At 41.4% G+C, this 124,009-nt stretch overlaps 2 protein-coding genes and 1 long non-coding RNA gene across 3 annotated transcripts; 1 reads left to right on the top strand and 2 right to left on the bottom strand.

Moving 5' to 3' along the window:
• Positions 1–9,216: 9,216 nt before the first annotated feature.
• Positions 9,217–50,649, bottom strand: LOC107394398 (voltage-dependent calcium channel gamma-7 subunit). The gene is made up of 6 exons (XM_054745396.2): positions 50,377–50,649; positions 36,169–36,364; positions 33,583–33,669; positions 30,505–30,645; positions 19,090–19,235; positions 9,217–15,564 (listed from the first exon to the last, which is right to left on the bottom strand). The coding sequence occupies exons 2-6, from the start codon at positions 36,362–36,364 to the stop codon at positions 15,043–15,045; spliced, it is 1,092 nt and encodes a 363-aa protein (XP_054601371.1). The 5' UTR covers positions 50,377–50,649; the 3' UTR covers positions 9,217–15,042.
• A 6,360-nt stretch (positions 50,650–57,009) lies between these two features.
• On the top strand, positions 57,010–68,835 carry LOC139064301 (uncharacterized). Its single transcript, XR_011517373.1, has 3 exons — positions 57,010–57,140; positions 68,290–68,563; positions 68,708–68,835. It is a non-coding gene; the product is annotated as an uncharacterized lncRNA (long non-coding RNA).
• Positions 68,836–96,605: 27,770 nt separating this feature from the next.
• On the bottom strand, positions 96,606–97,448 carry LOC129164619 (uncharacterized). Its single transcript, XM_054745395.2, has one exon. The coding sequence runs from the start codon at positions 97,446–97,448 to the stop codon at positions 96,606–96,608; it is 843 nt and encodes a 280-aa protein (XP_054601370.2).
• Positions 97,449–124,009: the final 26,561 nt, after the last annotated feature.

Genomic DNA, 124,009 nt, shown 5'->3' with positions numbered 1-124,009 from the left:
TCTTGAGCCTGATGCTCATACACCCTCCACCTCCAAGCTGAAAAAAATCCTCAATTGGATTTAGGAAAGGAGAGTAAGGTGGAAGAAACTCCATTAGCATCCGGGGATGGGTGGTGAACCAGGTTCTGATGCGTGGGCCGCGATGGAAGTTCACATTATCCCACACAATGACATAACGTGGTAGCTGAGGTCCTTCTACACCTCTCTCATTTTCTGGGATCAGATCAGTATAAAGGTGGTCCAAAAAATCGTGGAGCTTTTGTGTATTGTAGGGCCCTAAACTGGGAATGTGTGTGGCCACGCCTCTTTCTGATATAGCGGCACACATTGTTATATTTGCCCCTCGCTGGCCTGGGACATCCACAGTGGCTCGGTGGCCAATGATGTTAAGGCCACGCCTTTGACCTTTGGCCAGGTTGAAGCCAGGTTCATCAACGAACACTAGGATGTGAGGGGTGTCGTTGCCTTCTAATGCCATTATTCTCTACAATAGAATAGAAATAAATCTAATCATTCAAGTAGAGAAAGATACTGCAGGGAGGATCTAAATTACTGTACAAACAGGGAGTGGGAAACTGACGACAATTTCTAGGCAAAATGCTCTAGTCACACAAAGCTGCATTCTGAAGGTGAAAAGGATACCGCAAAACAAGAAAACAGTGCTAACCATGTCTTACTGTAATAGTGTTACAATGATAGACAACCAGTAGTTGACTTACATGCACATACTGGTACCGCAGCCCTTTCACTCTGTCAGAGTTCCTCTCAAATGGTACCCTGTAAATCTGTTTCATGGTCATCTGATGTTTCTTCAATAGCCGGTCTATTGTGGAGATGCTGATAGAGTTCATATTGTCTAGCAGGATTACATTACGAATCTGTCTCAGTGTGATGGCATTATTAGCAATGACCATGTTGCATATTTCTCGTTCTTGTTGTTCATTTAGAAGTTTTCTTCTGCCACCCACTTGAGGCTGTCGTCTAATCCTAGACATACAAGTCAAAGGTCAACACTGTAAATTTGTTACAAAATGAGTTACCACTGTAATTGTACTGCTGTCCTATGGTACCAGAAGTGTGATGCACTGCACAGTGACTGGAATACTATTCACAGTATTTTCTCCATTTTTCTGTCTTTGTAATTTTTATAGTATCATATAACATCACATGACGATATTACAGTACACTAGGCCTACACACACACCAACACTGAATAGTTCAATAGCATAGTTCTGTACCTGTTTTCCCTGCGAGAGGTTTGGATGATGGAGGAGACTGTAGACCGAGCCACATTAGGCTGCACTCGGCGACCTGCCTCTGCCATTGTGAGGCTATGGTTTATAACGTGGTCAATAAGGGTGGCCCGGATTTCATCTGGGACATCATGGTGCCTCCGTGCTCCTCGGCCTCTTCCCCCTATTCCTCCATGCATTCTCACTCCTCCTCTTCTTCTTCCTCCTCTTCCTCGAGCAGGAAGTTGCTGTTGTACTTGGCGAGGTGCTTCCATGTTCACCCTGCAAATGACACTGGCCCCGGGCCAAGCTCTGTCTCTATACTTTTGGTAGCAGTCATGATCATAGACAACACCTGTCAGGTATCTGAACAGCCTGTTTGATTGGTCATCTGAGATGTGGGAGGCTGCTCCTTCGTTAGTTCTAATTTCACCTGATTGATTGTCAAGTACTGTCATAACTTTATCAAATGTTCCAAGATATTCTTTCATGGTATTATATCTTTGATTAACTTTGACAGTTGAACAGACAATTGTGCATATGATGACCTACACAATGAAACCATGCTGATATGTTGTGGAGTGAGTGACCATTTCACTGACAAATCAACTAATCAGTTTAGATCGGCAAGATCTATTTATTTGGGAAATGTGCTAAATGTGGGCTCATTGTGCTAACTGTAGCTACTTGTACATAATCATTTGAAAAGAAGCACAGAGTCATTTGAGACATGTACTAAAGCATTTGCAATTTGATTAAACCAATGAAAACTGACATTCTGTTGTGAACAATTGCAAGGTGGTTTGGAGATTTATCCATGTTATTTTGTGAATCATCTCGGTTTCAGGAAATGAGCCAAACCAATCGAGAAAAACTGTAACTTCTTCGTTTCTCTTTTTTAAACTGTTTCTCCACCAACTCTTCTTACATTATAAAGCCTCATGTGTGGCGATGTCTGCTGATTTCACTCTGGTGACATTGTTACTTTTGCTTGTTTAATTGCAGATGTAGTTCTTGTAATTTGTATGATTTGCTGCTATGTAGTACTTTTACTTCAGTACAATTTGTGTAGTCTTTGTATTTGTATCTTTGTAATTTGCATTGTCTACCACCATTCATTTCTAATCTCTGCATATCTCTGTAAGTTTGCAGGGCATTTTGTTTTTTGAAATGGGTATGATGCTGTTGTTTCCTTTGATTTTTGATAACCATAAATGTATAAACTAGAAGTACAGAATGGTGTACAACTGGAAAATGAATTATAAATAAAGTGAATGAATATTTTCAAAAAGTCCACACTTTATTACCATTGATGCACATCATTTTCATTTTATTTCACAGTACACCAGCTGCTTCAACTTACCATTTACCATTGTTACAACAGAAAAAATATAAAAGAACACAATTAGAGATTTAAAGTATCTTAAGTGCTGCAGTACGTCATTACAAACAACAATACTCTTAAATGTTGACATTCAATTTTAAATGACCACCATGTTTAGCTGAAGAGCTAAACAAGGTAAACAGGCTCTTGTCGTTCAAGAGCCTGTGGATTGGTTTCGCACACTGTGTAGAGAATCAAATCTATTCCAAACATTTGTCAATGTAGACATCAAAGTAAAAACTATCTACTTTCTGTTCGATTGTATTAATGATACCGACATCTCTGTAGATCCTCTGGATGAACATATTCTCTTGTGCTGAGACCACAAAGTCACACCAGGTCATCCCTGTTATTAGCAGTTGACCCTGCACCTGCCAGTAATAGGAATGAGTTTGTTTCAGCTGTACTGTGCCACTGATTGCCTTGAGATAAGGATAGCCCACATAACTATGTACATTTGGACACTTGATCTCAACCAGTCCAAACTGCGGGTCTTCTGTAGGGTCAAATACCTTCCCATCTGGAGATGCGCCAAACTATGGTGCATCTGGGTGCACAACAAAACCACATTTGTAGTGGTTTAGGCGTTTGGCCTGGCAGTACTCCCAAATGCCATCTGCCTCCATCTCCAAGCCCGTCTTCATTGCTGCTTTTTGGTGGGTGCCGCTTAAAAGGCGTTTTGCCAGCCCCTCCTTAAACGCCTCACCCACCTGGCATATTTCTCTAAAACGAGATGCTGTTACTCTGGGTCATCTCAAGGTATGCCAGTCATTACATAGACTCTGCTCCTGGGTGCCTTCTTCTATCTAGCGAGACATTTCCCAGGCCACTTCCAGACTTTGTAGGTGGAGCTGTTGTTTTCTACTGCACACAAACATGCACTCTGAGGGACCCAGACTATAGTCATCTAGTGGCAACAGTGGAGGTGGTGGAGCTTGATGAAATTGTTTTATATCAACTTTTGCGAGTTGTTGATACGAAAGCACACTACCCATTTGTACTTTGCCAAAAACAGAGTTCATTTGAGGGATGTCTTTAGTGATTCCCATGCTGCACACCATGGGAAGATTGTCAGGTTGTAAATCATTGTAGGCTTCAGACAGGTTGAGGACAGAGAGATCAGGAAGCTCTCCTTGGACACCTTTGTAGCGTTTGCTTCTGGGCATAAAAAAGATTATTAATGTGATCAACTAATATATATATGTATTGACCTACACAGTGTCTAGTCACCTACAGACATAATTCCACTATCTGAGTGGAGTTTCTATTCTGTGTTCTAAAGCCCAGAAGATTCTGCAGTCCTTGTTGACATTTCAGGGGAACAAGGACTGCAGAATCTTAGAGCCCTGCATGGGCCTAAAATCTGAGCCCGTGTCCGAAAGGGGTGGAGCCCCAGCCCGACCCGGTCCAAAAAGGTTTTCAGGATTCTCTGGCCCGACCCGAGCCCGACTTTTTTTTAACCAACTAAATGAAACAAAGTGCGTCAATCCTGACCAATTTTTTAAAAGACGTGCAGGATCTGATCAATTTGTTTTTCCCTCATTTACCGTCACAGAGATAACGGCGCACTGGCTCTGGTGTTATCAAGTTAAATTATATCTCTTTCCAACAATTTTCACAAGAAAATAAAACAGTTAAAAGCAGGGCTTGTGTTGACCGGACAGTTCCCGTATTTGACCGTTAATTTTGACGGAGAAAGAATAGAAAGAATTACCCCGACGCATGCAGACGAACTGACATTTTATTCGTTACGCACATCGCAGATGTAGCTAAATCACATAAGAAAAGATTCCCATCTGAACATCTGAGCTGCTCAGCGCAGCTCGCTGTCAGCGCATACAGTATGTGCACAGCGAGCTGAAGTTGTGGAGATTGGCTTGGAGCGCGTCGCAGAACCAGAGCGCATGCGGGAAGATTCGTCCGACTGAAGCGAGTGTTTTCCAAACCTGGTCTCTCAGAGAGACTTGTCACTTAGAAAATGTTCCCTGATTATGAAACTTTGGTTGAATAGTGCTTGTTCCTGTCTCCAATGTGGCGACACATCCAGGAGCCTGTCTGAGGAGAAGCCCAGAATCTGACATCCTCCAGCTCAGGAAGCGCCTATGATTACGCACAAGCGTGACGCGTCAACCCGGTCTCACAGTAAGACCGGGTTGGACCTGTTCAGGTTTACGCAGACAATCTTTACATAGAATTGGCTTACAGATATAAAATTAATTCAGTAAAATATAAAGCATTTTATTAAATATCCATTAATTATTTTACAAGCACAGAGAGCCTTATCAGATGGATGGAAGAGCCGCGGGTTGTGACATGTTTTCTCCAGGACCAGAGAGAACGCAAACTCAATACATCTCTTTTATTGTGAGGTAATAATTTCTCCGAGTTTTGCAGTTGCGGGCGGGAGTAGACATGCACGCTGCAGGTGCGGGCGGGAGTAGACATGCACGCTACGGGTGCGGGCGGGAGTGTAACACACACGTTGCGGTTGCAGGCGGTAATGGTCAGAAATTCAGCAGGAGCGGGTAGGAGCTGGATGAAGAAAACAGTCCCGCGCAGGGCTCTACTGCTGCGTTTGTGTTTCAATTTTTTTTTATGAATTCGATTAAAAATAAAGGCGCCCAGCCCGGCCCGTGTCCGAGGTAATTACACAGTCGTTGGCCCGAAGCCCGGCCCAAGGGCCGTCGGGCCGGGCCGACCCGAGGGCCTAGGGCTTCAGTGCAGGGCTCTATTTGTCATGGCGAACGGGAGTGGCCCTTACAGTGCGCTGATGGCGCATCACTTTCTCCCTGGACAAATAAACTTATATAAAGCTGTAATTAAACTAGTGGTTGCATGTCACAATATTGTGACTATGGCTCCTAAAGAGATTTGACAAAACAAATTTGAAAAGCCCCAACTTCAGTTTGAGCTAGCTAGCTAGCATAACATTGGTGTGTACTCACCTTTGTAATTGTGCACATACTGGGAAATATAAAATTCGAACCCCTTTTCCCGTTTACTTTGTGGAGCAGATGAAAAGTCATTTACAATGCGATGAACATCGTCCACTGAAATTCTCGGTAAATTTCCAAGGCATCTTGAGAAGTACAGTTCGCTGCAGGCTCCAACCAATTTGATGGCGCTGTGGCGACAACCGGAACTGCAGGTACAAGCCAAGGTTTATAAACCGGAAGTAGCAATTGCTAACGTGCACAGGGTCTATTTATTGGGGCCAGTGGGGGAGCTGGCTCCCTGGAGGGCTTAGGCCAACCAGCCATTTCTCCCCATCCCTATACATTTTTCTCCTCCTGCTCCATCACATCATCACACAATCGTGCACATAGGACCTTGGGGGGAGGGCAAGTCAGGGGTGCGGGTATGGATCCCATTTCTGCATTCCTGTGGCAGCCTGCCCCCCAATTTTATTTGCACATTAAACACTTCCACCAATGACATTCCACGCAAACACACGCTTAGGGCTTTTGGAGTCAGCACACTCAACGGCATTTGGCAATGGGGTCTTTCAGCCTCATCCCGAGAGCTGGTGCCAACTTCCAATTTTAAACTGCACTTAGACACAGAGGGCTGTATATGTCAGGTGGGTCTTGGACTCCTCCCCTTTCCTGGGACTTCTTGTGCTACTACACATCTTTGCCTACCCTCCCCCTGCCACATTTGGTGTGGAGTGTGGTGCCTTGGTCTGCCTGAGTGTTCGCTGCTCCTAGGTCAGGGGGGTTAAGATTTTTGGCGTCTGCCTGATCGATCCCGGTGGCTGCCTGGTGGGATCTGAGTCCCTGGGCTCTATTGGGTCCCCGGCGGGCCTGGTCGCCCCTGGGTCCCGGGTCGCTGGGTTCTGAACTTGGCCGGCTAGGGGGTGGGAGGCTGCGGGCGCCGGGTGGGTCTGTGGGCTTGCCGCTGATATCTCCCGGGACTCTGCCGGCTGCTGGTTGTGGCCCCCCGGGGCGATCCTCTGTGCCTCTCGAGAGGGGGTTGGGGCTTTTCTGGTTACAGTCTCCCTGGGGTCCCTGCATTCTGGGGCATCTCCTGGATCTCTGGGACTCGGAGCTCCTTCCACCTTCTATACATCTTTGGGGGGCAGATCTGTGGCCCCTCACACTCTATTGGATGCTCTTATAGAGAAACCCTACATATACAAGTGCATGTACACACACAAGTATGGATTTGGGCACGTTCAACACATGTCTTAAGGCTGTGGTTGGCACAAAATGCACTGTGATTTATTATTGTGTGATTGTTCAGTAAAACAATGTTGATTTTATATTTCCTCATCAGGTTGATGCAGTGATAGCTTGGTCTGGTTGTATTGCTGTGTGTCCCCTTCTTTTTTTGTTTGCTTGTTTGTTTGTCTTGCTCTTTCTGCAGGTCTAGAAGCAGACTCTTGTTCATCATTGATGGGTTTTTTGTGGACCCCCCCCCAGCTTTGATACTCCGTCTGAGAGTAAATCTGTAAGGCTTGTCACCAACATTCAGACAGTAATTTTGTTTGCTTCACAGACAGACAGGACACGGGAAAAAATAATAAATAAAATTTAATTAAAAAAAAAAAAATCAGTAAATAAAAGAAATTGAAGCTTTTTTAGAGCTTTAGATGCAAAAATTATTAGATCCAATGCTCTCTGCAAGGAAGTCAAAATTTACAGAAATATTTTACACATATTATATAGTTTCTGCAAAACAATCATCATGGGAGGCAAGAATCACACATTTTTATGAAATACCATTTATATACAAGTGTTTGGTAAAAAAAAGAACAGAGTGAAACAAAAAATAAACAAGACTTTTTTTTCAAATCTATGAAAAGGTCATTTAAAGATCATTTAAGCAGCAAAATTATAAATCAGTTTTTTAGAAAAAGAATATCTGGAATAAGAAAACAAATACCTTTCATTATAACAATGTTGCAAAAAAAGCTAAAAAATATTTGTTATTGTCTTTTTTGATCCACTTGTGCATCTAAGGGTTGCAGAAGTGACCTCACAGCTCTTTTAAAAGCAACACCATTTGAATGTATCTGTTTAAAATTGGGACTATTCATTCTTCTGTGTCTGCATGAAGATGTGGCACTGCAGCCGTTTCTTAATTTTTGGGTTTTCTACATCAATTTTCAAAAATAGGTACCAAATCTGCATTGATAAAATGCCCTCAACCACCTCCTCATGTTCCTGCAGCTCACATCAAAAGTGCAGCTGTGAGCTCAGTCAGCATCAGTCTCACTCCCAAACAGACCTAAAGTTCTGAGAGGAAGTTTCAAACTTTATAATTAGAGTCAGGCAAGTTATCTGAATCACTCAAAGGATAATAAGGTTGTCCAAAATCAAACGAGGTCAGAGTGATGCAGCAGGATCTGGCTGATAAGACGGGTTCGCAGGTAGATGTTTGAAAACACGATTGGCTGACGTTTCTGGGAATTTTCCATTAACTTTTAGCACCTTTTAGATCGTAGAGGGCAACAAATTCTTCTGACTGGAGCTTAACTACTTCAAAGTTCAAACTGACACAGAGTCTAATTATCTTAAAAGGGGGACAAAAATCTCCACTTTTTTCCATTTTTGAAAAAACAAACAAACAATAGTTTAGAAAAAGACAGAACAAGTAAAAGCAGTAATTTCAGCATCGGTCAATAGCCTGCAGACGTAAATTATTTTAAAAAGGCAAATGTGTTATTCAGTGACTGAGTCATAGTTTAATGGAGATCCACCTGATGCATTGCATTTTTAGGGCCAGGAATGTTGTGTAAGTGAGCTGGCACTGAGACAGGCAAATGTGTTTTTGAACTCGTCATTTTATGAGTCATCCTGTAATTTGTTCCTGATCTTGTCTTTTCATCCTGTCCTCGGATAGCCTGGGAAATGTATTATTTGTTTATTCGTTTGTTTGTCCATTTATTTATTTAAACCTATGAATAAAAGGTACACATTTCTGTTTTTACATTTAAATCTTGTCACACCAACAACTAACTAAACAAATACATTTCAAAGCAAAAAAGAAAAAAAATCTAATTTGTCATTGACCAATGGGGAAGCAAAAGTTGCCCGGCAAGCACTGAAACATAGTCCCTCCAACGTGTCCTGGGTTGTCCAGGAGGCATCCTGGCCAGATGCTCGAGCCAACTCAACCTGCTCCTCTCGATGTGGAGGAGCAGCAGATCTGCTTCAAGCCCCACCCAGAAGACCAAGCTTCCCCCCTATCTCCAAGACATCTTGTGGAGAAAACTCATTTTGGCCACTTGCATTTGTGACCATAGGTGAGGGTGGGAACGTAGATTGACCAGTAAATTGAGTAAAGTCTTCCGGCTCAGCCCTCTCTTCACCACAACAAACCGGAACAACGCCCGCATCGCTACAGATGCTGCACTAATCTGCTTATCGTGTGCTCCATCTTTCCCTCGCTCATTAACAAGACCCCGAGATACTCAAAACCCTCCACTAGAGATAAAACCGTGTCCCTGACCTGAAGAAGGCATTTCACCCTTTTCCGACTGAAGACCGTGGTAAAAAATAAATAAATAAATAAATTGTATAAGTAAATTGTTACCTTTCATTAAAAATATTTCTGATTTGACAAAGTCCCCACACACAAGAAAAACAAAAGTCAAAATAACTAATACAAGTACTTTCTTTATTAATTTTTCTTTTCATATGTGCATCAAGCATATTTACCTTGCAATATGAGCTGCTACATCAGCCTGAAAAAAATAAAAAAAAGCAGCACTGCAACACTTTTTCAACTAAGCACAAAGTTACTGTTCAAGTTGATGCAAGTTCTATTAAACCTTGAGCAAATAAGCAAATAAGAGTCTGGGCCCAGGCAATTTTCATGACTTTTAACCCTTTGATGCATAATGGTCACTACAGTGGACAGGTACTCAAAATTGTTATTTATTTGTTTTTGCTACCCCCAGAGACCCACGGTTGTAATATTACAACATCAGATTTAAGTCTACAAAAATAAACCCTCCCCATTTTTTTTCTTTTTAAAACCACATTTACATTGCTAATAGGTCCTATTGTTCAGTTCTGCAACACTATTCGCTGTTAAAATGTGTAAATAGGCCCGTTTATCTGGCCTCCTAGAACAACATGTGAAAGGTTAAAAAAAGATTTTGCAGTTGTTTTCTAAATTTGGGTTTCTGGGGGTTAAGCACAGCTGTTGAAGACTTTATTGCATTTGAGCCCCTCCATTTGGACCTCAGTAAGCCAAGCCGCCATATTTCATGCTCAGAATGCACGCTGTCCACTGAAGTGGACATGTAATAAATTATTTGTAAATCATAAAATTTTACAAAAAATATTTATTGAAATTTGTTTCATTCACACCTAAAGACGAATTTAAAAAATTGTTTAAAAAAAATCATGGTTGAAGATTTCATAATTCATGCATCAAATGGTTAAAGTTAACATAACACAGCTGCTGAATGACAATCCATCACTTTTCTAGTATGATAAAAACAAAATTCTGCACCAAAGCAACCCACCTCAGTTTTGTCACAAGTCTAATGAAAGTGACCCCAGATAACAGTCGTGATTCTCTGTAAGCTTAGGACACAACATGATGATTTACACCCAAGTCACTTATTTAAATGAATGTCCCCTCTGAGTCAGACTACCAATTAGAAAACAATTCAAAGTTGTTCCAAACAAACATTGTTGATTTGGATTTATGCGTAAGAGAACAGAGATCCTTGAGTTCAGCTACATGGATATAAATGCTCAGTGTGTGTTATGTGTTTTTTAAGCATAGATGCTCAGCTTTGGCATTTCAGAAAAAAAACATATCAAAACATCTGCAGAAGCACTTATCAGAAGCTAAATGACTTCCTATTTGATCAATATATGTTTAAGAATCTAAAACTATGTGATTCACTGCAAAAAATCTGCTACAATGCTTTTGTTTAACAGTACTGCAGCTTGTAAGCACAACACCCCTCTATAAATCTAAAAATGGCAACAAACAAGGCCTTAATGAAAGCATGATTGCTACTGTGCTACAAAAAACAAGCAATTGTCACACTTACTGTGAGAGAAAACAACATAGAGAGGAAGCAAACTAAAACTGCAAATTCTCTTCATTTATACAAATACTGACATAAAACCATTAGTTCCAACTTTAACGGGGTGGTTTTGATATTAGGAATTGGATTTCTTTGAATAATACTGACCAACTTTAATGTCGTTCTAAACCTTTACACCACGGTGCGTTTTAGCTGCAGCTACTTACTGGAGCTCTGAAAACTGGAATTCCATAAAAATGTTTCCTGCAATAATCATGACAAACGTAATTTTAGCTAAACATGCTTTAAAACTGGCCAACATTGGAACTAGTTGTTAGCTTACCTGTTAAAGAGCTAAGTAGGTAAAAAAATTTTATTCATTCTTTCATTACTTCACTCGTTAAAGCTGGGGTATGTAGTTTAAAATTTTAAAGTAACTTAAAAAATGCTTACATTTGACTTTCTGACCCTGTTCTACGGTATAAAGTAGGTGATCTTTCATCATTTATATTTTCCCCAAGCCCCTCCCATGGCCTCTACAGCAAAACAAATAATTTACAAGATCCTAGTGCATAGACCAATAGAAATGTTTGTCCAAAAAAGGGAGCGGTCAATCAAAGAGAATGCACCCAGCGTGGACTGCAGGGTGATGTCGCAACAAGCCAGAAGTTTGCAATAGAGCAACCAAAACAAATATAAAAAGTTATTGATTCCTCGACTGCCTTCTGCTTCTCAAAGAAATTTTGAATATTTTAAAAGTCCAACTGAAAAATTTGCCATGAGGCATTTAAGACAGATGAGTAAAATATTTATTGGAGACAATTTTAAAAGATGGAGGAAGGTTTGTGATCTACATGGGCTCAAAACTCATGTAGGGTTGGCACATTTTCGTTTGGATAGGTAAATACTAAGTCATTTATTGTGTTTTAGAGAACTATAACCACATTTTTAGTACAAATGAACAAAATAAGGCATACAGTTGTTGTATAAAGCTTTTAATGTAATCTAATGTGGTGTTAGCTTGAATGCTAACTCAGCCTACAATGAATTAATGTCAGCACGTAAACTTCAAGCTAACTGTGGAAGAAGCGGGAGGGACATATACAGGGGTTTATCTTTTGTGTATTGGAGCTAAGTGATTAGCATTGCGTTCAACCTTTCGCTGTATCAAACTATTGTTTTACTGTTAACTCAGCTTTTCCTGCGATATGAGACATGGCATTAGGCTCCTTCCAGATGGGAAGGGGGAGCAGGGGTGAGAGCTATAGGGAGCTTAAGTCACTTCCGCATCATGGGTCCCCGGAAGATTGAAAAAATGAATGCAAGTCAACGGGGCTAAACACACTATTTTCGATTCCGCTTTGTCTTATGCACCAGATCGCATACATGTTGTACAGCAATTTAAATGAAAAGTAATGATGGATGTTTCGACCACGCCAGTGACGTACTTTGATATTAATTAGCTTGTAAACGTTTTTAATTAGCATGAATGCAAACTAGAAATCGGCACGTCGCATATGTGACGTCACCACATAATCTCCTCTCCCCTAACGTAGCTGCTGCTGCTTACCAAATGACCAGATTTATGGTGGTTCTTTCCTCCTGTGGGAAGTTTGATGAACTTACAGCCCTTTTCTATCAGTTTTCTCAGTGTCTGTTTCGATGATGTCACTTTCGAGAAGCACATTTAGAGTCCTGGGCTTATTTTCACACAACACCCAAAATATCGTTCCCGCCCATTCAAAAATAAGTGCGTTCTTGGTATCAAAATGCGTCTTTAAAATTCACGGACATCATATGTGAAATCCATGGCACAAAACAAGTGGAATTAAAAAATAGCATTTTTAGCCCCATTGACTTGCATTCATTTTTTCGTTCTTCCAGGGACCCATGATGTGGAAGTGACTTAGGCTCCCTATAGCCATTCAAATGCCAAAATCTCCCCCTCTCTACTTAAAGACTTCATGCCCAATGACTGTCGGCCGCATCACGCATCTCATCACTGCCGGAAAAAAAAATTGGTAGCTGAGAGTGGGGCTGTCATGGTAGGGGCAGGCGATTGACACCCAACAAACTCTGAGCCGATGTAGCCAAGCTAACTGAGCTAACCAAAGCTAATGGAGGTTGGCGGGCCTTTTATGGCAGAAAACCACAGTTGCGCAACTCTGCTACCCTCTGCCTTCTCGGCTCTCACACGTTTAAGTTGAGACTGAGGCCTTCCTTGGAACAAGCGGGGGGGGGGGGGGGGGGGGGGGAAGCCGATGGCGCTAATGGCTCATCTGCTACCTGTCAATCAAATAAACACATCCTCTAAGTATTCATAATTTCAAGCTCTAAACGGATGAGTTACAAAAAAAATAATTCATTCATTCTCCACATCCATGAGACAAGATGAAACAATTTCATAAATCCGTATTTTATGATTTTTAAATGAAAATAATGCTAATTTTATGCATTAACTCATTCACTGCCAATGACGACTAAAGTTGTTATTTGTATTTTTTTACTGTGTGGGCATCGGAACGAGCCCCCACACCGTGAGAACAAACATCTCAGCTCTAAAGCCGATCTTCATCCACGTACGTCACACGTCACGTGATCAGGAAGCAGAACATCCATGTGTTGGGAGATCGTTTTGAGCCGCTGCTGTAAAAAAGTGAGGCGCGAACCGGAAAAGCGTCTGCCGATCACAATTCAACAACGGATTATGAAGGAATGGATAAAGCTCGAAACACGCGGATTCTTCCTGATGTAAGAGGTGAGTCTCCGCTTTGTTTTGGTTGTTTTGGCGTCGACATCATGCTAGCGCGCAACGTTCTGTGACTCTTAAAAACACAGTAAAAACGGTGAGAGACGCTGGCAGTAAAGGGCTTTACCAATCGGGAAACGGCTTGCAGCGAATGAGTTAATGGTGATTGATAATGAAATGATAAGATTATAATATATTAACACAGATTGTAATTTGCTCCCCATCTAAGTTAGAATTTTTAATAAACATTCTGCTACTTATCAAACCTGGTAAAATGAGATTCCAGTAAAATCTATCAGTTCAGGAAGCACATGTCACTCAAAAACTAAATTTAACACATACTTCTGTAAGTTAGGGTTTGATATTTCAAAATAAAACCCTGAAGCGTCAACATGTGATCATGTCTCAGTTTGCCCAAAACTAAAACCTTTCCACCAACGTTCAGCTTTCACATTTTTTTCACAACAAACATTAACAGTCTGCAGGAAGTAGACTCTTATTAGTTTTTGAGTTGAACTAATTCAAAGAAATGCAATCTTAATGTGGCCCACTTTTATTTCAAGTCCTTCATTTTGATTGTACCAAGGATGAGACCCAGTAAATCTTTTTCTTAATGTTTTAAATTCTCACAGTCACAATTCCCACATGGTTTTATCTTCGGTTTCATCCCAAAACACAAAAAAACATTCAATCCCAAACCTTTCTTGTTATCCTCCAACAACTTCACTGTCCATTAGCTTAAATATTCAAGGTGAATAAAGGTCAGGGTTCCAAAGTAAGATGATAGAAGAATCTGTACAAGACCGTGGAGTATAAATCCCTATGAGTACACAGTTTAACCCTTTGTGTATGTTAGCTGTATAAGTAGGTCATGATGCACAGACAAGAGAACCCAATTTTATTACAACATTAATAAATTAAATGTTGAATTTAATTAACCAAGTTAAACCTAGTTGATTAGATGTAAAAAGTAATACAACAACATACAACTATGTATATTACCATTTACATTTAAGCGACTATGGAACCAGTTGACATAATTTCATGAAGTTAATTCAACATTTCCTTTCTTACAGTGTACTTTTTATTTTTTTTATATAATAAATGAATACAGTTGGGGAAAAAGACAAAATTATTTATTCTTAGAACACGAATAATCATAATGTATATGTTTAGCTTTTTAGTTTACTACCTTTTTAAAGCCTTTTAAAGAGATTCTGACATTTTACTGTATAAAATGTTTGAGTTAGACTTTTGCTTTTTAAATGAATAAGAAGTCTCTGTGATTGCCTCAGCATGGTCTTCTCTGTGATCTTCTCAGTGCTGCCTGTGGATCATGACCCTGATGATAAATGTACCTGTCACCAACTCCACCAGTGGCTTGTTCCTACTAATTATCTGGTTCCCTCCCAGCATGTTAAAACTTTTGTTAGGCGTCCGTCTTCATCTCAGACTCAGCAGTGAGTCATCTCTTCACCCACCTCCCCCTATCTTTCCTCTCCTTTTTTTGATCTCCTTAAACCTCTTTCCATCAGCCGCTCTGCTGCAAACCTCCTCCCACACATGCTCAAGGTACAGGATTTGTGTTTGTGTGCTGTGAGAGCTGTGACAGAGCCAATACACCCCACCCATCCCTGATTATAACTGCATCCCCTCCACCCCCCCAGGACTCTGCTCATGTAACCTAGCATGGCGAGGCACTCATTCGTGTGTGTGCGTGGTAGCGAGGAGGAGGCACAGCGGAGGGTGGTCCTGCCATTGGGAGGGAATGGGATGGGGGTCCGCTTGGATGGGGATGGGGCTGTGAGAGACCATGGACGTGAGCCAGTCTGGGTAAGGTGGAGGTGGCGCCTGGATGAAGGGGGTGAGGGTAGGAGGAGGAGGTGGAGGAGGAAGATGCTGGCTGGAGCTGGTAGCTGGCAGCTGATGAAGGCCCAGATGAAGAGGGTGTCGCTTGTGAGCTGCTGCCCCCCTTACAAGGCTGCTGAGGTGGGGGAGTCTGGTTGAGCTGGATAGAGATGTCAGACGAGACATCAGAGGCACTTCGGCCCCGCGGGGGTGGAGCCCAGGAGTCTGGGTGAAGAAACTGGCCGCTGTAGTCGCTGCAGTCGGACATGCGAGGGCGGTAGAGAGCAGGATGTGGGCGATAAAGCTCCTCCTCAGCGTAACGCTTCATGAAGAGGTAGACGGACATGACTCCTGCACTCTTGGATGGAAAGAGAAATTATGTTACACAATATTTGTATTTTTGTCTTGTGGAGGAGTTTTTTTTTTTTTTTTTTTTTTTTTTTTTTTTTTTTTTTTTTTTTTAACGTGTCCTGTCTGGCTGTGAAGCAAGCAGAATTGATGTCTGAATGCTGGTAACAAGCCTTACAGTTTTACTCTCAGGTGGAGCATCAGAGCATCTGCTTTTAATGTCTCAGGTGGAGCATCAAAGAGTCTGCTTTTAATGTCGCACCTGATATTTAAAACTTTATTGTTATTGTTTTTGAATGCTTTGTAATTTCGACCAGACACGGAGACAGAGGTGAAAGAGAAAGGAAAAGAGAAAAGGTGGGGAGAGAGGGGGTTAGGTGGGGGGGGGATTCAACAAAAATAAACAATAATGAACAAGAGTCTGCTTCTAGACCTGCAAAATGAGACGAGAAAAAAGCAAAACATAACAAAAAAATGGGACACAACACCAATATAACAAAATCAAGCTATCACTGCATCAACTTGATGAAGAAATATATAATCAATCATTGTTTAACTATCTGTTTAACACTGTCTTGTGGAGGAGTTAAGTTTGAGTTCAACTCATTTTACCTCAGGAAGTCAGTTTTACAACCCTTTTAAAGAATCACACGTTGCAGTAATATTTCCTTCCATATCACATTTCAAAGATCTAAACTTTTAAATTTGCACTTCAGTCATTTTCACTTAGTTTAAGTAGAGCGCTTGGAATACAAGCAGTGGCGGATCTAGGATTTTTCTGACCATGGGGCTATCAAGAGGCCATGGAATTCATAGAGGGGCCAAGAATTACCCCGGCTTTCCACGGGAGCCGTCAGCAGCACGTTACTGCAGCAGCACGTCATAGCTGCTGATAGGAACCGCTGTGGTCAACAGAACCTTTTCCACTGGAGCCGTCAGCAGCCGTCAGCAGCGCGAGTCGGCCGCGTCTCAGAAGCAGCATGTCGCGGCCTTTACGCGCCGGTTCTATTTTCTACGCGCGACGCCTCTGAAACGGGTCAAGTTCGACATTTTTGGGGAAGGAAAGACAGGAAATCGGACGCGGAAAAGGAGAGAAGCTACCGAGATTTTCAGAATAAAGAACGTACTGCTTTCCGGTTGCTTTACTTTTAAAAAAGGTTACTAACTGCGCGTCCCCGTGAGAAGTTATCACCTAGCTAGCGGTCTCCGTTGTTTTTCAGGTCCGTATTGGCGATTATAAAACGGACAGAACATAAAACACAAACCATGTTGTAATTTTCTCCTGCTTGTTGTTGTGTTTACTGACGAAGTCACTCGTGTGACTTCATGCTCGGTCGGTGACAGCTGCTCTCCTGCTGCTTCGCGTCTCGTGGGAAGGGCCAAGCAGCAGCTTACGCGAGCAAGACGTGCTGCTGCAGTAACGTGCTGCTGACGGCTCCCGTGGAAACCCGGGGTGAGTCCAACATCCTTACTCACAAACCCAGCAAAGCATTTCAGAACTTTCAGCGCTGTGTTCATTTTTTAAAGCCACTAATAGTATCAGTTTATAGCATTTTGTGGGTGAAAACAGACACTAAAGTTCCCATTTGGCTCATTAGCACCTCTAGTGTTTGGAATTGGAATTGCATTTTTATTTTATTTTATTTGATCAGCATGCAAAGGGCAGATGAATGACAGGACAGGGGCACTTCAGAGCTAATCAGATTTCAGAAGGAGCCAATGACCCTTTGGCCCCACACCTAGAACCACCACCAGAACACAACCAGAACGTGAAAACACATTGAAAAGGTTTATTAGTGGTGGTGAGCTAGTAACTCACAGCTGTTGCTGCCTGCTTGGAGACACATCATTATGAGAAAATATGCAAAGATTCAGTTGAATTCAAACTGAACTGGTTCATTTAACGCTTTGGGGACTTATTTTATAAATGTCTGGTGTTTCTGTCAGGATTCTCCTTTGCCTTCTCTTTTGTTGTTTTATTACCGTTTTCATTTTGTGAATTCTGGATTTAGAATTATGTTTTAGTTTTAGAATCTCATTTTTGCCCTGAAATCAGTTTTTTTAACCATGTCTAAACGTTTTTTGTTTACTCCACCAACAAAATGTCCAAGTACAACAATGCTGCTGCTCATTCAGACGAGGTTTAAGATCTAATGCGTTTAAATTTGAGTGTTACATTAAAAGCATTTGCTTCTTTTTAGGCCGAATGTTGTTATTGAGGTTATGATGGTATTTGTACAAAGAAACATAATTTCGTCATTAAATCAAAGATTTTGGATACAAACTTTTTTTGCATTTTTATTTAAAAGCAAAGTTCACATCCTGAACAGCAACATGCGGCACTAAGGCTGGGGAAATGCGAACAAATCTGTTGTAATTTTGCAGAGAGTTGACAAAAAGGCTCAGAACCGCTCAGTGGAATGACTAATTATGAAAAATGTATTCATGTTTTCACTCGGGCATTTGCTGAGCTTTCTCGGCTCATTCACTATTCATCCACATGATTATCACTGCAACAACGCTGAAACCCTGAATGTTGATGAGTGTGTTTGTGACGGAAAAGTGTTAAAAAGTGTTTTACAAACCCCACAGAGGAAGAGCGTGAAGTGGAGAAATTGAGGGGGGGGGGGGGGGGGGGAACAGGAGGAATGACAGAGAAGAAGATAAGATCGAAGATGAGAAAGATTAAAAGACAGGACTGAGCAGGAGAGGAAGGACAAGGATGGAATGATTTAAAAAAAACTGAGCGACGCATGCAAAACATGTGAAAAATACATGAACGAAATAATAATAAATTATATGTTTTAATGAAACATCAAATAAAAAAATGAAAGAAAATGAAGAAAATCAGAAAAAAGGACTAAAATAGGTAGCCTGAAAACAATACAACTGGCATTATCAAAGAAAGAAAATGCTATGATGCATATGATGAGGAGATAAATCTGATGGAAAAAGGAGAGCAGGGGAGATAAGAGGACAGGGGGAAAAGAAAAGAGATTAAAACTAAAGATAACATATAGGAGAGGTGAGATAAAAGCATAAATGGAGATGAGACTAAACTGTAAAGGAGAAAAGACAGGAATACAGCAAAATGAAGGAAGGTAAAGAAAAGCAGGAGGAAGGAGCTGAAAATGAAAGAAGAGAGGATAAAGAGAAGCAGAGAAGCCCTCCTTTCCCCAGAGAGCAATATTCTGCTGCATGAAGCTGCTGCGACAGAGATGCTGCCCTCAAGTATTCCAGCTATTAACATTTATGAATATTGATGTGAGTGAGATGACGAGTTCCTACGCAGGCATTTTCTGAATGTGTGCTTAGCTGAATAAGGTGTGTGTGTGTGTGTGTGTGTGTGTGTGTGTGTGTGTGTGTTTAAACTCTTTGGTTCACATCCAGGCCAGACTACACACACTCTGTGTATGAGTGTTTGTTCACACTGACTTCCTATAAGTGTAAAAAATCAGCACATATTTCTGTCTGTGAACTGTGCAACACGTGTTTATTTGCATGTGTGTGTGTGCACGTGTTTTGCTCACTTCACCTCTTTGAGAAGGAAGGAGGAGGCTGCAAAGGCGAAGGACCAGCCGTAGCGGTAGTGGAAGAACTGCTCGGGCTCTCTGGGTCGATTCATTACCTCGTCGTTAATGCTTGAAATATATAAAACCAACCCCACCACCAGACTGAGACCTGCAGGTGGAAAATACCCAGCTTGATCATTTAATCACTCTGATTACAGGAGGATCAGTACAGCTCATGATACAAAACGCAGATTTAAACGAACACATGTGTTTGGCTGACTCCTAATACACAAATTCCCCGTGTTAGGTTTTTGGCTCGTTGGAGGAAACTGGAGTATCGGGAGAAATCCCACAATTGTGGGGAGGGTAAGAACATGCAAACCTGTGCACAAAGGCTGCAGCTGAGTGTTAAACCTGCAACCTTTTTGCTTAAAGACAACAATGCAAACAACTGTGCCTATGCAGACCAATTCTCAATATACCGTACTGACCCGAATAGCAGAGCAGGTGTTTTTCAAAGAAAATAATAAAAAAAAATGTGGGGTCATCTTATAATTGGGGTCTAAGCATTACACGCCCATAACAGCAGAGGGCGCCAGGTTGTGTGTTCTCAAAACCGTGTCAGAAGACGAGAGGTCCGGAGCAGAGTGGACCGAAAGTGGGGCCAGTTAACATACTAAGGCAGAGTTATGTGAATTTTAAGATGACGGTGGTCAATTCAGCAGAGGCGTCAAACATTACAAGCATGGATGCATTTGATGGCAGTAAGGATGATGTTCAATGGAAGGAGCAGGCAGGTGTAGCGATCTGATGGTACACCCCGCAGCATCGTGAGTGAGAATGATAGTGAGTGAGTACAGCAAGGCAGAGGGCGTCTGAATAAAAGCCTCATTTGACTTTTGATTTCACATGTCAGCAAAGTTCTGTTAGCTGGCATTAAAATAATATTTGTACTCAGTATTTGTTCTCAAATTTTCAATACAAATAGTTTATTTCAAAAGTGATTTTGTTTATTTTTCTTTGTCCTTTCCTGAAGATTAGTCTTCGGGGTCGTCCTATAATTGTTTATTTTCCATCCTTTGCCATCCTTCAACTGTTTTCCGTGTTTCAGCAAATTTTGTGCTATGTTGATGATTTATCTCCACAAATTACAAAGGCCTGTAGGATTTCTGCCATGTCACTAATGCTAACAGTACTAGTTAGCATTAGCATAATATGAGGTGAAGATGGAACAGGAGTTAAGTGTTCGCCCTGTAATCGGAAGGTTGCAGGTTCGAGCACTGCTCAGTTTGTCACTGTCACTGTGTCCTTGGGCGAGACACTTAACCCACCTTGCCTGCTGGTGGTGGTCAAAGGACCGGTGACACCAGTGCTCAGCAGCCTCGCCTCTGTCCGTGGCAGGGGCAGCTGTGGCAACATCGTAGCTCATCACCACCAGAGTGTGAGTGGGTGAATGACTGATTGTGTTGTAAAGCACCTTGGGGGTTCCAGGACTCGAGAAGGTGCTATATCAAATACAGGCCATTTACTTCTACTAGTCAAGATATGCTCTGCTCTCTTTTGACACTAACTTAACGACAGCCTTCCTCGTCACGAGCCAAGATGGATGAGACTATGAATGCTGATTTTCAATATGACATGGAATTGACTGGCTTTTCTAATTTGAGCATTTCCATATTTTCTATCAGTGGCTAAAAAGTAAATAGGGTTAGAAGATTATTTTCACATTTAGCCTGTATGTGAAACTCAGAATGACTGATCATATTTAAAAAAGAAACAAAAAAAAAAACCCCGTAAAAACTGTTTCCCAGTGAATTTAATCTTTACAATATTCAACTTTTTTGGTAAAGTGCATCAAAGGTATTGAACACTGGTAATCAGTTACCAACCTAACTTTAAAGATATACATGGAAAACATGTAAACTAATTTAAAGTACATGTATAGTCATTGAAGTCCTCCAAAAACAGTAAAGGAAAGGAACACTGGCAGACATAGTAGCAAGTGGGTAGATGTTAGAAACAATGCACACAAAGTGTTTTTACTGCTTTAAACAACTAAGCCATTGTCACGTTGCGGGTTAGGAGGAGGTTAGGACCCAAGATGCAGATAAAACCAGATGACACGAGGCAGGAGCAGTTTAAAAGTAAAATCCTTTTTATTAGGACGAGGAACCAAAAAATCCAAAAAAGGGCAGGAAGCAAAAAACCAAAGTCCTGAACACCAGGAGAACAAAAGCTCACATAGAGCACAAACCACAAGACGAGGCACAAAAGCTTGCATAGAGCACAAACCAAGAGACAAGGCACAAAAGCTCACATAGAGCACAAAACAACACTGACACAAAACAATGGACCGACAAGACACTGTAACACAGACAGGGCTTTATACACTGGGGCATGATGGGAGGCAGATGGGCTGCAGGTGTGTGGGGAGAGAACCAGGTGAAAGCAATTAACTAATCAGGGAGGAAACTAACATGACCTAAGAGTAAAACCTAAAGACAAGAAAAGCAGCAACATAACTAATATTCTAAGGGGAAGGAAAACTACAAATACCGGTGGGAAAAAACACACTAAAGAGACTAATAAAATGAAAAGCTGAAACTATAAAAACTGCAGAGGGGTGACTGGGGAAGACTAAAGGAACACAGGACCTGGGAGAGATGATCTGGAGGGCTGTAGATCTGGGAACACATGAGGAAGACGTAGACAATGACACAAGAGGGCGCTAGGATATACAACAGGAGAACCTAGAGACGAATGGAGAACACAAGGAGACACATGAGGGGAGACGCAGACCATGACAGCCATTGACCAAACTGCTGTATTCTGAGCCCATGGCTATGTCTGAAAAACCTGTATGGAACCCTTTAAGCTAACAAAGCTTATAATGAGATTAAACAAATCCTTGTGGGAAGCACAGCTCTGGACTTCCCTAATTACAAAAAAGAATTGATTCAAAGTGTGGATTGTAAAAATGGTCATATGTCATTGATGTTGCTACAAATGTATAGAGATAAATGGCTACCAATTGCTTATTACTCTATTAAACTCGATCCTGTCACTAGAGCATTACCACAATGCGTTCAGGAAGTTATAGCCGCATTGCTTCCTGAACTGGAAGCTACACGGCTATAACTTCTTCTGCTTCGATTGTTTCGATCTCCCCCTTGTGGACTACTTACTGGCGCTTCTTTGGGACTTGGAGCGACCAAGACTATTGTGAAAGGCTACTGTTTCACTGTTGGCTGTTGCACAGATGTGTGCAAATACTCCATTTGTTGGCGCCACACGCGGTTTTGGTTTTACCTCCGCAAAACAATATATAATTTATGATACCCATCTGCATGGCAGTGTCACTTTTAAAACATCCTCACCTTCAGAAAGAACGATGTGCAATGTTGAACCAATACTTTTACAGGTAAACATGCAAAAACAGTAGGATATTATTTAATATCCTACTGTTTCTGTATATTTACCTGTATTATTTTTTCCCATTCTTTAAGTGGATGTGCTGCCTTAACATGTGAATTTCCCCACTGTGGGATCAATAAAATCTATTTAATTCTATTCTATTCTATTCTATTCTATTCTATTCTATTCTATTCTATTCTACAGCAGCTTGTTAGCCTGCACTGCAGATTTTATTTGAATGAGGTGTGTGTGTGTGTGTGTGTGTGTGTGTGTGTGTGTGTGTGTGTGTGTGTGTGTGTGTGTGTGTGTGTGTGTGTGTGTGTGTGTGCGTGTGTGTGTGTGTGTGTGTGTGTGTGTATGTGTGTGTGTGTGTGGTAGTACACTGTAGCTAGAATCGCTAATGATAACATGTCTTGGCTGTGCTGCAGGCTGAGAAAAACCCTGACAACAAGAAGCGGTGGCAACAAGATAAAAGGACAACAAAGTCACACACATTCACTAATATACACATCTGCTGCTGGTCAAAGGTAACTCACAAAACACATAAATGTTTATGCTAAAAGGAGCCTGAACACTGACGCTGATGCGCCATTATGGATGTGTCATCCATAAGTGAGCTGCTGCAGCAGAGCTGCAAAATTTTTCTGCAGTCAGACTGTGAAACAGAGAGAGATGCTTGAAAACAATATAAAACAGTACTTTCCACTTCATTTTCTATTAAATCTAGATTATTCAATTCAAATCAATTCAATTTTATTTATATAGCGCCAAATCACGACGAGTCGTCTCAAGGCACTTCACATAATAAACATTCCAATTCAGGTCAGTTCATTAAGCCAATCAGAAAAATGTTTCCTATATAAGGAACCCAGCAAATTGCATCAAGTCACTGACTAGTGTCAGTGACTTTACAGCAATCCTCAAGCAACCATATAGCGACAGTGGAGAGGAAAACTCCCTTTTAACAGGAAGAAACCTCCAGAGAATCCTGGCTCAGTATAAGCAGCCATCCTCCACGACTCACTGGGGATCGAGAAGACAGAGCAGACACACACACACACACACACACACACACACACACACACACACACACACACACACACACACACACACACACACACACACACACACACACACACACACACACACACACACACACACACACACACACACACACACACACACACACACACACACACACCAAGCAATGTGTCCATGGTTACACCGTGATTGCTTAGTAAATATTCTATTTGGTGAGATAAACTTTATTGTATTTATCCCAGTGGCTCTATAATTAAATGGGTAAACTAGTAGTAGCACATCCAACGTCAAGGAAACAAAAAGTTATTATCAGGAGAGGGAGAACGTTTAAGTGGTTAGCAGCAGTGTGCTAGTCGATGGCCCCCTCCATGAGGCCACCACAGATCAGCAGAACATCGTTGTAGCTTCTTCTGGGGAGAAAAACACTTAGAGAGAAAATAAAGTTAATAGCTGAAGTAGCAGGAAATAATACAAATAATGAGCAGATTGTGGAAGAAAGTAGTAGAGTGTGAAACATGGTCAGTGTATCCTCCAGCAGTCTAAGCCTATAGCAGCTTAACTACAGAGATAACTCAGGATAATCTATCCTTTTAGATGGGGGCATGTTGGAGTCAGGGCAAGGGAGAGCCGTCTTTACCGACTGTACACTCCACCTCCCTCTACTCCCCCACTTGTCCAGATTTAGGCTAACATCCGATTTTAACCATAGGCCATATCAAATAAAAATGTTTTGAGCCTATTCTTAAAAGTAGACAAAGTGTCTACCTCGCGGACTGGCTGGTTCCACAGGAGAGGAGCCTAATAACTAAAAGATCTGCCTCCCATCCTAATTTTAGATATTCTTGGAACCACCAGTAGACCTGCAGTCTGAGAGCGAAGTGCTCCATTAGGAACGCATGGAACAATCAGATCACTGATGTATGATGGAGCTTGATTATTAAGAGCTTTGTATGTGAGAAGGAGGATCTTAAAATCTATTCTGAATTTAACAGGTAGCCAATGTAGGGAAGCTAAGACAGGAGAGATATGATCTCTCTTTTTAATTCTCATCAGAACTCTAGCTGCAGCATTTTGGACAAGCTGAAGACTTTTAACTACATTCTGTGGACTTCCTGAGAGTAATGAATTACAGTAATCCAGTCTTGATGTAATAAATGCATGAACTAGTTTTTCAGCATCACTCCTGGAAAGGATGCTTCTAATATTAGCAATATTCCGAAGGTGAAAAAGGAAATCCTACAAACCTGATTAACCTGGGATTTGAATGACATGTCCTGGTCAAAGATAACACCAAGGTTCCTTGCTTTGTTTTCGGAGATTAACGCAATGTCATTCAGGTCAGGTGATTGGCTAAGCAATTTCCTTTTCTGAAATTCTGGTCCAAAGATGAGAACTTCAGTCTTGTCTTGATTTAAAAGCAAAAAGTTTAGAGTCATCCAATTTTTTATGTCCTCAAGACAAGCCCGTAATCTACCCAACCGATTAGGTTCATCAGGGTTAATGGATAAATATAACTGAGTATCGTCAGCATAACAGTGGAAGTTTATCCCATGCTGTCTAATGATTTTACCAATTGGGAGCATAAATATAGTAAAAAGAATTGGTCCAAGCACTGAACCCTGTGGTACTACACAAGTAATCCTGGAGTATGAAGACGATTTGTCATGTACATTTACAAAATGAAATCTGTCAGACAGGTAGGATTTAAACCAGCCTAGCGCTGTTCCTTTGATCCCTACAACATGTTCAAGTCTTTCTAAAAGAACATTGTGATCAACTGTGTCAAAGACAGCACTGAGATCTAACAAGACTAGAACAGACACAAGATTCTTATCTGAGGCCATGAGAATATCATTTGTAACTCTCACTAATGCAGTTTCAGTACTGTGATACTCTCTAAAACCAGACTGAAATTCCTCAAACAGATCATTAGTGTTTAAATGCTCACATACTTGGATGGCCACTATTTTCTCCAGGACTTTGGATAAAAATGGAAGGTTAGATATTGGTCAATAATTCATTGGGTCATCCGGATCCAGAGAAGGCTTCTTAAGTGAAGGTTTGATTACAGCAACCTTAAAATCCTGTGGTACATATCCATTTACTAATCTAAGTTTATGATCAATGATAAGAAAATAATATCATAAAACACAAGAAATAGGAAGAAGATGAAACCCCACAGGATTATTTGATATATCACAATTATACCAATTGTGTTTGTTTGTTTTACCATGGGGAAGGTGGCATTTATGTATGTATGTGTGTGTGTGTGTGTGTGTGTGTGTGTGTGTGGGTGGAGGAGTGTTGTGAAGGGTTTTTATTGTCAGACTGTTTTTAAAATTCTGGGGATGGGAGGGAATGTGGGTATGTGGGGCCTTTTTAATTTGTTAAGCACTTTGAGTTGCATGTATTAAGGATTAAGTGCTATATAAATAAAGTTGATTGATTAATTGATTGATTGATTGATATAATATGTGAACATTATTTAGAAGACATGTGAGTTTCTAAGTATTTTTATGTGTTGTTAAAACTAGATTTTTAATTTCCACAAAATGAAGAAAACCAATTTTACATTTACTTCAGTTAGGACAAAAACTAGAGAAAGATGCATTTCTCTGTGTTGTCCTTTAGACGGCAGTGTTGTAACTGACTGTTTTCCTGCTTGTTTGATGAAAGTGAACACTCCCATGTTTTATTGCTTTTGACTTCAGTTGTGAGTTGAAAAGTGGAGAATAGAACTACTAGAATCAATATTTAACCATTTCTCATTTCTTCCTGTAATTTCTAGCAGAGAGAACAATGAAAATGGACTAAATTGAATCCCTTCAATCAAGTAAATGTTTTGTTCTTATTTTAGAGATCAACAATTCTATTTACCTGTAAAATTTGATATTTTCTGGCTTATTTTTCTGTTGGGAATATGTAAATCAATGTATCTTATAGATTTTTAATAGTTGTAAATTATGTGTAAGTTTATACATCATACTGGCTTTTTTATTTTCTATTGAAAACATCAATTATCTGAAACGTTAAGAACTACACTACTGTTACGTGCTAACAACTGCATTTAAAGGAAATAAAACATTTGAAAAATAAATATACTATACGATTTTCTTCTTTGCTTGACATAATTTATTTGTTTACTCATGAAATTGTGAGTTATCTAATTTTAAATTCTTCAGATTTTGCATAAAAAACAAGCATGAATGAATAATTCTCCATATTGGCTTTGTGACATTAAGATGACATCATGCCAGGCTAGCATCTGTCAGCTTAGCACCTCAGTGCAAAAACATATTAATAATTTGGAAATAATACTAATAATATTACTCGTTTAAATTAGAGTAACATAAACCAAATTATCATTTCATCCAATGAAAACTTGACTCTTAATTCAGACCTTCTGGAGGAAATGGACCATAAAAGGCTCAGAGAGCTGTCCTACGGTGATATAAAGTGGTGATGTCACTCTCCATGCTGAACTGACTCTCCTTCCTGACAGAAAATCCGCAGCCAGGAAACGTGACCGAAAATACAACCAGTGTTTTAAGTAGATCAGAATGCTTAGCATTTGTGTAGAAATAAAGATTTCTATATATGTTTTTCAATTAACTGAAAGTTTATCACTAAAATAAACAATGATTCAAAGCCATGTAACAAAAAATTGCAATACATTTAAATCAAACCATTTGAACTGAGGAACAGAACTGCTCCAACGCAACTTGAACCAAAACTAAAGAAAAACAAAAAGTCACATTTTGCATTATGAGCACATTGTGTTGACCTGATCAGATTTTCTATTAAAATATCTTTAAAGGAGCAAAATGTAAGAAATCTACTGTGAAATAATTACAAAGAAGTTGCCAAGTCTGCGTCGAGTAATGCAGCAGAACTGGCATTTGTAATTTGACACTGGCAGCCATAAAGCTCCCAAGTTTTTTAAAGAAAGAAAGCCAGTGAACAGGAGCGACCTAGAAGTTATTTCTCATTTTACTCTAATTTCAGGTGAAGAAGGCTAGAGGCTAACGTTGAGCTAACAATGCTAACAATAAATTAGAAGCAAATAATCAGCTCTAAAAATATCTCAACCTACTGTTTCAATTACCAACAACTTGACATTACAGTGAAATGTGTGTGTGAATAATGAGTCAATCGGAGTTTTTTACTTCCTTGTATGAGTAGTTCAGAACTATAACAGTAAGCTACCAGCAAGACGTCAAACAACCACACTTCCTCCAATACCAGAGAAACCTTATCGTAAAAGTGTAGTAAAGGCTCCCTACCGTAAAACACCTAAGTGTGTTGTTTTTATTTGCCTATCCTCACCCCTTACTGTTTTTGTATGATTGAGTTTATTTATTGTTTTTACTGTTTAATGATTTTACGATGTTAGTTTTGTTTCGTTCTTATCACGTCTTTTATGATATTTTCAGCATCATGGTCTTCTGATAAGGTTGAGGAAGGTGCTTTATAAATAAAGTTTAATCAAAGAGTGCTAACACCAGATACAACAATGTATTTTTTACTTATCAAATTATTGTGTATGACTCGTCTTTGTAACAGGCAACAGCCATGAAACTCACAAAACGGCAGTGAGACAGTAAGTTTTTGCTTAAACAATGGACTGCAGTACCCAAATCTGACCACAGGATGTCAGTCTTACTTCATTCTTACGTGTTGCACCTTTAACTCTTATACCACTGTTCGTGTGTGTGTGTGTGTGTGTGTGTGTGTGTGTGTGTGTGTGTGTGTGTGTGTGTGTGTGTGTGTGTGTGAAATGGATTTGATCTTTTAAATGCATCAACCAAACGTTACTGGCTGGTCTCTGTCCCTTTTACATGAGCCATTTGTCTCTCAGCTTTTTCTCTTGTGTATTTGACCGGCTTCTTTGCTCTTTTCTGCCAGAAAGTTAATAATCAAGAAGGAAAGACTTGCAGAAATGTTTTGGGATATCTCGTTGTGTCAGCTCATTGCTTTTTGTTATGGATTTGTTCCAATTTAGTCAAACAGAATATTAGCAAACTCCTACTGTACTTGCAAGACTCGACTAAAATATATTGCAAAAGCTACAGACAGAAGTTAAGGTAATTGGAATGAAATAAAAGCCAGCTGCTGAATCAAATAAAGAGCACTATCGTGGCAAATGAGCAAAAGGTCATCCTGATAAGTTGTAAACACACAACTAACTCTGAAACAGATGCAGAAAGATAAGAAGTAAGCATTAAATGCGAGACATGGCCTCAGCGAGGTGAGTAAGCATTCTGATACATTTAGCTGCCTGCATACTAACTATAAAATGTGGATACATTTTATATATTTGAAAGATAATGTCTCTTTTTGAGAGCATCAGTGGCATCTAAAACATGTGCTCCAGCGTAAGGCCAGTAGTTTCCCCCTTCAGTAACGTGTCTGGAACAGATGGGGTCTGCAGATGTCCGCTGTATTTTCAGGGCTATTATGGTTACAAGGAAATAATCTTCACCAAAAAAATAAAAAATAAATAAAAAAAATCCTTCACTGACTTTCTGGTAAGGATGTTGCAAAAACAACCCCACTTATATTTTATTGTTTTTCAAGGTGACAAGAAAAGCCTGCAGCCAAGCATCAAACCTCTGCTCGGCCAACTGTTTCCTCGACAGAGACCTATTATTTAGATATAAATGCTTCTCTCAGTTCAGCCTGCAGCAAGAGAGTACGGTCTGACAGGCTGTCTGTGGACATGGAGGAGCAGCAGAGTTGTCGTTTTCCATCATTAGTTCAAAAGAATTTTAAATTTTGACAAGCACATCTCACTTCTGCCCTGTTGCTCTTTTTAACATCTCATGTTGGTGGACGGCTCGGGGAGTCTGACACTTTCAAAGAGGACTGTCAGATATGTGTCACTGACGACAGGCAAAAAGAGAGTCTGGATCAAACCGAGCCACAGGATTAGAAGAAAATCAACTGGATCATAAACGTTTATCTTTAGTGCAAAGAGAAGCTCTAAATCATTGTAATTGTAGATTTTAAAGACCAATGCTGTGGGCTAGAAAGGGCAGAAGAATGAAGTGTGATGACTCAGATGGAAATTTGTTTTAATTCCACAATAAAACTACTGAGGAAACTGGATTTTAAACAAATTAAAATGTCTTTCCTCTCTAGACATTGTGTATTTGAGACTCTGTCAGTTACACACTGAGGCCCTGTCCACACGTAGCCGGGGATCTGCTGTAGATATTTTTCTACGTTTTGGCCTGTCATCCACACGAAAACAGAGTTTTTTCACACGAAAACGGATCTTTTTAAAAACTCCGGCCAAAGTGAAGATCTGCGTTTTCTCCGTGTTGGGCGTCTGCGTGTGGACAGACAAAACCGGAGTTTTAAGGTCCGCAACGTCACTTTCTGCGACAAAAAATGCTGACATCACGTGTGCGACCTGTGTTTACACTAGCCGACAGCATGGACGCCCTCAGAGCTGCGCTCGCTTTATCAATTGTCCAAGCGCTTTTTGCTTGTTTGTTTTTGCAAGCGGAATTACTGCTCCTTGCGGAAGACCACAGATGAAGGACGAGGTTAAGAACGGGGGAAGTACTGCCGCCTACAGGTCTGGCATGTCCTTAACAACGTATTTATCCGGGTACGTGTGGACAGAGTTTGTTTTGTAAACAAGGTGGTGTGGATGCAAGTTTTTGGAGGGGCGGATATTCGTTTAAAAAAAAAACCCGGCTACGTGTGGACTAGACCTGAGACTCGACTCCAGAGTGATGGAACAATTAGAATAAACAACCAGAGATAAAAAATCAGATGGTTGTTTCACAAGAGTATGAACACATTTTCTATGATGTTTTTCTCATGAATAAACTTTGCCTTTCTGCATTTTACCAGATTTAATAAGGCGACAAAATCACCAAATAAATCAGTTCGGTTAAAGGCTTGAAACACTCATGTGGGACTTCTTCTTTAATTTTTTACATATGGTGTAATATGTATTATGCATATTTTACCTGACAGTATGAAGAAGATGCCAGAAACAAAGGCAAGGATGGTGCGCTGAGGCCGGATGTGACCAACGTTACTAATGACGAAAGCGGTAAAGACGAAGAGCAGGGAGACCATTGGGAAAGGAGTCGCCGTTCGCACCATTTCTGAAAAATGAAGGAAAGGAAAGCTCTAAATGTGTAACAAGTATAAGTGAGAAATACGTTAAAACAAACGTCACAAAAAGAAAAGAAATTAATTTATTAGTAAAATTTGATTAAGGTGAGCCGGAAGGCAAAGCTCTTGATTTACTGGTCGATCTACGTTCCAACCCTCATCTCTGGTCAGCTTTGGGTAGTGACCGAAAGAAGAAGATCGTGGATATAAGCGGCTGAAATGAATTTTCTCTGTAAAGTGGCTGGTTTCTTCCTTAGAGATAGGGTGAGAAGCTTGGTGCTCGGAACAGATCTGCTGCTCCTCCACACTGAGAGGACCCAAATGATTTGGGTCAGGCTTCTTGTTAGGACTACTGGATGCTTCCCTGGTGAGGGACCAGGACACGCTGGAGAGACTATGTCTCCTGGCTGGCCAGGCAATGCCTTAGATTTCCCCTGAAGGGGCTGGTTCGAGTGGCTGGGGAGAAGGAAGTCTGGGCCTCCCTACTTAGGCTGCTGCCACTTCAACCCGACCCCAGATAAGCGGCCAAAAATGGATGCATGAATAGAATTTTGATGATCATTGTCAAGAGGGTTATTTGGATGATGGTGGCAGATGAGAAAATGGTAAAATAAATGGCAAATGGCTTGTATTTGATATAGCGCCTTCTAGAGTCCTGGAACCCCTCAAGGCGCTTTACAACACAATCAGTCATTCACCCATTCACACACACATTCACACACTGGTGGGGATGAGCTACGATGTAGCCACAGCTGCCCTGGGGCACACTGACAGAGGCGAGGCTGCCGAGCACAAGCGCCACCGGTCCCTCCGACCACCACCAGCGGGCAACGTGGGTTAAGTGTCTTGCCCAAGGACACAACGACAGCGACAGACTGAGCGGGGCTCGAACCTGCAACCTTCCGATTATTATTAGAAGTTGGAGGGTTGTGCTCAATCATTCTACTAATGCAACATGAAGACTTCCAAACCTTTTTTCCAGCTTTCAATAACGATTTAAAAGGCTTCTGTGTGACTTTCGCATGTTTAATAAAATCACTGAAACCAAGCAGAACATTCACACCAGTTGTGCTGCGGTGGGGATCAGGACATGGAGCTCCATAAAGTTTCAACATGGAGTACATTTTTTTCTGGACGCCACACGCAGATCATCATGAAGTTTAAGAAATTACATAAGCCACGCATTAAATACATTTGCAAGAGCTCATTCACATTATCAGTTTTTTTTTCCCAAAATAGAATCAATAAAAAAGAAAAGTATATAAAATCATACCCACATAAACTCTTATTCTCACAGGATTCTGCTTTGATATTTTTACACATACAGCTCACTTAGAGCTTGGAAGCAATATGATGCATTCAAAAGCCCTTTCCTCTGAACTCCAGCACCTATGAAAACATTTATTCAGTGTTTAACAGATTACACATTGTCCTTTGTGGTGTTTCAAAAGTGGAGTGTTTTACATCTAAAAGGCAGAACAAACTGCTGAGGGGAGAGCACATTGGAAATGTCAACAGTTTGAATTATTAAAGCAGCTCTGAGACAAAAGAACTCCTCAGGGAACTTTCCTAAGAACTCTGAATTCATTAATCTATTTATTGAATGAAAAAATCTGTTCCATTTACACAAAGTTCTTTAAAAATGAATGAGGTTCCACAAGCTTTCGTTAGGAAATGAGGGTTGTTTGATTTGATGGATTGCTTTTTTATGTGGGCACAAAAGCTGGGGGAACTTAGGTTAGTTCTGAGACGAAGGTTTCTGTTGGAAAGTTAACAAGGTGAAACTACGAGGAAATCAATGACACTTGTATCAATATAACCTTTTCAAGAGGAAATTTTGTTTTATTTTGTTTTTCAAACATCAAAAGAAAATAAATCAACAAAAATGAGATCAAGCTTTTGATGAATTTATTTTGGGCTTTCAACAGCATTGTTGTGGCTATTTGTCAATAACACTTAAATAAATAATCAAATACTTTCAAATGGCCACTGGGCTATGTCAAAAGTTAGGCTTTATGCACGGGTAAAAAAGATTTCAAATCAAACAATGTCCATGCCAAAATTGCATTTGGTGGTGGTTTATTCACACAAGAAGCAAGAGCACAGACTTTTAGTGTCCTCCCTGTCTCTGTGGTAAAAAACCATGTCCCCTCGCAGCCCTGGCTGCTCCACCCACCTTGACCTATTTATTCAAACAATCACCCACACCTGACCAATAAACAGTAAACTAATTAGCCAACATAATAAATAAAAAGCATAATGCAAAACAAACAAATTAACTTTAGCATAAAATAAAGAAAATAAACTAGACTATACTTTAAGCCTATAATAAACCAAATAGCTTCAACAAGCATGTTAAAGGCATGGAAGAACAAAATGTGTGAGACTTCCCTGTAATAATAAATACCCTGAAGGCATTTCAGAACACCTAAAGTTTTACTGTAGTAAGTTTTGAGGCAAGCTTAAAGGTGATGACATGGTTTTTATTCATAATTTTCTGGTGGCGATGTTATTTTAGATCTACAATTCAATACATGTAGGAATTTAGAAAATGTCCAGTTAACTTAAACATCTAAAGGGGTTAATCTGAATGCTTCTCTGTTTTGCTGAATGTAAGTTTCCAACTTTCCCAAGGTCAGCACCTTGGACAGCGCCTGCAACTGCCTCTCCTTTCCAGCGCTGTTCAAACCTCCACTTTCAGCACCACGGAGAGAGGCACGCTGCTATGCAGCACCAGCTGAGGGGGATTTGCAATTGTTATAATAACGTTTTTAATTTTTTGTTAAGGCCTTGGTTCCTTGGTTCATTCATTTTCTTTTTATTTCTTGAGTTACTCCCTCCTCGACCTCCCAGACTGAAGGGGCATAACAATGAATATGACAATTCAATCTAATTTAATGGATCCAATATGGAGTAAACATACTTACTGAGTATGTTGGCTGTGTTTTCTGTTGTGATCTCCACCTCTGGCTCTATGAAATACTCTGATGCAACACATCTTCCCTTCTCAGGTCCTGAAGAGAGCAAATATATATATATATATATATATATATATATATATATATATATATATATGAGTGTGACAAGAAGAATAATGAAACATGAGTCATAAACCAGATGTGACAGGTTGAATGAGCCTTACAGGGGCTTGTTTTTTCATCACAGAAAGGGAAAAGTATTATCATGTGATGATAAATCCAGAATAAATAAAGGAGGGAAAAAAAGAAAAAAGGTTAAAAAGACACAAAGAAGGCAGACAGAGCAGAAAAACAGCAGCAGTGGAGAAACGCTAGGAGGTCAAGGTGTAAAATAATTCAGATACTCCAAATGAGATTACTTCAAAAAAGTGAAAAACAACTACAGTGACTGGAAATGTTAAGCAAAGAAAAGAAACAAACAGATGGAGTTCAGGAGGTTCAGGGGAAAAAAGGATGTGATCTGAAAGATGGAGGAGCTGAATACAAACACAGTGATTAATCTCAAGCTGTGGTCACACGGAGATGAGAAACACACAAAACCAGACATCCACAGAGAAATATGCCAACAAAGTTATGCATCGTTCAGACAAACGTGATGTGGCTCCTTTTATTTCTCACCATGCATCAACAAACAACTGGCCATTCAAAATGCCACCAGCGTTTTCCTTCTCTGACCTTCTGTACCAAGCATCAAACAGGGAAACAAACATGGCTGCCTCCCTGGAGCAACACCATCGTGACTGAAAACACAGCAGCAGTTATACTGGAAAAGGGGGCAGTCATTAGTGTCCGTCCTGCTGCTGAATTTTCACCCAGATTATCTAACCGTGTGTGATCTTAGTATTTTTTATCATCCAGCTTTAGATGGGATGCCATTTCTGCCTCTAAAATTTGCAAAGGTAAGGTAATGTGTCATCCTGAAGCCCTTTCAGGCTGTCGGTCCAATTCTAGCAGCTAATGGCTTAAAGCTACAGCAGATCTGAGAGGTTGGACTCAGCCTGTGGAAATAATCACAGCTAAATGTGTTTTCACAGGAACAATGTCATGAGTGGATGCTGAGATAACTGACCAAGGCTAAATCCAGGATCTCATTGGGCCGATGCTTTGGACATGACCGAGATATTTTAAAATAATTGCAAGGGATCTAAATTTCCTGATGTTAGTTGATTTTGACATTCTCAGGTTTTTTTTCCTGCTGACTGTTTTTGTTCACATCTAATTATGAAAAGCATTATGTAAGATACACATCCAGGTCTTTCCCAGGCCACTTGACATCTGTAATTGGAATCTGTACATAAGCGGATATCTAACGCTACTGGTTGATGCTGAGAGGCACTCAGCCCAAAATGTATGGGGCTCGATGGAAAGGGGGACAGGCTTAGCAAAAAACAAAAATGGCACATTTCCTACGTTATATCAGACTGACTGATTAGTTTGTTGATAGCCTCGAGCAACCTACTAGCTTCATTATCACTTGTAAGTTGCTTTGGACTAAAGCGTCTGCGAAATACATAAACTCCTGATTGCTGCATGAACCCTTTATAGGGTCATAAATGATTACAGTGTTCCTTGCTGTGGTCTTTGAGAGTCACACATTTCCACCCAAACAATCATCGAAGATCAAGCTAGTCACAATTTACACTATGGAACAGTTCGACCAATCAGGGTTGTGTATCTGCGGAACCAGAAAACTGCCTTCCTGCAGCTCGGGCTCTTCCCGTGTTAAGTTAGATCTCTGAAACCAACAAAAGTAAGTTTGTAAAACAAATTGATTCTAGTTGATGGGTTGACTAGTTGTGCTAAAAAAAAGAAATTAGTGTTGTGTAAATTTGTGTAATTATATCATTAAAATAAACGTCATATTTGATCTCCAGAACAAGTACAAAAATAAAAAAAAACAAGGAAGTAACATCACCATCAGTTATGGTGATGAAAAGGAGGAAGTTAAGAAATGTGAGGTTGACCCTCAAATATATAACACTCTAAAATATTCTAATTTTCTATTTTTGATCTAATATTGTATTTATTGTTTTCTAACATTAAAATATTCAGTTTTATAGACAATTCTATATTGTATAACTGTGATATTTTCTGTATTGTTCTACAGTCATTTTCTAAAATGTTCTATAATATTCTAAAGTGTATTAAAATGAACTATATTAACATGAATCATTGTTTATTTTATTTGTTGTGTTCTGATTAGATTGAACTGAACTTTAGACATCACATGATCACAAGGTCTTTAGACTGAATCCTGTGCATGAGTGATAATATGAAAATGGTTTTTACTGAACATTTTTTGTATTTCCATTTGTAAAAAAGCATGAAGAACAAAATCATTTGCCCCTGCTAAGTCTGTGGCTTCTACTGAGCGTGCAGATTTCAGTAAAAAAACTTACAGTTGTGGTAAAAATTCTAACTTTAGAGAAGGGACTGCCACACAAAAAGCATAATGTTGCATCATAGTGTAATTTTTACTTTAACAAAAAAATAAATAAATAAAAATGGTACAAAAACTTTGAATTTGATCTCGACCTGCCACAAAACAAACTCTCCAGAGACCCGAGTGCAGCGCCATCTTGACCTCTGTGGTCTGGTTCTGCTGCAGGACGATTCCTTCCTCCATCAGCAGCCAGTAATCCGTTGACACGGCAACACCAACCAATAACAGACCGCAGGCTCCAAATACTGACGAAAGCAGCGTCAGGGCTCGTGTACTGAATGAACTCATCTGAGGAGAACAGCAGAAAAAAATCATAATGATTTTTTTTTTAAAGTTTTCAAGAGTCACAAACTGATGCATTTTCTTTTTAGTAACCCCTTGTCCTGCGTAAGATCATGAAGGAGTTGGTGTCTATCTCCAGCCATCAGCAGAAGACAGGCAGGGACATCACAGGGCCACATGTGAACATTCATTGGTCTATGCGAGTAAACCAGAATACACATAAAGAACCGTTATATGCGTGGAGATAGTACGCAAATTGTGCAAAAGGCTGCAAGGAAGTGTTGAACTTGTAATCTTGCTCGTTGGCAACAGTATTGCTAACTGCTTCATCATGCAGCTCTATAAATAAATGCAGTTTTCATGTCAAATATATATTTGACAACAGATTAATAACAAAGCATTAATTTGACCATTAAAAATTGATCAATCAATTGCAAACTATTCTTTTACACAGACACTGGTGAGTAATTAACAGTTTTTATGACAAGAAAAGAGGTGGTTTCTGATTAGAGATGCCTAATATTATGGGCTCGACACACAGGAGGCGACAAACGACCGCGATCAGCGAAACTTGTCGCCGTCGCGTTTATTACCTGACACACGGGAGGCGACCCGCGGCAGTGGCCAGCGGCAAAGCCGTCTACGCGTTCTGTTCCATGGCGAAATCGAATCTTCCATTGTTTTGCTTTGCTGTGTCACGTTGGAGGGAATTAAGGTTATTTAAGCGGTTCAGAGTTAATAAAGCGGTAGATATGATGTTTCACAAGGTGCTGCTAGAGTTATGTGAAATCTTACTTCTGATTTTACTATAAAACATAATAATAATCAACTTCTCCTCCATGTTTGCTCGGAGATGTACGGAGCATCCTGTCCGCTCATTGGTCAGTGAATGAAACCTCCGTTTATTGGTCCTCGTCCGAGCGACAGCGATGAAAAGTTGAAAATATTTCAACTTTCTGGGATCGCGTCGCTGGGTCGCCTGTGCACGACACGTGCACGAGCGCAAAATTTCACACGCACGTTTTTCGCATTTCGCTTGGTAGGAGGGAGACCCGCGATTATCGCTTTGTCGCGCATGTCTCATTGAAAATGAATGGAGGAGAGGCGATGTCGCCTCCCGTATGTCGAGCCCATTGTAGCGTGAGGAAGTATGGGTTTTTCTGTGCCAAAGGTTGTATTTGCCCGGCTGGGTCGAAGCTGGGTCACCAGCAACTTTCACCCACAGATAAAGACCTGAGCCGCCAGCAAGTCTACACGATTCCACAACAACCGAACATCTGGTCTCCAGAAGGAGTTCTCACACAATCTAGCCATAATAAAGAGATCAGATGATATTGGCATTAAAATGTAATATCGGAAATATCTGTATCGATGTTGCAGCCGCCATCTTAGAGTATTTTATTTGACAAGTGATGTGCATAATAAGCATGTAATAAGCAACAACCCAATGAATGAAAACAAAAACAATCATCTGATTTACAAAAATCAGATGGTTGCATGATGGCGCAGCGGTTAGCACTGTTGCCTCGCAGCACGAAGGTTGCAGGTTCGAAACTCGGCTCGGCTGCGGCCTTTCTGTGTGGAGTTGCGTGTTCTCCCCATGCATGCGTGGGTTTCCTCCGGGTACTCCAGTTTCCCCCACAGATCACAACATGCCCTATAGGTTCTAAATTGTAAGTCGCTTTGGATAAAAGCATCTGCTAAATGAATAAACGTAAACATAAACAAAACCTCAAAAATCCCTTTGAACCTTAAAGATCCTTGATAATTTCATGGCATTTAAATGTTTTGTTTAATTTGTTAAATTAAGGAAAAAGTAAAAAAAATTAAAAAGTTGTGACACATATCTTGACTGAGACGCCTTATAAAATAAAAACACAAAGCATATCAGGAAGAACAAGGGCCGAACTGAAACTGAGATGACAACAGAGACAAAATAGAAGAAATTACTGATAAATCTTAGGAATTCAATTCAATTCAAAGACACTTTATTAATCCCAGAGGGAAATTAGAGAACTACTTAATACACTAAACAAAACAAAATTCTGAGGATGAGATGAATAGTTCAGGGATTTTTCTGTTTTTTACAGTTAAGCTTCCACTCTTCATGAAAACAATTCCATGTAGACTCTCACAAATCTGTAAATGACAAAACTAACTGGTCTGAAAGTTGCTGCAGTGGTGTAACGAGTTTGTCTAAAAACAGCAGCAGGTGAGGACGCTTGGTCAGGCTTCCAGGCCACACGCAGTGTGGTTAGCTTCTCACTAGGTGGCAGAAAAGCTGCCTCTGTAATGCATCACTTCAGCTCTTAACACTTTAAAATGTGTTCTTGTTAGCGTGAACACATAAACACACACCGCTCCCCAGCCATGTAGCCAAAATCTGCTGAATCAGCAGTTAGGATGCACAACCTAAACATAGACCTGGAAAATGATCTTCTCTGCTGAAACAGAAACCGATTAAGAGGCAGAAACATGACTAGGTTTCATTTGCTCTTATGTGTACTCAGTTTTCAGTATTAAATATTATTATTATTATTATTATTATTATTATTATTACATGCATGGAAATAATGTGCAAATTATGAAACAGGCTGCAAGGAAGTGTTGAACTTGTATTATTGTAACTTGTAAATAATTAATAATAATAATAATAATAATAATAATAATAATAATAACAATAATAATACAATTAAAGGGCTGCACAGAGGTGCAGTGGATGTCGCTGTTTCCTTGCAGCAAGAAGGTCCTGGGTTAAAATCCTGGCCTGGGGTCTCTCTGCAGGGACTTTGCATGTTCTCCTTGTGCACGAGTGGGTTCTCTCCAGGTTCTCCGGCTTCCTCCCACATTCTAAAAACATGACTGTCAGATAGTTTGGTCTCTTTAATTGGACTTAGACGTGAGTGTGCCCTGAGACAGTTTCCCCAGAGATTGCTGGAGATAGGCACCAGCCCCCCATGACCCTGCATGGGCAAGTGGGTATAGAAAATAAATGGATGGATAATCATTCAAAGTTAGAAATGTTTGTTGATTATTTAAAAACACTGTGCTGATTATGCTGCCTATGTAAAAGCCCTGCAAGGAACAAGAGAACAAATGGATCTAAACTGTGCAGCACATCAGTTGCAGTCTCTTTATTGGAACTACATTAAACAGTTTTGTTCCCATTTAAATTAAATTTCATCCATTCAATAACACGTCCCTCATAAAAAGATGAAAAGTCTCCCTACTGTTTTTGCTACCGCATGTTGAGTGGCAGGCCCTTGCAGCTTTCACTGCAACCCACTGAACAAGCCATTACAATAAAACATGATTGAATCATGTTGATTCGGTTCAGTGGAACATGCCATGGTGTTTTTATGTTTTCATGTGCCGCCTATAAATGAGATTTATGTTGCATGAACACTTTGAATTATTAAAGCTTTTCTTGTTGCGGTAAACAAAACTGTATGGCATCGAGACATGGTTGTTATTCAAGCACATTTAAGGATATTTAGGGTATCTTTTGCAGGAAATCTTCATGCAACTTTAGAGTTTCACTGTAAAATATCCATCATTTTTATTTAAAATGATGTAAAATTGTGTGGAGAAAATAAAACTATTATTATTTATCTGGAATAGCGAGCCACCACATATTTGTTATGTTTGTGTTGGTTAACCTTGAAGTGAAAATATGCCTTTTTGAATGAAATATAAGTCCGACAGCCATCCATGAGCATCCTGACAGAGTATAACAGTGCATGCATTAATGTAGGAGTCCATGTAAAAATCTAAAACCTTGCAGCCTGTGAGTAGGTGAAGGATTGTGTTTGTGAGAGCAACTTGCTATATTTTGCAGATAAAACTTCTAAAGTAAAACTGGGAACATCCACAAACTTCACTGCAGATAGTCTGACCTTACATTTTTGTAAAAATTGGTAAAAAAAATAAATAAATAAATAAACTGTTGCTTTTTTCTTGTATTGTATTTTTCTTGTCTCTGCACAACCAAACAAAACCTTCTGGAAGGCTGAGACAGTTTCACCTTAACAAGTAAGGAGCAGGAAATCATCTAAAACACGCTGTATAGTGACACTTGAGGACCAGGGTAGCCTGCCCTGACTCTACAAACGTGAGAAACAAAATAAACTTTTCTAGAAATGCAACTGGGAGGCTGCACGACATCACTTAAGGCTCAACGTTAGAGTGATTTTGAGACATGCATGTCTCAAAAGTCATGCCCCACCCAAAGCGAGGCTAAAATAGGAGCATGATTCAAACAAAAGCAAGCCAGCTGATAACCCAAGGATCAGAAGTGGTTGCTCAGTCCTGGCATTTAGCTTTCACGTTCAAGCTAAAATATTAAATTCTAGGTTAATGTGAAGTGACAAGAATGCAGAGCCAGCACATTAAACCCTAAAGACGCAGCCCCAAATCCCAACGCCTCTTGTTCTCTTAGTGCACTCACAGTAATAACCATTTTAACTCTGGGGGTGTTGGTCTGGTTTGTTGGTGGGTAACATGTAACATGTAACATAAAACAAGCCGCAAAAGAACCCAAACATAATTCTAGACAAGAACATAATCTTGACCAAAAGAACCACGCAGTTTCTTTCTTAGTTTTTCATTCAATTAATATTTCCAGAAGAATAATCTTAGAAATGTAGCAGATGTGTTGCCTGAGGAGGGAATCTGTTTATTCCAGTAGTTCTGGGTTTACTGAAACTGACTTCCAAGCAGCAGGAGATTAAATTGGATCTAATGGAAAAGTTGTCAAAGAACTCCTCCGACTATATTTTTTCACAAAGATTTCCTACAAGGTTGGGAGTGAGACCACCTCCTATACACTCAGTTATTCTCTTCACATGACTCAAAGTCTACTTCTTTATCACACTGTCACCATACAAGATGTGAAACAGCTTGATATTATGTTATCAGTGGTCCAACCGGGTTGAATTTCAAATAAAGGATTAAAAGTTAGTGACTGTATCTTCGGTAAAAGTTTCTCTCTCTGGGCCTTGCAACAAATGACTAAAACTTCAGTTTTGTCCTGATTGAGCAGCAGAAAGTTTTCTGCCATCAAGGATTCAATTTCTGAAATGCAATTTAATAGTGCATCCAATGGCCATGGATCATCAGGAGACACAGTAACGTACAACAATGTATCGTCTGCATAACTGTGAATCCTAACTCTGTGTCCCATGATGACACTGCCAAGTGGGAGCTTATAAAGATTAAAAAGCACTGGGCCTAAAATCGAACCCTGTGGCACACCACGTGTAATTTCACTGACTTCAGAAGAGCAGGTATCTAAACTTACAATTAAAGTCCTGTTTGAGATAGCAAGTAAACCATTTTAGAGGATGGAAGATGGAAGTTTATTTCACTTACACAGAGACACGTGCAGTTACGTTCACATCAGCCTGATGGACAATGAAATACTGATTTAAAAATATTTATTTGGAGATCAAAGTACATGCCTGACTTACACTACTGCATCAATCTGTATATTAAATATGACCACAACATTTAAATAAAGTTTTATAGGGGCTACAGTTAGCATCACAAGTAAAGAGAAGCTGTACCTCATAAAATTAACAGATGTTAGTCCTTAGGCCTGCAGCATGAGTAACACATCTTATCTGATTTGCTGAACCAGGCATGGGTTTGCTAAAGAGAGCAGACAACTAGCGGGCTGGCATGAGGTTGCTTTGTTGATTGAGCCTAAAGAAAATATCCACAATTCCCAGGCTTCACCATCCTCTATGTGCAGGGATGGTCAGACACAATGTAAGCCAGTCTGGCTGAAAGGAATAGTGTGAGGTAGAGATGTAGAGCTGAAGAGAGAGCGGAAGGCTGGTGAAGAAGGTGGAGACAATGGAAGGTTAGTAGGAGGGAACACAATAATATTAATACCAATAAAAATAGTGGGGACATGACCAAAGATGACAAACTGAGAATAAAAGGATTAGGATATACAAACGAAAAGTTGAAGAAAATAAAATGTTAGGATTTTAGAGATAAGAAGATAATTATGTTCTAAAAGTGGGGGGAGCAGAGGCAAGAAAAAACTGAAAATGTGTTGAGACCATATGGGCAGAGGAAAATCTTTAAAAAAATAAAGAAAGAAGTTACTCAAGCCTACTTGCATCAAATCAGCACAATGATCCCCACACAATAGAGGCTAACGACGCATCAGTGGGTAGGGAGGAGGGGTATTTGTTAGTAGTTTCTGCTAGTTATGCATCAATAGACAGCTACAGTTTATAAGGTTGACCATTCCATGTACCAGTCAGAATTAACAAAACTCCTTGGATGAGAAATAAAACGTCTTCAAGAAACCAAAGAAGTCCAGTTGCCTTCATTCATATCCCTTTGGATTATTCAAGCTGACTAATCTAGTCATTTTTGCAATAATGAAAAAGTAATTGATGATATTTTTGAATATAAATTAAATCTTAATGATGTGAAAATCTTAGGCTGTTTAAATTGTGTTAAATGTTTCACATAATTTATTTTAGCCTGCAGCAAAGTGTTTGTTATTCTATAATCACTGTGAAGTAAGTCAGGCTGCTGCTTCTAGCATAATTTCTGTAAAATTTCCTTAAAAACGAAATGGAACAAAAAATAAAAATAAAAAAAGAAGCTGAACATGCAAACCCCTCATTCTTCAGGAAACATAAGCTACTAAATCAAGAATTGTTGCAATTATTTTAACTTACAAAGATGATGGAAATCTCTTAAATAACAAAATGTGATAAAAGTAAAACATTTATATTCTGTCATTTATTTTAGTGTTTCCATATGAAATGTATTACTTGAAATCTCTGAATAATGTCATGTTCTGTGTCCCTTTGTTCCCCAGCCCCTCCAGTTCCCACTCCAGGTTCTCCTTTTGTGTTTCATAGCGCCCTCATGTGTCCTTTGTCTGCATCTCATTTATGTGTCTCCTGTGTTCCTTCAGTCTTCTCCAGTCACCCCTCTGCAGTGTTTATAGTTTCAGCTTTTCATTTTATTTAGTCTCTTTAATATGTTTTGTCCCACCGGTTTTTGTAGTTCTCCTTCCCTTAAGATTTTTAGTTATATGGTTGCTTTTCTGTTTTTAGGTTCACTCTTAGGTCGTGTTAGTTTCTTCCCTGATTAGTCATTGCTTTTACCTGGTCCTCCCCCCACACACCTGCAGCTCATCTGCCTCCCATCATGCCCCAGTATATTTAAGCCCTGTCTCGTCTCTGTGTCTTGTCGGTTCATTGTTGTTTGTTGTAATTCTGTCAAGTTCTTCTCGTGCCTCTTGTATTTTTGGATCACCAGATCTCTATCTGGATTTTTGGACTGTTGGCTCCCAGCCTTTTGGATTACTTTTGTTTTTTGGTTACTCCTAAAATAAAGGATTTTACTTTACATCTTCCCCAGCCTCGTGTCATCCTGGGTTTCTGCATATTTGGGTCCTAAACATCCCCAGATCGTGACAAATAAGAAAACAAATGAACAATCCGTTGAGCAGGAAGTGGCAAACTTAGGTGCTGTCCACCATCGTGGTGCTGAAAACCCGACTTCTTCATTGGCTACATGCAAGTTGACTAATTTTTTTCTTTAACATAGTTTACGTTTTAAATTTGCTCAAACAATACTTTTTCTTCATCATTTTAAAGTCAACCATGTGTATTAGAATGGGAATACAAGACATAATCTAAATGTGATGTTTTATCATCAACACACTCGACTCACCTTAATTTTAATCAGGTTTCAATCCAAACTATATCTGTGAACTTATATATATTTTCAAGCTTATGTTCATATTTCATTTTTATGATTTATCTTCATTCTTTGTCTTTCCTTTCTTTGTATTTTTTACATCATCTTATGAAAATTAATTTCTGAGAGATGTAGGATTTTAGTTTGACCTTTTTCCATATTAAAAGCAAGCAGGTTCCTCAGTAAACCCTCCAGTAGAATTAGCATTTTAGGTTAGTTCATTATTAATATTTAATGTTGTAATAAGGATTTTTAAGAACCCTCAATTTAGTCCAGCTTAATAAATGAGTGTAGAAAAATTAATTGAGGCAATAAAACAAGGTTGTCAGGGTAAAAATTTGAGGCTTAGGATTTATAATTTATTACTGGTAATATACCTTAACTTAACAAAGAGCTTACGTTTTGCAACGGAAAAATGTTTAAACTGTTAATAAAGCCCATCAAAGTTTTGGCATATTATTGAAATAATGTGGCTATGTGTTTATATAAAAACAATAAAAGTTATTTCATCCACCACTTCCTGAGTTTGCCTCAATATTCAAATATTGGCCTCATTTCTAGAGACAAAATTACTGACCAAAGGTAGAGAAATTCTTCTTCTTCTTAACATACATAACCAGAAAACATGAAAGGCTGCAATTTTCTGCTCATCTACAGCAGAAAAGTGTCAAACACATAAAAACAGAAAACGACAACAAGATGAAAGACTTTGATTTGACCATGGGTCAGTGCTGCATGGGGCAAAGCGCCTGCTGTGCACCAAAACCCTAACTCGTCACACAGTTCGAGGGCAGGGCCCCACAGATGGTGTCTCCAGGTTTGTTTGTTAGTGGGTGGGAGCCGTTTTTCTGATGAGGAGGCAATATGTCCCTCTGTCAGCAGAGACAGGCTCGTGCCAACTGGCAGGAAAACAAATGATATTTAAAGATGGCTAGAATGGGAAACGAGATCAAATGGTCAGAGGAGTCCCTGAGAACAGCATGATGGGTAGGATACAGAAAAAGGAAAATAAATGGGGAAAAATCTCCAGAAAAACAATGCATGCCACAAAATATGAGAACGTCGTAATGATGTTGATTTAACCAACACAAAGAAATAATGCTGGCAAAAACAATTAAAGGACATTTGCCCCAATTGAAAAAAAAGTGTGCTAAAAATAGCTGATAGCTGCTATGACATGCTAAGAAAATACTGATGCATGTTCTGCCCTCTCGGGGGCACCGGATGCTCTTCTTTTTCAGTACTTATGATGATACGAGCTTTGAGAAAAGAACACTCAGCTCAGCTAAGCAGTCGACCTACAGTCTGCAGGATGATGAAGATAATTAGCTTATGCTGCTGATTAAAGAACACACGGAGACGGTGAAAATGGAGGTGGGGCCGGTCATGTGAATCTGCAGAGGGAAGAATGAGGAAAGAGAACTTAGGGAGAAGGAGTTTACAAGAACAGATCTTGGCCCAAAAACTGTAGAAAGACATTATAACACACATGCAGAATGTCATAGACACACAAGCACCACTTTGTGTGTCTGCTGATGCAAAAGCATTAAAAAAATGATCCTTCCTCTATTCTGTTTTTGTTTTTAAGTTTGAACGTTACAAAATGTGTGTTTGTGGTGACATCTGGCTCTGACTGGCCTGGGGTGTGTGTGTGTGTGTGCATCATTAAAACACTGCGACCCATCTTCCCTCCACTACATTTTATAATACATCACAGGATCAATTTTCTTGGATGCATTAACTTTTTAATTTTGTTTTATTTTCAGTTGACTTTGCAGAGCTCTTCTAATCCCTATAAATTCTACTTTTATACACAAAACACTGTAAGAAAAAATATTTTACTTTACTAAGTTATGTTAAGTAGTTCCACTAAACTTATTTATAACATGACAATATATATTACTCTTGACATATAAGCAGCTAGTTTTAGTAGGACTGGGTGACAAAACTTGGTTAAGTTATTCTGACATTTCCTTTAATATTATTTGAAAACATCACAATTTAATTTTAAAAATCCTTGAACTAAAACTTGTTAAGTAAACGATATCATGGTACTATTTTTATGCTTTAACTTGTTTATTTTTGACTGCAAAAGATTAAATATTGCAGCTTTAAGTCCACCATGAGAAAAAAACAACAACCATGAATATAAATGGTTAAATAAATAAAATAAAATTACACTATATTAATACATTTGGCCTAAATATACCATAACATTTACAAGACTTCTAACAGGTGTTTTACTCAAATTTGAAATGTATACATTTGAACAACATTCAGTTTCTGCACATTTAATGGAAAACATCAAGTTCAAAGACATTACTTGTGTTTTCCGTGGCTTTACTTCCTTATAGTTAAGCTTTTGTCACAAAGATTTAATTATTAATTAAGACTGACATATTAACATGACATCAATACTTGTTTTCCACTGTGGGTTCTTGATCTTTTGGAAGCCATGTAATGTTATACTTATACATATATACATATACATATATTTAGCACATAAATTGCAGTTATTTTTTAAGTATATATATATATATATATACCAAATTGATTTTGAATTAAGTCAGAATTTTGCCCAATTAGCACCAAGACTGAAGACTGAGGTCTGTGGTGTACCCCAAGACAATTCTGGTTCTTATTTATAGTCTTTATTTATTTATTGCCAAACAACAGTTAGAGTTTATGCTCAAACTGGGCCTTCACTCTGAGTTACTGTCAGGTGCCAGATCCATTAACAGAGGTGATGTGTTGGTTCTGCTGGATCTGCAAAGCTTCACAGCTTGTTGGGTGACATGGATCCTGCCATTGTGAGTAACACATCAATCAGCTGTTAAAACAAGCGAATTTCAGAAAGCAGCTGGCCGTGACTTTACCTCCCTTCTTACAAAAGCACTTAGCCGATCTTCAGACGTGTTTTTAATTAACTAAACAGATGTCCATGATTCTGTTCCTGTCGTTCACTACGTGGCGTCTGCCTTCCTCATGTAATCAAATGACAAGTTCCTCATTCATCTTAACCATTAAACCCATTTTAAATGTTAAGGTTGAACTGATCTTTGTGTTCTTGTTAGGAAATGTGACTTCATCGTCACAGAAACATATAATTGTTTTATTAAGTTTTTACCCAAATATTTTTCTTGTGGCCTCTTTCTCAGGCTTCACATTCGTAGATTGACCCATTTTGTTTTAATATTTATTGATTTACTGAAGAAGTGGTTTATTCACCTTGAATTGTGCACAATTAAAGTGCCTAAATATAAGAGATTTTTCAAAAGGAGGGTGGAGACACTTGATGGCATCTAGCGGTGCATGTGAGCACTGCAGGCAGACAGAGAAACTGCAGCAGATTTTACAACTCTGAAATGTGCAGAAAAAGCTCTTTAACTAAATAGGTGAGAGTTTTCAACAAGACAAAAACAAATGTATAAATAAACATGAAGATCTGGGTGTTTGGTGACGTTCCCATCCATGAAAGGACTAACTGCCCCATGCACGGGTCTGCAGATGAACCAGTTGATGAATACATATGCTGGAGCACTAGCTGAGGGTTGGTTAAACAAAATCTGTGCAAAACACAAAATTCTAACTCACCCACATCCTCATGAATTACTAAAGTTAAAAACCTCTTAATCAACAACAGCTATTTACATTGAACCCAATTTCATTTTAAATCGTTTGGAAATGACCTTTGACTCCTGGAGTTCATAACTAGTCTCATCTTCTTTTACTGGTGGTTCGTGGCGTCACTTCCGTTTCTGTGCAGGAAGCAAACGGAAGTGACGCCACGGACAGATGTCGGCTCTGACGAAGGCGGAAGTTCCAGCCACACCATGTCAGCCAAAGCTAAAGAAACGTAATTACTTCACTGTGTTAAATGAGAAAAAAGAAGATAGTTAACTCATTCACTGCCAATGACGACTAAAGTGGTCATTTGCATTTTTTACTGTGTGGGCGTCGGACGAGCCCCCGCACCGTGAGAACAAACATCTCAGCTCAAAAGCCGATCTTCATCCGCATACATCAGTCACCCGTGTTGCCAACTGTTTTTGACTGAAAGTAGCTGAAGTTCCCCCCAAAAGTCACTAGATGTCGCCAGATGACGTCACGTGCTAATTTACATATTGATGACGTCATCACGCCACATTAGCGTTCGTTTTCCCCATAGCATCTAATATATATATATATATATATAAAATAGGACTCAAAGGAAGGAAAATAAAAACTATGTTATATGTTACAGTTATTAATTAGTATGTTTAAAATGGCACAAATTGCTTTGATATGTACAATAAATTCCAAAACTACCAATAAAGTGGCATTAAGACAGATATGGTGTAGTGATCCAAACAGTTCTGTTGTAGGATATGACCTCCTGCTCTCCTCATTCTCACAGACATTTTCCTAAAAAGCTGTTTTTTTACGCCTCATAGTTTCTCAAATTCTCTGTTGTGTATTCTCTCCATCGTGATAATAACGGCGCACCGAGCAAAAGGGAGCGGGTGTCTCAAAGTATAACCATCCCTGTGTCACTGAAGGAAATTCAGATGAGCCACAGAGCTGCGTGTGTAAACAGGACGGTAGTTGAAACTCCCGATGACTGTATTTGCCAAATGCAGGAAAAGCCAAAGTGTCTGACGGCTGCAGAACCAGAGGTCGCAGGTTGACGCCCGCGCCGTCTCTAGTAGAAGTGTGAGCCTGCAGCAATATGAAAGCAGCAGACGTAAATCGGCGGTCTCCAGCTCTGCAGCTGTACTCTGTCTTCAGCGAATCAGACTGGCCGAAAACGGGATATGATTGGTCAGTCCTCGGGCACATGTGCAGATTATCGTTCTCTTTCCTTACTCCCGGAAGAACGGTTCAGAGTGCAAATGGTTTCTTTGTTGCTAATCTGTGGGGAATATCTACATGAAAGTTCTACAGAAAGTAGCAACGGGTCCTGAGAAATGTCGCTTGGCGCTTTTTGGAAAAAAAGTTGTTGAGGGGGGTCAAAAAGTCGTTAGGAACAGTGACAAAGTCGCTGAGTTGGCAACACTCCACGTCACGTGATCAGGAAGCCGAAATCCATGTGTTAGGAGATCGTTTTGGGCCGCTGCTGTAAAAAAAAGTGAGGCGCGAACCGGAAAAGCTTCTGCTGATCACAATTCAACAAAGGATTATGAAAGAACAGATAAAGCTCGAAGAGCGCAGATTGTTTCTGGTGTAAGAGCAGAGTCTCCTCTTTGTTTTGGTTGTTTTGGCGTCGACATCATCCTAGCGCGCAACGTTCTGTGACTAAAAACAGAAATCCCAATAGCTGTTGTAGATATTTTTTCTTCAAACAGATAAGTAATTAAACTATTTTACAAGTTTTAAAACAATAACATTTAATAAATAATTTAAGTAACAGAAATTTTGTCATTTTTATAAAATGTTTGTCTCTCACTTTTGAGATAAATATATTGGATAGGCCTTTTGTTTTTTAATGGAACAGACTGACAGTGCAGTGCAGTGCCGTGCACACCTACGGAGTTACCACAAGGATCAATTTGGTATGCCACCCCAAAATGTCCACTGGCCCCCTATGTGAACATTTCTGGGGGCACCACTGAAATTTGGTAAAATCTTTTCACCAATAAAACCACGCATGTACACCTTTAGTGAGAATAAAGAGAGATGATAGGAGTGCTGCAGTGTGCTGGAACAGTTTCTGGGCTCCCCGAGAACAGACCAGGAGTTATTTTTTATCATGTTTACCTCATTCCTCAAATCCTCTAGTTTTTTTCACACATTGGCGCACTAACATTATCCTCTAACACTTTACCTCATCCCTCCTCCTCCTCACCACCTTCCTCCTCTCTCCTGCAGGCGTCACAGAGAGCAAAGCGGCTTTCCTCTGCTGCTCTCCGCACTCTATTGAGACTGTACTCTACCGCGTTGCAGCCAGCTGCTCCCCAACGCACCGCAGCACATTCTTGGGTAATCAGCCCAGCAGAGCAGCAAAACGGTGCACATCTTTCCTCAACCCAGATACACTTTTTCTATTCTAATATAACCTCCCGGATTTTTTTTTAGCATTAAAGCAGCATGGAACCAATGTGATTCCAGCACATGGTTGGTTATCTGCATGAGCATCATTTCTCCATGCAGCTCGAGAAGTCCTGACAAGCGCAAAGATGCCTGAAGAGCTCGACTAAAGAAGCTCAAAGTGATTTGAAAGCAGATGCTAGAATGAAAGAATGTATGCAGAGAGTTTGTTTTTGTAGAAATCCAAATGATCTGTGCTTGTTGAGGAGGATACTCACCCTGTGGAGCAAAGACCTGAAACGCCGAGAAGCCCGAGCACCAAAATTTCCAGTTCTTATTTTCTACTCCCTAAAATTGCTCTCACCGCTTCTGCTCCTCACTCCTCTCCGTCTCTGCCTCCAAATCTCCTCCCTACGCTTCACTCCTCTCTCTTTCTCCTCCTTTTACTTCGCTGCTCTTTCAGCACTGCGGAGAATTGCTTGAATTGGCTCCGCTGTAGTTTGGTTAAAGGGAGGTGGGACTGGTGTGTGTATGTGTGAAGTAGAGGGGTAGGGGTGATGATGGAGAGAGAAGAGAGGGAGGGAGGGTGATGTAGGCTTGAGGGGGAGATAGGAGGCTCACACACACATGCAAGAGGGGAAAAAAGCAGCATGGCATAAGAGCACGCTGCCTGGAATCGAGGGCACATCAGTCAGACTGAGTCTGACTGATTCAGACGAACAGCAACTATTAACATCGTGTAACTCATTAATGAACAATGCAGTCGAGGCATTGCAGGGACGGGAGGGTGCAGAAGTCTTATTCACAACAAAAATAATAAACAGAGGTGTTGAGATTCTTCACTTATTTGTGTCTTTTGTTCTTGAATAGACAGGTGTGTGAGTGTGTGTTGGGGTATATAAAAGTTATATTATGATAAAATAATTTACTAAAAGGTTTCTTTTTCATACATGCAACATACATTTCATCTCATGTCACAAGTCAATAGAATAGACTTTATTAATCTCACAATGGGGAAATTCACTACAGCAGCACATATACCTGAAAAAAAATGAAGTAGAAAAATAATAAAAATATTAAAGCTGCAAGCAGCACGTTCGGCCCTCGCTGCAAAGCTGCTCGCCCTCCGTCCGCGCCCCCTCCACTCCATCCCCGACGCTCTCCCAACTTATCGCCATGCAACTGGTGGCGCAGGAGCGCCCATGCGCGTCAGACACCCCAGCGTGCATTTAACTGCGATCACTGTCAGCTGTCACCTCAATCTGACTCAACCTTTCCTCTTAGCCTGCCAACAGTCCCCACTAAAAATGTTTTACATTAGCAAAATATTCCAGCTTCAAAAGAAACTCTGCAACGCAATTGGAACAAAATGGCCAACTTTTGGTGGGATACGGAGCATGGCTCCATGAGAATTCTTTGTAGGCCCAGGCACACTACCTAAGTGTGCAAAATTTCACAATCCTCAGTCAAAGCATGACTTGGGGTTTTAATGGTCGTAGGGGGCGCTATTTCAGAAAAAGGCCACGCCCACCAGCTTATGACATCTATTTATATTGAGGGTCAGACTAGGATCACTCACCAGAAATCTTTTGGCGATATCGTGAGAACTGAGGAAATGAGAAGCAAACGTATTTCCATGGCGTGATGGCGAATTTTGCCATGCTCCCAGGGCCCTGCCCTTTTTTGGAACCTGCCAGTACTAGACACACAGTGACCCCAACTTTTGTGTTGCTATTTGGCAAAGATTGCTGTTGAATAGATGAAAGGAGTCCAATGGGGAGCGCTGAAAGTATAAGCATGGTGTGGTGACAGGTCAATGTTTGAGGCTTAGCCACACCCACACAGTTAGAGTTTTGGAAAATCTTTAGGTTCAGTTTTTCCCACTTGGTCTTAAGAGTTTTAAGCAGAAGTATGAAGGTGATAGGGGCAAAGGGCGCCTGGGGATTGAAGTATGCAAAACACACAAAATGGCATACTTGGACCAAAATGGCCGACTTCCTGTGGGGTATGGAGCATGGCTTCAAGAGAGTTTTTTGTATGTCCTAAGACATTACATAAGTTTTTCAAAGTTTCACAATCCTCAGTCAAAGCAAGACTTGGGGCTGACATTTTTATTGGACCTAGGGGGCGCTAGTGAAGAGATTAAGTCACGCCCACCAGATTTTCAGGGTACTATTTATTGAGGTTTGGATTTGTATCAATCACCTGAATTGTTGGACCGATAGCATCAGAATTGAGGAAATGAGAGGCAAACGTAAATCCATGATGTCAAAATTCGCCATGCCCCCAAAGCCTTGCCCTTTTTTGAAACCTGCCACTACTGGACACCAAGTGACCCCAACATTTCTACTGCTATTTGCCAGAGATGCATGTTGATTAGGTTAAAAGAGTCAATTTGGGAGCATTGACAGTAAAGCATGGTGTGGTGACAGATCAAAGTTTGAGGCCTAGCCACGCCCTCACCGTTAGACTTTTGCAAAATCTGTGTTCAGTTTTTCCCGCGTGGTCTTAAGAATTTTCAGCAAAAGTATGAAGGTGATGGGGGCAAAGGGCGCTTGGAGATTGACGTACCTTTGAAGCGTGCAAAAAACACAAAATGGAGTACTTGGACCAAAATGGCCAACTTCCTGTGGAATATAGAGCTCCAGGAGTTGACGTCACTTCTCCCGGCATGCAACAGTTCAAATCGAAACCACGCCATATTGGCAGGCAGAAGCCCGCAGCTGTACTATTTGTTATTGTCAGAAAACTCAATCAAAAGGGAAATATGGTAGATTCCTGTTGTGCCCCAGGATGCAGAACAGACGTGGACGACATAAGGAATGAGCCATCTACAGGATTCCCCAAGATCCGGAGCGCCACAAACGTTGGATCATTGTAATAAAACGCGCTAGTGACCGGGCTAAAATGAAACTGTGGGATCCCGAGAGTAAAGGTTTTCACTTATGCAGCGACCGCTTCATATCAGGTACTTAAACCAACGTTTCCTCAACTGTGTATGGTATTTATTTTAAATGCTTTTATTACGATTCTTAGTGGGCTTCCTAAACTTGTTTTGGCGTGGCTTTTTCTGTCTTATTACTCATAGCAACAAGTAAACGTCACGTAAAACGTTGCCTCATGAGTTCTGCGTGTTGCCGTTTACGTGTCTTATGATCACAGCAATTAACCGGCTAAGCTGTATTTAATTTTTAATCAATGGTTGATCAATTGTCAGATCACACACAAAAAAGCACTTTGGATTGCTATTATCTCTCACCGAGACAGATCTCTGACAGATCCTGAGACATTCCTGCCTGACATATTTATTTTAGTCACGGAAAAAAATCTAACTAGTGATTTCTCTTGGCGTTCAGTTTATACATTCAAACAGCACAGCACTCTATTTAAACTACTTACATGTAAATCTATGTTATTTGTCCATCCATCCATTTTCATCTGCTTATCCAGAGTCGGGTTGCGGGGGCAGTAGCGTCGAGAGGCCCAGACATCCCTCTCCCCAGCCACTTGGACCAGCTCCTCCGGGGGAATCCCAAGGCGTTCCACGGCCAGGTCCGTTAAGAAGTCCGCTCCAACAGCTTCTGGCGTTTTTAAAAAATATCCCAGGGGCACGGTAAGGGTCGGAGATGTTTAGTCTATTTAATTTCTGACTATATAAAACAATTTCTTTGGTTTTAAAGTGTGAAGTAAACTCAGACGAAGTAAAATCCAAGCCGATCACATTCATTTTGTTTACATTTGTTGGCTGCCATTATGGCGTCTACTCTCTGAGAGTCACGTGACGTCCGGAGCTCTATTGAGCATGGCTTCAAGAGAGTTTTTTGTACATCCTGAGACACTACATAAGTGTACACAATTTCATAATCCTCAGTCAAAGCATGGCTTGGGGCTGGCACTTTTAAGGGTGCTAGGGGCGTTATTTCAAAACATTGGCCACGCCTACCGACTTTTGATTTCAAATTTTATCGTGGATCATACTAAGAAAACTCATCAGAAATTTCGTGGTGATAGCTTTAGAATTGACTAAATGAGAGGCAACCGTATGGCCATGGCGTTATGCCTGACTTTGCCGCGCCATCACAGCCGCGCTGTCTTTTGAAAGCTCCCGTAAAGTGAGGCCCAGCAACCCCAACTTGTCTTCAGTTATCTGCTACAAGTTTGTGGTAATTATTTGAATGGGCAAATTTTGGGAAATTTCAAAGTAAAACTTGACCTTTTTAGTCCTGACGGGGCGGGGCTTGTGTAAAATCATCAATCGACCATTCATTTTTCTTTGGGGGCTGATGAGGAATGTCCACACTTTTTTTTAACTGTAATTCTTTCATTTATGAAATTATAACCATTTGAATTTTTTTGGCGAGTGCTCGAACTTCGAGGCCTGGACCCGCCCCTTCAGTATTTATGAAAAGTCAGTTTTATTTTCTCATTTAAAATTTCCATCCCTTCTGATCGATCGCGCACCATTTTTGAGACGATCGTGCGAAAAATGACCAAACTGTTCAACCAAATACAGACCCTACAAACGACCAAAACGAGGTCAAAATCGCTAATTCAGTCCAAAATGGCCGACTTCCTGTTTGATGTTGACCAAGGGTGCAAGAGACTTTTCTGTGCATATTGTTGAGCTCTACAAGTGTACCAAATATCATCACTCTGATATAAAAAAAGGTCAAAGCGGAGGGGTATTTTTAATTTTCAAGGGGGCGCAGTCGAACTACTTTTTTAGCAACCTTCACATCGCCATTGAAATATGTAAATTTCACGCACTTTCTATATTGGGCCAGAATTTGGTGAGTTTTGGAAATGATAAGACCCCCAAAAAGTCATTCAAAGATGCGGAAGAAAGAAAAAATAATAATTAAAGCTTCCAGCAGCATTGTTCGGCCCTCGCAGCTCCGCACTGCTCCGGTCAGGCCGGCAGCCTGGTGCACCCGGTCACGTCCGTGGAACATAAACGTCGACCACCCCAACACCAGAAACCGTGAACGGTCTCTTCATCCGCACCTCTCCCCGACTCAGCATCTCGTCTGTGCCCACCAATAAATTACACATCTCACCACTAGGGCATACTCTATTTTTACCACACTGGTGGTGTGATGACACAGACCAAGTTTAAGTCTATTCTGACCACATTTTTTTAAGTTATTGAAGGTTAAAGTTATCTAAGGGGCGCTGTGACCAATTAAATAAAAATGCTGTTGAGGTCCTCTTAGGGAGTCAGAGATGGTTTTGTGTTAGTTTGGCGTCAATCAGACATTGAGTGTGCTTTATAGAGTCAGAGAGCTGAAAGGGGGCGGAGCTAAAAGGATTTGAACCAACAACCACACCAATGTGTTTGGTGCAGTCACGTGATGACACAAGCCAAGTATAATGCCATTCTGACCTTGTCTTTAGAAGTTAAAAAAGTTTGAACCCATCTAGGGGGCACTGTGACCATTTACAACTAAATCCCATTTATGTCATCTTTGGTCATCAAAGATGGCTTTCTGTTAATTTGGCATCAATCAAACATTGCATGGGTCATCTAGAGCCAAAAGGCAGTAAGTGGGCGGAGTTTAAGTGATTTGAACGAGTAAGCACATACATGTGTGGATTGCAGTTGCGTGATGACTCCCACCATGTTTGATATAGTTTGGAGCATTTTTGTAGAAGTTACAAAGTTTTAATGTATCTAGGGGCGCTGTCCCAAATGTAGGAAAATATCCCAAGGAGCAGTTTGTAGGTTGACAACAATCATTTGCGTGTAGTTTGGTGTGAATTGCATTATGGATGCGTCATACAGGGCCTAATATCTTTCAGGGGGCGGAGCTAAAGCGATATTAACCAATGACCACAGGATTGTGTTGCATCCCTTTGTGTGATGACACATAGCAAGTTTGGTGCAGTTGCGACCTCGTCTGTGGGAGTTATCACAGTTTTAAAGGTGTGTAGGGCGCGCTGTGGTGATATCATACATTGTTCACCAACTGTTTGTTCCTCATTGGCTAAAGGGCACGATTGTTCGTTGCCATGTTCAGTCTCGTGCAGATCGGAGGGTGTTTGTGGAATTCACAGTCAAACGTAAGGTCACGGCGTCACGCCAGAATTCGCCATGGCATCAAAGCCCCTCCCTTTCTGGAAAGCTATCAGAACTGAATGGTCATTACAGCATCATGAAGACAGTGCATTACCGTAGTGTCTTGTTGACTAAATTAGAGGGGACAAATATGGGCATTTCACCTTAAAACTGTAGCATGAATGGCCTCATTTGTGACCCAAAGGTCACACTTCCTCAGCTGGGTCAAGTTGTACTGGCTGTACTTCTATTTACAGATTATCCATCACAGGAGACACAAAGTCTGCTGTAAACCATCAAATCGGACTGCCTTTATCTGACTGCTGTTCCATCCGCAAGATGAAGGACATTTCAAGATTTAAAAGAATAATTTTTAATAAACTCTTTTTACTGTCTTATTACAAGGTTCATAAATAATCATCATGGTTCATTATAAATGCATTTAATTACTGAAAAGAATTATTATTCTTTGGTTAATAATAATTATTATTTATGATAATCAGTAATGTTTAACACTGACAGAAGGTCATGGGCACTTATACATAGCATGCAGGACACTGAAATCAGGTTCAAGGTAACTGCATTCACATGTCTTTGTTCCATAACAACAAAGCTTTCTATCTCTGAGAGGGCGTGTTCTGAGTTATAATAAAACCAAAACTCCTCAGTTCAAGTTCAGTTCTTGAGCTCACAAAAAATCTCTCCGTGGCACGAGAGTCCAGAGTATCGGGTCGGCCGCTCGAAACCTCTACCACAGCTTTCCTGTCACGCTGATAGAATTGCTTCATCAAGAAACACCATCTGCAACAAGCTGACGCAAAACTCCTTCAGAGTTAATTTAAGACGCAAACTCAACACCTGTGTGCCTGCGGAAACTCTAGGACCAGAGAGTCGGTACCACTCGGATCTCCCCTGCCGGACCGAGTACCCAGAAGCTGACAACATCCTCCCTTGACCTCCGGATCCAAACAGAGGGTCGTCTGAACGGTGAGGTAGAACACAGATTGCGTCTGTATGCCTGTTCTTATTAAGAAATAATTTAGCTTAGCTGCAAAACAACTCTTTCTCTCAGAATGCGTTTATCTCTCTCTGAGATAGAAACCTTCTGAGACTACATTCACCCATCCAAACACACACACACACACACACACTTCATTTTTAGTTTTCATCCAGACACATGTTGCTTTAATACCAATTTTTAATATCAAAGCTTTCATAAATTGTCATTTTTGAATTTTCTTTTACATTGCCATCTTTAAATTGTTAGTAATAAATTCTTAACTTTTTAAACCCGACTCTTCTTTGAAATTAAACACTGAGTGGTGTATATTTGGTCACTGAACAAGCAAAGATCTCTTTAAATCTTCTGAATTAATAAATAAACTTTTGCTATTATTTTAAATCTCTTAAATGAAATATTAATCTTTGGATTAAATATAGACCAAGCCAGTTGGTGTATGAACTTCTATCGATTATATAAATATTTGTGGATATCTGTATATAATATACGTTCATTTGCCAATTTGTTTGATCTTTCCCAGGATTTAGCAGAGCTGAATAGCAAACAGCATTAACTTCTAGTTATGTAGATTAACTACGCTGCAAAACAATAGGCTTCCTGTTGTCAGAGGGCAGGGCTTAGGTGATGTCAGCTGTCCACATTGTGATTGTCTTGAGATGTGGTCAGTGATCACACAGACAATGCTTGATATAGATCTGATCATGCACATGGGAGTTATTACGTCAAGTAGTGTAATGGTGAAAGGTCAAAGTTTGAGGCTTAGCCACGCCCACACCTTTCAACTTTTGAAAAATCTGACAGTTCATTTGTTTCCCCTATGTCTTAAGAGTATATAGTAGAAGTTTGAAGGCGATTGGTGAAAAGGGCAATGAGCCATCACTCTCCAAACTACGTGTGTGAAAACCACTAAATCGAGAACTTGGACAAAAATGGCCAACTTCCTGTGCAACATTAAGCTTAGCTCCAAGAGACTTTTTTGTAGGTCCCGAGACAGCACATTAGTGTATCAATTTTTGTAATCCTCTGTCAAAGCATGACTTGGAGCTGAGAGTTTTAATGGTCCTAGGGGGCGCTATTTCAGAACATAGGTCACGCCCACAACCTATATCATTCATTTCTATTGGGGGTCAGACTAGGATCACTCACCAGAAATGTGGCAATATCACGATAAGTGAGGAAATGAGAGGCAGACTTATTTCCATGGCATGATAGCGAATTTCGCCATGCTCCCAAAGCCCCGCCTTTTTGTGAAACCTGCCAGTACTGGAGACCAAGTGACCTCAACTTGGCTACTGCTATTTGCCAGAGATTGCTGGTGATTGTGTGAAAGGAGTCCTATAGGGAGCTGTGTAAAAAAGAGTGGCCTGGAGACAGGTCAAAGTTTGAGGCTTAGCCACGCCCACACCTTTCAACTTTTGAAAAATCCGACAGTTGAAAAATTTTCCCTATGTCTGAAAAGTATGTAGCAGAAGTTTGAAAGCGATCGGTGAAAAGGGCGACGGGGCATCATTCTCCAAACAACGCGTGCGAAAACCACTAAATTGAGTACTTGGACCAAAATGGCCAACCTCCTGTGCGACTTTGCGCTTGGCTCCAAGACACTTTTTTGTAGGTCCTGAGACACTACATTAGTGTACCAAATTTCATAATCTTCAGTCAAAGCACGGCTTGGGGCTGACAGTTTTAATGGTCCTAGGGGGCGCTATTTTAAAAAATAGGCCACGCCCACCAGATTTTCACATCAGTTTTTTGGGGTCGGACTAGGATCACTCACCAGAATTTTCGTGGCGATATCTTTAGAAATGACGAAATGGGAGTCAAACGAATGGCCACAGCGGTATGCCTGACTTTGCCGCGCCGCCACAGCCTCTTATGAAAACTCTCATAAAGTGACGCCAAGCAACCCCCACTTGTCTTGAGTTACCACCTAGAAATTTGTGGCAATTAAGTGAAATGGGGCGATTTGCCACCTATCACAGTAAAACTTTACCTTTTTGGTCTGGAGGGGGCTGGGCTTGTGTGATGTCATCATCCGACCATTCATTTTAGTTTGTGGCTGGATGTCGAATGACCACAGAATTTTTTGTAACTCTACTCTATTCGAGTATGAATTTATAGCCATTCATATTTTTTTGGCAAGTAGTCAAACTTCGAGGCCTGACCACGCCCCCTCAGCATAAACGAAAAGTCAGTTTTGTTTTTTATATTTGATCGCCCATCCCTTTTGAGCAATTTCCCACAATTTTCGAGACGATTGTGCGAAAAATGATTGAGTAAATCAATCAGAAGCGGACCCTAGAAACGGCCAAAATGGGGTTACAATCACCACTTCAAACCAAAATGGCCGACTTCCTGTTTGATGTTGACCAAGGTTACAAGAGGCTTTTCTGTGCAGACTGTTGAGTACTACAAGTGTACAAAATTTCATAACTGTACGGCAAACTAAGGTTTATGGAGGGGGGTATTTTTCATTTTCATTTTGCAGCTTCACTGCTCGGGCCTAATTACAGGTAAACACACAAAGGCAATAAGCTATTATCGTAACTTTCAACAGCTAAAAACTATGAATAAAAAAAGAAACTTGGGTTTCCAGAACTATGCAGCAGAAGGAACACAGACAAACCATGTATATTCTGTTTTGCACAAGTATTGAACACAGGCTGAATACTACATTTATGTTATTGTGCACCAGGATAATGCCAGTACCAGTTAAACTGAGGAGTTATTCACTCTCATTGCAGAGGGGAGGAATGACCTATGGTAGTGTTTAGTTTTACATCTGCCTCTGAAGGAGCTGTCCATTGTCTCCACAGTAGAATGCAGTCGATGGGAGGTTGTTTTTTAAGATGGAGTTCATCTTTCCCATCTTCCTCCTTTCACACATCTCCTCAACTGAATCTAGTTGGCAGCTCAGATCCAAGCTAGCTTTTTTATCTAGCTTGTTCTGTCTCTTTATGTCTTGGTCAGAGCTGCCTGCACCCCAACAGACCACAGCAGAGTGAATAACAGAGCCAACAACAGCATGACAAAAAGGATTTTAGTGGATTGGAATTAACTCCAAAGGACCTCAGTCTCCTCAGGAGGTTGAGGTGGCTTTGGCCCATTTTATACAGAGCATCTGTGCTGTTGGACCAGTTCAGTTTACGGTTGAGGTGAACACCCAGGTATTTAAACATATCTACCACTTCATTGTCTGCACCCGGATGTTTACTGGTGAGTGAGGAGTAGGCTTTCTCCAGAAGTGAGAGTTTCATTTGTCTTACTGGTGTTCAAATGCAGGTTGTTACACTCACACTGGTCCACAAAGTCCATGATGACTGACCTGTACCCCATGTCGATCCCCCCTGACACACAGCCAACAGTGACAGCTGCTGATGTTGTAGGTGAAGTTCAAGGTGTAGAAGGTGAACAGAAAGGGTGAGAGCATTGTACCCTGTGGAGCTCCAGTACTGCACACAACCACTTCAGACTTACATTTGTGCAGCCTCACGTACCTGTTGGTGATGTAGTTGATGGTTTATTCAGTCAGATGTTCGTCCACTCCTGCACCCCTCATCTTATGTTATGTTTTGCAAGATCATGTTGCTCAGAAAATTCAACACTATTGAATTCATTCATGTTTTGCCTACAATTGAAAGCTTAAAGGTACAATAAGTAAGAATTCTGCAGTGAAATAAAAAAAAACAGTCTATTGTCTCAACCATGTTGGAAGGAAGGTTATATTGAAACAGATTTTATTGTCAGTTAGCTATTTTTTAAATTGCAAATGTGTTTGTATATTTTAATAAAAAAGAATGCTTCTTTTGCATTTCTGTATTTTTTGTGATTTATTTTTCCTCCATTGACTCTCATGGTTGAGTGACCCCTTCACCCTCCAGCAGCCCTCACTGATCCAGTAGGGCATGACTCATTGTGTTCATGTGCTTATATGCATGTACTATTGTGCAATGAGTCCATGGGCAACTTTGTTACACCTGCTATTTTTATGCAAAGTGCACAAACAGGCTATCGCTGTTGACTTGTGATGAAACTTTATTGAAAAAAAGTCTTTGGAAAATGCAAATTGATGCATTTGCAATGTTCTTTTAAATGAAACCAAACTGTTACACTTTTATTAAATTGTATTTTTAGTCAACCTCTCCTAAAACACAGATTATGTCAAATCAGCCATAACTTAAATCAAATGATCTGTGAGTTTAAACTAGTGATGTTTTTTCAGTCAACCTATTATTGTGTCATCATCCTCTCAGTGCATCAAACCTGCTGTGACCAACGTCATGGTCTACATGGTGCCAGTGGCTCTGTGATGATCTCATCTTGCTCTACATGCTAACGTTTACTATTGGCTAACATGTTTGTGCTTTCAATCGGATCAGAGAGAAGGAAAGTTTTGCTATAAAATGGTCGAGCCCACTTCAGGTGGGCTCTCAGCTGCCTGAATATGTTATATTCCAATTGGAAATGTGTACATTTCTTAGCTATGAGAAAAAACTCATGACATCCACAGTTTTAGGTTGTGTGGTGTTATAAAAAATATGTATGTAGTCAAGAAAATAGCTAAAAAATAAAAAGTGTGGTATGTGGGGCAAGTGATGAAATGGAAATAATATATTGAGTCTGATGTCAAATTTTGAAAGCAATTTATCTGACTGAACTAATAAGTCAGTTCAAAAATTTTAATAATTTTACTATTTTTACACAAGTCACTGAAAACTACATGAAAAACATCTCATGTATGATCTAAGGAGATGTCAATGAAAGCACATTCTGATGCAAAAGCAAATATTTCCGCGGTAAAAATACTTGGATTGTGTCAAGACTGAACTCTTCAGCAGGAAACCCAAAACAGCTGCCATTTATGGTGTGATGTGTAACTCAAAACCCCAAACATATTAATAGTGAGCAAGCACATGGCCTAGTTAACTGGTTATTCCCAAGTCAGGCCAACTGGTCCTGAGTCAAAGAGCCTTCTGCTGCTGCAGAGATCAGGAAGGGAGTAAAATAACAATAAACGCAGCTTTCGCTCTTTGATGCATTTCAGCTTCTTACGGCTGCTTGAGATCCAAAAAGAAAATGCAGATTTTTACATTTATCATGGAACATTTAGTAAGCAAGTATGTTTAGAATATGATAAGGCGGAACATAGTAGTGGTTTAAACCAGTATACAGAAAGTGTACTGCGTTTGAGAGTAGTCAGTGTATTTACATGCAGTGAGAGAATTATTGCCTTACTCCAAATAAATCTGGACCTAAACACCTTAGTCTGAGAGATGTTGAACCAAACTGGCCTACCCTTAATCGTGCTTAGGTACCCAGATAATTCAATAACAAAAAAACAAATAACAGACATGCAAAGTTGAAAAAAGACTCCCATTCTAGTTATAGTATTAACTTAATTATTGCCATAGATCAATTTAGATATGCTAGTGTTACGCTCCTCTGTCCCATTGGCTTGGCTTCAAGTCACCTGTGGAGGTAGGACAAAAGTCTCAGAAGCTCCTGTCTGTTAGGTATGTTGGGGAGGCCTTTTAGGGGTTGGTTTTAATATGCATACGCCAAAACTCTAAAATCAGTGTTCAGTCTAATTTTATGTAGCGGACCCACGAGCTAGGTCATAGCAGCATGTAACCGCACTAATTGCTAATCAACCAGAATGAGGGTCCCCACCAAGAGCCACACTTTGTTTTTAAAGCTACTGGAGATTATATCCGTCAACCTGAGTGTAGTTTGAAGATTATGTAGGACAATTCTTATTAATTTCTAAGTATTCATCTGTTTGGCATTTTATAACAAAGTGTACTGCAGTGACAGGAGTTTAAATTTGATATTTTTTCAGTCAACAAAAGTTAAAAACAGGTTTGAGACAGCAAAGCAAAAATGTGAGTAAATATGTCAGATGTTAAAAATACAGTTGGTCCCAAATGGGAAGATGCACAGTTGATTCCAAATTTACAGGTGCATAAAGTCAATATGGCCTCCTGTGGTCAAATATGGGTACTGCAGACCATGTATCAAAACAAACAAGTCTGCTGTCAGCAAATGTGGCCAGTTAGGGTCAGCGGTAGAAGATTCTAGGTGATGAGCAAAGACAAGTCGGAAACAGTAAGTTGATAGGTAGATAACTACATTTTACTGTAATATTGAGTTAATTGAAAAAGCTTGAGACATTTTAAGAACCAACTATTTATTTCTAATTCATTGCTGGCATTGTTTGCTCATAGTTAGCCTCTAGCCTTTTTGTTTGATATTGGAGTGAAACAAAAAGATGCTGTAGCTTCTTAAGTGTACAAGAAATAACCTCTGGGTCGCTGCTTTCACTGCCTTCAGTTCTTCCAACAAGGTTGCGGCTCTTTGACGTCTGATGTTGAGTTTACAAATGCCATTGTAGCAATGCTTGCCAGCGCAGACTTGGCAACCTCACAGGCTCATTTATGATTGGGTCTTGAACCAGGAAGTATGGAGGCACGACACATTGTAAAGAAAGACTACGTCTCTCTTTGGCCATTTTGAAAGGAGAAACATCGACAGCACTCCAGCTGAGAAGGAAATCTGTTTCAATGTAACCAACACGACTGAGACATTAGACTTTCACTGTGAAATTTTTATTGTACCTTTTGAATTACCTCATAGTTTCAGTATTGTTTGTTGTTGTGGTTTCAACATCTTTGTGATCTTATTATATCAAAGATGTCCAAATTTAAAAGCTGTGAAGAATTACGCGGGTAAAAAATTGATAAATTGATTATTTAGATTATGATTAGATTATTATTTGACAATAAGCAGCAAAAGGAAAACAGCTTTACTTTCTTAGATATGTTAAGATGTGCACCAGCTTTCTGTAGGACGAGAGGACCTTAGCAGCAGCAGCAGAAGCTCCGTCAGCACTGAGCATAAACTTCTGCTGAACACAGCACATACAATTCTCCCAGTGGACTGGGAAACCTACTACATCTGCCTGAGGCAACCTTTAAGAGCTCTACCAGGGGGTAATTGAAGTAAAACTCTCTTGGCACCAAGATGCTAAAGGGATAACTGGGCTCCGACGCCCAAATGTCCCATCACTTTCTTCTGTCACACAGCAGAGCCATGAATATATTAACCTTTTTAACGTTTTCACATAATTGTGACATCAATGTAAAGAAAAAAAGGTTTTTTTCAGTTCATTAATCATAAAGTTAAATTGAATTACAACATAGTACAGTAAACATTTGGCTCTGAGGAAGAGGATGTAAGAAAACCAGTGCAGCACTGCATGCAGATTTCCTATAGATTGCCTTTCCCCTCCTCCTTTCATCTGTCTGTTGCCTTTTCCTCTGGGATCCCTCTCGCCCCCTCTTTCTTGCCCCTCAGTCTATTTTTATCTCCCTGTCAGGGAAATCCAATTCATGAGTGGAGCTATATATAGCAACCCTACACAGGATCTACACGAGTAAAAACGTTGAAATGAGGGAATTCTACACCAGTGGAATGCAGAGAGGTGTACTGCAGTATAGATACAGTGTTTTTTCATCTGCACTTCAATGGTTTAGCAAAGAAATTAATGTTATTAAGGAATGTTACAAATTCTGAAAATATAATAAAAATCGTTACTAAATTTAAAGCATCTTTAAAACTAATTCATCACAAATAAACCGATGGTAGGTGCAATAAGAAAATACTACTTTGTGTGAAAATATTTATCATGTTTTCATTTAAAGGGACATTTCTGTAAAAGTTATAAATACATATGTTTTCTGACATTGCAGCATCCTGAATGGTTCAGAGAAAAACAATTAAACACATAAATACCACCAGCAGTACTTCCTCTTCATTCAGGGCACAAATTAGATGAAGAAACATTTTTTTATAAAGCACCTCTAAAGATAAAAATTACGAGGTGTTTCACAAGAACAAACAACAACTAAAAAAAAGATTAAAACAATATTTAAAAATGATCTAAAACATATAAAGGAGGGGAACATTCAAAAATAAAAAATGATAAAATAAACAGAAAAATTAGAAGGATAAAAATAAATAAGAAAAAGGTAATACAGGATCCCGAGAAAGGCAGATTCAGCAGAGATAGTTGCATGAAAATTGTCACGAACTCATTCTGCTGACTTCATTTCCCAGCATTCTCGCCACCATGTCCCATCATTCCTGCCACCAACGTGGCGGCTGACGTCATCACGCCGACACTACTTAAGGAAGTGCCGGCGTTTCATTCATTACTCAGTCATCGTTCTCACCAGACTTTGTGTCGAGTCTCCAGGCTTACCAGCCCTCTAACCTTCAATCCAAACCTACAGGAGATAACCACGCTGGTTATTTCCATCACTCCGCGTCCAGGCAACAGATCCTCTCAGTCACGCTTCAGATCTGCCAACGAACCTGACAAAAATAAGGTAGTGAGGAAGAATCAACAGAAGGTCACACCAAGCCAGCCTGAACAAGTGAGTTTTCAGCTGCTTTTTAAAGGAGACCACTGAGTCCACTGATCTCAGGAACAGGGGGAGTTAATTCCAGAGTCTGGGGGCCACAGCAGCAAATGATCTGTCACCTTTGGCCTTTAGCCTGGTGCTGCACAACCAGTAGGCTTTGATCACTGGACCTCAGGGACCTGCTGGGGGTGTAGGGACTAAGAAGATCACCAATGTAAGATGGTGCTTGTCCATGTAAGGCCTTAAAGACCAGAACCAGGATCTTGAAATGAACCCTGAAGTTGATTGACAGCCAGTGAAGCTGGAGGAGAAGCGGGGTGATGTGGGTGTGTTTGGAGGACTTGGTCAGAAGCCGAGCACAGGCGTTCTGAACCACCTGTAGACGGTTCAGGGAGGTTCTGCTCAGACACGTGAAAAGAGAGTTACAGTAGTCTAAGTGTGAGGAGATGAAGGTGTGGAGAACTGTCTCAAGTTCAGAGCGGGACAGAATGGGACTCAGCTTAGCAATGTTCCTGAGATGGAAGAAGGAAGAGCGAACAAGAGAACTGACATGAGAATCCAGGGTGAGAGCTGGGTCAAAGGTCACGCCAAGATTCCTGACAGAAGGTTTGGTGTGAGAAGCAAGCTGACCAAGAGAGTCTCTGACTTTGGGAACCAGCTTATCTGACATCTTAATCTTATCATCATTCAGCTGTAGTATGTTCCCAGTCATTAAGTTTTTAAATGAGTCTAAGCATGTGTAACAGCAGCAGATTAGACATCACATGGGGTTTGAAGGAGATGTACAGTTGGATGTCATCTGCATAAAGATGGTAGGAAATTCCTTTAAACGAGCTCAGCATGTGCTGGAGAGGGAGACGATAAAGGAGAAACAGTAGAGTCCCCAGCACAGAACCTTGAGGGACACCATGGGAGGTGGAGGAGGACCAAAATTTGGAGACGGCCACAGAGAAAGAATGTTCAGATAGATAAGAGAAGAACCACTCCAGAGCAGTTCCTGGTAGACCTACCCAGTCTCTCTTTGAAGCTTCTCCTTCTTCTTCTTCTTCTTCTTCTTCTTCTTCTTCTTCTTCTTCTTCTTCTTCTTCTTCTTCTTCTTCTTCTTCTTCTTCTTCTTCTTCTTCTTCTTCTTCTTCTTCTCAGCCTCTCCAGTAGCAGGTGATGGTCAACAGTGTCAAAGGCTGCAGTCAGGTCCAGCAGGACCAGAACAGAACAGTCCCCTGCATCACTGTAAGTCAGAAGGTCATTTAGGACCCTAAGAAGAGCTGTTTCAGTAGAATGAGCTCTGCGAAAACCTGACTGGAAGCTATCATAGATTTTATTTTCATCAAGAGCACTAGTGAGTTGTTTGGCTACAACCTGTCCAAGATTTTGGAGATGAATTGTAGTTTAGTGATGGGTCTGAAACTGATATAGACAGATGGATCAAGATTGGGTTTTTTAACCCTCTGGAGGCAGGCGTTGCTGATTTGCAATGTTAAAACCTACCTCCCTGGTTCCTCCACACACGTATTTCATGAGCATTTTTTAACTTAGAAGCACCCCTGAAGGACTTAGATGTTCGTCCTTTTATCAAAACTTATTAAGAGCCTGAGAGGGTTAAAAAGCAGGTGGATTGTAGCATTCTCAAAGTAAGCAGGGACCTGAACAGATACAAGTAAAGATAGTAGAGAGCACGCTGGGACCGATGGACTGAAAAGCATTTTTAAACAAGGGTGAGATGTCTAGAGGTAACTAATTTGGTTAGCTCAAGCAAAAAAAAAAAAAAAAAACAGAAGCAAAGCTATCTAGGATGATGGTCTGGGCTGGAGTCGGACAAAGCAGAGATAAGGCTGAAGGAGAGATGCTTGGTCTGACCTTGTTGACTTTGTCCACTGACACTCAGTTGTGGATTTTAAAGCTGAAGTGAACCTCACTGAGTGGTTTGCCTGATTAGAGTAGGCACTAGCCAAACCCCTTACATCAAGCCAGACGGTTTCATGACAGCATTGCATTCTGCTGTTGCAAGGCTACTGATTATGCAACATGTAATGTGAACAGCTCCTTCTTGGTCTAATGGTAAAAACACTTCTATTGCTTTTCATGAGAAATACTTTCAGTTCCTATTCAAACAAAGCTTTAAGCTCAAATGGATAATACAATCTATTGTCTGTTTAGCACAGTTCAAACGCAAGAAATAGGAAAAGCCAAGATTGTAAAAGTAGACTTTTAGCTTAAAGCCATATTCAATAGTCCAATGAATATGTTATTGGTTAGCATGACACAGTGTTGTCATGGCAACTGTAGCATGGGATGCTGGCAGGTGACTGATTGTATCAGTTTGAGATGTTATATCACCTTGAGAAAAGATTAGACATAAATACTGATGAAAATGATTGAAAGACAAGAGGTGGTTGATTAAAATAGGAACAGTGGGAGAGAGGGAATGCTCAGCAGAGAGGAAGAAAAACAAAATACAGACATGAAAACATGAGTCAAATACAAAATACAAACATAGAAAGTTTTCTAGATATGCTTCACGTTATTTGGCAGGTGTAAACCAATGAGAGAAAGATCTAGAAACATTTCGAATTGCAGCAGTTGGTTTAATGTTTCTTACAAAATCCTAGTGTGCAAAGTGCTTGTCCATCCATCCATCCATCCATCCATCCATCCATCCATCCATCCATCCATCCATCATCTTCCACTTCTCCAGGGTTGTGTATTGGGGGCACCTCTCCTCAATCACTTGGACCAGTTCATCTAGGGGAATCCCAAGGCGTTCCCTGGTCAGCCAAGAAACATAATCCTTTCTGTCATGTTCCCGAGCCGAGGTGAGTGACAACATCTTCCATCTCACCATTATCAGGCTGATTTTCCACAGGTGAGGAGCGGAGGGGTTTGCAGCTGCAGAAGATTCCCGATCAGGAACTCGGGTATGAAAGGAGGATGGAGACACTTCACTACGCCGGATGATTGCACCAGTATAGGTAGCCCCAGCCACTCGCTCTTGTTCTTGAAACTCATATTTTGACATTCGCTTTCTGGATATTATTGGATTTTGAACTCGGACTGCATTTGGATTACATTTTCTGGATTACCCTCTCATCTGGTGTTTGTTTGCCTTCTCGCAGGATCTCCACACACCCTGCCTCACCCTCGCTGTTTGAACTCTGGATTACATTCACCACGTCCCATCCTCCTCCGTTGTTCCTGTTTGGACCCTCTCCGCTGCCTCACCAATCCCGGATCATACCTGGACTAAACAGAGCTCACCTCGGCTCTCTCGCCTCTTCCCCCCACCCTCTTGGTTCTCCCTGAACTCAAAATGAACTCGAGCAAGTGATCTACTCCACAGGACTTCCCTGTGCTCTTTTTGTTCTCCTTATAATAAAGACTTTTACTTTAACCAGTTCCACGAGTCAGTTTCTGCATGTCTTGGGTTAAACACATACCTCGAGCCATGACATAATCATCCGGCCATCAAAATAACCCAGCAGAATCTGCACTCGCCGATCTATCCACCCTGATGATGCAGCAGGAGCAGACTCTTCCCGTCATTCTGGAGCAGCTCAGCATCGCTAACCAACGCTACCAACAATTGGAGACCGTAATCCAGCAGCTCCACGATCGTCTTCCTGTTCCAGCCTCTGCTTCTGCACCGGCTGCCGCCCCGGTGTCTGCTACTGGTCAAGCCGCCAGAGGAACATTTCAACCCGGACCGGAAATGCTTGATACACCGGAAGTCACCCACTTCCATCAGACTCTGTCTTTGCAATGTCCGACTTTTTCTGGTGAGTTTGATGAATGCTATGGATTCTTGCTTCAGTGCCGCCTTGCCTTTGAACGATCACCGAGATTTTTTACCACAGACACTTTGAAGATTTCTTTTATTGTTGGACTTTTGAGAGGCAAGGCACTTAGTAGGAATCCTGAGTTTTTGTCAGGTTCCTACACAGCTTTTTTAGAGGACTTCAAAATCACATTTTGCAGTTCTGAGACAACCACAGATATTAGAAAGAGGCTCTTACGCCTCTCCCAGGGAAGGAGGGCAGTGGCGGAATTGTCCTTGGAGTTTCGGACTTTAGCGGCTATGACGTCCTGGAACGAGGATGCCTTGAAGGCAGCGTTCATCGAGGCATTGAATGACCAGGTCAAGGATCAGCTGGCTCTGTGCCCCGAGCCATCCACTCTGGATGGGTTGATCACGTTGTCCATCTCTATTGATAAAAGACACCGGGAGCTACAGAGACCTGCAGCGAGGGATGTTTCACCACCACCTCCTCATCATCGCTCAACCCCTAGACCTTCTTCTCCGGACTCCTCGGAGGAACCCATGCAGCTGGGAAGGGCACACCTGACTCCAGAGGAAAGACAACATCGCCACAGTAGAGGACTGTGCTTATACTGTGGGCAACCAGGACATTTTGTGCGGAACTGCCCGGCGGCGTCAAAAGGTCGAGCTCACCAGTAGGACCGGGAGTTCTGGTGGGCACCAACTCAGGTAACAGAATCTCCCGTTTCCTCATTGACTGTATTTTGGTCTGTAATAACCGTCACCACCAGATGACTGCATTAATCGACTCTGGTAGCGAGCAGTCGCTGGTGGACCCACGACTTGTCCGCGAATGGGGAATAGAGACCGAACCTCTCCCAGAGCCACTGCCTGTTTCCTCTCTGGATGGGAGGTCTCTGTCAACAATTACGCACCGGACTATTCCACTCAAGCTCGAGGTCTCAGGTAACCACATGGAGACACTCTCACTGTTTGTGTTCCCTTCTCTGCAGAATCCGGTGGTTCTAGGACATTCTTGGCTGAAGGTACATAACCCACAATTAGATTGGAGAGCCAACCGTGTTGAGACCTGGAGTCCAGAGTGCCACCTCACCTGTCTGACCTCTGCGGTTTCTGGACTTAAGGACTGTGCCGTGACTCCAAAGGAGCCTCCCGATCTCACCCAGGTACCTCCTGAATATCACGACTTGCAGCAGGTGTTCAGTCGAGGCCAAGCTGCCACCTTACCACCTCATCGACCTTTCGATTGCGGCATCGACCTGCTGCCAGGAGCTCCGCTTCCTACTAGTCGCCTCTACAGTCTCTCAAAGCCTGAACAGGACTGTATGCGGTCTTACATTTCGGAAGCACTAACCAATGTGACCATAAGGCCATCTACCTCAACTTTAGGAGCAGGGTTCTTCTTCGTGGCTAAAAAAGATGGTTCCCTTCGTCCCTGTATCGATTACTGGGGTCTCAACCAAATAACTGTCAAAGACAAGTATCCACTCCCGTTACTCTCATCCACATTCGAGCCAGTCCAAGACGCTACCATCTTCACTCGGTTAGATCTTCGTAATGCTTACCATCTGGTCAGAATTCACCAAGGAGATGAATGGAAGACTGCTTTTAAAACACCTTTGTGGCATTTTGAATATTTAGTAATGCCTTTTGGTCTCACTAATGCCCCAGCAGTTTTCCAGAGACTCGTGAACTCTGTTTTGGGGGATTACATCAATGACTTTGTGACTGTGTATCTCGATGACATTTTAATATTCTCTAAGTCAGTCACTGAACATCGAAAACACGTACGAGCTGTCCTCCAACGGTTGTTAGAGAATAGACTGTTTGTTAAGGCCGAGAAATGTGAATTTCATGTCTCTATTGTGAAGTTTCTTGGTTTTGTGCTAGAAAGTGGTCGACTGAAGGCGGATCCTGACAAGATAAAGGCTGTAACGGAGTGGCCCACACCTGCTACCAGGAAACAGTTGCAGCAATTTCTGGGTTTCGCAAACTTTTACCGACGGTTCATCCGTAACTACAACAGAACCGCAGCTCCACTAACGGCTTTAACTTCTGTAACTAAACCTTTTTTTTTTGGTCTCCAGAAGCTGAAGCAGCGTTTAAAGCCCTCAAAAGGAGGTTCACCGAGGCTTCAGTCCTTTCTAGACCTGACCCTAAGACTCAGTACACTGTGGAGGTGGACGCCTCAGACACTGGGGTTGGAGCAGTCCTTTCTCAGGTATCCCCGGTCGATCACAAACTCCATCCCTGCGCCTTCTTCTCACGACGTCTTACGCCCACGGAAAGCAGGTATGACGTGGGAGACAGGGAATTACTGGCCGTAAAGCTGGCTCTGGAGGAGTGGAGACACTGGCTGGAGGGGGCTGAACTTCCATTTGTTATATGGACGGATCATAAGAACTTGATTTATCTCAAGGAAGCAAAGAGACTTAACCCCCGACAGTTTCAGTGGTCTTTGTTTTTTACACGATTCAACTTTGTTCTGTCTTATCGGCCAGGGTCTAAAAACACTAAGCCTGATGCCTTGTCTCGTCAGTATGCTTCAGAGGATGAAGTGGCACCAGGCACCATCTTGCCTCCCTCCTGCATCGTTGCTAGGGTGACCTGGACCATTAGGGAACAGGTGTTGGAAGCCCTCAAGGTGGACCCCGGCCCAGGTAATGGACCAACAAACAAATTATTTGTTCCCCAGGAGCTGCGAGGGAGGATGATCCACTGGGCACACACCGGGAGGTTTTCAATCCATCCTGGTGTGGGACGAACCCTGGCCCTGATTAGGCGTACTTTCTGGTGGCCTTCCATCTTCAAGGACGTGAGGGGGTACGTGTCAGCTTGCCATGTTTGTGCGCAGCAAAAAGGTACAAATCAGTTACCGGCAGGACTACTTTGTCCATTACCTGTAACTTCTCGCCCATGGTCCCATGTTGCCATTGACTTTGTTTGCGGGTTACCTTCCTCACATGGTTTTAACACCATTTTGACTATTGTGGATAGATTATCCAAAGCCTGCCACCTGGTGCCGTTAAAGGCGCTTCCCATCTCCGCAGTCACAGCCCAGCTCCTGATTAAACATGTCTTCCGCCTCCATGGGATTCCTACTGAGATCCTCTCTGATCGTGGTCCCCAGTTCGTGTCTCGGATTTGGAAGGAGTTCGCCACCGCTCTGGGAGCCCAGGTGGTCTTAACCTCTGGTTATCATCCCCAGACCAACGGTCAGTGTGAGAGAATGAATCAGGAGCTGGGCGCCATGCTACGCTGCGTCTGCTCTGCCAACCCGTCTTCCTGGAGTGACCAACTGGCTTGGGTCGAATATGCCCATAATAGCCACGTCTCCTCTGCCACAGGTCAGTCCCCTTTCGAGTCCTCTCTTGGATATCAGCCGTCTCTGTTTCCACTCCAGACAGACTCCTCCACCACCACTCCCCAGTTTCTTCATCGGGCCCGTCGTGCTTGGGTGATTACCAGATCGGCTCTTCAACGAGCTGCGGAAAGGAACCAGCGATTGGCTGATCGTCGTCGTAGCCCAGCGCCTGTCTACTCCACCGGACAGATGGTTTGGCTTTCCGTGAAGGATGTGCCACTGAAGGCGTCATCGAGAAAGCTCGCACCACGGTTCCTGGGTCCCTTCAAAGTGAGTGCTGTTCCGAGCCTGTCTACCGTACGTCTGGACCTTCCTTCTTCCCTCCGGATCCATCCGGTTTTCCACGTATCCTTGGTCAAGCCCTTGGTCTCCAGTCCTCTGTGCCCAGATCCAATGCCACCTCCTCCTGCCCGGTTCTACAAAGGAGGGCTGGTCTACAAAGTTCGGCGCATCCTCGACTCACGCCCCGTGGTCGAGGGAGGCAGTACCTGGTCGACTGGGAGGGTTATGGCCCGGAGGAACGGTCGTGAATTCCCCTTTCCTATATTGAGGATCCTTCCCTCATCTCGGACTTCGAGAACTCCAGGACCGCTGCTGGGACACCAGGGGGCGTCCGTTGAGTGGGGGGCACTGTCATGTTCCCGAGCCGAGGTGAGTGACAATATCTTCCATCTCACCATTATCAGGCTGATTTTCCACAGGTGAGGAGCGGAGGGGTTTGCAGCTGCAGAAGATTCCCGATCAGGAACTCGGGTATGAAAGGAGGATGGAGACACTTCACTACGCTGGATGATTGCACCAGTATAGGTAGCCCAAGCCACTCGCTCTTGTTCTTGAAACTCGTATTTTGACATTTGCTTTCTGGATATTATTGGATTTTGAACTCGGACTGCATTTGGGTTACATTTTCTGGATTACCCTCTCATCTGGTGTTTGTTTGCCTTCTCGCAGGATCTCCACACACCCTGCCTCACCCTCGCTGTTTGAACTCTGGATTACATTCACCACGTCCCATCCTCCTCCGTTGTTCCTGTTTGGACCCTCTCCGCTGCCTCACCAATCCCGGATCATACCTGGACTAAACAGAGCTCACCTCGGCTCTCTCGCCTCTTCCCCCACCCTCTTGGTTCTCCCTGAACTCAAAATGAACTCGAGCAATTGATCTACTCCACAGGACTTCCCTGTGCTCTTTTTGTTCTCCTTATAATAAAGACTTTTACTTTAACCAGTTCCACGAGTCAGTTTCTGCATGTCTTGGGTTAAACACATACCTCGAGCCATGACACTTTCATTGTGTCCTGGGTCTTCCCTCGAAGCTCCTTCCAGTTGGACGTGTCTGGAAAACCTCACCATGAAGGCATCCTATCCAGATGCCCGAGCCACCTCAACTGGCTCTTCTTGATACGGAGGATAAGCAGATTTTCTCCAAACTCCTCCTGGATTACCGAGCTTCTCACCTTATCTCTAAGGCAGAGCCCCGACACCACGTGGAGAAACTCATTTTGGCGGCGTGTATCTACACAGTCATTCTTTCGGTCCCTACCCAAAGCTCATAACCATAGATGATATTTGGGACGTAGATCAACTGGTAAATCGAGATGTTTGCCTTCCAGCTCAGCGGTCTCTTCATCAAAACAGACCGGTACAACACCCGCATGGAACATGGACACCAAGGCGACATCTAGTGTATGAAGGTTGAAGTTGCAACAAGATGATAATGTTCCCAGTCGTTGTGATACCAGGTTGGCTACTCATACATGAAATGTTTTATTTGGGTTCACTGTTTTTCACAATGCCAGCCTCGCTGTGCCGAGCGGACTGTTTACTGTATTTGGCAACCCACAATGGTGTGCTCTATTTGCTTGTAGATGTAAACATTAAGTCAGTTTCGTGCATGTCAAAATAAATATTTGATAATTTTTTATTAACTCATTCACTGCCAGCCATATCCTGATCAGTAAAGCCCTTCGCTGCCAGCGTTTTCACAGTTTTTATAAGACTCACAGAACGTTGTGCTCTATGATGATGTGAACGCCAAAACTAACAAAACAAAGAGGAGACTCACCTCTTACATCTGGAAGAATCCGCACATTTTGAGCGTTATCCGTTCTTTCATAATCCATTGCCGAATTGTGATCGGCAGCAGCTTTTCCGGTTCGCGCCTCACTTTTTTTTACAGCACCGGCCCAAAACGATCTCCTAACACATGGATTTTCTGCTTCCTGATCACGTGACCTGTGACGTATGCGGATGAACATCAGCTTTAGAGCTGGAGTGTTTGTTCTCATTGTGCAGGGGCTCCTTCTGATGCCCACACAGTAAAAAATACAAATGACAACTTTAGTCGTCAATGGCAGTGAACGGTTGGATTTAAAATGGTGAATTTTGTCGTCAATGGCAGTGACTGAGTTAAAATATAGCTTTTAAAGGAAATACTGTACTTTCATTCTGCACACCTCTAAATTGTCATGTCTCTGGGAAGGTGTTTAACCCACGACATGAAGAATCATCACAAAACAACGGCAGAAAGTTCAAACAATGATTTATTAAACCTAACTAGAAGTGTCCTGGAGATATCCAAGTTCAATGAAGCCAGAAAGAGTCCAGGAGTCAGTAGGGAGGGCAGATGGTGTGACGGGGTGCGTCCAGGAGAGGGAGCCAGACGATGGCGGCAGAGGATAGGAGGAACAGGAGGAGAGGCGAACCGTGAGGGTTGTTGTCCAGGCGGGTTATGGTGAGTTCCAGGTAGGTATATTCCATCAATGGTTCAGCGTTTCCAAGTATCCGTGAGTAGCTAATCATCCAGCGATGTGAAGTAGTTCCCTCTCCTCTTAAATAGAGCTCTGCTGCGGTTGATCAGAGGATCTGCAGCTGCCGCTGATTGGTAATGCCCCGCAGCTGGTGAGTGCCCTCTCCTGGAATGAAGATCTCACAAAGATGTTGTAGAGAAGGAGGAGTACTCACCCCGACACACAAGATAAATGTCTTGTGGAGGTATTATTTTAAAACTATATAGCTTTTTACTAAATTGCTCTATATTCAACCTTTAAAGATGTGGTTCACTCATACAATCAATGCATTTGCAGTGATCTCTAGTGGGGATGAGTCATCCACTAGGGGCACATAAGTTCCTTTTGACTACCAATTCTGCAGAACTCCCTTGAAAGAGGTTTTGAATCTCAATAGGCTTTTTCCATTAAGTAAATAAATAAAATAAATAAATTCCACTAAATGCATACACAGCCTGACCTTTTCATATGTGTTTGTTACAAACAAGTCAATTTCAATATTTTTATTTGACACACAGAAGACTCCAAAAAAAATCCTGTTATTCCTCTTTAAAAAACTCAGAACGAAGTTAACGGTACAAAGCTAGCCCACGGTGTTGAGAAAATGGTTCAGAGAAGAAACAGATGACAGAAGCACATCAACTGATGCAGTGAAGTATTTTGCTGCTTCACCTCGTTCAATGTGAAGTTCAGGATCTTCAGAACACAAGAAAATCAAAAGAAACTGCAAAAAACAAAAAGCTTTGTAGCAAAAATGAGGTCCTGTGACTGACAGTTGAACTTGAAAACAAGCAGAATTGCCTTGTTTAGTAAACGTCGGATATGTAAACAGTGCACTGCATGAAGGGGCCTGGGCTGTCCTTGAAAAGTGAGTGTCAGCAGTTGTGTTGTGCTGTCGGAGCAGTCAGTGCTGTATCGTTTGTCCATTCACCAATTATGATTGTTAGTGTACAGTGAAGGAAGATGGAGATGCCCTCAAGGAGACGGTGAAAGAAGGTGGAAAAAGACAGACAGAACAATGAGAACAGAGTACTGGAAGAAGGAATTCCATGGATCATTATTTACCTGTAATTACTGGCTTAAACCTGACAGTAAGGACATGACTTTTATACAGTCCACCTGAATTAATTCAATTAGTGTAGTCCATCACAGGAACAAAAACATCATATACAGAATGTCAGAATAGATATAAGAGCATAGTGAAAATAGGAGGAGAGAATAAAGCAGACAGACAGGCCGATGGAGGATGAAAAGGTGGGAGGGAAATTTGGAAAGAAAACGGATTTAATGAAAAAACAATTAGTCATCTGCATGATGTGTGGACAATTTCTGAGGTATTACGTCTTGGCTGAAACTTTTTTCTCTTGCTTAATCCTTCCAACTTCCATCTATTGTATCATGGCATGCCCAAGAGAGAGAATCCTCGTAATGTGTTCCCACTAAAGAGCATGCACCATTACAGAGCCTTTCACTTGCACAAATAATCATGTAAGAAGAATGAAGAGATATTACTCATACATACATACATATGTATGTATATATATATATATATATATATATATATATATATATATATATATATATATATACATACATACATACATATACATACATACATACATACATACATACATACATACATATACATACATACATACATACATACATACATACATATACATATATATATATATATATATATATATATATATATATATATATATATATATATATGTTTGTATGTATGTATTGTAACGTGAGGACATATGGGTTTTCTGTCACAAAGGTGGTGTTGGACTCAGCTGGGTCAAAGCTGGGTCGCTGAGAACTTTCACCCACAGATTAAGACCTGAACGCCAGCGAGTCTGGGAGGAAACCATAACATCTGCCACCTGCAGTACCAGAAGAAGGAGTTCTCATGGACAAGTAGTCATAACAAGTCTTAAAACGTCCTTTCTTGATTTTAATGTTAAAGAATAATCATTATCATTTTGCTCATTATAAATGTGTTTAATCAAATGAATGGTTCTTATGCTTTGGGTAATTATAATGGATTAATGAATCCATACTTAATTAGATATTGTTTGAGGATGTTTGTTACTGACCTTCACACACACACTCAAGCACACACACCCACACACAGATTCTCACAGTAAACTCCAAACACATTTGCTGACGTACATGTTTTGCTTTGAGAAGAGAAAGGCTTTTGGTAAGTTTCAGTCTTATGATTTCAGTTCGTGCTTGACAACGAAAGAGAGAGGACCTGAAGAAACCGAAGGGGGGACAGAGCCGGTTGGCTCGTTTCTTCCCCCCTTTCACGCTGTTCCTGTCAGCCAGACAGAATAGCTGAATCGCAACTTCTAACGCAGACTCATACAGAGTCTTTGATTTCTGAGTGAATTAACTTAAGAAAGCGCAACGACAAAACGCTTTACCATCAACGTGTACCGAGGGCAACTCTGGACCGGTTCGCGGCGCATCTTTGTCTTCTTTGCCAGCCAAGGTGCCCTGGATGAAACACCATCCTAAGGTGACGTCCCGGGTCCAACAGGGGGTCCGATTTTCGGTGAGACAGAATACGGCAGATAGCGTTTTGATGCATCTTTTCCAACTAAACCTAAGTTTATTCAAACCATCACTTTTCACTCAGACACCTGTTTCTTCCTGAAGCAGAATCAGATGCACACACGCATTCATCTCACCTCATGTTCAATTCTCACGACACTTTGCACCCACAGTTCCATAATCACATCATATCACTTTCAACCTTCAGCACCTCCAACAGAAGGACTATTTGAGCAAGTTTACAATATCAACTGTTAAAGATTGTCCCACAAAGTTGCCAATGTTGATTGTTATTTCCTGTTTGTCAATTTCAAAATCATTAGTTTAATTTGAAGAATTAAAACTTTTAATTGTCAAACTTGGTTTCTTCATTGAACTGAAACACAGACCCACGGATATTATCGACAGTTTATCGATGAAAACAACCTTTGAGCCTTCTTAACAATATAAAATTTGGTTATTGATTTATTAAAAATTAATATTCCGAATTAATACGTAGCATGGTTCCTCTTTCATAAAAGAGCCTAAAACCACAACGCTACAATATGGCTGAGCAAGCCAGTTTCTCCTACAGTATGTGTATATATATATATACAGGTGCTGGCCAGTAAATTAGAATATCATCAAAAGGTTGAAAATATTTCAGTAATTCCATTCAAAACGTGAAACTTGTACATTATATTCATGCAATGCACACAGACCAATGTATTTCCGATGTTTATTACGTTTAATTTTGATATTTATAGGTGACAACCAATGAAAACATCAAATCTGGTATCTCAGAAAATTAGAATATTCTAAAGGCCAATGAAAAAATGTTTGTTTCTCTAATGTTGGCCAACTGAAAAGAATGAACATGAAAAGAATGTGCATGTATAGCACTCAATACTTAGTCGGGGCTCCTTTTGCCTCAATAACTGCAGTAATGCGGCGTGGCATGGACTCGATCAGTCTGTGGCACTGCTCAGGTGTTATGAGAGCCCAGGTTGCTCTGATAGTCGTCTTCAGCTCCTCTGCATTGTTGGGTCTAGCGTATTGCATCCTCCGCTTCACAATACCCCATAGATTTTCTATGGGGTTAAGGTCAGGCGAGTTTGCTGGCCAATCAAGGACAGGGATACCATGGTCCTTGAACCAGGTGCTGGTGGTTTTGGCACTGTGTGCAGGTGCCAAGTCCTGTTGAAAGGTGAAGTCTGCATCCCCATAAATTTGGTCAGCAGCAGGAAGCATGAAGTGCTCTAAAACTTCCTGGTAGACGGCTGCATTGACCCTGGACCTCAGGAAACAGAGTGGGCCAACACCGGCAGATGACATGGCACCCCACACCATCACTGACGGTGGAAACTTTACACTGGACGTCATGCAACGTGGATTCTGTGCTTCTCCGCTCTTCCTCCAGACTCTGGGTCCTTGATTTCCAAAGGAAATGCAGAACTTGCTTTCATCAGAAAACATAACTTTGGACCACTCAGCATCAGTCCAGTCCTTTTTGTCCTTGGCCCAGGCGAGACGCTTCTTGCGCTGTTTCTTGTTCAAGAGTGGCTTGACACACGGAATGCGACACCTGAATCCCATGTCTTTCATGAGTCTCCTCGTGGTGGTTCTTGAAGCGCTGACTCCAGCTGCAGTCCACTCTTTGTGGATCTCCCCCACATTTTTGAATGGGTTTGTCGTCACAATTCTCTGCAGGGTGTGGTTATCCCTAGAGCTTGTACACTTTTTTCTACCACATTTTTTCCGTCCCTTCGCCTGTCTGTTAATGTGCTTGGACACAGAGCTCTGCGAACAGCCAGCTTCTTTAGCAATCACCTTTTGTGTCTTGCCCTCCTTGTGCAAGGTGTCAATGATTGTCTTTTGGACAGCTGTTAAGTCAGAAGTCTTCCCCATGATTGTGGTGCCTTCAAAACAAGACTGAGGGACCTTTTAAAGGCCTTTGCAGGTGTTTTGAGTAAATCAGCTGATTAGAGTGGCAGCAGGTGTCTTCTATATTCAGCCTTTTCAGAATATTCTAATTTTTTGAGATACCAAATTTGGAGTTTTCATTAGTTGTCACTTATGAATATCAAATTTAAATGTAATGAACATTGGAAATACATTGGTCTGTGTGCATTGCATGAATATAATGTACAAGTTTCACGTTTTGAATGGAATTACTGAAATATTTTCAACCTTTTGATGATATTCTAATTTACTGGCCAGCACCTGTATATATATATATATATATATATATATATATATATATATATATATATATATATATATATATATATATATATATATATATATATATATACATACGTACATACACACATATATATATATATATATATATATATACATACATACATACACACACATATATATATATATATATATATATATATATATATATATATATATATATATATATATATGAAATATTGTCAGAAAAAGCAGCAGCTCACCTCAAAAAACTCCTCTCTGACAGCATAAAATGCTTGAGGTGTAATATGGCAGCAACCACGACGAGGGCTGAGATGAAGCACACTGACAGAGTTTAGTTATGTAAGCCTACCCCTGTCCTTAAATGTTCTCGATGACTGAGTATTAGCAGTCCTGGTAATATGGAACGGCATCTTTCAACCTTGTTATTTGACAAGCAGTCCAGGATGACATCACCACACACATTATCAGGTGAATCCTTGCTAATGCTGAACTGGATCCTTACTGATATGAGAATGTCCTGTTCAGTCACACCCTGGAGATTCTGGATGATAAATTGGAGATGGCACGGACGTTTTGGTATGCTATATTAGACACTCAGAGCGTTCTTTATTCAACAAGACCGAGGTAAATGTGGTTTCAACTTCTAGGACACCTTGACATTTCCTTTATTCAGATGCTCATTCTGAACTCTAGCAGGTTGTTGATACCACACATCGATGATGGCAAATGGCTTGTACTTGTACATGGCTTTCTATGGTTCTACTGCAATCCCAAGGTGCTTCACAACACACACACACACACACACACACACACACACACACACACACACACACACACACACACACACACACACACACACACACACACACACACACACACACACACACAGGCGGTGATTAGCTCTAATGTAGCCACAGCTGTGCTGACGCTGACAGAAGGAGGTGATGCTGGGGAATACTGGTGCCACCGGTCTCTCTGACCACCAGCAGATGATGCATTTGCAGACTTGTCCATTACTTAATTTTTTTAATTTTTTGTCAAGCAGCTGAAACAGGTCTGTTAAATAAATAAATGAATAAATAAACAAATGAACGTTATAAATAAATAAAAACAAACAAACAAATAAATCTTTCAGCCAAAAAGCTTCGATGTCTAAGATTATTATTTTGATGCATGCATGTTCTTCCATCCATCTGCCAGTCTCCTATCAATGCCTGGGTTGTCAAAACAGACGTTCTTTTTCTTCATAACTGAAAGTGTTTAGATTTCCATGAACGTCTGATGCGTCCGCTTCTCGTTCATAAATACTTCCTGTTTGAAAAATGCCTGCAGCAACACCCAGTGTGAGGCTTGAAGGACCCTAGAGCTCCCATCTTACTCTCTCCTTCCAACTGTCTAGATTTACCCCGTCCCACCCTTTGTCACAGAAAATACACACACACGTGCACACACACGCACACACACACACACACACATTTGTTTCTTTTAACACAGAAGCAAAATGTACTCACATCAATAAAGAGCTGCAGTTCTATGATCTGCTCTCACTTATTTGTTAGCAAGCTGCATGACGCTGAACAGAAATAAAGAGGATTTGAGCTTTCATGTTTTAAATGAAAAATGAAAGTCATGAATAACGGTGATGATGCTTCCTAAGGATGCCTCTGAAATGTGACCCATGAATATTAAAAGATTACTGCTCCAGTGTGTGTGTGTGTGTGTGTGTGTGTGTGTGTGTGTGTGTGTGTGTGTGTGTGTGTGTGTTCAGGTCTGCGATGCCTCCTGACCCATTTAGGTTCTCCAGCTCTGCCAAATGAGACAGAATGTGAGACTCTGCATGGTTTGATGTGTTTTTTTATTTTTAGTTTTTTTGCTGTCAGCCAGTCAGCTCAGGCTCATCTGTGTCAAGGCGTTATGAACCACCAGTCATAGGAATGTTTGAAACAAATTAATTTTGACATCTATATAACAGTTTTTTATGTTTATTTGTAAATGAATTAGTTTTGCAACAAGGAATGAGCACAATTTGAGTATGAAGAGTGAAATCTGAGGTTGTAGTGGATAGATGCCGCCACTAGATGGAAGCAAACTGTTTTCCAGTTAATGAGTTGGCACACAGCACAGTTACCTCATCATGACGAAGCAAGTTTATTGTATGACTTTTATCGATTTATCTCTAGTTTAATTCACTTGAACAAAAAAGTTTCATTTTTACAACAATAAAAAACTGAAAGTAGGCCTAAGAAAAAATTAGACATTAGATTTAATTACTAATTTGTTAGGAAATTCCCTTTTTCAGACAATCTGATTCACACAACTTTGATAATTACAAAAAATTAAATACATTTTGGACATTTCTGACTTACTTTAAAAAGCATTATTCAAGCATATCCTTTAAAGTGATATTTTACTGGTTTGTGTGCAGATTATTTTCTTTTTTCACAGTTTAGCAGTGTGATCTTGACACTAACATCTTCTGCCTGCTGAAAATAAAGCAAATTTATTTGTTTAATTTCAAGTCCTTGCCCTCCTCTTTTGTTGTTTTATGCATCAACGTGTTCTTGCACACTGACATTTTCTCTACCTGTGTTAATTTTTTTCTTTCATTATTTGTTCTCTTTTAAATATCTAAATAAGGTATTTGTACATTATATAGCGCTCATAGGATATGACCAATGTGTTGTGTCATTCGCTGTCTCTTCCCAAAACGAAAGCCAAACACATCTGGAAAATGTCCAAATACTGAATACAAGCCAGACAGAAAAACCTGCAGGAAATTAACCTAAAAAAGAACTACAGTGTCGCGATGTGGTGTTGGAGGACCCGAATATGCAGTACCCAGGATGCCACGAGGCAGGGATGAAGGTTAAGTAAAATCCTTTATTTAAAAGGAGAACCAAAAAATAAAGAAAATCCAAGGCTGAGCCAAAATCCAAAAACCAGATAAAGATCTGGAAATCCAAAAACTGGTTTATACACAGAGAAACAAGACTGACAGAACTACAAACAATGGACTGACAAGACACTTCTTCTTCTTCTTCCTTTCCGGTTAAATGGCGGGTGGCAACCAACTTAAGGTGCATTACCGCCACCTACTGTGCAGGAGTGTGAGTCAGAGCGAGGAGAGAAAAATATATATATATATATATATACATAGAAAAATAAAAAACTAAATTCTACTAAATACCTTAATTTTCCTAAGAAACTCTAGCACCAACGTATTATTGGACCCACTGCCATTCAACAACGTTCTCAAATTCCATATGCCACATCCTTTATCTTTCAACCTATCTATAAATTCACCCCTAATTACATCAAACTTACTACAAAAACACAAAACATGTTCTACCGTTTCCTGTTCTGTCCCACAATCACAAAAACCTGTTTGATGTTTTCCCAAAATATGCAAACCGACAAGACACTGAGACAAGACAGGGCTTAAATACACAGGGAGGATGAGAGGGAGATGAGCTGCAGGTGTGTGGGGTGTGGGAGGAGGACCAGGTGAAGGCAATGACCAATCAGAGAGGAGGAAAAAAACACTGGTGGGAAAAACACACTAAAATACTGAAAGGCTGTAACAAAGGAACATGACCTAAGAGAAAAACAAAAGACTAGAAAGCATGAACCAGGACTAATATACTAAGGGGAAGCTGACACTAAAGGAAAACACCATAGAAAGAAACAACAGGGGCGTGGCTAAGAGGGGGCCAAGAGAGCACAGGACCTGGAAAAGGGATGTCTGAGGGGGGAAACCTAGAGGGCAAATGGGGAACACCAGGAGACACACGAGGAAGATGCAGACATGACACATGAGGGCGCTAGAAGACACAAAAGGAGCACCTAGAGAGGATGGAGAAACACCAGGAGGCACATGAAGGAAGGGGCAGACGCAGACCATGACATACAGCCTCTTAAGTATTTTGCTTTTCTGTTCAAATTCTTATCATCACATGTTCAATCTGCACGAGTCAGAGGAAACCTTATGCCTTTCTGCAGCTTAGAATGACTTTCAAAAGGATTTTGACATTTAAAGTGTTCTCTGCATGTGTGCTGCCAGCGCTTCGAGGTAACTCGCTTAACTCCCTCAACAGATGGATGTTTCACTGTTCAATCAACGAATCCGATCTGACACGCAGAGGTGCTAGTCTTATTTATTTCCACATATATTGGAACACACCTTCATACATGTGTTCGCTTTTCCATCTCGTCTCATTTTCACTCTGACAGAGTTCGGCTCAGAGGGTGTTCTGCAGATCCTGCTTGCTGTCATAAGCCAAGACATCTCAACACACACACACACACACACACACACACACACACACACACACACACACACACACACACACACACACACACACACACACACACACACACACACACACACACACACACACACACACTGCTGTCATTTTTCCGGTGCAAGTTTATGCAAACATTCACTCCTTTTCTCACCAAAATAAAACACAAGCATAGAAATAAACACAGACAGACAGATTTCAGCTCTTTGGATGATGACACGTTTAATTACCTCGATTTCTGGTGGAATCGTGTAACAATATCCACCACTTGGTTGTACCTAAACCTTTATTTACCTCTTAGTTTAAATGTAAATTCAAGACCAAGTATAAATTTGATCTCTGCACAAGCAGACTGATGTCCTCCCAGTGCATTAATAAAACAACTGCATGCACACACTATTACTCTCTCTCACTTTGCCCTGCAGTGGATGCCAATATCAGACAGAGACTAAGCTCAGACTGTATTACCATATAATGAGATTAAAGGAAATGTATTGTCCTTCTCTCCTCAAGGTCCATACTGCCATAATTGCAGTCAATTTGCATTTATGAAACATCAGCTCTGTTCTGTATAGACAGTGGTGCGTCATAATGGAGATATTTAAAGTCAAGAGAAATGCCACTCGCTGCGAAGAGAAGATTCATTTCCCATCTGTTGACAAAATGCTGACAAATGATGACAAACTCAGCGAGATCTCTTGTGCGTCTTGAATTTGAAAGCACTCACCATGCTGTCATGGGTCATCAATTTTTCGGTCAGTTAAAGGTTGGGAGTGTTTCTCTGCATGGCTGCTCTAAAGCATCTCCAAATGATCACAATCAAGTACAAAAAGCTCTACTTCAAACTGCATGCCCTTTATTTTTCTTCCTTTTATTCCTATGAGAATGTTGAGTCAAGCCATGCATTGAGCATGCAGTTGGATGATTGTAGTGTAGTTGAGAAGGTTTTGTAGCCTGACAAGCCAACCTCTATTATGTTTGGCTGGAGCTCAGTAGTGGGTCAAAATCTACAGTTGTCTTTCAAACTGTCTCAAAATGCCGTTGAACTGGCTCAATTAGAGCAGGGGTGGGGGACCCTGGTCAATCGAGGGCCACCATCCAGCATATTTTAGTTTCAACCCTGCTTCAACACACCTAATTTCAATCAGCAGGTGATTAACAGGCTTCTGCAGAGCTTGATGAGCTGCTGAGCAGGTGAATCAACCACTGAATCAGAAGTGTTGGAGCTAAGACGTGCAGGATACCGGCCCTCGAGGACCAGGGTCAACTTAGCAGCCCTCCATACATTGTCAAAGAAGAAGCAAGTACAGTATTTTTCTAAATAAATCACTTAAGTACCTCGATCTGCACATGTCTCGAAGGAAAGCACAAGTACATCATCCAAAGTTGACGCCAAAGACTTTTCAACCAAGCACCATTCCCAGGTCGATGACATCTTTGTTGTTCTCCATTGCAGTTGTAACGTACCAAAGGGTCCATTTTTCACCAGCTAATTGATCACAAGATAACCTTTCATTTGCAGACATAAACCCACTATCTATCCTGCCTCCAAATCCAGAAGGTTCTGCTCAGTGCTTGTTTGCTTACACGGAGACATAACCTTGTCACCGTCTCCTGCAGAAGTCCAGCAGTCTGGCTTTTACGCAGAAAGTGCCGGACCTTTACAGGAGGCCTTGACAAGGTTATGTCTTCTTGTATGCAAACAAGCACTGAGCAGAACTTTCTGGATTTGGAGGCCAGACAGATAGTGGGTTTATGTCTGCGAATGAAAGGTTATCTTGTGATCAATTAGCTGGTGAAAAATGGACCCTTTGGTACGTTACACAGTGCTGTTGCTCAGCTGCCCAATGTCTCTTTATAAACATGGAGTGCAGTGAACTGCTGGACCCAAAATTGGCCAATGGTAGACCTGCTGAGGCTACAATCGAGCATGGCTAGCCTTGCCTGCAGAGCAACACCGCTACTGTTGGTGTAGATTTCTAGGCTAAGGGTTCCTTCTGTAAGTCTCTAAATCAAATTTAAATTTTACATTTGAAATTTATGCTATCCTCCCCCCGCTCTCACTGGAGAAGTCCTTGGACATCTTTGACGTTGATCAAAGACCTCTGAGGGTGTCTTAGCAAAGCCCAGACAGGGCCAAAATCAGCAGCTGAGAGGGCCGAGCCAGCGTACTTTCTCTGTCACTTCCCCCCTTCCCAGAAATCTCCTAGTACTTTTATAATGGAAACACAGCTTTGGGTCAGCGCTCTTCAATCCTAGTCATGGAGGGCCGTTGCCCGGCATGTTTTGGCAATTCACCTGCTCCAACACACCAGATTCAACAATTGGCATGTCCCGAGATTCATCATTGCAACTCAGATGTGTTGGAGAAAGGAAACGGAAAACGTTGCAGGATGGTAGTTTGGTGAGACAACCAAAGTTTCTAAAAATGCACACAAATCATGTCAAAATATATCAGTCAGCATAAACTGAACGGCAGCTTATTTGGAATTTTTGGGCTTTGATTCAAAATTTGCAGTCATTTAGTTGTTTGAAGGAATTCTGACAAATCTGACAATAAAATAGAGAAAAAAAGTAGAACAAAAAGGACATTAGGTGTATAAAAACTCCTTGTCAGTGTTTCAAAATAGAGATAAATTGTTATGAAAAAGAGAATTAAATTGCGCCAAAGCTTAAAAGATGATTTTGTGTCGTTTGTTGCTCCTAATCTGATATGACAGCGATAGATTTATACCATTAAATTGCCTCAGTGTTAATGAAAATGTGTTATACAGACTTGTGTTACTCACTGATAGGCACATGCAAATCCACATGCCACACACTAATGAGACTAAATGGCTCCTGACATAACAGACGCGTTGCTGTAACAACGCTGTGGCCTTTCCTGTCTCATTCCCTATTCATTAAGGCTTACCGGAATCCAGAAACATTGAATTTCTGTCAATTCCACTCAGCTGAGTCTTGAGCACTCGAGTTCAGCAGACAAAATCCCACTGGTTCACTGATGGTGCTTGTAATATGATTTATGCTGTCAGCCTAAAGCACAGATTAGCTGTTCAGAGAAAGGAGGAGTTAACCGTTTTGTAAAATCAAACAGCTTTGAGCTCTCTCTAGTGGAGAAAGAGCTGAAGTGTACAACTTGTTTCTTTGCTGATTTTATTTGGTGATTATGAAACAAAGGAATGGAAAATAAGCAGGAGTTAAGTCACTGATGGTAGAAGACACAGTTTGTTTTTATGAATCATGCATCTTTCCTGAGATGTTGATAAAATCATCAAAATAAATGATCGCATTACATTTCTGGCACTTTAGGAGGCAAACAGCATTCAAGAGACTTGTTTTAACTGAGCTAAAAATCCAGCCTTTCCACAGTTACATTTGATAAACATGGGGAAAATAGTATTTGGAGTGATTTAGTTTAGAAGTTAAGCAGGTATTTGATAATTGGACCCTTTACTTATACTTCTTTTAAAGGTGCAATTTGTAAGAATGAAGTGAGAATGGTGTCCTGTGGTCAAATTTGGGTACTGCAGTCCATTTTTCTAAACAAAAAGCTACTTTGTCACTCCTGTTCTGAGTTTCATGACTGTTGCAAGTTCGGAGTAGCACCAGAAGATTCTAGGAAACAAGCAAAGATGAGGCATACACAGTAAGTAGATTATTAGATAAATATCTGTTGTTAGCACTCTTGGGTGTTTTATGTTAGGGAGCACTTAATATGTCAGAGATTAGAAGAAATGTGGTTGCTTGCCATTTACCTGTTAGCTTGCTGTTATAGTTCTGAATGACTCTTTAAACAAAGTAAAACACCATAACCGACTCATAATTCACTTCACACATAACATTTTACCATAATATCCAGTTCAGTTATTGTTAACTGAAAAAGTAGCTTGAGACATTTTAGAACCAACTATTGCAAGTGCAATAGCTCGCGCTGCAGCGTTAGCTCAGTGCAGACTTGGCAACCCCATGGGCTCCCACATTGTAAACACGAACTACATCCTTCTTTAGTTTCTTTAAACAAAAGAAAAACGGACATCTCCAAAGCCAGCTGAGAAGGAACTCTGCTCTAATGTAGCCTTCCTATCAAAATTATTGATACATTAGACTGTTTTGTGAATATTTCACTGTAGAATTTCTACATAATGCTTCTTTAAAACTAAAGGTTAGCCAATTAGTATGCATTCATAAATACCCAACAGTAATAATAAGCAGTGCAATGGCCTGTGTATTGTGTCTTCCTAACTTGCCTTTACACAGTTCTGAGCTCGGATTTGTTCAACTCATTTTGCATAAACCTGAAAGCTCACTGGGAGCTTTAAACTGCTGTTGTGGTTGAATGAGAGCAAATTTTTACAGACATGTTCCAACGCCAGATGAAAAGAGAGGAGGGGAGCCTGTTAGTACAGCAAAATTATAGATTGCCTTTGCTCTTTCTTCTGTTTTTCTTCTGCCTCCGTTTGGCTCCTTACCTGTCCATCAAAACAGATTCTTTTCACCTCAACCCACTGCAATCAGAAAGATGTCTTAAATGTGAGGTCACCACGACCCACCAGCTCCTAGAAGCTCCTGTCACCTTGCGTTTTTGATTGGCTTATACGTCACATTCAACAAGCAGCACGCTTTTTTGCCCTCAAGACAGTTTGAAATGCTTGAACACCAGCTTTATGATCCCAGTGTTCACGACGTGTCCGAGCACACCAGATACATTGTAACCAGTTGTGATAGTCACTTTGTGTCATGGTTCACTGACTACTGCTCTTGCAACCCTTGGAATTCCACCACGCATTCTTACGCCGCTACCTTGCCCTCCCCTTGGGCCTGCTCCTCTCACTGGGCCCCTTCCTCATCCTCTTCCTCGTCCTTGTCCAGACAGTGCAGTGTTTGTCCTTTCTGTTTCTGTTTCCAAATACTTGACACCTGAAAGTCCTCCTTTTATTTTAGTGTCAATGTAATAGAAATAAATAACACCTGTCACTTAGTTTAAACCTGAATGTAGTCAGCTGTGGCAGGCCAATTTACCCAACATACATCAGCTGTGTGTAAATTATTCTATTGTTTATTATCAACTGAGCTATATTGTTTTTGAACTCATCATTGCAGAAGCAGAGGTTTTTATACTGCTTCTGAGGTTAGGAATATTGTTTTTGCTGTTGTGGGATGCTGTGTGTTAACATTCGCAAATACTACAAAAACAATCCATAGTTTTGTTGGGAGGAATAGCTTCTCTGTTAAGACAATGTAAGCATTACGGAAATCTGTTGACTGACTGCATATTGTCTGAAATCAACATGAAATGTGTGAATGTATGTCCAAAAAACACTGATGCTGAGCTACTTGTATTTAGAGTTTTCAAAATGTGACAAGTGGTAGGACAAACGCTTGTTAGCAACTGAAAAAAAAACTGTAAGACCATGCCCATCGGGTAAATGAAGTTAAATATCTATGTTGGCCTGGGTTTTACCTTGACCGTTAGCTGCTTTTGTTGGCAGTAATCCCTTTTCTACATCTAGAAACATAGTGATAGACAATTAGAGTTCTCAAATTAGTTAAAGATCAAATACACTCATGTTTTTAATACATTTGCAGTAGTCTCTAGCTGGAATGTAGGCCTTGTGAATTTTCTTCTGGAGGAAAAAAAGCTCAGGTATGGTAGTTGGAGGATATAGAAATCAGCCGGAGGAGAACGTGGCTTCACCTGGCAAGATTTGGAGTATTATGTCTAGGGTTGTCACGGTAACCGGTATAGCAGTAAACCCCGGTAAAAAAGTTGACAATAAAAATAACCGTCCAGTTTTTAAAAAACTATATTATCTCGGTGGGTTTACCGTGGCCGCGGTTTCGGCGCGATGACCCTTACCAGCCACCGTCGCTTCAGCTGAAGTTCCCGCTGCGCGCACACGCACTTTTTAGTTTGCAACGGCACCAAAACTTTGAAGCTGAAATAATGGCCGAAGGAGGCGACGGCAGCGCCCAGGACATCCATCAGCCCTCAAAGAAGACTAAATCGGAAGTATGGGCATATTTGGGATTTCTGAAAAATGCTGAGGGACAGTTAATAGAAGACGGCTATCCCGTTTGCAGAACGTGCAGGAAACAAGTGTCTGCAGAAGGCAGCAACACTTCAAATCTCATGGCACATCTGCGTGACGATCACCCACGTCTCCACAGCCAGTGCAAGGTAAGTTAACATTAGCATTTTAGCTTAAATGCATGACGTGAGGACTTTTGGTTGAGGGAGAATGCAACGAGTCACTATATACTGCAGCCGCAGCGCCCTCTGCCAGCATTTAAACCGTGTCACGGACACCCTGTTGCTGGATGAAGCATCTTATTTGTTGATGATGAAGAGAAATATACAATTAGTTCCTTGTCATGGATTTGTTTACTTATTCAATGCCATTTATACTTGGACATTTGGATTTGATTACATAGTGTAGTAGTTATTTTAGTAATTTGTTTAAAGTGGATATTTATTTTAAATACATATTTTTTAAGGTTGACTTGTACAGTGCTCAAGTCAAGTGTGGACTGGAGTTTTAGATTTTCATTTTGATAATGAAGAAAACAAGTATATGAGAAAACAAGTGGTGTTTCTTTGATTTGTTTACATATTGTTTATGTTTTGAATGTTTGGATTTGTATAATTTAAACCTGCACTGACTACTGTAACAAGTTCCAGAAAAATAAGCTATTTGTTCCTTTACTTGTGAAAAGTTGCACTTTTGCTAAGGCTTTGTGTTATTTTAGGTTTAATAAACACTGTTAAACCTTTTCAGAACTATTTCAGTTTGTGTAGAACAGGACTATCAATGCTTTCTGAACATATGCAACACCGTTTAAAAAATACCGCGATAATACCGAAAACCGTGATAATTTTGGTCACAATAACCGTGAGGTTAAATTTTCATACCGTGACAACCCTAATTATGTCCTGATATGTGGACAGCTTACCTGTGGATAACAGCAACAAGTTATCCATTTGTTTATCTCTTGTCGGCTGTACTACTGAAACTTCCTCTATTATGGCCTAGAACACTCCACCTTGCATCGTCTGCAGATGGTCAGAAATGCAGCAGCTCATTTGCTAACAGGTACAAGGAAACGTGATCATATAATTCTCGGGGCTTGCTTCTCTTCACTGGCTTCCCGTTCAGTATAGGATTCAATAAAAACTGGTGCCTTTGGTTTGTAAGTCTCTTATTGGCCTCGCTCCACCCTACATTGATGATTTACTCACCACCTACACTCCCACCAGTCGTTGTTAGTGGTCCCAAAAGCTCGTCTAAAGTCTTGTGGGGATAGAGTTTGTTCAGTGGCTGGGCTCTGGAACAGTCTGCCTCTAGAACTGAGGAACACTCAAAGCATGGAGCATCTTAAGTCAAAACTAAAATCTAATTTATTTGACTTGGATTTTAGTAATAGATGAGTTGCGTATCTATTCTCTTCTATCTGATTGTTGTAGTTTTTAATGCCTTACTTTTTAATTTGTTTTACTGGAGCGTGTTTGATTTCATGACATTGCTTTGTTCAGCACTTTGGGTTGCATGAGCAATAGTAAAGGTGCTATATATATAAAGTTGATGTGGTGGAGTTGTTAATGCTAGTGGTTAGCTTCTACCAGCCGAGACATTCTCTGCTCTCCTGGACCAACTAAACCAACAACAGCCTCCAACTAAACCAACAACAGCCTCCCCCGCCATGAGCAAAGATGGGTGAGTCATGAATGTTAAGTGGCAGTGTGACGTAGATCCGTCAGGATTTTCTGAACCAAGTGTTTACCGAGTGTGAACCTTCTGTTTTCAGAAGCTAATGCAGGGAATTGGGGTAGAAGTTTATTTTTACATTCAACCTGCAGTTAAACCCAGAGTGACTGATCATTTTCAAAAATGTGTATAAAAATGTTCCTGAGTGAACCCGCTCTTTAAGAGATAAAACAGTTTTGAAGTCAACACATCCTGGCAATTGTTTCAGAATAAAAGCCCATGAAGGTCAATTACTTCATTACTCACCTCTAAGAGAAATGGCTTTTTTCATTATTTTAGAATAACAAAAAAAAAAAATAACAAGGTGATAGTCACCACTCTCAGTTATTCACATGTAAAAGAGTTGAATGTAGTTGTATAAACAGATGTTCCCATCTGACCAAAGTCATCATCAATATTAAAGTATTCAGTTTTGCCTTGTGTGATCTTACATGTTTTTCTGGTGCAGTACACCTCTCAGAGAAAACTCCCCCTAGCTGAGGGATGTGGGTAAAGGACTGAGGCAAACACATAGTAAAGACTTGTGTTAAAGGTGTCACTTTTAATTCAGAAACTCTGTATTTCACCACTCCTGCGTGTGACTTATAACCTTGCCTGACTATCGTTAGCTAGCAGCCACAGCACGAGGCTCTGTCATCCCATTTCCACATGTCACTGTGCATTGTGTTATGTTACCGCATACAGTAAGTGATATGTCTCTGCTCCAATGTCACTTTCACTTGGCAAGTGAAGTCTTGCTCTGACAGATTTGTTGTTTAGCGCTCAGAAGGGTGCACCACTGGAGAGACATCAAAGAGTGAAGAATCACTACCTGCAATTTCAGCCCCCAAATTTGATCATAGAAAGTAAAACAGGTTATAGAACATGTTAGTAATTTAAATACAGTCTACCTACCCATCCATCCACCCATCCACCCATCCATCCATCCATCCATCCATCCAATGTTCGAAATCAAAATCTCAGGAAAAACAGAACAAGGTTTCTGAAGTTTGTACTATTTATTTTCTTTTGTTTTGTTCAGTTTTTCTTATTTTATTTAACACCCAGGAATATATGTAAGTATTCATATTGTCATGTCCAAGTCCTGTTTATAAGTAAGGGATGGATGAAGCTGGAGCTCAACAGACTGTGTAGGATTTCCTGAAAAAGCGACAATGTACATCCTATGTAGTGAACAACACAATATATATATTTTTCCTGACTTTCCTTTTTTTTAACTATTGTATAAAATTGTGACACACATCTTTGTAAGAGTCAAATATAAGGCAAGACCCCAGCAGTAGTTGATGTTTCCAGCTATTTCATCAGTAAAACAGTGAAGACAGAAGTTTCAAAGTCAAACTCTAGAATTCATTGATATGCAACAATGAAATCTTTGCAACAAAAAATGAACATGTCTTCATCCTCTTTTAGTGTGTAGTTGTTCTCCTTTTCATCATCCATCCTTCTTTCCATCTCATTTTGACTGGCTGGCCATTACTCGTGATCAAATATATCTTCACTCTTCCTTCAAACTCTTTGGATCCATCTTGATCTCTTTGTTTTTCTTTATTTATTTTCCTCTCATAATTTTTCCCGTCTGTCTCACAGAGTTTGACTCTGCCTCTGTTTTGGGTTGGTTTTCACTCCTCTTTATTTACAAGTTAGAAGTGAAGAATCACATGCTGTCCTTGGGTTTTATTTTTTACTATGACACAGACACATGTCCAAATAAAGCATAAACACATCATTGCCAACCCAGTTAAAAAACAAACAAACATCCATACTAAAGAAAAGCACAGCACAATACCTGACAACTGTTTTGACAGGTGGAGCCAATGTCTTTGAAAAGTAGCTGACTAAAGTGACAATCTGTCTTTTTTGGTTTTTCAAAGTAAAAACCATTCCTGTCATGTTGATGACTTAATTTAATCTGAGCCAAATAAATAAATAAATAAATAAATAAACTGAAAAAGTTGGTGTGATCCTATAAAATTTGTATCAGAGCTGTATAAATTATAATGTTACCCATTTAATAGATTTTTATGTTTCAATCAATGTTATATCACTATAGCCCCATTCCCACCTGTACCGGGTCGGCCCAGGCCGGGCAGCGTTGGTTGTTTACATATCTGGGTGGCCTGGAATTTTCCCAGGCCAACCAAGGCTCATTCTCGGCCCTCTTCCCGAGGGGTACTGCTTCAGGCTGACCTGGCCCAACACGCCCACTGTCCACCGATTGGTCAAGTCATGTGTTACCCTCCCCTTCAATAACATCTTCTGATTGGCCCTGCGTTGTTATTTATAGTGATGTCACAGAATCGCGCCGTAACTCAAACCTCCAAACTCACCAGCGTTGACATGATGGCTTCTCCCTGCTCCCAGACCTCATCTCCTAACCCCTGGAGCAATGAAGAGGTTAAAACCTTCCTCTCTTTGCTCAGCGACGAGAGAATCCAGCGCGAACTGGACGGCACGGTGCGTAATGAAAAGATCTTTCAGGGGCTTGCACTGGCGATGTTCACCCACGGCTTTGAACGCACCTCGAAGCAGTGCCGAGAAAAATAAAAAAGCTCAAGGCTGAGTACAGGTCCGTCAAGGACCACAACAGCAGGAGTGGAGCAGACAGGCGGCAGTGGAAGAGGTTTGCTGAAATGGACGCCATTTATGGTGAGAGGCCTGTGAGTAATGGCCGCGAGAGTGGCGTGGACACAGCCACTCCAGCTAACACTGGACCTCAGGACAATGGTGAGTGAGCACTTATCATAATAAGTAATAATATGACCTCCGTTTGTGCTATACTGTACTATAGTGCGGACGAAATGCTGTGCTAGCTTTGGGTAGCACTGATGTGCGACATAACAACAACAGGCTAGGCTAACTCCAGGCTAGTTGTGGCATGCCTAGTAGCCTAGCTTGCCCATTAACTGCTTCGGTCAGTACTTGTGTTTGTGCATATTAAGTAACTGTTTTCTCATTATAAAAGATACAACTCTGGAAATGTGTGCCGATGGGAGCCAGGACGTGCCCGACACCGGGGACATGGACGCTGGGCCCTCATCTGCCGACAGCGGGCGTAGCTGCAGCCCGAGCGTCTCAGCGCCGTCGGTGGGCAGCAGACCACGCTACGGTGAGTTCATTTGCAACAACAACATCAAAATATGACAAGCACGTGTACATATACATCTTCTTGGCGTTTATTCAGGAAAAAGGAAGCGGGGGAGCACCAGCGTGTCCCCATTGTTGGAGACGCTGGTGGAGAGTGACGCGGGGTTCCTGGAGACTACAAGGAGGATGAACAGCTTAATGGAGCAGCAAATGGAGGCAGATGCGGAGGACAGACGCCTGGACAGGGAGGAGAGACGAGAGGAGAGGATGGCACAGCAGCAATTCAACGACTCCTTTTTGGATGTGCTGCGCAGTTTGGTGTCTGCTGTTGAGAAATCAACCAAATGACCTGATTTTCTTTTATTTTGTTAGATGTGCAATAAAGTGTTTGACAATGCAACGTGTAATCCATCATCCATCATTGTTCTGTTCTCTGAATGTGAAGTGGAAAGGTCCAATCATGGTTCCAATATAAAACTGTGTGCTAAAATAGCATACACCAGCCTTGGGTATTTGCTTTATTCATCTCAGATTTATATAGGAATAAATACCAGGTAGGTGTCAGTGTAGACAAGATCATATTATGTCAGCAGGAGTGTAGAGCAGGATCAGAAGCTCAAATGTGCCCCCCACACTTGGCTATTAAGAACTTTTGTCAGGCAATGTAGAGTCAAAATATTTACCTGCACTTGCTATAACGACTTGAGTCATATGGCTAAGCCTTGGATGTGCATAAAACAATTGCTTAAGTCAAATTTATCTAGCTGATCTGCATTCATTTGAACATGATGTCCATATAATTTATTTGGATTTAAGAGTATTTCCTTTATTTGTCAGCAGGCGTGTTTAGAAGTCCCAGAAGCTCAAATGTGTACAGTCCACACTTGACTTAATACAAACTCATGAAATATATTTGCTCATGTTTACAATGTTTAGGTGGTGGTGCATTAAAAAGTTCAAGGGTCAAACATTAGCTGCGTGGAGAAAACTTTATTTGGGCAAAACATTCAGTCAAATGAAATTAAATCACTGCTGCCCCACAAGGTGCATCATCAGAGCATCACGCTTTGCTCTCCCTCCCACATCTCCTGTGTTTTGTGGCGGTGGGGGTGCAGCCACAGGTTCAGGGTATTCTGTTTCAGTTGTCCACACATTGTCAATGCTCGCCGTGGCTCTCACACAGATTATGCAGGGCACAGCAGGTCAGAATCATGGAACGCACCAGACTGACATCACAGTCATTCCTTTTCAGCAGGCAACACCACCTTCCCTTCAGCCTACCAAAGGCATTTTCAACCACCACACGTGCCCGGCTGAACTTCTTGTTATAAAGAAGTTGCTGCTCTGTCAGTCGCCCAGTGTCTGTGAAGGGTTTCAGCAGCCAGTCTTGCAGCGGGTAAGCAGAGTCACCCAGGATGCAGTATCCAAAGTCAACGCCAGCAATTTGGATGGAATGGTCAGGGAAGAGATTTCCACGGCTTGCCAAATCCCAGATGGAGGACAGTCTCAGGACCCTCGCGTCGTGCATGCTCCCTGGAAGCCCTGCAAAAACGTTCCAAAACAGTCCCTTTCCATCAACCACAGCTTGCAAGATGAGTGAGTGCCACCCTTTCCGGTTGAAATAGTCTGTGTGAAAGTTTCTGGGTGCTATGATGGGGATGTGTGAACCATCAATAGCACCCACACACTGTGGCAACCCCCACCTGCTCTCAAAATAGGACGCTATCTCCCGAAATTTACCCTCATCGGGTAAATGAATCAGTTCTACCAACAGGAATGCTTCTGCAGCAGCACAAAAGTCCTTCACACACTTGGCAACAGTTGAGATGCCAACACCAAACAGAACACTGATGGGTCTGTAATCTGAACCTGTAGCAAATTTCCACAAAGCAATAGCCACAATCTTCCTCAGAGGCACACACTCACAGAAGAAAGTGTCTTTTCGCTGCAATGCTGGCCGCAGTTTGTTGCACAGGAACATGAACGTCTCCTCAGACATTCTGAAGTGCTGCAACCACTGCGCTTCCGTGTAACAAGGCACGTAATTATCCCACCAGTCAGAAGATCGGTTGAGTGACCAGATTGCGCGTCTGCGGCTGGAGCCTTCCAAAATAGCCATCTAAAGAAATTAAACGTTTCAGATTACTCTATAAACTGGTTAAAATCCACAGTTCTACCAATTAATTTCTCATTTGTCAATTTGCTTAATACACAATTGGAGTCAGGGAATATCACATACCTGGGAATTAATGTCTCTCCCAAGTTAGCAGATCGAACCAAACTAAACTACATCCCACTTTTAAGGAAAGTGGAAGATGATCTTGCAAGATGGAAATCCTTACCAATATCACTCATGGGGAAAGTTGCTACAATGAAAATGATGGTCTTACCCAGAATAAATTACTTATTCTCAATGATCCCAAACAAACCTCCAGCTGACTGGTTTAAATCTCTGGACTCCTCAATTACTAAATTCCTTTGGCAGGATAAACCTCCACGAATTAGCTTAAAAACGCTTCAGAAGACCAAAGACAGAGGAGGACTGGATTTACCCAACTTTTATTATTATTTCTTAGCCAACAGGCTGCAATATATACCAAGATGGTTGCAAGATAACCCATTAGATGAGTCCTGGTTAGATATAGAACAGACACTTTGCAATACGATAGAGCTTTCAGACTTACCATTTATTAGCTCAAGCATAAGAAAACATGAAGGCTTCAAAAGAATTAGTATCAGCACCTCTCTGACAGCATGGTGGGAGTATCTTAAAATGACAGAGTCTTCACTAGTACCATGCAGACGCACACCTATCTGGAACAATCCTGTCATTTTGCAAAACAACAAAATGATGAACCTTCCGGACTGGAAAAATAAAGGAATCCTATACCTGGAACACATATATGAAGGATTGGACTTCATCCCATTTAATCAAACAGTCTCCCAATTTGGAATGGATAAGAATAGCTTTTTAGAATATCACCAAATTAAATCTGTAGTCAAACAAAAATTTAAGCTCAATAAAATAGAATTACAAACACCACCAAGGGTATTAGACTTCTATAATCTCAACCCCCCAAACTACTGTCTAAAGAATATAAGACACTGTCCAAAATAGACAATAAAATTGCAATCCCTATTGAAAAATGGGAGGTGGATCTATCAGTTAGCTTTGACCAGAACTTCTGGTCCCAAACTTGTTTAAAAACTTTTAAAATAATCAGACACCCCACTTTACAATTAATTCAGTACAAAATTCTACACAGAGTACACTATACAGGTCATCGGATGATCAGGATGGGGTTTGTGTCGTCTGACACCTGTACACACTGCACAAACAACATTCCTGACAATTACATTCATGCACTGTGGTCCTGCCCACCTGTCCAGGAATTTTGGGGTAGAGTATGTGAGGATCTGTCAAAATGTCTGAAATGTCATATCCCAACTTCCCCCTCTCTTCGTTTACTGGGAAACCTGGACGATGTCCCGATTGCAACATCTTTGGTTCACGTGGTTCTGACTGCCATATGCATCGCTAAGAAAACTATCCTCTTGAATTGGGAAAATAGAGAAAGTCTCTGCATTAACCAGTAATAGAAATCTTTTGTTAGATCATATTACACTTGATATAGCCTCTGCTTCCACTTCAGATGAATCTCTCTGGGCTCCTTTGATCGGTTCCATCACATAGCGAGGGTGGGGGGCCATTGATGTTGTCCTGCGGGATGGTGTGGGTGGGGGGGTGTGGGGTCTGAGTTTGGAGTATCCGGATGTTCCCTGGAGGTGGGTTCACTGGGGGTGTCTGGGACTGGGGGGCCGTTGCCCCCCTCTGGAGGTGCTTGGGTTGCCTCCGGGGGTGGACTACTGGCGGTTGTGAGTGGGGCCCCTTGGGGATCTTGGCGGCGGCCATGGGTGCAATGCCCCTGGGCGGGTCTGGGTGGTGGCCTGGGGGCTCGGGGTTTGGGGGTGGCCGGCCCTGTGTGGGGATCTGGGCGGGGCCTTGGGGGTCGGGTCCTGACATGTATGCTGCCGGGAAGAAGGCAGGGACACCCAGCAGTGCCTGGCCCGGGTTCGGGGGCCTCAGGTAGACCTTGGCTCCTCTGCCGTTCCATCACAGGGGAGGGGGAGGTCCAGGAGGGGGAGGACCCAAACTTACCTGGATGTCCCATGTCTTATATATTCTGGAAGTTGTGCAAATGCAGGGGTGGGCATAGATATTCTGCTGGGGTGGGGCTGGGTTGGTGCCCTCGGACTCCGTGAGGCTCTGTAATGCTGCTGCTTTGGGCCCTGGCAGGATGGGCTGGGGTCTCCATGCCCTGGGTGGCAGTTTGACAACAGAGGTGCCTATTGGGGCCAGTAGGGGAGCTGGCTCCCTGGAGGGCTAAGCCCAACCAGCCATTCCTCCCCATCCCCGCATATTTCTCTCCTCCTGCTCCCTCACATCATCACACAAACATACACATAGGACCTTGGGGGGTAGGCAAGTCAGGGAGTGCGGGTATGGACCCCATTTCCGCATTCCTGTGGAAACCTGCCCCCCAATTTTATTTGCACCTTATACACTTCCACTGATGACATTCCACACAAACACACACTTAGGGCCTTGGGAGTGAGCACATTCAACGGCATTTGGCAGGGGGATATTTCAGCCTCCTCCCGAGTGCCGGTGCCCACTTCCAATTTTAAACCGCACTTAGACACTGATGGCTGAGGGTGTAAGTGGGGTGGTGCAGTGGCATCAGCTGGCATATGCTGGATGATGCCCGCACTGCCCACTCACCACAGCCATGGAATACACCTCATGATCACACAACACTATATTGGAGCAGGCGGAGGGAGACTAGGGGTCTTAGCCACCTCTGTTGTTGCTAGGCTTCCTGGGGCTGGAGGCTAGGAGGGAGATCTGGCCGTCTGGGGTGGTGGGTTGCTGTGCTCAGCGTTGGGCGGGGGAGCCTGCTCATCAGCACCCCAGCAGAAAGGGTCAAACTCTGGTTACCGGCGATGGTTGTACCCAATGTGCAGCAGTACCGGGACCAGAGTGAATAGGGTGTGTATGGGGAGCATGAGTGGGTGTCCGGCGTGCATTTTTGTAAGTCTTGGGTTGTATGTGCATGTGTGAGCATGAGGGAGGGAGCGTGTGACTGTGTTTGTGTATGACTGTATATGTCAGGTGGGGCCTTTGGGTCCTCCCCTCTCCTGAAACTTCTCTTGATGATATAGATCTCTGTCCCCCCTCCCCCTGCCACACCTGGTGTGAGGGGTTGTGCCTTGGTCTGCCTGAGTGTTCGTGGCAACCGGGTCTGGGGGTTTAAGATTTTGGCATCTGCCTGTTAGATCCCGGTGGCTGCCTGGTGGGGTCTGGGTCCCTGGGCTCTGCTGGGTCCCCGGCGGGGGTGGTCGCCCCTGGGTCCCGGGTCGCTGGGTCCCGGGCTCGGCCGGCTAGGGGGTGGGAAGCTGCGGGCGGGCCTGTGGGATTGCCGCTGATATGTCCAGGGACTCTGCCGGCTGCTGGTTGTGGCCCCCCGGGGCGATCCTCTGTGCCTCTCGAGGGGGGCGGGGGCCTTCCTGGTTGCAGTCTCCTTGGGGTTCCTGCGTTCTGGGGCAGCGCCTGGATCTCTGGGACTTGGAGCTCCCCCCGTCTCCTGCGCATCTTTGGGGGGCGGATCTGTGGTCCCTCACACTCTCTGTTGGGCGCTCCTATAGAAAAACCTTAAATAAACAAGCGCGTGTACACACACAGGTGCTCACATGGTGCTCTCAAAAGTATGGGCTTGGGCACGTTAAACACAGGTCTTAAGACTATGGTGGGCACTTAATGCGTTGTGATTTATCATCGTGATTCTTCAGTTAAGCAATGTTGATTATATATATATATATATATATATATATATATATATATATATATATATATATATATATTTTCTTTTCATCAAGTTGACGCAGTGATAGGTAGATCTTGTTGTATTGTTGTTGTGTCCCTGTTTTTGTGTCCCTTTGTTTTTTTTTTGTCTTTTTTTCTGCAGGTCTAGAAGCAGACTCTTGTTCATTTTTGTTTATTTTTGTGGAACCCCCCCCACCTTTTCTTTTCCTTTCTCTTTCACCTCTGTCTCCGTGTCTGGTCGGAATTACAAAGCATTCAACAACAATAACAATAAAGTTTTAAGTATCAGGCGTGACATTAAAAGCAAACGCTTTGATGCTCCACCTGAGAATAAATCTGTAAGGCTTGTCACCAGCATTCAGACATCAATTCTGCTTGCTTCACAGCCAGACAGGACACGGTAAAGAAAAAAAAAAAAAAGATGTTGTAGCAACGGTTCTTTGTATCTGAGAGAAATTGTGAAATCTGGGTGTAAAATATTTTGTTTTTTGGTTCTAAACTAGAATGTTGTTTATAAAAAACATTATCAGACGCAATCTGTCATGCCAAGTCTATGCATCCTTGTGTTGGGGTTATCTGGGTAGCGAACAATTAGTAAGCTTTAACTTACTTTTGGATTCTTAAATAAATTCTGTAAATATGAGAATATTTACTGATTAATTAATTAATTAAGATATTCTTAGATATCTCCGGGGCACCACCCCGTTCTACCGGGGAAAAATTGAATCCAAAACTCTTATCAGTCTTTCTTGAAGTTCGTAGAATCCTTGGAGCAGAGACTTCGCTTCGACACAACAAAGCTACTGGAGACAAAAATCTGAATTTTATAACATTTAATTAAACAATTTGTCAAATGAATAAACAATGAAATAAATGAATAATAACCATGTGATATAATAAAAGGAGTGGTGTGTGTGTGCGTGTGTATGGATTCAAAATGGAGTCTTGAATACAAGATGGCTGACCCCTTTGTCTGGCTAAAGTGTGGGTGGCAACTTGCACTTTAACTTCCAAAGCACTTAGAATCAGAAGTAACTTAACCTTAAAATCACTCAAAATACTTCAAAATGATCATGAAGCTTCACCAAAGATTAATCACGAATTAATATCTGATAAGTTTGTCAACTTGGCCACAGCTAACAGACACAACCCAGATATTTAAACAATGATCAATAAGCAGTTTATTCTTTATCAAAAATGACCCGACGGACGTATTTGGGAACGAAAGAGGAAAACACGAAGCTACTTTTAAGCAATAGCGCGGTTTTATTGCTTATTCTGGACTATAGAGGAAACAGGAGAAGAAAAGAAAGAGAGAGAGAGAGAGTTTTCTGATCACCACAACAGCAAGGCGTCCCCCGCTGTTTGATTTGATGGTTCTCCGTGTTTCTCCGCAGTTTTCGGCGTCGTCCGTCGGTTTGATGCTTTCTCCGTTGTTTCCCTCCACGAGTGTTTCTCCACGGGCTGGACAGAGACAGCAAAGTTTCTTTCTGTGCTAAGTTATAACTTACAGCGTGCTTGATGGAGCTGGAGTTGCTTTTTGGGTTTCCAAGTCCTGCTTTCAGCGGTTCTGAGTCCGATCTGCTCCAGCAGTCAGCCTACCGCTGGCTCACGTTGATCAGAGCAGCAGCAACAGCGTGTCCTTCACAGCCAGTGAACTGGGCAAAAGAACGGAGTTCTTTGTCTTTGTTAATGATTTGTAGCTGTCTGAACTCGCGGGAAAGCTCCATGGGCTCCCGCACATGCGCAGAACGTGTTTCTGGTATTAGGCGGTGACGTCATCACAATGCTTCCGTGTGCAAAGCATCATGGGAAATGAAGTTTCTTGGCGCTGATGTGATTATTTGCTTTTCAGAGCAATTTTAGCACAGTCTTTTGGAGAAAATTACTGCAGCAATTTCTCACGAGGGCATACCCTCAACACTTGGTGTGGAGGTTCTCGTTCGATCCGGGTGGTCGATGGTCACTGCCGGTGGAGTGAACCTCTGATATCAGGAACCCGTAGACCACATATGTCAGAGTCAAGGCCCGCGGGCCAGATGCGGCCCGCGGAGCATTTTTATGTGGCCCGCGAGATAAATAACAAAAATATATTAAAACTGGCCCGCTGGCCGATTTTACCGCAAAGACTTCAACTCCCATGATGCTTTGCGGCGTCAGCGCGGAGCCGACGAAGCCCCCTCCTTTGTGTTTTTTCAGCGCCTGCTGCCGGTCTCTGCAGCTCCGCTGTCTCGGACAAACTACACTCCTCTCACTCAGCGCCGAGTTCACTCAGCTATTTTCTGACGATGAAGTCCAGAAACGGAGATTCTAGCTGCTCAGTAATGTTTTCACGACTGAAAGAGAAAGTTTTCCAACTAACGTCCAGACAGAGCCGATATAACTCCAGAGAACAGCGACACGCTCAAACCAGCATGACTCTGTGGTTGTGTTTCCTCCCCAACACACAACAACGTGGTCAAGCTGCTCAGACATGTTCAGCAGCACAAACCTATGTGAGCACCTGTTGTCATCTAATGTTGTCATTATTATGATGAAGATGAATAAAACAACAGGAGTCTCCTCCTCAGCTCAGATCAACCCCATGATGCAGGTATCTGGCTGGAACAGGTGAGCATCACAGTAAACCAGTGGAACAAACTGAGCTTTAAATATGTTGGTTTTATGCTCTTTTTCTGCTCCAAAACATGAAAGTTAACAGGTGAGATGTTGCATTTTCATAGAAAATCCCTTTATTGTTCCTCAGTGGGGAAAGCTAGATGTCACGGCAGTGATGACACTTATTACAGGAGAAAAAAGGAGAATAAAAAATAAGAAAAATGAATAAACAAGAAAACGTAAATCCTGAATAGATTTTAAAAATGCTGATTATACCACAAGTAATGAATACCACTGATGCGTTTTATTTAAAACTGACTTGCTCGTGTGTAATTTGGATATTCCACATTCAGTGTTAATGCAGAAATAAGTCTGTTTCCAAATTTAAAGGTTCAAAATTGCATATATGTTCATAAAGAAAATGTACAAATTTGCCGTCACTTTTTCAAAAATATTAAGTTTGGCCCTCGACTCCGTCCCAGAGTTTCATTTCGGCCCCGTGGGAGTTTGAGTTTGACACCCCTGCCGTAGACCGTTCCGATGGGACCCGTCCAGTCTGAGATCCCTTGAGGTGAAGGCAGGAAGCTGGAATTATTGTTTGCATCTAAGGTTGATGTTTGTTTGTTTCTTAGAAGAGCCGGTTGTCTGGTATCAGCCGCAACATTGCAGAGAGGCTTTGACATGAGATCAAAGGAGTTTGTTTCAAAAGAGGCTTCTTTCCCGATTTGGCCGAATCGGGGTCAGCTGGAAACTGAATGAATCGGGAGGTAATTCTTGTTTTAGTAAACTACTTTGTTATGATTTCTGGCCAAGTTTGGTCAATCAGAATTTGACCCGTTTCTGAGTATTTACCAACATCCCTCAGAAAGCCACACCCTCCTCAGATACAAATATTTCTTAACACTTTTAATAAGAATCTTTAAAACACTTATGTGAGGTGCAAATTATGTGAGGGCAGATAACCAGTCAGTATCTGCTGTGTCCACCATTTGCCTCATGCAGAGCAACACATCTCCATAAGATAGAGCTGATCAGCTTGTTGATTGTGGCCTGTGGAATGTTGGTCCACTCTTCAATAGCTGTGCGAATTTGCTGAATATTGGCAAGAACTGGAACACGCTGTCGTATACGCTGATCCAGAGCATTCCAAACATGCTCAGTGGGTGACATGTCTGTTGAGTATGCTGACCATGCAAAAACTGGGATGTTTTTAGCTTCCAGGAGTTTTGTACAGTTCCTTGCAATATGGGATCATGTGTTATCATGCTGCAACATGAGGTGATGGTCGTGGATGAATGGCACAACAATGGGCCTCAGGATCTCGTCACGTTACCTCTGTGCATTCAAAATACCATCAATAAAAAGCACCTGTGTTCATTGTCCATAACATATGCCTGCCTGTACCAGTACCCCACCGCCACCATGGGCCCCTTGTTCCACAATGCTGACATCAGCAAACCACTCACCCACACAACTCCACACACTCAGTTTGCCATCTGCCCTGAACAGTGAAAACCGGGACTCATCTGTAAACAAAATGTCTCTCCAATGTGCCAAATGCCATCTAATGTGTATGTTTGCCCACTCAAGTCGGTTACGACGACGGACTGCAGTCAGGTCCAGACCCCGATGAGGAAGACGAGTATGCAGATGAGCTTCCCTGAGATGGTTTCTGACAGTTTGTGCAAAAATTTTCTGGTTATGCAAACCGTCTGTTGCTGCAGATCTCCGGATGACTGGTCTGAGGTGACTCATGAGGTGAACATGCTAGATGTGAAGGTCCTAGGCTGGTGTTGTCACACATGGTCTGCTGTTATAAGTCTGGTTGGATGCACTGCCAAATTCTCTGAAACACCTTAGGAGACGCCTTATGGTCGAGAAATGAACATTCATTAAAACAGCGCTGGTAGACTTTCCTGCAGTCAGCAAGTTAATTGCACACTCCCTCAAAGGTTACGACATCTGTGGCATTGTGCTGTTTGATCAAACTGCACATTTCAGGGTGGCCTTTTATTGTGGGCAGTCTAAGGCACACCTTTACATTGTTCATGCTGTCTAATCAGCCCCTTAATATGCCACACCTGTGGGGGTGGTGGAGGTGGGAGGGATCATCTTGGTAAAAGAAAAGAGCTCACTAACAGACATGTAGACAAATTTCAACAATATTTGAGAGTCATGGGTGTTTTGTGCTTGTAGAACAAGTTTCAGATGTTTGAGTTCAGCTCATGAAAAATGGGAGCAAAAACAAAAGTGTTGCCTTTATATTTTTGTTCAGTGTAGTTTGCCATGGGAAAGATTAATGGGGCAATGACGCTCATAAGTTTTTTGGACACTCAAATTTCACCACCACAAGAAGGTGGTTCAAAGAGGAGCAAAAGAAGGGAAATAGAAATTAACTTCCCACATTTATTTCCTTTAAAATCGAAATCATTTAGCCTGTGGAAGCATTTCAATATAGTCTCATGAAAGCTTATTACTTTTGGATTATTTCTTTTATTGGGAAGTCATGTTTTATGGTGTATCTAAATCTGTAGGTTCAGACAGCAACATTACCATTACATCATGTGATTACACTGATGAACGCACTACCAACCAGGCAGGATAAGCCAATCATCAGCTCCTTGTATACAGGACTGGAATTGATATTCTGTGTAGAAACACCTCCATAGCTGCAGTCTTCCATCCTTATGTAAATTCGAAATCCAAATAAATTTTTTTATGAGAATGAAGTGGTGTGTTTTCAAAGATCTTTCAAGGATGTAAATATCTTCCAGGATGTCTCCCGGCTTATGAAACACAGTAAAAAAGACCCCCTTCCAGTCATCACAGCTTATCCTCCTGTTACCTGTGTTGCCCCTGGATACGGGAGCAGTCTCTTTTCTTCTCTAACCATCATGTTGCGTTTTGTATTCCAGACACACACTCGTATATGTGCACGATTGTGCGCTGGTCAAAGACGTACATACACAGAAAAGGAACACAGACATACATCTTTGTCAAACAAATAAATTCACAAATGCAAAAAGTAAGACACATAAAGTCATAAACACAGGAACAATGGTAATCGTTTAACCCCCTGGAGGCAGGCGTTGCAGATTTGCAACGTTCAAACCTACCTACCTGGTTACTCCACATACGTATTTCATGAGCATTTTTAAACTCAGAAGTACCCCTGAAGGACTTAGTTGTTCTTCCTTGTATCAAAACTTATTTTGAGCCTGAGAGGGTTAAGGCATCCCAGCTGTGGTAGATATGGGCAGAAAGTATTTCAGTTCATTTGCACACGATCTTTTAGCAAAAATAATTTTCTGTTTAAATTTGGTTTAAAAGAGAATTTTTAACCACGTCAACTGAATTTCAGTGTTGTAGGAAAACACAAAAACATGTATTAATACTTAAAGGTGCAGTATGTAAGAATAAAGTGAGAATTTTACACTGAGAAAATCCCAAATGAGTTTAGATTTTTAGCCATTTTGAAAGGAAGGTTACACTAAACATATTTCACACCCAGCTGGCTGTGGGGATTGTCAGATTTTCTCCTTTGAAAACAAAGAAAGGAGGGACGTAACGACTGTTTACCGCCAGTGAGTGTGGGGTTGCCGTGTCTCCTGCGAGCTAATACTGCAGTGCTGATAATTTTAATTTGACGACAACCGATAAAAAGCTCCAGAGTTGTTTAAAGTGGGTGCAGTAAACACATGTTTACTTCATTTCTTTCAAAATGCACCTTCAAAAATGTCACCAATGAATGAAAGTAAAGTTAAAGATTATCAAACATTCAAATTCAACATTTACACAGCGATGTACAAAAATACATATGGTGGAGATTTGGATTCAAATCAAACTGTTTTTAAAAAAAGTTAAATAAATGTATTGTGCAGCACTATTAAATAAAATACAACTATGCCAGAACAAAAAAGAGTTTATCTCTGGTCTTCATGCAATTATTTTTTACTTTTCAAATCTTAAAAGAAACCAATGGTTTTTGCTGTTAGCCTCAGTGGCTGACCCATTTCATGACCAATTTGTTTTCTAATGTACTGCAGATGGTATTTATTATATTATTTGTTCTTTCAAATTAATCTTCTGCAAATCTACATCTACTTTTAGGCTTTTAACACAATGCAAAAAATAAACCAAACCTGTCATGATTTAGATTTAAAAATATGGCAAAGCATGAGAGTGGGACCCCATCTCAGGCTCTGGCAAGGCTGTCAGCTGGCCTAATTAGAAGTATAGCTAGATCTTTATACTTGTTTTCACAGAGATTCACTGAAAAATGTATTATACTTTTCTTTTTCAAATACGATCACTGAGTGCAGGCTTAACATGAAAATACACTTCTACCACTATTTCCTGTCTTATCTGCCAAAATGAAATTGATGGGGAAACCCTCGGGTAAGAAGAAGCCATTGTCTTCTACATGACAGGGAGATATTTACATTTATGACTCACACACCTTTGTTGGGACCACCAAAGGCTGTTTTTATTTAGCCTCCAGGAGAGAGCAATGAATGTCTTGGCTATAGAAGCTAACCATAAGCATGAGCAAGTCCATAACACAGCAGAGCTCCTTCAGGGTTGTGTTATTTGTGGAGAAAAAAACATCAATGTTACATATTTTACCCAAGAAAGAAGAACAAATCAAGGCAGAGGGTCACATTGCTGTTAGCCAATCAAAGACGAGAAGTTTGCATTATATTAAAATTAAAGAGGAAGAAAAGTCCTCATCTACGATTGAATTTGTCAAACATTTACTTCTACGTTTACTGTTTCTTTGCTTTACAGGTGTAACGAATGATCTTTTTCTTCTGAGTGTATCATCTGAACTGATGTCCGCATAACTGTCAATCATTCTGGTGAAGCTTTCACGCAAAGCCACCATCTTACGTGCTCCTTCCTGTGTTAGTTTTCGTTTCCAGGGTTAGTTATATTTAATGTTTTTTTTATGAGGTGACCGCCTCCAAAGGTTGCTGTAAAGTAGTAAAAAAGACAATTGTATAATCTCGAAATAGTAATTATTTTACCATGCCCAACAATATATGTGCTGTTTAAATAAACGATAAACAGTTTGGGGCTTAATAATGATCCAAGTGGTACACCACAACTTTTTAAACTATTTTTAACAATAAAGATTAATGATTACCCATTTGTACAAATTATTAAGACTTTTTAATTTAACCTTTCAACCTGTTTAACATTACTCCCCTAATTCCATATCTTTCTATTTTTCTTTTTGAAGTAATGTGTTTGAATTAATTGAATCAAAAGCTTACTTCAAGTCAATGCATACTGCAGCTGAGAACTTCTCGTTGTCAATGCATTATATGAATTATTGGTTATTTGCATTAGTGCCATCTTGGTTGATTTATTTTTTCTGAAACCATGTTGGCCGTCTGTCAGTAATTTATGCTTTTTGAATTTACGTTAACTAACCTTTGAGCAAATGTTTTTTTCTGATATATATTATCACAGACAGAGTAACAATTGTAGAGAAGATGTTCTTACATTCAATTAGAAACCATAGAATGTGAAATATCACCTTAATGGATCTTTGAGTAAATTTAACCAGAAGATCGGATCTTTTTATTGCAGGGATTGAGCAACACTTCGTATCAACTCCAAGAAAGAGAGAGAGTCGGGTTTAAAAAGTTAAAAGATGTATTTCTAAACAATTAAACAAGACTAACTTTAAACACTGTGTGATGATGAACTAAGGTGGAGTAAGACTGAGAATGGTGTATGGGTGAATATGTTCAGAACCAGCAAATCTGGAGAAATGATTAGTTCTGATGGGAGTGAAATGGTGTTTCGCTCTAAGCTTTGGCTGGAGATTATAACACACATTGAGATGCCATTCTGTAGGTCTACGTACCCAGCGGAAGTCCCCGTTTAGATTCGGAGGTGTCGAGGTCTAGCTTGGACCTTGTCTGGAACCGAAGCCTGTAGTAAAGCCGCAGTTGCTGACCAGTCCCATCTTGAGATACTCCCAGGTCACAACAGTTTTATTGGCATCTAGCGAGACCCTGAAGGGGTCGTGATGTTTCAGCTTTTATTTTGAAGGAACCGTTGCAGCAGATGGAACATGCAACAGATTTAATCCAGCTTGTCGTTAGGTTCTTTAGGCTTTAAGAGGAAAGTTACGGATTGGCCACTCCGATAACTTCTCTAGTACGCTTGGAACTCAAGTTGAGATGACGTGGGGCATAGTTTTATAATTTGGATGCTTTGATTTACTGTCAAATCAGAATTTGACACAAAAGGAGATTTAACAAACACCAACAAAACCACGCCTCACGTCAGATCTGGAAGGTTCTGATTGGATCAGAAAAAGAAAACGTGTCATGTGACTTTAGCATTACGTGTGATCAGTCTAGTGTCTACTTTAAAGTTATATTACTTATTATAACACTATCATAGGATTACAATATCAAGTAATTAATATTCTCATTTCACAGACTGACTGAACATTGAGCTTTGCATGATTATTTGGACTAACAAAGTTATTTGATTATTATTTAAAGAGAAGAGTTATTCGCCTTTTTTCTTCTTTCTTGTGCTGTCTGAGGAAGCAACAGTTTAGATAAGAACACAGAGCATGAGTGGCCTTGGCCCATATCTTGTAGATTAGGCTTGTGACAGAAACGTATGGTTTTGCTTGGGTAGAGCAAATTGAGCAGGGCCTTTAGGTCAGAAATGGACAATTCATCACGCTACACAATATAGGCCAGTAATTTTTCAAAATGTGTTTATCTCCAGCTTGATGTATTGAAATAAGTCTTGCTATTTTCATTTTTGTGGTAATGATCCAACTGTAAATGATAATTTACAAACGTAACAATTTGTTTGTGACGCTGAGGTGAGCATGCGCTGACGGCCGAGCACCGGATACACGGCAGCGTTTGAAGCAGATGGCAGCTCGTTAACAAACATCCACACTTAAGACGCATTTTCGCCCAATTTATCTACTGACAACTCAAAAAATAATCTGGTAATTATAACTCACTCAACCTGGAGGTAAGTGAAGAAAATTTAGAAAGTTTACAAAACTATATTGACAGCTTTTGAGTTTTTCGTTATGGGTCCGAAGAAATCAGCAACTGAGCCCGAAACACCTGGGACCAAGAGGAGCCGTCCTCAGGACTCGCCTGAGGCCTTATCTCCCCGTAAGGACATATTAGAATTATTAGATTCTATAGATAAACGACTTCTGGGATTTGAGGGGCATCTTCATCTGCTTGAGGTTCTACACCAGGAGTTTCAGAACCTCCGTCAGTCTCTGGAGTTCAGCCAGGAGCAGGTGGAGCGGCTCGCCGCTGAGAACGCGTCTTTGCGGGAGTCCGTTTCTTCCCTGGAAGAGGGAATGACGCGGATCACCCTGGACAACAAGACTCTGAAGGAGACAGTTTTGGACCTTCAGGCCCGCAGCATGAAGGATAATTTGGTGTTCGCAGGCCTGCCGGAGCAGACAGGAGGGGCGGAGAACTGCGAGTGTCAGTTTTGACCGGTGGCGGTATGTGGTTTGAAGGAGAGGCAAACAAATAAATCAGGTTGAGGCGGCGTTATTGCAACATGTTTTGTCACCAACACCAACATCCACCTAACACCAACACTCACTGCCTTTTATAACTAAGTGACTGATTGGAAGAAACCAAGAAGAGGGGTAATCAAAGAAATAATAACTAAATAATATTTACAGAACCCAACCACCAAAATAATAAATGGTACCAAACATTATTTACATAAATACAAATCATACTAAATAAATCCAAGTTCAATCAAACAACAGAAACTAGGTTTCACATAACTCCTCCAAGAATCACCCCTCCTTATTTAAGTGGTATGCTCCAGCAGCTTAAAAGCAGCACCTGGGACACTAACTTCCCTTTGCTGCCCCGCCCTGCTGAGGAGACAACACCAGAAAGGTGAGTGAAACTTTAGAGATTAACTTAAACCCAAATTGACATTTAACAAACATTTCCTCTCTTTACACAGGAAGGGTGGCCAGTACCTCTGCTTCTAAAGAATCTGTTAAAAATGTCCAACACAAAATAAATAACTTCAATAACAAAACCTTTTGTCTGTAACTCAATCAGAAACATAACATAATGAATGGAACCCCTGGTCTCCATTACATTTCCTCCCCCTTCACTTAGGACAACAGATGTTCACTCGTCATACGAGACAGAGAATCGGCCACAAGGTTAGACTTCCTTGACCGATACCGTATTGTAAAGTTAAAAGGTTGTAATGTAAGATACCATCTTGTAACACACATGTTAAAGTCTTTCATTTTATTTAACCATTGCAGTGCCCGATGATCCGTCTCAAGGGTAAAATGTCACCCTAACAGATAGTACCTCAGTGATTCCACTGCCCATTTAAGTGCGAGACACTCCTTCTCGACCGTGGAATACCTGGTCTCTCTTTCCTGAAGCTTTCTGCTGAGAAACACAATGGGATGCCTCTCACCATCAGAGTCTTGGAGCAACACCGCACCAAGACCTACTCCAGAGGCGTCTGTTTGCAAAATAAAGGTTCCTTAAAGTCGGGACTGTAGAGAACAGAGTCACTTGAGATTGCTGACTTCAGGTCGTTAAAAGCTTTATTGCATTCTTCTGTCTATCTGACCTTATTTTGTGCAGAAGCTCTTGTCAAATCAGTGAGAACAGCAGCTCTCTCTGCAAAATGGGGAATAAATTTACTGTACCACCCCTCAAGTCCAACAAAAGCATGCACCTTCCTTTTTGTTGCAGGCTCTGGGTAAGCATGAATAGCTTCTACCTTCCCCCCCCTGACGTTTGACTTGTCCATTCCCAACCACATAACCCAGGTACTCCACCTGACTTTGTGCAAACATACATTTGTGAGGATTTATGGTGAGGCCCGCCGATTTCATGAGATTAAGAACATGCTGAAGATGATGAAGATGCTCCTCCCATGTCTGGCTGAAGATCACCACATCATCCAAATAGGCTGCAGCAAAGTCTGAGGCCTCCATCAGCACCTGGTCCACGAGGCGCTGAAATGTCGCTGGTGCTCCCTGCAAACCAAACGGCATCACCTGGAACTGGAAAACCCCAAACGGTGTCTTGAAGGCTGTCAACTCCTTTGCTTCTGGTGCCAGGGCCAGCTGCCAGTAGCCCTTACTGAGGTCCAAGGTTGTGATGAAATTGCATCTCCCGACTCTCTCCAAAAGTTCATCGATGCGAGGCATTGGATAGGGATCAAATTTAAAGACAGCATTAAGATACCTGAAATCGATACAACATCTCAAGGTGCCATATTTCTTTGGCACTAGCACCGCTGGACTGCACCATTCACTCACTGAAGGTTCGATAAACCCCAGCTGCAACATGAACTCAATTTCCTTCTTGAGTTGTGGGACCAGACGCTCTGGGGTCCTATAGAACTTCCTACAGGGTGCTGCATCATCTCTGAGGTGAACCTTATGTTGAATCAGTTTGGTGAAACCAGGCTTTTCCTGAAACAACTCTGGATCCAGTAGAGGCTTTAAGCCCTCTTGCTGAGCTGGCTGGAGATGAGAGAGGAGAAGTGAAGCTGGTTCCGAAGCACTGGCAGGGAAGAATAGCTCACCTTCTTCATCATCCTCCACCACACACACAAAGAGTTGAGGCAACACTGTCTCTGTGGGCTTCTCCTGTTCCAATGGCTCCGGTTGAGATGGCTGTGAAGCAGATGACATGGCAGACTGGGGCTGTGCACTGTGGTACTGCTTCAGAAGATTCACATGGACGGTTTGATGTTTTTTCTTCCTTTCAGGCAAAAACAGTTCATAATTAAGCTTCCCAATACATCTTGTGATCTTATATGGCCCCTGCCATTTAGCAAGAAGCTTATTGTGAGTGGTGGGAAGCAGTAACAACACTTGCTGTCCAGGATGAAAACTCCTCTCTCTGGCATTTTTGTCATACCAGGCCTTCTGCTTAGTTTGAGCCATTTTCATGTTTTGCTGCACCAGCACAGCCATTTGTTCAAGTTTCTCCCTCATTTTTATCACATAGGAGACTACATTCTCTCCAGATGGGCTAGGGCTCTCCCATTACTCCTTTAGAAGATCTAGAGGCCCCCTCACCTGTTGTCCATTTAACAGTTCGAATTGGGAGAATCCAGTTGAGGCTTGTGGAACTTCACGATATGCAAAGAGCATATAGGGCAGCCATTTGTCCCAATCTGCACCAGTCTCTGAAACAAACTTGCGTAGCATATTTTTCAGCGTTTGGTTAAAACGTTCAACCAGTCCGTCTGACTGGGGGTGGTATGGGGTGGTTTTTATGCCCTTTATACCTAACAGCTGATAAATCTGCTTCAACAGTTTTGACAGAAAGTTAGTCCCACAGTCTGTAAGGACTTCATTAGGAATGCCTACACGTGAAAACGTGCAGTAAGCAATTAGCTACTTGTTTAGCTTTCACAGATCTTAACAGAAAAGCTTCAGGGTATCTTGTAGCATAATCACAAATCACTAGAATGTAATGGTTGCCAGAGGAACTCTTCTCTAATGGACCTACCACATCCATTCCTGTTCTGTGAAAAGGTGTTTCTATGATTGGTCAAGGCTGTAGATGGGCTCAAGTAACACCTCTGTTAGATGTCACCTGACATGTGTGGCATGAAGAACAGAACTGTTGAACCTGAGTGTACATGCCTGGCCACACAAACCGACTTGCTATTCTGTGGAGGGATTTCTGAAATCCAAGATGCCCAGCCCAAGGGACAGAATGACCAATTTCCATCACTTTTTGCCCCAGCTGCTGTGGTAAAGCAATGGCTTCCATTTTACCTTTAATCTGATAAAGGACACCTTTCCTCACAGCATAGGTTGCCTCTTCCGAAATGTCTACTTTGCCATGTGTCTGTCCCTCCCCCTCTGTTACTTTATCAAACCATGGTTTTAATGTTGGGTCTGACCTCTGATGTGCAGATATATCAGAGGGAATGTCAAAGTCAAGTGAAAAGCAGGGCTTACTCTGTTATTTCACGTCTGGTTTGGGTGACGCTAAAAACTTTTCCTTTCTCCTTTGAGCTCTAGATTTTGCTGGCTTTACTGAACCCGCTTCCAATTCAACATCATAGAATGGCAAGTCCTGAAGTGGGTTTTGTGCTTTCTGTGCTCTAGTAGTAACCAGACTACACAGGGGAGCAGGAGGTTCCGGATTAGCCATGGAGACTACTTTTTGTAACCCTGCAGCTTCCTGACCATCTGCAAAAGTCAGATCATCAGAATCTACACTGGACACTAAGTCAGGCAGAGTGGGAACATCTAGACCCAAAATGACAGCATAAGGCAGCCTTGGAGCTAATGCCACCGGTAATAAAAATGTTTGACCTCCTATAGTCAAATAAACCTCTGCTACTGGATACTCCATCTCATCACCATCAATGCAACTTATTTTTGTTTTAGCATCACCCCACAACTCTCTTGGCACCAAACTGGAAAGGACCACAGACTTAAAGCTTCCTGTGTCTAATAAAGCTACGTCATGCTGACCATTTACTAGCACAGGTAGTGTTCGGGCAGGTTCATGAACAAGGGATGGAGAAGTTGGTCTTGGGACTGAACACAAAAGGGAGGGTTTACTCTGTGTAGTGGCAGGACATGTATACTGTGTATGACCTATCCTATTACACTGAAAACACCTCACATCTTGCTTTGACTATGAAAATACACGTTTAGCCGGATTTGGTTTAGCTGCAGGAAATGATCTGTTACTTGAATAATTCCTAGCCTGAGCTGCATCACCACCCCTTTCACCCCCATCAGACTTACTTCTTCCTGAAGAGAAGTTGTCACACCCAAAGTTGGTTCTTCTGGCACCACTCAATCAGAAACATGACATCAATCATAATGAATGGAACCCCTGGTCTCCATTACAGCGAGCAAACAATAAAAATCTTTCTCCAGACCCAAATGAAGATACCCGAAGAAACAGTAAAAAACATCACTTTTCACCGGGTGCATCGCCTTGGAGCTAAAAGAGTGGACAGCAGAAGACCTCGTCCCATCGTGGCTAAATTTGAACATTTTAAGCAGAAGGATCTTGTTAAAAGTCACAGAAGAGAATGACTGCAGCGTAAATGACCTAGCCTAGTGAACTAGGCCAAATTCTCGCTTTGCAAAATTTGGTCTAAGCATGCTCCACTGGAACCTCCACAGCTCCTACCAGGACTCTGGCTAGCCAATCACAACTCTCTAGAGGGGTTTCAAACACATAAAGAGCTGTGATTGGTCCATAATGGTGGGCCAATCATAGTGCTCTATCTGCTTAGTGAACAAATTACAGAGCTTTATCCGCTTTGTGGGCCAATCAGGGCACTCTATATGCCTGGTGGGTGGGATGATGCAACAGAGTGAAACAAGAGTATGTCACATTCTTTGTCCAGTGGAATGCGTAGGGAACTAGGATTGGGACAATATTCAGCATAACTTGTACCAAGTTTTGTAACTTCGAACATGTTTCATCACATGTAACTTTGGATTTGTAACTTGTAACTTTAGTTTTCTAACTTGTAATTCTCAATGCGTGCTTGTATTTCTTGTTTTGTAACAGGAACATTTTATTTTGTACATGTATTTTTTATTTTGTAAAATCAAACTTTTATTTTGTACATTTACTACTCATTTTGTAACATCAAACATTCATTCAGAAACATGAAACTTTCGTTTTGTAACTAGCAGACTTCCAAATTGAAAAAAATCAAGGTAAAAGTTTGAAATCAAAACTCTCAAAACACACATTTCATTCTATAGGTACAAACCTCAAATCTACAGTGTTACGAATATTTTTGTCTCGATTCTAGTGTCAGTGGGAGGAACTTGGGTGGAGCCAATGAGAGCATGAGTCTTGGCTACCAATCACATTTCTCGAATTCCTGCCTGGTCCCCCTCAGTGGGATGCCCACTCTCCCCCTCACTGTTATCTTTATTGAACCACTAGCAGCAGCAATTAGGCAAACAACAGGCATTAAAGGGATAAAGTGTAAGAAAATAGAACATAAGATCAGTCTTTATGCAGATGACGTTTTACTCTTTCTCCAGAATTCTCAATCATCTCTCATTCAAAAGAACTGATAAACTCTTTTTCAAAAGTTTCAGATTACTCTATAAACTGGTTAAAATCCACAGTTCTACCAATTAATTTCTCTTTTGTCAATTTATATAATACACAATTGGTGTCAGGGAATAGTACATACCTGGGAATTAATGTCTCTCCCAAGTTAGCAGATCTAACCAAACTAAACTACATCCCACTTTTAAAGAAAGTGGATGTATCTACACTCCCTTTCATCTCAAAGATCATAGAGAGGGCTGTGTTTATCCAACTGATGTCTTTTCTACAGGAATGGGAAATTGGAGAAGTATTTCGATCTGGGTTTAAACCCTTTCATAGCACTGAATCTGCACTGCTTACGGTCCTCGATGACATTTTATTGGCTAATGATTCTGGTGATGCTGTGGTTCTGGTGCTCTTGGACTTGACATCAGCCTTTCATACCATTGATCATAGCATCCTAATAAACCAGCTGGAGTGGTCTGTGGGCATTACGGGCCAGGCACTTAAGTGGATACGATCTTACTTGACTGGGAGGAGTTTTTGTGTGAGGTTGGGGGACTGTTCCTCTGATGGGGGACTGTTCCTCTGATCTGGCTGAGCTGTCTTGGGGAGTCCCCCAGGGATCGATTTTGGCCCTACTATTTTTCTCCTTATATCTCCTACCCCTGGATGAACTATTCCGGAAACATGATGTGTCATTCCATCTATATGCTGACGATTGCCAGGTCATTTGTCCAAGTAGGCGTGGTGGTTTATGCACCATTCAACCTCTATTGGACTGCCTGGAGGACATCAAGCTATGGTTGGCTCAGAACTTCTTGTGTTTCAACGAACACAAGACTGAAGTAATTCTGTTTACGCCACCAAAGACCCTAGGAGGTGCCCAAGGGCTTGATTTTAAGACTCTGGCACCGCATCAGAAGACGGTGGTCACTAACTTAGGGGTAAAACTGGACGCAGAGCTCAGATTTGATGCTCAAGTGAACGGAATCGTGAGATCTTGCTTTTTTCATCTACGCCGCATAGCGAAAATTAAGCCTTTTCTGTCACATAGTCATTTGGAAACTGTGATCCATGCCTTTGTTACCTGCAGGCTGGATTATTGCAACTCGCTATATGCGGGGCTTAGGCAAGCTCCAATAGCACGCCTCTAGGCGGTTCACAACTCGGCTGCTCGGTTGTTAACATCTACCAGGAGGTCTGAACATATTACCAATCCTACTTGCCTTGCATTGGCTCCCTGTCTTTTATCACATCAGGTTTAAGGTCATCCTGTTTGTGTTTAAGGCGTTAAACTCAGGGGCACTTAAATATCTGTCTGAAATCATCCACCAACATGTCCCGGTGAGTTTCCTTAGGTCAGCTGACCAGAGACTACTAACTGTGCCCAGGTACAGCCTGAAGTCTCGTGGGAGTCGTGCCTTTTCATTAATTGGACCAAGTCTCTGGAATGAGCTGCCAGCTGATGTAAAGCAGGCCAAATCATTGGAAACCTTTAAAACCAGACTAAAAACACATCTGTTCTCGCTGGTGTTTGGACATTGAAGTTGGGGGAAGTAGGCTGGATATGGATTGTGAACTTGCACTCAGGATTTCATATTGTATTTTAAATGGATTTCTTATTGTATTTTAAACGGATTTCTTATTGTATTTTAAATGGTTATATGTCTGTCCTATAGTGGTGCTTTTTATTGGTTGTACAAAGCTTTGTTTGTCCATTTTGGCCATGTGAAAGTGCTTTATAAATAAAGTTGATTTGATTTGATTTAGGAGCCATTTATTTTGTGGGTTGGGCTTTCATCTGTGGTGGTGGTGGTGTCGGGTGTGTTACATGTGATTTAAGTGGGTGTTACGTCCCTCAGCTCGCCAGGAGTGATGTGGTTGAGGGAGTAAGAGATGCGGTGTGCAGGTAAATAATAAACAGAGTAATTTGTGTCTCAAACAAAGGATTTTTATTAACACAAAGCGCCTATAAAAGGGAAAAAGGTTAAACATAAAGCACCAAGCCAAAAAGGGCTGGGAGGAAAAAAATATGTTAACTAAAGTATTCAATATCTGTACACTAAACACTAAACAAAACAAAACACTAATCTCAATATATTTACAATTACTAAACAAGAGACGTCCTGTTAACAAGAGACGCTCAGGGGAAACCCAAAAGGGGGAGTCAAAGGCCAGCCCAAAGTCAAAATATCCTAAATCCTAATTATCTAGAGTCTAAACCCCGAATTTACCAAATTACCACAACGCAACCACACAAGCTCAAGCACCCGAGGAGAAGAGAGTAGAGAGAACACCTCCGTGTCCACACTTCCCTGTACCTTCCCCTTGACAGAGAGCAAGAGTGAAGCTTTTGACAGCTGAACTAGGTGATTGTCAGATTGCCTACAGATTGCCCCCCCCCCCCCCCCCCCCCTGCACTCTCTCCCCACCTTTTCTTTTCCTTTCTCTTTCACCTCTGTCTCCATGTCTGGTCGGAATTACAAAGCATTCAAAAACAATAACAATAAGGTTTTAAGTATCAGGCGTGACATTAAAAGCAGAAGCTTTGATGCTCCACCTGAGAGTAAATCTGTAAGGCTTGTCACCAGCATTCAGACATCAATTCTGTTTGCTTCACAGCCAGACAGGACACGGTTTAAAAAAAAAAAAAAAAAAAAAACAAATGTAACAATTTTCTCATAAGTATGATTTTATAATGTGCAATTTCCTAAGGCTAATAATTTGTAATCATAAAGGCACAAATAATAAACAAACTGGACAAAATAAACAAAAGTGAGTAAAACCCACTACAAACAGATAAGATTTAATCTATAACTATTAGATTAGGTGCATTGTAGTCAGTGGTAATAAAACTGGTAAAAATAAAAATGTGTCTGCAGATATCCTGTGCAGCAAAATTCAGTCTCAAAGGTGAATTAAATTTAAATATCACTTTAATTAATCCGGAGTTTTCTGATTTTCATTAGAAAGTGTTGGTGATTATGCTGACCAGTTTTGATGCCCGGAGCCACCATTGATATTCATCACATATCTTGAGACAAGCCTCAGGGTGAAAATGTTGACGACTTAATACATTTTTTATTTACTTATGAAAGCGGAGTGGTAGATGGTTAATTAATGCCGTTATATGTGAGAAAAACTTCGTAGTAATTTGTAAAAAAAAAAATTTTAATATTGTTTATTACTTCTGGCGGCAACATAAAATGTAATTCATTGCACATGTAGATTAAACGTGGATGCGTCTACATTTCAAGGTCAGTGGGTACACGGTGGTGGTATAATGTAGCATATGTTGTGCTCATTGAGCAGGAGAGCATGTGCAATTATTGTGATTGTGCTAATTAAGAAAATTTAACAGTTTATTAAGCCGTTAAGGGACATTAATGGAGACGCAGATGAGAGGGAGGAAGCAGACACTTCAAGGTGCTGGATGTGGTGTTCTAATATCTATTAATTCACAGACGTTTCTGCAGTAATGATCATATTATTATGACTAAGAGAACTCTGTCAAGCAGTTAGCTTCAATAGGTCTCAGTTTACAATATATGCATATCACAAAGAATTTAACTGTTCTATTTAATTACAGTTTTAAAATAATCTCTTCTATGGAGTGGGCTATTTCACTGGTGTCATGAAATCGATTTAATAAAAGAAAAAGTAAGCTTTATTTGTCTAGTTATACTTTCTCAGAGTTTTATTTTTGTCAATGAAAATCTTCAGCATGAAAATAAAAGCATTGCTTTATATTTAGAGCTAGGGGGAGAAGCCCGGTCATCCAGGAGGGGCTTGGAGTAGATCCGCTGCATCTCCACATTGAGAAGAGCCAGATCCGAGAAGGCTCGGGCACTTGGTTAGGACGCCTCCTGGATGCCTTCTTGGTGAGGTTTTTTGGGCACATCTAATCGGTAGAAGACCCAAAGGAAGACCCAGGACATGCTGGAGGGACTAAGTCTCACGCCTGGCCAGGGAAATCCTTGGGATTCCCCAAAGGAGCAGGCCTAAATGGCTGAGGTGAGGTAAGTCTGAGCCTCCCTTCCCTCTGAGCAAACGGCCTCGAATGACCGTTTACTTAGCAGATTGCTCGTTGAGTGCTCCTGATTTTCACTGAGTTTTCCGCCTCATGAGACGCTGAGCCGAATATCTGACCAGTCAGATATTTTCCGCCTCACGGGGGTAGAAACTCGCCGTGCGCACTACGTGAGCTGCCAGATGAGCTGAACTATTCTAGTGGCCAATCAAAACGTGTTCTCTGCTCACATGATTCCAATACGGCAGCCCCCCGTCTGCAAGTCAGAAAAATAAACAAAACAGAGACAGAGTTGGAAACGGAGGAAAGGCCTACACTTTTTATGTTGATGAAGCGTCGCCGTCAGCGGCATTTCAAGGTTAGGACAGTATGGGTACGGTGGCTGGAAAGAAGGTCCAGGCGAAGAGTTTTTGCCAATTTACTCCAAGAGATGCACCTGGAAGACCTAGAATCCTTCTGACTGTACCGCCGCCCAGATCCTTCTAGAGGGTAATGGAAACAGTGGGCCCACCGATCCGCAAGGTACCGTTTTGTTTATTTTTCAGACACGCAGACAGGGCAGGAAGCTGCATCGGAATACATCTTGGGGTCATGTGAGTGGAGAACGCGCTTTGATTGACCACTAGAATATTTCAGCTTAGCCAGGAGCTCAGCCGGCAGCTCAGTAGTGCGCACACGGAGAGTTTCTACCCCCAGCGAGGCGGAAAATATCTGACTGGTCAGATATTTGGCTCAACGTCCCATGAGGTGGAACACTCAGTGAAAATCAGGCGCTCACAGCGAGCAAGCTGCTGCCCCTGTGACCCATCCTGGATAAACGGATGAAAATGGATGAATGTATGGATGGATGCTTGATATTTAAAAATCCTAATCATTATCATATTTCATGAATTACTCAGCTTTGTGTCATTTTTTATCCAAGTTATACGGAACCACTTCAGAGACAGTTGTTCTACCAGTGAGCACAACTGTTGTCTCTTGACGTCATTTTGCATTTAAGTTCAACCGCTGACATTTACTGGTAGCATTTACTCAATTAGATCTCAACATGGTGTTTCACTTAGCGTGTGAAGCTAGTTTCTTCTTACCTTACCATTTCTGGATTCACTAAATGATGAAACACTACTCAAAAATAGGCAATATTTTTATTTGCTATGCCTAGAACAGAAATACTTTATGAATCCGTAATGCTGGTGGCATGGTTCAGAGGCAAGAAGTTAGAAGGGTTCTGTTTTCATGTTGAATGTTATTCCAATGCGGCATTTCACCAACACATCACTAAGAAGACACCAACAACAAAGTTAGGTATCACTGTTACCCCGGGTTTCCACGGGAGCCGTCAGCAGCACGTTACTGCAGCAGCACGTCTTGTTCGCATTAGCTGCTGCTTGGCCCTTCCCACGAGACGCGAAGCAGCAGGGGAGCAGCTGTCACCGACCGAGCACGAAGTCACACGAGTGACTTCGTCAGTAAACACAACAACAAGCAGGAGAAAACTACAACATGGTTTGTGTTTTATGTTCTGTCCGTTTTATAATCGCCAATACGGACCTGAAAAACAAAGGAGACCGCTAGCTAGGTGATAACTTCTCACGGGGACGCACAGTTAGTAACTATTTTTAAAAGTAAAGCAACCGGAAGGCAATACGTTTCTTTATTCTGAAAATCTCGGGAGCTTCTCTCCATTTCCGCGTCCGATTTCCTGTCTTTCCTTCCCCAAAAATGTCAAACTTGACCCGTTTCAGAGGCGTCGCGCGTAGAAAATAGAACCGGCGCGTAAAGGCCGCGACATGCTGCTCCTGAGACGCGGCCGACTCGCGCTGCTGACGGCTCCAGTGGAAAAGGTTCTGTTGACCACAGCGGTTCCTATCAGCAGCTATGACGTGCTGCTGCAGTAACGTGCTGCTGACGGCTCCGGTGGAAAGCCGGGGTTAGTATGAAGATGATGCAGGTCAATCCAACTACAGACAGCACCAGCACATGGCCGACTTCAAACACTTACATCTATAGAAATCAAAGTGAAACAAACACAATGAAAACCAGACGTTCGAAAGGTCCGCCTCTACCTTGTCATTTCTCCTTCAAAATCTAGAGTTCATATCTGTTTAATTAGCCGTCACTCTGCTAAGGTCACATGCTAGCATTTACAGTACAACTTCTGTCACACCACATTCATTCATCAGCATATCACTGACTCAAGCAATCTAATTAAAGCAACACTGGATGCTTTGGATGGAAAGCAATATCCTAATGAACTGAAACCCTGACATTTAATGCCTTTCATGGTGGAAAGCATTAATGCTTCTACACACGTGATTCTGCACCCGGGAGAGACATTTTCTAACGAGCACAAACACACAACAGCCGGTAGAAAGCATGTTGCCTTTCATGTTGTTGTTTTGAAGTAAATGCTCTTTTACAGGAAGTGCATCTGAACTTGTGAACCTTGTTTCAAATAATAGAATTTTGAAACATCGTACAGAGGGAGGATTACAGGTAATTTCTGCTGTTTCAGAGGAGCTCCCTTCCTTTTTTTTCTAAAATCCATTGTAAAGTGTGTGTGTGTGTGTGTGTGTGCGCGCGTGCGTGTGTGTGTTTTATCTGTACCTCTGGCGTGCTTCATAGACACTAAGAGGTGGCCAGTTGTTAGCAGAAATGACAACCGGCTCTATCTTGCTCTGCAGACTGCACGATGCATCATATTTCACCGTTCCATATACTTACTGTCCTTTCATGGTGTTATTTGAGGGTTTATTATCCATTACTGTTATTGTCTAGAACCGACTATTTCATTTTTTTCTTTATATCTTCTCAACACCTTGTGTTGAATGAATTGAAAATTATTGAATTTGAATGAGTGAATTCAAATTCACTCATTTGAATTTCCCTTTTATCTTTCTGATTTGAACATTTGTTCAGCTCTTATTCTCAAATTTCAATGAATCTGAAAAATGAAGCACAATAAAATGTTT

The sequence above is a fragment of the Nothobranchius furzeri genome, chromosome 19 (assembly GCF_043380555.1).
Source record: "Nothobranchius furzeri strain GRZ-AD chromosome 19, NfurGRZ-RIMD1, whole genome shotgun sequence".
NCBI classification, from domain to species: Eukaryota; Metazoa; Chordata; class Actinopteri; order Cyprinodontiformes; family Nothobranchiidae; genus Nothobranchius; species Nothobranchius furzeri.
This window is presented reverse-complemented; position numbering and strand designations above follow the sequence as displayed.

Bases quoted from the DNA above. Each gene is read 5' to 3' on its own strand.
- LOC107394398 (XM_054745396.2), bottom strand. From the start codon at position 36,364: ATGAGTTCATTCAGTACACGAGCCCTGACGCTGCTTTCGTCAGTATTT. The intron at 33,670-36,168 runs GTCGAGATCAAA...TGCTCTCTTCAG, and splicing joins GAGAGTTTGTTTTGTGGCAG to GACCTGAGAAGGGAAGATGT. The intron at 30,646-33,582 runs GTAAGTATGTTT...TTCATTTTTCAG, and splicing joins AAACACAGCCAACATACTCA to AAATGGTGCGAACGGCGACT.
- LOC129164619 (XM_054745395.2), bottom strand. From the start codon at position 97,448: ATGTCTGAGGAGACGTTCATGTTCCTGTGCAACAAACTGCGGCCAGCA.